Source organism: Pseudoliparis swirei, chromosome 11 (genome assembly GCF_029220125.1).
Source record: "Pseudoliparis swirei isolate HS2019 ecotype Mariana Trench chromosome 11, NWPU_hadal_v1, whole genome shotgun sequence".
Classification (NCBI taxonomy): Eukaryota; Metazoa; Chordata; class Actinopteri; order Perciformes; family Liparidae; genus Pseudoliparis; species Pseudoliparis swirei.
This window is the reverse complement of record NC_079398.1, coordinates 7842260-7977515: the sequence shown is the minus strand read 5'-3', so window position 1 is coordinate 7977515 and position 135256 is coordinate 7842260. Positions and strand designations below refer to the sequence as shown.

The 135256-nt window shown below is 47.3% G+C and overlaps 3 protein-coding genes across 8 annotated transcripts; 1 reads left to right on the top strand and 2 right to left on the bottom strand.

Annotated features, from left to right (window-relative positions):
- Positions 1-7338: 7338 nt before the first annotated feature.
- On the bottom strand, positions 7339-9640 carry kcnf1b (potassium voltage-gated channel, subfamily F, member 1b). Its single transcript, XM_056426838.1, has one exon. The coding sequence runs from the start codon at positions 9537-9539 to the stop codon at positions 8220-8222; it is 1320 nt and encodes a 439-aa protein (XP_056282813.1). The 5' UTR covers positions 9540-9640; the 3' UTR covers positions 7339-8219.
- Positions 9641-16970: 7330 nt separating this feature from the next.
- mocs1 (molybdenum cofactor synthesis 1) lies at positions 16971-26964 on the top strand. Of its 2 annotated transcripts, none has more exons than XM_056425777.1 (11): positions 16971-17213; positions 18590-18701; positions 19327-19494; positions 20462-20626; positions 21182-21243; positions 22371-22482; positions 23337-23446; positions 24043-24153; positions 24235-24355; positions 24449-24496; positions 24595-26964. In XM_056425777.1, exons 1-11 carry the CDS (start codon positions 17010-17012, stop codon positions 25521-25523), a joined length of 2142 nt encoding a protein of 713 aa, XP_056281752.1. In that variant the 5' UTR covers positions 16971-17009; the 3' UTR covers positions 25524-26964. The 2 variants fall into 2 exon arrangements, with proteins under 2 accessions (XP_056281752.1, XP_056281753.1); XM_056425778.1 differs by having other exon boundaries at positions 24449-24511; positions 24595-24666.
- Positions 26965-27657: 693 nt separating this feature from the next.
- daam2 (dishevelled associated activator of morphogenesis 2) lies at positions 27658-113667 on the bottom strand. 5 transcript variants are annotated; one of them, XM_056425772.1, is made up of 26 exons: positions 113512-113667; positions 76604-76882; positions 66976-67065; positions 58289-58363; positions 53291-53385; positions 46861-47194; positions 46157-46267; positions 45948-46051; positions 45784-45850; positions 45588-45705; positions 45351-45489; positions 43044-43102; positions 42553-42737; positions 42071-42376; positions 41798-41905; positions 40441-40470; positions 39345-39451; positions 38571-38655; positions 37985-38091; positions 37264-37352; positions 35994-36162; positions 35397-35504; positions 35244-35304; positions 34598-34729; positions 31589-31759; positions 27658-30444 (listed from the first exon to the last, which is right to left on the bottom strand). In XM_056425772.1, the coding sequence occupies exons 2-26, from the start codon at positions 76769-76771 to the stop codon at positions 30232-30234; spliced, it is 3231 nt and encodes a 1076-aa protein (XP_056281747.1). In that variant the 5' UTR covers positions 76772-76882; positions 113512-113667; the 3' UTR covers positions 27658-30231. The 5 variants fall into 5 exon arrangements, with proteins under 5 accessions (XP_056281747.1, XP_056281749.1, XP_056281750.1 ...); XM_056425774.1 differs by lacking the exon at positions 113512-113667 and adding an exon at positions 111602-111619; XM_056425775.1 differs by lacking the exon at positions 113512-113667 and adding an exon at positions 103528-103544.
- Between the last annotated feature and the right edge of the window lie 21589 nt (positions 113668-135256).

The following is a 135256-nucleotide window of genomic DNA, read 5'->3' as shown; positions in this document are numbered from 1 at the left end:
CTGCAGTGGTCGGGTGTATTAGGGATGGACGGGAGGAGGAGTACAGGGCAGTGGTGAGTGACTTTGTAAAGTGGGCGATGAGAACCACCTGCGGCTGAACGTGGCCAAGACCAGAGAGATGGTGGTGGACTTCAGGAGGAAGGCGACAGCTCCTACACCTCTGAGTGTCCTGGGAGTGGGCGTGGACATGGTGGAGGAGTACAAGTACCTGGGCGTCTCCATCGACAGCCGACTGAACTGGAAGGCCAACATCAACGCTGTGTACAAGAAGGGGATGAGTCGACTCTTTTTCCTGAGAAAGCTTCGATCCTTCAACGTGTGCAGCAAGATGCTGGAGTTATTCTACCAGTCGGTTGTGGCCAGTGTGCTGCACTTTGCCATTGTCTGCTGGGGCAGCAGCATCGGAGCCGTGACACCAGCCGTCTTAACAAACTGGTTAGGAAGGCTGGCTCCATCATCGGCTGCCAGCTGGAGCACCTGGAACAGGTGGTGGAGAGGAGGACGTTGAAGAAACTGGTGTCCATATTGGACAACCCGGACCACCCTCTCCACCACCTCCTACAGGGACAGAGGAGTACTTTCTCCAGACGTCTCCTCACGCTCCGCTGCCACAAGGAGAGATACAGGAGAACATTCCTGCCGACGGCTATGAGGCTCTACAACAGTTCACCTCTTGCCAGATCACCCTAACCCTTCTTATATTTGTGTTTTTTATTTTTATTTTTATTCTTGTGTGTTGCTGCTACTGGCTCGACAAATTTCCCCTTGGGGATTAATAAAGTATATATCTATCTATCTATCTATCTTAACATGCCGTCCGACTTAAAGGGGCTAGATGTTTTTTTAAAATTCATCAGTAATTCAGCCTCCTGAGGACACCGGTCCATCTTATCCCAACTCTTCTAACTCACCTGTGTTTTTTCTTTTGTGCTCTCGTCGTCCTCACCAGCTGCTCGTCATCGAAGCCAAGCATTTACGTGCCAGAGCTCATGAAATGTAGCAGATACACATTTTCCATGCAGAGCACCGCCACCACCCACCACACACCAGATCCCGCGGTCGTGTGAAAGCGTTGCGCTGACTCAGTGATTTACATTCCTGGTGAGAATCTGGATGCCAACATGAAATAGGTGTCGTGTCTGTGTGTTGAAATCCGTCCCCACCACCAAGTTTGTACACACGGCCAAGCGGATGGAATCTCATTACGTGGGGATCAGATTTCAAGTGTTTCAAACTCCCTCCACCATTTCCAATATCAGACCTCACAATATATAGGAGTGAGACATTCCTCTGACGTGCATAAGGTTTGATAAGAGGCACCCAGTTGCTCCATTAAACCTATTACAATGAACCCAGCCGACTGCATTCAATGTGGCAGTCCGGCATAAAAGGCAAAAGGGAGAATTATGAGAGCGAGACTGTTATTTAAAGACTGGAGCCATGACAACAGCCACGACAAAGACCACTGCTGGTGAGGGAGAGAGAGAGAGAAGAGAGAGAAAGAAAAAGCAGAGTGGGATAAGATGTAATTTCGGGGTGCAATAGGTTTGACTGACAGACGCTGCCATCTGTTGCCAACACATTCATGGCATAATATTCAATGTCTTTTGTTCCCCTAAAGGTGGAGGACACTCTGCAGGACGACATGTTGCATGCATTCACATACCGCCGTCTGGCGTGGACGAGTCTGCTGCCGAGCGGGCCAGCGTTCATAAGTATTTTAAATTGAAATGCATCAAAACTCTGACTTTATAGTCAAGATCTGATTTTTATTTGAAATATTTCCACTCTAACAAACATTAGTTGTGATAACTTCTGCATGAAACGAGAGTTCAGGTGCTACCAGCTACCTAAAAAAAGCCCTCTAGCCAATAGACTCATTGCATGTGTAACAGTTTAGCTCCACACTTTCCTTTTTGTATTAGTTGTTTTCATCCTGTCTCACTGACTATCATGTCATTCCAGATCCTGCTTCCCATCTCGTCAGTCCAACTCTCTTCACCTGCCTCTGATCACTCCCTCGTTAGTCCCTCATTACCTTCACCTGGTCTTCATGCCCATCTCACCTGTTGCCCATTCCCTAATTAGTCCCTGTCTACTTAGGTTCCCTTACTTGCACTTGTCCTCTGCCAGATTGTCTTGTGTTTTTCCGACCGAGCCCTCGAGTGTTCCACAGTTTGATTATTCTGTCTGTTCCGTTGCTGACTCCGCTCTCAGTAAAGAATCTTTATTTGAATTATCTGTCTCCTGAGTCGTGCATTTGGGTCCACCCTAATCCTGTCGTGACAGCATGGTGGCCCAGCGGGCCCTTTAGCCTGGCCCAGGACTGGCCCGAGAGCCTTTGGGGCCTTGAGCTCAAGGTGTTCTGGGTCTCACAGTGGCCACCAGGTTGCCAGTAGCCTCTTGGTTCACTCAACCTTTATGTCCCCACGGGGTACTATTTAAGTCCCAAATATGTCATTCATTGGTTCACATTCATGTGTTAATGTGTTTATGAATCAATAACGAAATTAATGATGCCACGTACGAAATTAAACAATTACGCCTGGGGCTACAAGAGCATTTAAGCCAATTTGAAATGCTTGAAACACAATTCAACCAGCAAAGATAAACATAACCATAAGAATGACTCGAGATGACTCTAAAAAAACAACTTGGAGACCTATAGGATTCAGCGTCAAACGTTGCAAAAGACTTTTGACATGCTGCGCTATGATCTGTGTTATGATTAAAGCTGCCAAATGTATAATTTAAAGAGATATTCATTCTGGAAGAATTTCTATTTTTTTTCTTCTGTCTTCTATCATCCACCAATTTAAACCAGGAACACATATGCTGCTATATGCACATCTTAACTAATCTCACATGTGTTTCCTGTATTATACCGTTGAAATGAGTCAAATAGCCCTCCTGGTTGAGGAGATAATCTGGATTTACTTTGGAGATGCAATTTCTGAGAAAACATGGCATGAGGTGATTTATCGGCCCACTTTAGGGGCGACGTAACGACACCAGCGCATCGCCCCCCGAGCAGTGCTGTTCCCCCACTGTTTAGTTATCTGTCCTTTGGTTAGGTACGTAATAAAATGAGAATACTAAGGAACAAGTAAGAGAATGGATGTGCTCCATCCCGTCCATGGTTCACATGTTCTTCTTCAATTCTTTGCTCATTGGGATTTGGGAAATTTTCTTTCCCATTCGTCATGTGTTCCTCGGGCGGCTCTGTTGGATCTTTAAATCTCCCAACATCACATCCTCACTGAGCCAAATTCACTGCCATCGCAGCTTTATTTTGAAAAAGAAAATCTGGTTGGATAAACTTTACTCGTTGAATCTTTTTATCTTTGTGTGTGTTGCTTTCCAGTGTGACCACGATCCATAAGACTTCCCTCTAAATGCTCTAACCCTCCCCGAGCACACGCCCACACTGCTGGCAGACCAGTGGGAACTCATTATGGGAAAGAACTAATTGTCAGTATTAAACCGTCCATCAATCGAAACCATCACATCCTCCTCGTGGGCACATGAGCTCTCTGGGACTGCGCGGATCGTGGGAGGCATCAAAGCGCTCTGGGGGAAGAGAGGGTGGGGGGGGGGGTGATGAGGAGCTTCCTGCGTCCTTAATGCGTTTTATTTGTTTACAGGTCGCTGCGGAGAGAATGGCGTCGCACAATTCAATTCAGTTTATTTTGTATAGCCCGATATATCACTCAGCAGCCGAGGCCACCCTTATAAAAGCTCCCACTTGAGAGTGGAGGAGAGAGGTGAGCAGAGGTGCGCGTGTGTGCGGAATAAAACATGTCTTTGAACAACACGTGGTGCTGTCTGGCGGATCCTTGGTGCTGGGGGGGGAAACCCACGGGTGGCGGCCTCAGGCCTGCTACATTGGAGCCCAACGTGGGGCCCCTGAGGACCCAGTGCCTGAAAGGGATGGAGCCAGACCAGGAGGAAGAGCTGATGAGCAGCTTGGGCCAGATACTGGCCCGGATAGAGGAGATGGGGCGGGCACAGGCGGAGGAGAGCCGCCTGTTCCTCGGAACCCTCCGAAACCCGCCGGCGCTGTGGCAGACTCCCGTTCCCCGTGACCCGTCGCCGCAGCCGACCCCCGAGCCCCGGGAGCCGTCGGAGCTGCCGATCCCCGAGGTCCGGGCCCCGTCGGAGCTGCCGACCACCGAGGTCCGGGCCCCGTCAGAGCTGCCGACTCCAGAGCCCCAGGACCAGTCGGAGCTGCCGAACCCCGAGGTCCAGGACCCGTCGGAGCTGCAGAACCCCGAGGTCCAGGACCCGTCGGAGCTGCAGAACCCCGAGGTCCAGGACCCATCGGAGCTGCCGACCCCAGAGCTCCAGGACCCGTCGGAGCTGCCGACCCCAGAGCCCCAGGACCCGTCGGAGCTGCCGACCCCAGAGCCCCAGGACCCGTCGGAGCTGCCGACCCCCGAGGTCCAGGAGCCGTCAGAGCTGCCGGACCCAGAGCCCCAGGACCCGTCGGAGCTGCCGACCCCAGAGCCCCAGGACCCGTTGGAGCTGCCGACCCCTGAGGTCCAGGAGCCGTCGGAGCTGCCGGACCCAGAGCCCCAGGACCCGTCGGAGCTGCCGACCCCAGAGCCCCAGGACCCGTCGGAGCTGCCGACCCCAGAGCCCCAGGACCCGTCGGAGCTGCCGACCCCCGAGGTCCAGGAGCCGTCGGAGCTGCCGGACCCAGAGCCCCAGGACCCGTCGGAGCTGCCGACCCCAGAGCCCCAGGACCCGTCGGAGCTGCCGACCCCCGAGGTCCAGGACCCGTCGGAGCTGCCGACCCCAGAGCCCCAGGACCCGTCGGAGCTGCCGACCCCAGAGCCCCAGGACCCGTCGGAGCTGCCGACCCCAGAGCCCCAGGACCCGTCGGAGCTGCAGAACCCCGAGGTCCAGGACCCGTCGGAGCTGCCGGACCCAGAGCCCCAGGACTCGTCGGAGCTGCAGAACCCCGAGGTCCAGGACCCGTCGGAGCTGCCGACCTCCGAGCCCCATGACCCGTCGGAGCTGCCGAACCCCGAGGTCCAGGACCCGTCGGAGCTGCCGACCCCCGAGGTCCAGGACCCGTCGGAGCTGCCGACCGCTGAGGTCCAGGATCCGTCGGAGCTGCCGACCCCCGAGCCGACCCGTCGGTGGAGGGCCGACTCCGGATCCCCGGGCCCTGTCGGAGGTACCAGCTACCGCTGCTCCGGCTCCGTCCCGCCGGTCCTGCTCCCGTTCCCGGCCCGCGGGCGTCAGCTCCCGTCCCCCGTCCGAACCCCAGAGCCCCCACATCCTAAGCAGTCGACCCCGGAGCCCCCTCCTGCCGAGCCCGGTCCCGGTCCCCCAGGGCCCCTCCTCCGCCCAAGCTCTCATGGGGGGAGGGGGAGTAGGTTAGGCCGGAGGGAGCCCCGGCCTAAATCGAGTGGTGGGGAGTGTGGCAGCTGTGTCTGATTTGGCCTCGGCTGCTGGTGATTGGCAATCACTCAGCAGCCGAGGCCACCCTTATAAAAGCTCCCACTCGAGAGTGGAGAGGGGGAGGTGAGCAGAGGCACGTGTTTTGCGGTCTGCTCGGTGTCGTGTGTGTGCCAATAAATATGTCGTTGAACGAAACGTCTTGCTGGTGGATCCTTGGTGCTGGGGGGGGAAACCCACGGGTGGCGGCCTCAGGCCTGCTACATTTATGTGTGTGTGTGCGTTTCTGAGCATCTCAGTGTGTGTCCGTGTGTGTCCTCTTACTCTGATCGTTCCCGTTGCTCCTCACAGCCTCGGATCACGTCGAGAACGTTTGCGGGCAGCGACTTGTGAACTGTGTTTTCCACGCACGGTCAATGTCTTCCCTCGTGCAGCAGACACACTGACCTCTTCTTCGTGGAATTGGATCTGGCTTTCCGTTGCAAGACGGCTGCATGAAGAAGCAATATGACGCCGACTGTGGCACCCTGGGGAGGCGGCTCAGTGAGCAGGAAGGAACAGGCACACTTCTCATAACCAGAAGGTCGCGACCTCATGCCTTGCTAATTTAGTTTTATTCCAGTGGAAGATTTCTACTGTACCTCAAGTAAAATATTGAAGTACTTTACTTGACTACTTCCATGTTATGCTACTTGATCCTCTGTAAATATTGCACTTTTTACTACATCCAAACCATTTGACATTTTTAACAACTAGTCAGAAACATGAGGTTATGATGCATAATGTATAATTACATATCAGTGGTCAGATTAGGATCTTTTAAAATACTTCTCTAAACTGGTGTTTAAAAACAACACTCAAGTATCGTTTCGTTAAAAAAAAGGAAATTGTGACATTTTTGCAAAGCTTAAAAATGACACACAGCTTGCATTCACATAAATAGATTGTGCTTTGTACCACCTTGAAGTAAAGCACGCTGACATGAATGCAACATGCAGAAGACTTTTGGACCTCAGCTAAAATATTGGAAGTGAATATGTGTTCACATCTCATGGATAACGGCCATTAGCAGCTGCCGGGTTCGGTTGGACCAAAGATTAATAAATGAGAAAGCAAAAAAAAAAGGTCTCTTCCCTTTTGAGGCAGTAAGCCCACGTGTTCTCCATTTTGAAAAGTTTTCTTTTTGGATTTTCCTATCTGTCCAAACTAATGGCAGACTGACATTGTTTTAATCTTTTTGAAGTCATTTAATGTCTTTTGGTAGTCATTTTATTGTGTGTCTTTGTGTCTTTGTTTTGCTTTTTCATTATTTTAGTCTTTATGTTGTCATTTTGGATCTCTTTGAAGTTGTTTTGCGTCTCATCATGTTTTGGTGTATTATGTTTCTTTGTAGGTGTATTATGTTTCTTTGTCGGTGTATTATGTTTCTTTGTAGGTGTATTATGTTTCTTTGTCGGTGTATTATGTTTCCTTGTAGGTGTATTATGTTTCTTTGTATGTGTATTATGTTTCTTTGTAGGTGTATTATGTTTCTTTGTAGGTGTATTATGTTTCTTTGTCGGTGTATTATGTTTCTTTGTAGGTTTATTATGTTTCTTTGTAGGTGTATTATGTTTCTTTGTCGGTGTATTATGTTTCTTTGTAGGTTTATTATGTTTCTTTTTAGGTGTATTATGTTTCTTTGTCGGTGTATTATGTTTCTTTGTAGGTTTATTATGTTTCTTTGTAGGTGTATTATGTTTCTTTGTAGGTGTCTTATGTTTCTTTGTCATCGTTGTAGTCATTTAAATTTCTTCCTGGATCAAAATGTGAAATGTTTTTTGTGTGTGAAATATTGCAGCGGAAGTCTCGAGGAGGGCCCCTCCCACTTTGGGCCCCTGGGCCTGTGCTCTGTAAGCATGTTCGGTAATCAGAATTACTATTCACATCTACTCAATTCAATTTAGTTTATTTTATACAGCCCAATATCACAAACTACGAAATTACGAAATAGTGCTTTACAATCTATACACATTCGACCTCCCTGACCTTTGACCTCACATCGGATCAGGAAAAACTCCCAAGAAATAGAAAAAAAACTTTTACGGGGAAAACAGTGCAGAAACCTTTAGGAGAGCAACAGAGGAGGATCCCTCTTCAGGATGGACAGAAGCAATATGTCATGTGTACTTAGTCTTGGGTCAGCCAGACACAAACAGCACGGAAACAACACAAATATGAGCACAAGACATTAGTCTACCATCAACATTAGCATAATGTGGCTCCAATAATGACTCAGTTTTGGTCATTTATCTGATTTAATGCACTTTATTAAAACAATATGATTCCACCCACCCTGGTTCAATCTGGCTCCACTTCATACATTTGCCACCAACACACTGAAAGCTAATTATAAAACACATCAACTGCATTTAGCTGTTTGCTCTCATCCAAAGGAAAAATATCCTGACTTAGTTATTAGCAGGTTAAATGTGACGCTTTAATGAATCTCTCTGCACAAGCTTATGTCCCAGCATATATACACTTGTAATGTTTATGATAACGACAGCTAAACAGAGAGAGTAATGGACAAAACGACCACACCAGGGAACAAATAGCAGGTGGCACAGCTGTGTAAAGATATGTACAGGGGGCACTGCATGGTGACGTCCCAATGTGTGTGACTCAAAAGGCAAGGTCCGAATTTTATGAATTAACTTTGGCTTTAAATGTTTTGAAATACATTTTTCTGTTTTTATCACTACAAAGATTCCTGTCGTCTTCAGGAATGAAACAATCAAAGGTACATTTACTCTGCTGCTGCCTCCGCGCTCTCACTCGCTGCTTTTCCTGCGCGCGCCCCTGCCCGACTTCAGCTCCATCAGCTCCACCTCGTGCTTCGCAGCCGTCTCCAGCACTCTCTGCTTGTTGTAGAACACCACGAAGTTGTTTATGATGGGGTGGATGGGCAGGGCGATGGCTATCACCCCGCACAGGAAGCTCACGGCCGCGTTGCACTTGCCCAGCGTGGTCTTGGGGTAGATGTCCCCGTAGCCCACCGTCGTCATGGTGATGATGGCCCACCAGAAGGACTGCGGGATGCTCCGGAAAAGCGTCTCTGGGTGGCTCTGCTCCATGGTGTAGGCCAGCGCCGAGAACACGAAGATCCCCACGCCCATGTACATGAGAAGCAAGCCCAGCTCTTTCAGACTCCTCTTGAGCGCGTGGGTCAGGGTCTGCAGCCCGGAGGAGTGGCGCGCCAGCTTGAAAATGCGCGCGATGCGCATGATGCGCAGCGCCTGCACAGCCTGCTGCACGTTGGTCAACTCCATCATGGACGAGGTGCCGAGGTAGGTGAGCGACAGCACCACGTAGAAAGGCACGATGGCCATGAAGTCCACGACGTTCATGAAGGAGAGTGCGAAATGCAGCTTGTTGGGAGCGGAGGCGAGACGCAGCAGATACTCGGCGGTGAACCACGACATGCAGGCGGTCTCGATCGCCACCAGGATCGGGTGCTCCACCAGCTTTCCCTCTGGGTCCGCCACCTGGAGCTCCGGGATGGTGCCCACGCACATCACCACCGCCGAGACCAGAACCGAGAAGAAGGACGCGATGGCGATGACGCGCGCCGGCCGCGAGGAACCCGGCTTCTCCATCAGCCTCCACATGAACCTCTGGCAACGCTGGGTGCGCGTGATGCACCGATCCACCTCCAGGTCCTCCAGAATCACTTTCACTTTGTTGGCAATCTCCGTCAGCTCCTCCTCCTTCTCGCTCAGGTAGCTTTTACAGCACTCGTCCAACACCGCCTGGTCGATTTTCCAGAACTCCATCTCCTTGATGAAACAGATTGGGCAAATGCCGGGTTTGATGTGGATTTCACCGAAGTAGTAGACGTCGATGATGCACTTGAAGGCATCGGGATCTCGGTCGAAGTAAAACTCTTTCCTACCCGGGTCGAAGTCGTCGCAAAGCGAGGAGATGACTTCATGGTTCTGAGTGGAGCAGTTCAGCAACTCCGCCAGCCTGCTCTCCGGGTAGCGGGTCAAAACATCCCCGAAGAGCACCACTCGGACTCCGCCGATGTTCACAGCAATCTCCCCCTCGTCGCACGAGCCAGTTCTGTATTTGGGCTTCGGAACTGTCCACATTTTACTTAAAATAGTTGACAGAATGAAAAATGCACCCTGTATTGTTGGAAAATATATATTTAAAGCGCACTAACAGATGGCAAGTCCATTATTACGGCGTGTAAAAGCGTGGGTGCTCTTCAGGCTGTTCCGCGCATTGAATGGCACAGATTGAGCCACCAGATTACTCCAACTCACTCTCTCTCTCTCTCTCTCTCTCTCTCTCTCTCTCTCTCTCTCTCTCTCTCTCTCTCTCTCTCTCTCGCTCGCTCTCTTTCTGTCTCTCTCTCTCTGTCAATTTAATTCAATAGTCTTTATTGGCAGGAATGTTGCAAAGACAGTATTGCCAAAGCATTGAGGCATAACAACATACAAATATACAATTCATATAGATAGATAAGTAACAAATATAACAGAGTAAATAACTACAGTAAATGAAAACACAGTTGTGTTTCTCTCTCTCTCCTTCTCTCTCTCTCTCTCATTCTAAAACAGACAGACACACACACACACAAACATTTAGGGAGAGAAGAGAGGGAGGTCTCATCTCATGTCTGGGTGATGCAACCGGTTCAGCATTAATAACCCCATGATAAAGATAACCTGTAATATCCCCACAGCGGTTATATCCCTAGTGTCCATCTGAATGGAAGGTAAACACATTATGCATTATAGCAAGTATATATTCATTAATATAATTTACATTGGTGTTAATATCCAAAGATTTTCCGCCGTCAAACATTTTGATTGATCAAATATAATTTGTGACAGCAGGAATGCTGTGACAAGTGGCCGCTGCACACAGATGGTGCTCTCTGGTGACCATGTGCTGCATAGCGTTACGTGGTGGAGAGTGACTCCAGAAATCGGCATGTTAGTCATCCATCATTCGGTAGCACCGGGCTGCCAGCTCTGTGTCTTTTAAATGGCTTGAAAGTATAGGATTATCATCATCATCATATCAACACATTTTCCCATCCTGGGCTCAGTTTGCTGAATTTCTCAACTCTACAAATCTGCCAGGTTGCGGTTGGTGGGCAACAGGAGGACGCCCAACTAGCTCCACCACACAAGCAAAAAACGCAGAAGCTCCATGCATCCCAAATGGCATTATGACAAATGCTGATGACTAATTAGCCTCATAGACCTGCACCACCTGCTTACTGAGCGAGGATAACTGATGCCAACGCCACAATGAGCTTCTGCTTGGGGACAGAAATGATTTTAACTGGCACCCTGTAGCGAGTCAGCCAATGGTTCAGCCAATGGGTGATGTCATGGTGACTACGTCCACTTCTTATATAGGCTACATATATATAATTTTAAAGACAAAAGACTCTCTGTAGAGCCAGTGTTTAGTTTGTCTGTTCTGGGCTACTGTAGAAATATGTGGGTGCAACATGGCGGACTCCATGAAGAGGACCCGCCCGGCCGTTCTTAGTTTTAGTTGTTTATGCACTGTTGAGAATAATATGATGCATATTGTGTTCCATTTCTGCCAGTAAATCCTCCGCACCAGACCTTTTGTCACAGCTCAGCTCCACACCCTCCTCACTATGTTTTTCAGTCACGCCCACCTCGTTAGTCTAACTCCCTTCTCACCTGTTCACTCAGCTGCCTCTGATCACTAATCAAGTCCCTATTTAGGCTCCTCCCATCAAGGTACACCTTGCGAGATTGTTCTCTCTTTCTTCTTCTTTTTTTTCATGCCAGACTCTCCAGCGCTTGTTCACAGACCGATCTCCCTTTGCCTGTCCCTGTTTAACCCGCTAGCTCGACTCCCAGTGAACCTACCAGCCTTCTGTTTAATCATTACTCTGCCTGCAGTTTCCGGAGCTTTATATAAAAGGTCAAAGATCCCTGGAATCGTGTTTTTGCATTTGGGTCCAGATACGAACCGTTACTCCTTTTGAAGTTCCTCTAATCGATCCTTTCATATTGATAACGGACCAAAGGAGCATGTGTAATGTGAAAAGCATTGTTCGAAGCAGCAAACCCACAGAGAATATTTTCAGCCATGTTGGAAACACTCAATGTGTAAATAAGCTGCCGTTTGCTAGTATAAGGTCAGATGTTATGTCAATGAGTGGCGGCAGCTGCATGAATTCATGAAGGTTTAAACAAATTCAAAACAAATATATCTACTGGAGAAGATCAATTGTTTTGCTTATTTGGTCAAAGGAGCCTTTAGAGTGACTCAAATATGTGTTGTTATTATTTTTGACTCCAATGTAAGATGTTCTACTCTATTCATTGAATTACTGTGTGCGTTTTACAGCAACCAGAGGAAAATGGCTTGGTTTGAAATTCTCTTATCTTTCTCACTTGTCGCTGTAACTCAAACTACATGTTGATGCTTCATGATGCATTTCAGAAGCAAATGAAAAGAAAAGGCTTTATTCGTCTCCTGCAGTTCACCAGTAAAGTGAAGGACAAGAAAGCACTAATCCGATCTTTGCATCACACAGTTCTCAGGAAAAAAAACCTCCAGAGATTATGGTGTGACACCAACTCTGTGTTAGCCATATGCAAATTCATGTTCCCTCTAATGTAATAGTAAATCGCGCACAGGAACAGGAGAGAACACTGCCGGGTGAAAGTGATCAAGTGAGCCTATCATTTGAGGAATCTTTTCCATGATTGCTGCCGGCTTTAAATACCTTCGTTTAATTGCTTTGTCACGACAGGATAATTACCGCTGTCATCCATTGGAGACAATGGAGAGGACAAACAGGCCGGCAGACTGCCTCACGCCTCTCTGCTTGGTTCTGCAGGGAATTGTCGTTGTTTGCTGCCAGCAAAACGATGGGAGAAATTAATTAGATAGCTCATAAAAGAGGAAGCGTTGTCCTGCTTTACAGCGCTCTGTGGACACGTGTTCATTTGTGCTAATGTAGTCCTCACACCTTCCAAGAGCACACCGATACATCCATGTGCCAGACACTTCAACAAGGTGCAGGGTTGCGTTCAGATCACAACACTCCTGTGCATTGTAAAGAGGCATTTGGCAGCTTTAGTATGATAGTTGCCATATTGACAACATTAAGTCAGAATCTTCCATTCAATTCATTTTATTTTATATAGTCCAATATCACAAATTAGTCTCAGAGTGCTTTACAATCTGTACACATACGACATCCCTGTCCCAGGACCTCACATCAGATCAGGAAAAACTGACAAGAAATAGAAAAAACCCTTTCACAGGATACACTAGGCTTGGGTTTGGTCATTCTTAAAGGGACCGTATCTAAATTAAAAATACATATTTTTCCTCATACTCGTTGTACTATTTATCAATCTAGAGTGTTGAAGCTATTGGCTATATAGAGATGCCAGTGTTTTTTCCTATTATTATGGTACAAGATAACACTGGACTTTAAAAAAATACATTTCAAAAAGTCCACAGCAATGTCTCTCTCCAGAAACCATGACCTGGTTACTAAAGATAATACACAGACCTGGTTGCGAGGGACTATTTGACCTCATCACCACGCTGCAGAAATTGTGCGTCTATACTCGATACTGCTAGCTCACTTAGCAAGACTGAGCTGGCTAACGTAACAACTAAGCATTGGAGGATGCCATCAATGTTTACATGCGGCTCCGTTACGAGCCTCTCGGCCATGAGGAGACGCACGCTTCTTCAATAAAAAATAGTTCCCACATGGAAGAGCTCATAGCAAGCTCCGTGGAATATCTTGAGAAAAAGGGGGATGATTCCTGGCAAGGGACATTATTGTTAAGTTTTTCAAACGTAAAAAGTTTTTTTTCCCGCCTTGATCGCCACAAGCCGACTGTCATCTAGTCCCATTGTATTGGAGAGAAAGCAGACATCTCCACGGCCAATACCCCCAAAAGTAGGAAACTCACACCGAAAGCATTTCGATCGATAAACACCACTACACTTAAGAGGAAAACCTGTATTTCAAAAGTTTAAAGGCTTTTCCTTTACGCCAAGTCTGTCTTTAATGAATGTACTGATGCAGTTGCCATGGGGCTTTGTTGAGAACCTCTGCACACATTTTAAATGCAGTGTTTACACACTGCATTTAAAATGTGATTGCCGAGTTGTGGTGAAGAGTCTGCATGAGCTCATATCAACATTAGCTGTCCTGCTCTCACATGGCCCACTACTCCCAGATATGCAGAGACACAAAATAAAAAAGGTGCCTGGTTTGATGGAGCTGGAGCTAAAAGAAAGACAAAAAAAATGTAAAAGTCAAATGTTCAAATTCACATGGACTGAAGAAATGAGTATGTTTCACAGGATTCTTGGCTGGCTGATACTCAGTGTTTAGTTTGTCTCTCCTGGGCTACTGTAAACGGACATAAACTGTAGACAGACATAAACTGTAAACTGTAGACAGACATAAACTGTAGCGGACTCCATGAAGAGGACCCGCTCTGTATTTAGGTATGAAGGTCTCATTTTAGGATAATGAAAATGCAGCAGTTCTTAGTTTCATGTGTTTGTATACTAAAGACAATAAACTGATGCATATTGTGTTCCATTTCTTCAGTAGATCCTCTTAAATCCTCCAAAATGAACCTTTGAAGGGAGGAGCCTAAATAGGGACTTGATTAGTGATCAGAGGCAGCTGAGTGAACAGGTGAAGGGAGTTAGACTGACAGGTGGGCGTGACAGAAGAACAGAGTGAGGAGTGTGTGGAGCTGAGCTGTGACAGACCTGAGTCGGAAACACTCAATGTGTGAATAAGCAGCCGTTTGCTAATATGCTCCGTCCTCCTGGTTCATTAATATTTGAATTTTAATGTGCATAACAGGACGACTTTGGCAATCATTCGTGAGCAGAAGTCTTCTTCATCAGAAATAGAAAGCTCTCACGGAAAGTCTGGACCTGTTTTCTGCCTGAAGCTCTGGTCAGAGGCCTCCGAGCTGTCCACAGCACTTAGCACTTCATCTTCCTATTGTCCTTATCATATCCCTATTTGTTGCTTTAATTACACTAACCTTTTATAATTATGTAATGTCCTTTCGGGTCTTCTATAGTTTTGTATGAGTTTTTTGTTGTTGTTGGTCTTTTTAGGCTGCCTTGCTACAAAAGACATCTGTAAGAAAATAAATGGGGCCTGTAACACCGTGAGTGTGCTGCTACAAGCTGGAGATAAGAAAGGCTGGAAAGGGAAGAGTTGACTCCAGCTCGAGGATCTGTCTGCAGCGCCACTAGATCAATTCCACTTAAAATGTAGTGATGTGATGATGCATGGAAAAACACGTTGGTTCATTGTTCAGGACTGTGGGCGCCCCTGTGACCTGTGGATGCCCCTGTGACCTGTGGATGCCCCTGTGACCTGTGATGGCCCTCTGCCACCTGTTGCTGGACCTCTTCAGCCGGTTTCGCAACACCTCGCTGTTGAGAGACACGACAGTGTGAATCAGATACGTCCTGTGAGCTCAGAGTTTTTAACTGTTCTAGTCTTCTAGCCACTCAAGGCCTTTAACACTACATGTCATCACTTACATCCATTCATACACTGATGTCTATCAGGCCTATCTAACATTCACACACACACACACACACACACACACACACACACAAAAGGCAACCCTATATGTCCACTGCGGTGCAGACGAACAGCGCTGTATTCTCAGTGAGGTGGGCTGATTAGAGTACCTCTCATCCCGAAAAAGAAACACTCTGCAGATCCAAACATTGGTTCTCCTATTTATAGCTTCTGGAGAGAGTTGTTATTGTCCATAAATATGGACAGGATTCTCCGCAGCGTGAGATTACCACAGTTATGTTTGTCAAAATTGCTTTTCCATGAAAGCATTTAAAAGCCAGAGGCGCCCCGTGTGATGCTCTCCTCTATTAAATGTTCATCATGTCATCTTCTATCATCATTTGTGCATTAGAGTTCTTCCAAACAGATTACCCCAATATGCAGTCTAGTCTTTGTGGTTCTGTGGTGGCTTTTACAAAACCAAAAGAGAACACGATTGCACTGCCATCTAGCGGAGATATTTCACATTGCACACAGCAGTAAAGTAGCTTTTTGTTGGATTGCTTCCATAGAATGAAATAGCTGCTTGTGTCAGGATGTTTTTAAAATTAGCCCAAATCACACACTGAAAAAAACACCTTTTCTTTTTGTGCGAGCACATTTGCACACAGACACCGCACTTCAAAGCGCCTCCCTTAGAGGTGCATGCAGTGTGCACTCAAATGGAACTCACTAATACTTTGATCGTTGATCCTCTGGCTTATATATCCACTCTGCAGAGGATTGTGGGTCCAGATGGAGAGAACAGCATGCATGTCTGCATTCTACATTCAGGCCTTGCTCGTTGTATTTAGTTTGTTTGAGTGGTCTCTTGCATTTTTCTTGTGTTGTTACAGTAGGAACTGGCCATCTTTAGATCCAAAAGCTGATGAAGAGTTGAAAGAGACAGCAGGTAGAGTACAAAGGGATTTAATAAAGAAAGGAATTTACATGTGGAAGTCCAAAATCAATCAGGCAGGGAACAGGAGATCATCCCAAAAAACAGAAAAAGAACGCCAAGGCCGCAGAAACCAGCTGATACTGAAACATCTAAACACATGGACTAAATACACAAGAGACTTATTATGAAACACAAGTGTGGGAGAAAATAGGTGGGGAACAGAGAAAAGCAGGAATTAAAACCAGCCATGAGGCAACATAAGGAGAATAACTTTTAAACACAGTGAGTTTGGGTCCACTCACTACTTCCTGTTTTCAACCACATCTTTTGGCCTTTATCAGCAAGTGGAGTTTGCTCAGTTTTAATGGAGACTGTTCAGTCAGTCACGTGACCATACTTTCAGGAACGTGATATCAGGATTACATCAGGATGTGGTTTGCTACTGTATTTAAATTGGTGACGGTATATATACTTACCCTGGAGGACAATGTCTCTACTATCACCTGTGACAACTTATCAAACAATACTCTTGTGTTTAAATTAAACCTCTATTCTGAATATGGCTCCCCATGCAGTACATACATATTTAAAATGATATCTCAGATGTTCTACTGGGCCTGGAGACAATGACACAGATGACACAAAAATATTTTAATAATAATCAATAAAAATAATAGCGGTCAGTCAGATTCACCTTTAACTCTGTTATTGTGCGTTTTGTGTCCTCTTTTTTGTGGCGGTGTAGGGAGGAGTGAGTCTGTCACCTCAACTCTAGGCCCTGGCTTATTTTTGTCCTATTTACATACGTGTGTTATTAACATAATATTAAACATTTGTACTTTTTAGACATCAGGAAAAAAAATATCAAAGAGGTTTATTGTAACACACTTAAAAAAATAATATTTCGAAGAGTGATTTCGAGTACCAAGTACCACGGACTACACTACCCAGGGTGCACCAGCGCGGGTGCACGATTGGCTGTTGTGTCCACGCCCCTGCGTGAACAGGAGCCCCATGAGCTCACAACAGGAGCCCCGAAGTCAGTAAAGTACGGCGAGCTTCGGTGACTGCCAGTTGAAAACAAAAATGGCTGCGCATGCCAGAACGAGCTGCCGCTTGCTGGGGAGACACGTCCCTGTCCCGCCGTTCAGAGAACTCTTCGGCCGGCGCGGGCACGGGACCGTTCGACTGAGCTCCAGCGCGTCGCGCGAGGGAAGCGAGGCTGAATTTGGAAAATCGACTTCAACGGCTGCCAACTTCGCCTCATCCCTGACAGCCAGGGACAGACAGGTCAGTTTACGTCCTCCGAACAAGTTGAGTGCTGCTGAGTCTTTGCTCCGCGGTGAATGAAGAGTTAAACAGTTATCGGCTCGTGTTAGTGGTTGAATTCACGTTTGGTGAACCGTTGTGTCGGTTAGTAATGTAGCCACGACCTCGGTGCGGATAAGGATCAAATGAAGGCGAAACTACCGTTATCTATCAAACCTTTTGGGGACTGGATATTAAAGCAGGGGGTTATAGACCACACAGTGTAGTAACGTTCAAATATGGTTTTGTAGAATGTTTTTAATGTTGTTTTTATAGTTGTTTTTTTACACCAGTTTAACGAAAATGAAATGCACCTTTCTTTGCATGGCCGAGCTCATATAAGCTAACCCTGTGGATGTTGTGAACCTCCATGAAGGCACAGAACATACATATTTAGCTGAACTCTGACCTTCACAGAACATACATTTAGCTGAACTCTGACCTTCACTGAATCAGGAAGACACATTTCTAAAGAGGGCTGTCCTTGAGGGTTATGATTATGATTTTTTACATTTTTCATTTGAATGATATGGAATTCAAACTATTTGCCTCAGAAATACACGTGTTTATAAATATTAAGTAATTGGCCTTTTTTTGAAAACCCACCCTTGGGTGGGTCTCTTATGGCGATGACGGTAGCCCACTGTTGACAGACAGATGATCCGCTCACAAAGCCTTGAGCACATCCCCCGGCCTCTGTCAATTCTTGATTTTCTGCCTCCTCGTGCCTCCGGCTCGAGACCAGAGAGAGTTCAAAGAGGAGATCTCACGGGTCACATCATCAGGATACAACACAGTAAACGCTTGTCGAGAGGCTCACTGGCCGACACACGAGCGACGCAAAGAGTTCAGTCAGGCCGTACTTGTATATCCAATATATGGTCAGGTCGTGGTTTAATCACACGGCGTGATTTAATTGGTTAAACTGTCGAATCTTTGTTTGGGATTACATGTTGATTGTGATTGGATGCGAGCTGTGAGGGTTTTAATGTCTCAAAGTACATAAACGATGGTTTTAAAGTGTCCTAAAATTTGCATTCTCTCTACTGGTCAGCAGGGAGTGACTCCTCAGGTTGTATAGAAGTCTCTGGGGAAAGGACTCTTATATGTCACGTTCCATATCTTCCAAAAACTAAGTGGTTAGATTGTTTTCTGGCTTATAGACACAGATTCAGCCTGAGACTAATGCACTTATCTTTTTCAACAAGACACGAATAAGGAGTGAGTGAGTGTAGGTTTACTGAATAAATGTGTCTGCGATAACAGAACACTGCGGAACAAGATGTCCCCTTTTTGTTCCAGTCTATTTCGATGTGAGCGATCATTTTAATGTTGCTGTTCAACCTGTTTATCCCCAGGAGAGGCTGAGAGATGACAGCATACTCCCCTTTTCAGCCTTCTTGACTGACAACTTTGGCCGGAGGCACAGCTACCTGCGCATCTCCCTGACGGAGAAATGCAACCTGCGCTGTGAGTAGACTAGAGGTTACATTCAGGAGGTCCTTGTTGTTGAGGATCATTTTTATGTATTCGGATGTAGCCCCAACCAAAGTTAAGTTTATCTCAGTCAGTCCTTGTCTCTATTAAAATAATTGCATGCTGTGCAATTATAGTAATTCTGGGGCATAAATCTAGTTGAAGCACAGGAGAGCTTATATGAAAGCAAATTGGTTTACAAGTAAAATAAACAAAAGGAATGTTTTATAGCTCCAGCTTGTACTGCACAATATAATTACATATTAAGAAATATTTGATATTATGAAATGGATCATCTTGAGTAACATACTAAGGGCACATGAGAACATGTCAATGGAAAGTATAGCAGACTACAACGTTTTAACGTATTGGAAAAGATAAACATCTCAATGCGATGCACACATTCGGTGAAAAGAAGCTTAGAGCGGAAGTGTGGTGGAAATTAGTGTTCCTTTACCTTGTGAGACATCAAAAGTAGTGTAAGCATGGTTGACCCATAACACTTTATTATAGTGACAAGTTTAAGTCATCAACCAAGCGCTAAATACAAACATTTCCAAATGATGAAACTAATGAACGATGTGACCCATCTCGCCTTTCTCCTGCCCCTCATGATCAGGTCAGTACTGCATGCCAGACGAGGGGGTGAAGCTGACACCGCGGAGCCAACTGCTGACAACCGCGGAGGTTCTGACCCTGGCTCGCCTCTTCGTACGCGAGGGCGTGGAGAAGATCCGCCTCACCGGAGGAGAGCCCCTCATCAAACCGGACGTGCTGGACGTCATCAGTAAGGGACGAGTGAAGGATTGTGTTTCATCCTAAAGTGTGTTATGGTGTATTGTGTGGTGGAAATTAGTGTTCCTTTACCTTGTGAGACATCAAAAGTAGTGTAAGCATGGTTTCCCCATAACACTTTATTATAGTGACAAGTTTACAAGTAATCAACCAAGCGCTAAATACAAACAAGTCATGAAAACATTCAGCTGAATGGAGCAGAATCCCTGAGCCTTCTCTCAAGACCGTCAGAAATAACTGCTGCCTCCTCAGTGCAAGACTGCATCCGTTATACGATCTCAGAGACGCCAGAGTCCCTCGACCATCTGTTCCTCTCCAGAGGGAGTTGAAGACCCCCAGACGCTCTTTTTAGTCTAAACCCCTCCACTGCGTAATCAATTTATTTTGACCTGTCCAGGAATAAGATCCTCGGTCATCGTTTCGTGACCCTTTCCAATGACCCCACAGAGTCCGGTTACTCGTCTAAGTATTTCAGGAGAGAGAAACAGCTGAGAACATTTTTCCCTCGACATGTTGTCCTCGGTGATTCTGGTCTCCAGGACCACTACTCCTTAAGGTTGAGCGACATTTATTTTAACATCAGAGCTAAAGTGGTGCAGCTAGGCACTAGTGACATGAGGAGGACGAGAGGAACAGGACGGGTCTTCCATGCATGGCTTCAAGTTCGGACACGCTTGTGGAGGAGAGAAGGATTCGCGACACCACCGCCGTGTGATGATGCGATTTCACAGCACGATTAGTTGATGGGCCGCTTCGGTTTCAGTGTGAGCGACATCATCGTTGATCGTGAGCTCCTTTGTTCTAATGCTGCAAACAGATGCAGACACATTTAGGGAAGAAGGAAAACACCTCTGGTTCTGCTGCATCGATTTAATACAGCTGTCCTTTCCATAATGAGTGTGTGTGTGTACCGTTCTCACTGGCTCTCCCCTCTCTTTCGCTTCCTTCTCCCTCTGCAGAAGAACTGAGGAAGCTGGAGGGCCTGAAGACCATTGCAGTGACGACCAACGGCATGAACTTGGCCAGACTTCTGCCGAAGCTGAAAGACGCCGGCCTCGACCTGATCAACATCAGCCTGGACTCGCTGGTCCCCGCCAAGTTTGAGTTCATTGTCAGGCGTAAAGGTAAATACCGTATTTGAACTACTATGTCAGATGCTATGAAGGTGTTGTGGACGGACTAAATCGATGCCCTGGTGGTGGTTGTGGGCCATTCCTACTCGGTTCCTGAAACCATGAAATATAGGAGAGGGAGAGCGGCACGTGGAGAAAAGCATTCCCGGAAAGTTATCAGTCAGTAAAAGGTTTACCGTAGTAAATATTAGGTGTGTCTTATGGCCTGAAGGGAATCTTCTCTCTTAGCGAGGAAGCCTAGTTAACATTGTGAGTACAACACGTGTGGTCGGTAAGGGTGATTGTGTAAACAGTAGACACCTGAACACAATCCTCACCCCGCACAGACGAGGTTACACGCTAGTGTGAGCTTTGTGCAGATGAGAAGGAGAAGCAGACACATCCTCCCTCGAGTCACACGCCATCTCTCCATGAGATAGCAGCACAGAATATAAACAATATGAAGGTTTGATTAATGTGTTTAATGCAAAATGTTGATACATTATCCAAGTTAAATATTTCAATCATCAATTTCAAATGTTTTTTGTTGTTGTTGTTTTTGTACAGGCTTCCACAAGGTCATGGAAGGCATAGACAAGGCCATCGAACTGGGCTTTAACCCTGTGAAGGTATAACTTTATTTGACTTGCATCTTTATCATAACATCATGTTGTAACAGGCCTGAGCCTTTACAGTCTGATATTTGACACACTGTCCCAACATGTTCTCCTCGTGCCCTCTTGTAGAAATGTAAATCATTCATGAAGTGAACTGTACGAGGGCTTCAGGAGCGTTCCATATCAATAGGACACTTCTACTTCTCTGGGTCAATGATTTATCAGCGACCGCTGTACGATTAAGAAGAATGTATTTTCTTTTCATGAAATAAGTTTATTTGGTGACTCATATCTTGCAGAGTCTACGACTCCTGCCTTGGATGAGGATCTTTACAGATATTACATTTCACTAATGGACTCGACCCTTTGCTATACATCACATTTCATTTAGCTTTTATACAAAGCGACTTGCATTACACTTATATACGTGACCAGAACTTCTTTTCGATTTTTTAACAGTCTTTAAAACTGTTTAATTAAAGTTGCCAACTGACACTAAGTACTCAGAGCGGATCTGCTGAGGTGACTTCCAATCTGAGGTGTTCTGTGTAGAATCCAATATCAATTTTCCCTAAATCTCTTGCACAGAAAGAGGGAGTGGCTATCGAATGTTCTTTTACCTGAAAATCTCTACGTTGGTTAATTTCGTTGTTTTTTAAAACTCTTGATATACTTCTGTAGGTCTTTGTGGTTGAATGCTTTAGTTTTCAAATATAATTTATACAAACATTTGTACAAAACAGATTAATATCTAACAAGAAGGTTGTCAAACAAAGTATTGTGGATAATGAAGTCAACGTTTACTCTGTAAACAATAACAGAGGCCAGGACGGTCTCGAGACCAAGAACTAGCGTCAGTGACTCTCCCCATGTCGTATTTATGAATGAACCAACAGTGATGAGGCTCTCTGAATATTCTTGAACGTAGCTACGAATGTTTTAACTATTTCTGGCTAGGTTAGTGAACCTCCTCCACGTGCCGACGCTTTGCCCACAGGAGGTGGTGAATCAGGGCGCCGCTCATCACTGCACTCTGTGGTTCCTCGTGGCACTGAGCATGGAGACGACACAAAGAGAACCCGTTCTTGATGGGGCTCCTAACTCGGGGCCCGGCGGTCGCTCTCTGCCGCCCTCTGCAGGTGAACTGTGTGGTGATGCGAGGCCTCAACGAGGACGAGCTGCTCGACTTCGTGGCGCTGACGGAGAAGAAGCCTCTGGAGGTGCGCTTCATCGAATACATGCCCTTCGATGGTGAGTGTCCATTTTCATGCCGTGTGTGGACTTTGTTGACGCATGAAACTGTGACAATGAAAGGGGAAATCCGATAATCTAAGGGTTCTGTAAAAAGAGAAATTGATAGAAGTGGATGTCCTCTCGTTGTTTTTGTTAGCAAGAAGGATGTGGCCCAGATGTGAGGTCTTCCTAGGGATACACTCATTGGTCTGCCTGAACAATGATGAAGGGAGAACTGGAAGAATGCAACGATGACTCGGGGGTCACCGCGGCTGAAACTGAATGTCTGACTGTCGACGGCCGTTGGGAAAACATGCTTGTGTTGCACGGCGTGTTCCACCAAGTGAGACGGGCTGAAGTGGATCCCGCTCCGCTGGGGAGGCCCTCCTTTACTAAACGTCTGTTTGTTGTTTTCTTTTTGTGAGGTCGTACGACAGAGAATGCCCCGTTCTGTTGAAAAAGAAAAAGTGCAGATGAATTCCGCCGTCTGTGCTCATTGCTGCTACAGCAGGTCTTCATTAGGCTCAGTTAATATTAAATATTCAGGTAACTTAAAGTGACACCAATAGTATGCTCCTAATAAACACTCTTTACTGTGTCAGTCGTATTTAATTCAGTTTATTCTGTATAGCCCAAAATCACAAATTAGCCTCAGGGCTTTACAGTCTGGACTCGTACGACTTCCTCTGTTTCTAGTCTCTCATTAATGCCTGATTTAATGCACTTTGCAGGATTTAAATATGAAACCTCATGATGTGCTGCCACACACACGCGCACACATACGCAAACGCACACACACCTCTGAGTTGACAGGTGTCGTTGTGCCACTGACCCCCCCCCCCCCCCCCCGCTGCTCCCGCTTCTTTCTGCAGGCAACAAGTGGAACTTTAAGAAGATGGTGAGTTACCAGGAGATGCTGGACCTCATCAGGCAGCGGTGGCCCGACCTGGAAAGGCTTGAAACCGGAGGCACAACTTCCAAGGTCAGTGTCTCCGACTGCACTCGACTCCTCAATCGGGTTGGGTACCGGAAACCGGTGGCAATGTGGTTTTCCAATACAACCGTTGCTACCCGGACCGAAACGCAACGCACATTCCGGTGCTTCCTTCCGGTGCCTGAGCCGATTAAAATTTTAAAAAACTATTGTTGTGAACTTCTCTGGTGACTCCGCCCTGTCAGCAGGTTACGATAGCCTCTCATATTTAACTTTGACATCGGAGGCTGCGCCGTGTGTGACGGCGTGAGCCCGTGTCGAGCACACCAGCGTCAGGCTGGACGCGACGGGGAGGCCGTCACCGGTCCCCCTGAACACGTGGAGACCGATGATGACGAGCAGCCTTAACTCGGATTAGTACCGGAACGTTGATTGCAAGTCTTGCATTCATAAAAGTAGGCCAAGAAATAATAAATTATCCATTATAACCGTCCTCAAGCACTTGGTAAATGACCGTAAAGTCAACATGTACCAATCTAACTCGAGCTCTTGGATGCCGGTTTTGTATCTTTTAATAAAAGGTTTCTTTGTAAATCAACCTTTCATGTGGGTATTGTTTGACGCTCCTCTCCGTCTCGTGACAGATGTTCAAAGTTCCCGGGTTCAAAGGTCACGTGGGCTTCATCACCTCCATGTCGGAGCACTTCTGTGGCTCCTGCAACCGCCTGCGTATCACCGCCGACGGAAACCTCAAGGTGAAGCTCCGGTCGCTCTTTCTCGCATGCGGAACGTAGTGGAGCGCGCTGACCCTCTATTCCCTCCCTGCCGTCTCTCAGGTGTGTCTGTTTGGGAACTCCGAGGTGTCTCTGAGAGACGTCCTGCGCTCGGGGGCGTCGGACGAGGAGCTGCTGCAGATCATCGGAGTCGCCGTGGGCAGCAAGAAGAAACAACACTCAGGTAGAGGGCGTGGTCAGTCGGGTCACGTGAGCCGTCATCTGTCCCCCGCTCATTATCGAGGGTTCTTTCTTTGTTCTTCTTTTCTCTCCTCAGGCATGTTTAATATCTCGAAGATGAAGAACAGGCCGATGATCCACATTGGTGGGTGACCCGGCAGTACGTACAGACTCCTCGCTGCTCATGTGACGTCATCTCAACGCGTTGTTGTTCTCCTGACCGATGTTCTCCTCCTCCGACAGCCGCCCCCCTTCCCCACGGGCCCCCGTCTCCGGCAGAGCGGCCAGCCGGCCGGAGAGCTTTCCCCATGGCCCCCCTCCCTCCCACCGACCCCTCCCCCTCTGCAGCAGCCTCAGGCGGAGTCCTGCGCCGAGGGGCCTCCTCATGCTCCTCTGGACCCTCACTGACCCGCGACGGGTCCCATCTCCAAACTCAACGCTGCGCGGACACGGAGCCCCCCCCCCGCAGCGCGGCGGCCTGCCGCTCCACAAAGATCCCGAGCCGCGTCGGGGGAGGCGGCCTCGGGTACCCGCGCGCCGGGACCGCACCTGTTCTTTGCACACAGCCAATTAACGCCGGAGGAGGCGTGACGCGACCGAGCGTGAGGCGGTGCCACCACCAGAGTTCCAGCGAAGACCCCGGCGCTCCGTCGTCGGGCGCAGACGTCCGCGGCGCGTCGCCCGACGACGCCGCCGCAGCTCAGCTGACGCACACGGACGCCCGGGGCCGCGCCGCCATGGTGGACGTCGGCGGCAAAGCGTCCTCGCGCCGAACCGCCACGGCGAGCGCCACCGTGCTCCTGGGCCCCGCCGCCTTCCGGCTGCTGCGAGACCACCAGCTGGCCAAGGGCGACGCCTTGGCCGTGGCGAAGCTGTCCGGCATCATGGCCGCCAAGCAGACCGCCGCCCTCATCCCGCTCTGCCACCCGCTCCCGTTGGACCACGTCTCCGTCACCCTGGAGCTCGCCGAGCCGCGGAACGCCGTCACCGTGACGGCGACGTGCCGCTGCACGGGCCGGACGGGAGTCGAGATGGAGGCGCTCACCGCCGCCTCCGTCGCCGCGCTGACCGTCTATGACATGTGCAAGGCGGTGAGCCATGACATCATCATTACAGATGTGAAGCTGGTCAGCAAGACGGGCGGGAAGAGAGACTTTCATCGTCCTACGTGATCCCATCGCCGCCTTTTAACGTCAACTGGGGCGGTACCGGTACCATAACGACCACGATGCACTGCCACACTAATATTATTAATTAATAATCACTAATTTGCGACAGAGAGCTTTACAATCGGTACAAAGATCCGACATCCACACACCGTTTTGACTGCTGCGGTTCGCCGTGACCCCGGTGCAACCCTCAACCCGGAAAAACATTCACGAAGAACGAGGTGTCAATGAAGCGTCGGCGCCGTGTAGGCCACACCCACTTCCACCCAAAGTGTCTGTTTCAGCAAACATTTACGTTCCGGCCACCAGAATGATTTTCAAGGTTCCCGTCTCCCTCCCTCCCTTCCTCCTCCTCCCCCCTAGTTGCCTTTTACTTTGACCAAAGTCCAGCCCGGTGCAGACCGGCTCCCTCGTGTTCCTGTTCTCTTTAGTTCAGCGGCGGGTTGCTCGTAGCTTCATGTCGACGTGTTTCCTGTGCGTGACAGGAGGGGAGGAGCTCCGGGCCAGACGCGCCACTAGAGGGCGCTCACGCCCAACGAGGAGGAGGAGTTTCAGGTCCTCTGCTGCTAGGAGCACAACTGTGAATGTTTTTGGTTAATTTAGTTTTGATGATGATAATCGGTGGAAGAAGAATTTAATTTCAAGTCGTGTCTTTATTGGATTCCACTTGAGCTTCTATTGTTTTCCTTCTGCTGCGTCGTCGTTTTCTGGAAACACTGCGAATGAGAACACAAACACCTCACACGATGAACGTGGTGGGTAACGTTTGTTAAGTTGACTAAATGTTTAGTTGTGTGACAACAGGCGTCCGTGTGTTGACATGTTTGTGTCGTTGGAGGCTCATTGGCACTTTATACAAAATGAAAGCTTCCTGCCGTCTTTCTCCGGTGTCCTTGTTAACTTTGTCTGCCGGTCGAGTGCCCAGTGAGTCCACAATGTGGGAGGCGGGGCTAAGTCACTGATTCTCCCAGGTGAGGATAGTTCACCTGTTGCCTGAAGTCAATTAAGTTTATTTGGTAAAGCCCAGAATCACAAATTTTCCTCAGAGGGCTTTACAGTCTGTACTTGTACGACGTCCCTGTCCCCACATCGGATCAGCTGGAAAACTCCCAAAAAAGATGGACATGGTTAGGCCTCATAAGGACACACTGTGAAGGGAAGGAGACGAGAGAAGGAGACAGCCGCAGATGTATTCCTCTGATTAACTGGGATGACATGGCGGGCCGTTTCAGATTAGAGTCTTCTGTTGTCGAGCCTCTAAACCGCAGCGGGTTTATCCATCTTTTCTTTCATTTGTAACTCATTCAATAGACAATCAGCTTCATAAAGTGAACATTTTTCTTTTTATCCCAATTCACATCTTCCTTTTCTCTTGATGTGACGTTACAAGAACCTCAACGAATGGCTTCTTACACAGGAAAAACAATAAATACATGGCAGGTGATTTGAGGAGCAGTCTGTCAATCAAACTTAACGAAGCTGCTCGTTTCCCCCGGGGAGAAAAGCCTTCACGGTCGTTAGTTTCGTGAGAATTCATCAGTTACTTTTATTTATAGTTGAACAGATTATTAAACTTCAATAAGCTTGGAAGATGACTTTAGTCCACTATCCAAGCTTCTCATCCCGCTTCTCTTTTATCCAAAATATTAGATAATCTGATCAAGGAATAATCTGTTCGTTTTATTTGATATTTAAGGTTATATACTTTTATATTATTTTGTAAAGAAAAGGAACTAAAATATAAACTACCCTAGGACACATTTAGGATGTTTAAGTTGAGTTAAATGTAAACTACAGGTCGAGCTCATGATTTTGTATTTCAGACTCAAACAGACTAAGTATTTACCGCCCTCTAGTGGTCACACCGAGGAAAACAATGTAGACGCAACTGACCTTTAACTTTGAAAATGCAGTTACGTGTTCAGTCTATAAAATATATGAAACTAGTGACCCAGCAGCAGAACGTTTTCTTTGGGCAGATTAATAAGACACTGAGCACTTCAAGAAGAAGACGACGTGCAGTTGTGAGGGACAAAAGTTTATTGTAACCCTTAAAAAGACAGAGAAAAAAAATGCCAAACTAAAATAGTTATAGAAATTTAAAAAAAGTCTCAACTATCCATCACACACGGACCAGTTTAATTATTCATATTTTTAATATAACATCTTGTTGTAATGCTATGTGTACATACAAAATATAGCAAACTAAATAAGGCAAATAAATAGAGGTACAATTTACAGGAAAATGGAACATTCCTCAATGTTTGAATCGTTTTTTAAAATCATATCTCAAACATCAAGAATGGTGTACAAAATGCTTCTTTTTTTAAATTCAACTGTACATCTTTCGGTGGCGGATACTCTTATCTTGTTTTCCAACCATAAAAATACTGACTCCTTCGCACTTACACACCCTCCGAGACCCGGATGCAGCTTCTCTCAGGCATGCAGGTCCACGCCAAGTGCATGATGGGACACCAATGTGGAAAACCCCGCCCCCCTCCTAGAAGCAGGTGACAGGAGCGTCCCTACGAGTCCAACAGACTGGACACGTGTCCCAACCTCAGCCGGTCCCGCCCTCTTTCTCCTTCACGACGTGGTTTTTTTGGGGGGGGGGGGGTCGAGACCCTCGCAGTGGCGCCGCAAATGGAAATGTCCAATAATAAAAGTGCATCGAACAAGCTACTCATTTCTCCCCTCTTGACTTCCACCTGTACACTCCGCGAACCAGCCAGTCAATGGCCGACATAAACATCCAAACATGTGATAATACTGACGATTTGGCCCCGTGTCTGGCCCACGGCACGGGGCCAAAGCTCTGGAGCCGGAGCCTCGTGAGGGCTCAGAAACCCAATAGCAGACATAGGTAGTGGCCGACTTGGAGGAACGCGGCGTGCGCCATCTGAAGCCACCAGGGGGCGCCAGATAGTCGCGGGCCGCGTTTCTCCTGCAAAACGCTGAGCAGGTTTCTGTTTAAGAAGCCAGGTACAAACAGGCTAAAACCGGAATGGTACATGTGTGAGAACCAGAACCACACCGCTGTGGGGCGCCGAGTCCGTCTGGAAACTAAATATATAGGAAGGGTCTTTCTCCTCGTGTTTCCACCGGGACCGTTACCATGGGAACAACCACTTCCCTCTCCTCCCTGGAAGACTCGAGCTGAAACGAGATTTAACGGAGGATGTTGTCCCGCTTCTCTGAAGTCTCCTTTTCCCGCCGGCGAGCTCCCACACGGCTCCGTCCTGTCCGACAGCAACCGGCGACGCAGATGGAATGACAGTCGACGTTTATTCTTCATTTTTTTTTCGAAACAACAAAATCTATTTTTCATATAGACTTCATTGGCCTTGTACGTTCATACGATTCTTGTTGCTTCCACTGCAGCGGGCCCCGGGATCAGAGGCCCCTCTTTGTCGAGAGCATGTCCAACATGCCGAGGCTCCAGACATGCATCAATAAATAAAAATCATATACTACATTGTGTCTTTCAAAAGAGAAAGTGACCTAGGGTAGGAGGAAATATGGAAGTGAGGATCGTTTCCCATGATGCTCTCTGAGGCTCACACTCACAACGGGGCGGAGTCCCATGTATCACCATGCCAACCAAAATAAAAAAATTAAATAAAAACCACACGCAGGAACCCCCTTTGGTGAGCCGCATGGGGCACGAGTTCAACTAGAAATCCTCCACTTGGGGGGCTCCATCTGGTGGATAGAGGAGGCGGGACCACCAGAGGCCCAATGAGAAGTGCTCCCCAACATCCCGTTGAGCGTCACCGCCGCGAGGTCGGCGAGGTCCACGAGGTCGGCCGCAGGCGAGAGGTTCAGGTGTGGAAAGGACGAGCGGTTATAGTTTAGTTTTTGTTAGTTTTTTTTTTTTTTTTTACATAAAGCGCAAAATGTTTAGAAAATTACTTCAACGCCGACGGAGAAACGCACGGCGTGTACAAAACCCCCAAACGCCACGAAAACATTTAAAAAAAGAAAACTCTACGTCTTTACAATTAGCTTGTCTGCATCTAAATATAAATATATATATATCAACGCCTTATCGCAGCATGTTTCCATATTAATACATTTGTCCTTTCGTTGCTTTGGCACTGGTTCCGCGCCCGAGCGGAGCGGAACCCGTCAGCGGGCCTCGACCCGCTGTGGTACCGGCATCGTGGCGTCCGGCGGGGTTTCCCAAGAGACGAGTCGGGTCCTCTGGACCACTGGTTCTGTGCGTGCCGTCCTCCCGTGGAACGCCGTGTGGCCCCCGGCAAAGCATTCTGGGTATCTGCCGACTGCGCCTCCCTTTTCTTTCCCGTGAGTCCGGTCTCCGTGGGACACTTGGAGCGAGCGCCGATGAAGCCCCTCAAGAGGCCCGTGTGGTTCAGAGCCAGGTGGAAGCTTTAAGGAGGAAGAGGGAGGGGCTTGTGAGGGAGGAGGAGGAGCAGCAAAAAACGGGGTCGAGCACAGTGTTAGGAGGTTACGGTGTAAAGAGGCGGGGCTAATGTGTCACAGTGGTCCTTTGTGCCCGGCTCAGAGCCCCCCAGGGGCGGGGTCAGCTTCGCAAGACCAATCAGAGGAGGGCATCGTTCATGACGGCGTGGCGTCCACACGCCTCTCTGCTGGTCCCGCCCACGTCGACGGCCACCGCTCGACGACCTCAAGGTGTGAGGAGGTCAAGTGTCTAGCGTTTCACTTCTTCTCCTTCCTTTTCCCCGACCTAGTAGTCGACCTTGGTGACGGCGCGCTCTCGGCCGCCGCCCTCCACCAGCTGGTTGACGGAGCGCTTGCGGTTCCGCTTGAATTTGTTCAGGTCCTTGTCGAAGACCTCGCCGGAGCGCAGCGCCGACACCAGGTCGTCAAACTCCCCGCCGACCTCGTCCGAGGCGCCGCTCCTCTTCGCCCGCCGCTCCCGCTCGCGCTGCTCCTTGAGCTGGGGAGGAGACACAGGAAGTCAGAGACACAGGAAGTCAGGGACACAGGAAGTCAGAGACACAGGAAGTCAGAGACACAGGAAGTCAGAGACACAGGAAGTTAGCGCAGAGACACAGGAAGTTAGCGCAGAGAGACACAGGAAGTTAGTGCAGAGACACAGGAAGTTAGTGCAGAGAGACACAGGAAGTTAGCGCAGAGAGACAGGAAGTTAGTGCAGAGAGACACAGGAAGTTAGCGCAGAGAGACAGGAAGTTAGTGCAGAGAGACACAGGAAGTTAGCGCAGAGACATAGGAAGTTAGTGCAGAGAGACACAGGAAGTTAGAGAGACACAGGAAGTTAGTGCAGAGACACAGGAAGTTAGTGCAGACAGACAGGAAGTTAGTGCAGAGAGACACAGGAAGTAAGTGCAGAGACACAGGAAGTAAGTGAAGAGACACAGGAAGTAAGTGAAGAGACGCAGGAAGTTAGTGAAGAGACGCAGGAAGTAAGTGAAGAGAGACACAGGAAGTAAGTGCAGAGACACAGGAAGTAAGTGAAGAGAGACAGGAAGTTAGTGCAGAGAGACACAGGAAGTAAGTGAAGAGATGCAGGAAGTAAGTGCAGAGACACAGGAAGTAAGTGAAGAGACGCAGGAAGTTAGTGAAGAGAGACAGGAAGTTAGCGCATAGACGCAGGAAGTTAGTGCAGAGACGCAGGAAGTAAGTGAAGAGAGACACAGGAAGTAAGTGCAGAGACACAGGAAGTAAGTGCATAGACGCAGGAAGTTAGTGCAGAGAGACAGGAAGTTAGTGCAGAGAGACACAGGAAGTAAGTGCAGAGACACAGGAAGTAAGTGCAGAGACACAGGAAGTAAGTGAAGAGATGCAGGAAGTTAGTGAAGAGAGACAGGAAGTTAGCGCATAGACGCAGGAAGTTAGCGCATAGATGCAGGAAGTAAGTGCAGCGACACAGGAAGTAGGTGAAGAGACGCAGGAAGTAAGTGCAGCGACACAGGAAGTAAGTGAAGAGACGCAGGAAGTAAGTGCAGCGACACAGGAAGTTAGCGCAGAGAGACACAAGAAGTTGGTGTAGAGATGCAGGAAGTTGGTGTAGACACAGGAAGCACAGAGACGCAGGCGTCCAGCTGGTGACCCCGCCTCACCATGGCCTCCATGCGGCTCCTCCTCTCCTCCTCGTCTTTACGCCGCTGCATGTTCTCCAGGTCTTGCCGCGCTTCGCTGAACGACTGCAGGAAGGTGTCGAAGATCCCGAAGAACTCGTCGGGCTGCATCCTCCCCTCCTCCTCCCCGAAGTGCTTCAGAGACTTGGTGAACTGCGCGGAGAGAAGCGTTGATGCTCATGGAGACGGTATTTATACATTTGACACGCCAAGACAGTGAGGGAATGAGAACGACCGCCATGTGTCACAGCCGACCAATCAGGCAGGTTTATATTCCTGGGCCTCTAAAATCTCTCCATCGCTTCAGCACATTAGAGAATACTCGACTATTGGTCAAGAATGGCTTTGTGAGGTCACAGTGAACTTAAATTAATTCATCTAGTACCGACCAAATATCAACGAAAGGCTCTACAGAAGAAGTGTTCATCTCCACTCAGATGAAAACACAACTCATTTTCTCATAGATCCAGAGGAGTCGCCCCCTGCTGGTCAGCAGAGAGAATGCAGCTTCAAGGTGTTTCCTCTCCTCAGACCTGGAGGCAGCAGCAGACCTCGTCGCGCTGCTCTGGGGTCTGTTCTGATCCAGAGTAAAGTGGAAAAGCATCCCGTCCTCAGTGTGTTCTGTGTGTGGTTCTAGTGGCGTGAAGGAGACGGGGACCTGTCATTATGGGCTGGCCGCCGTGGCAACCCCCGCCATCATCCCACTCCCTCCTGTAATTGTGTGTCTGGTCAAATCGGTTTCCTCTCGTCCCCGATCTGAATGAGCGTGCACACACAGATATGGAGAATATGAACTATGGAGAATATGAACTATGAACACACACACACACACACACACAGAGAGACACACATCGTGGTCGTTGATGGCCGAGCACTTTCATGTGAAGTTGACACTCGTCGTCGCGCTGCCTTCAGGCTCTGGTTGACATCATGGAGTCGGTCACCTTCTCCTCAACCGACCGCTCAGAGGTACCGGCAGCTCTGTCGTGGGCGCTTGATATTAAAATGCCCTCGTGGGAACCCTCAGTCGAACCGAACTGCCTCCGTTTACCAACACAGTGACCGCCAGTGGTCCAGATGCCGGCGCGATGGTGTCATGGGTAAAGTTCTGAGGCTCCGCAGCTGGTGGGTTCAATGAAAGAGGGCAAGTGGGAAATAAGTGGGAAATAAGTGGGAAAGGACCCTCTGTGCTGCAGAGCTTTGATCCGCTCGTCGCCTCCACAGCGAGGAAGAAACCGCTTGGTCACATGGTCACAAACCAGATGCTGGAATGCCACTGCAGACTTTAGAAAGGTCACAGCGAGCGGCACGCCATCGTCTATGAACTGAACACGGACCACGCCCGCTGCTCGCCAGTCCCAAAAGTTAATATTAGGCCCTATTTTCACTGAGATTAAAAAAGAAATATTTAAAGAATAAATCCTTCTCGATCTCAGCAGCACGCTCTCGAAGGTGAACGCTCGTCTTTAAGCTGAAGATGGCTGCTAGCCTGTTGTTAGCCACATGATCCTAATCCAGCCCAATCTGTAGTTCACCGCAGTTAAGAACACTTTCACCGGGCGATCCAGCTGTGAGACAGATGTTTCCCGCAGGGAAGTGAAGTCATCCGTGTCCATCTGTTCTCCCCCAGAGCCACCAGACTGGTACCTCACGGGGGGGGGGGGGCTGGTCTACCGCAGCCTCCATCGGGGGCTTCGTGCCGTCGTGTGAACACAAACTAAACCACAGTCACACAAACTAACTCCTCTGCGCCGGTTCTGCCCTCGGAGAGAGATGGAACGCGTGTTGCCTGAGAACATGGCGACGGGTAAACCGGCCCGATCTCTCTGTGAAGAGGAAATAAATCCCTCCTGTCCTCTGGAAACCTCAGTCCCAGTAACCCCCGTGACCTTGGACAACTGTAATCCTTTGTAAATTTTTGTAGTCGTGTCTGGTGAGTGCATGTGTGTGTGTCTGCAAGAGAGAGACACACACACACTTGTTGCCATGGTAATTTATGAGCCTCACTGGTCTCTGTTTATTCATTCTCCTCCTGAAGTACCAAACACACATCTCCAGATCTGTATTCCACTGGAAACCCTCAGACAACCAGCGAGTTGATGAGTCAGAACACACACACACACACACACACACACACACACACACACACACACACACACACACACACACACACACACACACACACACACACACACACACACACACACACACACACACACACACACACACACACACACACACACACACACACACACACACACACACACACACACACACACCTACTGTTCTGTTCCCATGACGTCCCACCTGGCTCGCTTTCCATCAGATTTTTTTTTTATTAACGACCTCCTCCTCAAACAAATAATCAAGCAGAGTAGTGAGGAGGAGGGGGATGGGTCTACATGAAACCAGGGGCCTTTCCTCCCGTCTTCCTCTCCGTCTCCCAAAATCTGTCGATCCTTTTGGAGATTTTTCTGCAATTTCCAGCGTTTAGCAACATCGTGTCAATTATTAGCCTCATGATGAAGAGGGAAGGGATTTGTGACACTTCAAAGCTTCCAACGTGTCAGCATCAAAGTGGGCCAAAGGTCTGCAAATTAAATAACACAGGAGTGTAAATCTTTTCCGACGCGTCTGACTCCCCCAGGCTGACGTCTTCGGCTCGCACGCTTCCTCCCATTCATCGACTCGCGAGCCGGCAAAGTTGGAAAGGCCATGCCTCCCAGTCGGAGGAAGAAGGGGAGTGTGCTTTAGGCTAACTCAAAGAGACGAGCACAAAGAAAGACGAGAGGGGGGTTCTGTCAGCGGGCCTGCCCCCCCGCTGCTGAAGTCATCACCCGGACTGAGAGGGTGTCATGGTGTCTCCTTCCTCTCGTGTCTCCCTCCATCAGCGTGACTATGAGCCCATGGGGCACGAGAGCCCCCCACATGGACGTCTGGACTCAGTCCCTCACGTACCCGGGTCGCTGTCCCACTCATGCAGCTCTGTACCTGGTCCTTGGCCTCGCCCAGCTGGTCCTCCAGCTCGCTGAAGCTGAAGCCGGCCACAGTGATGAAGTCGCTGATCACCGCCACAAACTTGTCCCCGCGCTCCCGCGTCCGGCTCTGCTGGTACTGCAGCTCCTGGAGGGCGAGAAAGCAGAGAAAGTCAGAGAGTCAGAGACTCAGAGAGACAGAGACTCAGAGAGTCAGAGCGACAGAGAGTCAGAGACTCAGAGAGTCAGAGAGACAGAGACAGAGACTCAGAGAGACAGAGAGTCACAGAGACAGAGACTCAGAGAGACAGAGAGTCAGAGCGACAGAGAGTCAGAGAGACAGAGAGTCAGGGAGACATAGAGACAGAGAGTCACAGAGACAGAGACTCAGAGAGACAGAGAGTCAGAGAGTCACAGAGACAGAGAGACAGAGAGTCACAGAGACAGAGAGACAGAGAGTCACAGAGACAGAGACTCAGAGAGTCACAGAGACAGAGAGTCAGAGAGTCAGAGAGACAGAGAGACAGAGTCAGAGAGACAGAGAGTCACAGAGACAGAGACTCAGAGAGACAGAGAGTCACAGAGACAGAGACTCAGAGAGACAGAGACTCAGAGAGTCAGAGAGACAGAGAGTCAGAGAGTCAGAGAGTCAAACCACTCACCGCCTCTAAAGCCTTCAGTCCACTTTTCATCGTGTTCACCTCTTTTTCCAACTCCGACAAACTGGTGAGGGACAGAAACACCTCGTCAGCTGCTGACTCCGCCCCTCTGCAGTACACAGTAATATAATAACAGAGGAACCGCCGTGCACTCACTTGACTTTGGCCGCCTCCGGCACGCTGCTGAGGTCGTCATGGATGAGCAGCGTGTCGTTGTAGTTCTTCTCCACGATCATGATCAGGTAGTGCAACATGGTGATGTTCCTGTAGAGCCGGAGGACAACACGCACGTCAACAACAGGGGAGAAGATACTGATGTTCTTTAGACATGCAGCCATGTGGTGGTGCTATACATGGTCTGTAGCAAACCAGAATATATATATATATATTAATATATATACACACACATATATATAATTGTTTGTTATTTATTTTTTATTTGTATATATATATAATTATTTGTTATTTATTTTGTGTTTGTATATATATATATATATTAATATATTTAAAAAATGTTTTAATTTATATATATATATTTATATATATATAAATATATTTAAAACATATATATATATATATAAAACAAATAATATATATAAATATATTAAAACATGTATATATACGTGGAAAACCTCAGAATCCTGAGACCCTAGACGCAGCACATTTATAACATCGAGTATTCGGAAAACAAAAGTGAGGCACATGTTTCCATCGTGGTCCTGGGAGGAGGCGTAGAAGAGGAACCGGGCCTACCGGTCGATGCTGGACTTGGTGTCGGCGATCTTGTTGAGGCTGGAGACCTTGAAGCCGTAGGCGTTGCCCCGCTGGCCCTTGTTCATGAAGTTGCCGAAGGCCAGCACCACCTCCAGGATCTGAGTCAGCCTCTTGCTCCGGACCACCTCCCTGGACGCATTCAGGAGGGCTGGAGGGGCGAGCGGAAAGAGAGAGAGTCATATAGTCGTTGATGTGTGTGCTCTTTGCTTATTGCATCACTTTACATGTTATATTAATATAATGAACCCCCGCTCTGCTCCTCCACACCTGCTCCGCCCCCATGCACACACTGACGTCTCACAGGCTCCCAGTCCTTTCCTTCATGTTGAACATCTGTCTTATGATGGATCAATAACCCCCAAAACCAACGGGCAGCTCAGTGGGGAAACTCATCAGGTCTCTCCGTCCATCCATAAAACTATTGGGGGGAGGGGTGGGGGGGATTCCCAAGACCCCCACAGAGAACAGACTTGTCTGGCAAAGTGCAGGTGGTTCCCCCGCTCCACGAAGGAAAAAATGTGAATGTGAAAGCCATTAACAGAAACCACGTCGTCATGGTTACAGATCTTTCTGCAGCGATGCAGGGTGAAGAACTGAGCCGTCTGCAGTCTGGTGAAATGCTTCGATTGAACACGCTGGGTGGTGCGGGAACAGTCTCATCGAGAGGAGCCGAGAACGTACCGCGGGTATAGTAAGAGGGGATGAGGATAGAGAGAGAGAGAGAGAGAGACGGAAAGAGAGAGAGAGAGAGAGAGAGAGAGAGAGAGGCTCCTCCCTTCTCAACGTGGGCCAACTTTCCAAAACATGGCAACCTGGAGTCTCGGAAGGGAAAAACCATCACAAGAGACAGAGAGGGGTTCTCTCTATTCGTGGTGAGAGGTCAACGCGCTGGAAGCCGATGACCTTAAAATAAACCAACTCTTTCCTCCTCGGCCTCTGCACAGTTCACGCTGCACGTAATTGTCGAGTATTTACGTTGGAATCATTATTCTGATGTACCACATTGGTTGGGGCCGATTCTTCCCCAGGGAGTGATACACATCTGGAGCTCCGGTCAGTGTTTGTGGCGGCAACGCGAGAACAAAGTGCAGCGTGGCTCATTGATTGAGCTTTTAATAGCTTACGGACAACAATGGAGCTCTAAGGCACAGAGGAAGAGGACACATCAGACAATACTCGTCATCATCATCACTTTCAGATGCCAGAATGTTTCCCGCCTCTTCTCAGCCTCTGGCGAGTTTGTTCTTACCTTCGACCTTCGGCTTGGTCTCCGCTAATCGCTCTGCAAACTTCTTCTTGAAGAACAGAGCCTGCAGTCTCTGCTGGTAGTGGTCGATTCTGATGAAGGAGATCAAACCGAAGGGAAACGAGTCAAAGTCGTGTCCAAGTTCAAAGCCACAAGTCACCCAACCGTACACAGCTCCCTCTCAGTTAAACTGGCCCCACGCGTTCACCGGGGAGGGATTTCAAAGACGGACTTCAGATATGAAATGATATAAAACAATATATATATATTTTTTTTTTAAAGGCACCAGGGGGAGATGCGGTCAAAAGGAAACAAAGTGGACTGGGTAATATTTCACAGAAGGAAATGAAAAGGTTTAATTATCTTGAACAAATAGCACAGATTCTGAGGATGGAACAAAGACAGAACAAAGCCCTGGTCTGCGGCCCTCTGATGGGACGGGAGCTCTTCTCCGGGCAACATGACGAATCCTGACGTGTGTTCCTGATCCCATCTTCAAGGAGCTCGCTCTCCGCTTTGTATGACTGGAGATCTGTTTGACGTCTCCAGTCTGGACTAAATCTGCATGTTGATCGTTTTGGAAATCTTTCATTCCAGATTCTGTCCGTCGTCGTTTTATAACGATGTGAGGTCCTGGGACGTTGTGTGTGTACAGACTGTAAAGCCCTCTGAGGATAATGTGTCCTATTGGGCTGAATACAATAACCTGCATTGCCTTGTGTACCTGCTCATCTCAAACAGGAAGCGGTCCGCCCGGGCCATCCTCTCCAGCTCATGTTTGTGCTCCTCCAACAGGTCAATGTCACTTTTCTCTGGGATGAACTTCAACAGCTGCAAAGACGCAAGGACCACAATGTTAATCCAGATGTGTGTTAACAGTGTCGAACATCTGCCATCAGCTCTCTCTCAATGTTGATGACCGGGCACAAACCCCCGGGCCGTGAAGAGGGAAGCCAGTGTGGCAGTGCGGTCAACGTGCACTCTCTCTACTGGCCAACAGGGGGAGACTCAGGTTGCATAGAAGTCGATGGGGAAATGACCCTAAAGCAGGCTGTGCTTTAGGGCGGGGCTACTGTGTGAGTGACAGGTCGCTATAACGGCGTTGTCCAGTCTGGTAGTACCCAAGGCCCCTTAAACATCTGCTATACTTTCTGCTTCTTTATCAGAAATGACTGAAATCTATAATCTATAATATCACTCAGTGCTGCCGATCAAACATTTTGAAGACAACAATAGATCCGTGATTCTCCTCTCCCAATCCCTTTGTTCTGCCACCTCCCCCACAGGACCCGGTGGTCCATGGAGCTCACCTGCTCCAGCATGTCTTTGGCCAGCTCCTCCCTCTCGTCCATCTCCAGGATGGCTCTCTTGATCTCCTCATTGCTCATTTTTAACCTGCAGAGGAGGAACAGGTGGGTTTAATTCCATTTCACCGAACTACAAACAAAACACAGAAAACTACAGCGGACTGAAGCTAATGCTGTGAACGCTGCTCCGGACCAGCCTCCGGCCCGGGGTGGGGTGGGGGGGGGAGCCGCTGCCGGCTGTTCCCAGGGCATCTGATCTATGTTGAGAGGGCCCGGCTTGTGATCAACAACAGCATCGTTAGTCCTCGCACCGAGGCCTTATCGACCAACCGCTGACCCGGATTCTAGTTGGTACCCTCGGGTCATTTGCTTTTGACACGAGAGCAAACCCAGAGACCCAGCTGCAGATGGACCGGCCTCGGGGGGTCTGCTTATTGATCCAAGGGGACACACGGATGGCTACCACACTGTTGAGGGATTTAAAAAAATTGATTCCTGTTCAGATTTAGTCAGACTTGAAGCCCCTCTGAAGGGGAGGGGACATTTTATGTGTCCTAATCCATTTCCTTTGTGTAGATTGAAATGGTAACTAATAATAGGACTACTCCAGAGACGATGCTGCCTGCCTCTAATGCGACTCAGCTCCGCTGGCAGATGTCACGCCTCTCGTACCAAAGGTCAGCCCCAGCCTGCGCTCGGGGCGTCTCTTCTCAATGATAATCTCATGAAAAGGAGAGTTCATAAACACGATTTAAGAAGTCTGGACCGGAGCCGTACTTTGAGAGGAGGATGACGCAGTTCTGCGCACGTCTGCCGTCGATCACCGACAGCTCCTTGACCTTCCGCGTGCTCACGTAGATGTCGTCCATTGAGCCTGTCTCCTTCTGCGGGGAGAGAGAAGAGATCCGGATTACCTTTGCACACGGAGCTCAAGGGACCAGCAGAGCCGCCTCCTCGCATCCGTTTGACTTCATCTGGTCGACAGATGACTCGACCTCTTCGAGCATTTAGCAACGTGTTAATGTGGAGCAGATGAAGAAAGAAAGATAAATAAAATAGAGAAGAGTTGTAGTTTGATCACTGCGACTAAAGAGTTGCAGTCCAGTTAAATACAGTAGTTGAGCTGCTTCTGCACATCTCATCCAGAACTATGAAGCATGGACGGAACTGTAAAAAAAAAAAATGTATACAGAGTCACAAATTCATGGAAGTAAAAAGTATAAAGTAGGTCCTGTGAGAGGACTTTTCCTCCTCTCAGAGGAACAGGAAACGCCGTGCTGGCTCCGGCCAATCAGATCGCTCCGTGAGCTTCACGCCAGCGTCGCGCTTACATTCCACGAGGAGAGAGAATACATGTCTGAGACACCGGCTGGGGGCCGCGTGTTAAAGCACACGTTCTATTTGTGGGGCGAGCCAAAAATAAAATATGTAAAAAAATATATAAAAAAAAGATGCGAGGTTGTGTCGCGTGTGTTAAACAGATGCAGCTCGTAAAGAAAGTGGCGTTTCTCCACGCCTGCGTTGACCCGCGGTGCCTGGCAACGGACGGAGGTTGGCACCGGGTTGGTGTGTGTGTGTGTGTGTGTGTGTGTGTGTGTGTGTGTGTGTGTGTGTGGGGCTTGTTTGATTCAACCCAGTAGTGGAGGTGGAGTCCAGCCCCTTCAGGTTTTATACCCAGCTCGTTATCCTAGTGCGTAATCCACACATTTAGTTTGCAGATAACAATAAAAACATAAATGTAAAACACATTTGCCACCGTGTGCACAACCACAGACGGAGTCAACACATTCATTACACGAGGGGGGGGGGCCCTCCCGGAGGGTGATAGGTGGCGGTGGCGGAGGTAAAGAGGCGGGAGGAGCTTGTGACTCACCTGTTTGAAGGATTGGTTAGTGAGCAGGTCCTGCCGGGCGGTCGGGCGAGCGCAGAGAGAGAGAGAGAGAGAGAGACAAAGAACAAAACACAACAACAGAATTGAAAACACATGCAAAGATGAGCAGAGAGAAGGGAAGAAAAAGAAAAGGTGCTGGCTCGAGCAAAGAACGACAACCATGTGCACCGCGAGCCAGAGCCGGGAAGCCTTTTGTGAGAACGCGGCGTTTCATTACGAGCGAGCGAGTCACCGGGGACTCGTGAAGTCCACGTCGAGCGTCTGAAATCCATCAGCGTCGGGGAGAGTTTTTAAAGCTGCGCTCTAGTTCGGCGTCTGTGTTCTTAAGGAGGTCACGGTCGCTCCATCGCCTCCTCTGGACTGCGTCGACGCTTTGGCCTCGACGTGGAAAAACAAGAGCGTGAAAAATGAAGTGCGGGGAGGAATCCTACAGAGGGCGAACGTAAACACGAGGCCGATGACAAGCGCTTGAAAAAGAAAAAAGAAGAAGAAGAAAGAAAAAATAATAGCATTTATGCCATGTATAAACATCGCAATGTTGAAATTTAATGGAACCGAGTTGTCAAAGCCAGTGAGGCCTCAGGTTCTCTTATGCGGCTCTATCCATAGAGATCGCTGTTTAACCGCCGGCCGGCGCCAATAAAAACCTCCTCTGGATAAATGAATACACACAGTAAACCTCCGTCGGCGACAGCCGGGGATGACCCGCTGCTCCGTCATAAAAGCCCGACGAGAGAAGTTGTGCTTGTCGCTGAAAAGGAGGCTTTTAGGCGCTGCAGTAAAAGACCTTGTAAAGGAATTCAACAATGGCGATGCTCCTCTCGGGACTCGGCCGCTCCTCCATTGAGCCTTTGATCCGCACTGGGATGACGAGAGACTCGTGAGGGCGTATCGACACCCGGTCCACGCCGTGAAACATAGAAGATGTACGCGCACAAGGCCCGCGTACCGCAACGGCCCCGTGACACAGTCACCCTGCTTCAATTGCTTCTTTACTCGCCCCCCCCCCGATCCACGAGCCCCTGAAGGCCCCAGTCGGTAGCCCAGTTCTCACACCAACGCTCTGCAGACAAAGCTCGAGCTCAGTGGCATGTCCTACAATAAGGCATTCAGCAGTAAGCAGTGAGCAGTGAGCAGCTGGAGCCATGCCCCCCCCCCCCCCCCCAACGCACACGCTAAAGAATGCCAAAATGTAAATGTCACTTGCGACAGTTCTGAAAACATAGTTCTGAATATGATATTTCTGCCGATAGAGACCCGACATGCTCCATACTGGCCCTTTGCCCAAAAACACACACAAGTCCAAAATACTGCATCCAACTTTGTGAGTAATCCAAACCTGCTGTCTCTGATAGGCTGAAAACATCTTCTCGATGTCCTTCAGGTCAAGAATCTTGAAAGCTCTCAGGTCGTCGATGTCGTTCCAGATGGTGCCGTGAATCACATTCTGAAAAAAGGGATGAATATTAAAGAGACGGAGGGAACCGGTACGACTGATGTGTCACTTCCAGTCAGGGATGGAATGATGCCTTGAATCAGCTGAACATATCTTCATACTTCACAATGACTGCGCTCTCTAATGATGTCTTAAGAAGTTGAAATATACTCTCACCTCTCCTAGTTTGGCCCAGTTGAAGGACTTGAGGGGATGCGACGGCTGGGGGATGGACTTGGAGCGCATGCCGGCCGCCGAGTTGAATGACGAGAGAAAGGGAGGAGGCGGGACTCCGAACATCGGAGGGGCGCCCGGTGGGGGGGGCGGTGCGCCCGGTGGGGGGGGAGGCGGCGGAGGGGGCGGGCAGCCGAACGGTAGTGGAGGAGGAGGAGGCGGAGGAAAGCCCCCCATCATAGGCGGTGGAGGCGGAGCCGCGGGGCCGCCGGGAGTAGGAGGAGGAGGCGGGAAAGACACGCTGACGCCCTATTGGTGGAGAGACGGAGGTAAAAGATGAAGTCATCGTGCATAATATGTGAACCGCGTGACCTGTGATGAGTACATTCAATCAGAAAAGCTAAATGTCACGTGAGAGAGCGACAGGTTCAGGGAGTCAGAGAAGAAGATAGTAAAACTCAGTGTTAAAAAGCAGCACTGCTCACAGAGACGTCATTGATGCGCGAGGACAGGTCCTGGACCTGCTCCCTGGCCGAGCGCAGCTCCACTCCCTCTCGCTGGAGTTTGTCCTTCATCTTGTTCAAAGTCTTCATCATGTCCTCCTTCTCCGTGGTCTTGGTCTCGCACTCGCGCTCCTTCCGCTCTAGTTTACCCATCAGCTCCATGTGGTCTGGAGGGGAAACGAGTCGGATGAGGAAATTGTGATTTATAGACTAATATATTATTCATATATATATATATATATATTATATATATTTTATATATTATAGATATATAAATATATATATATATATATATATAACATACACATATATATATTATATATATAAAAAGAATACATATATATATATAATATATATTTTTAAATATATATATATTGAAAAAACTAAAATATATGTTATATATAACATTTTACATTTTAAAGCATGATGCCATTTCTCTTTCCACCTGCGGGGCCCGGTGTGACAGGTCTTACCTTTCCTGAACTTCTCTGCCTGGTCCCTCCACTGCTTCACCTCGTTCTCGTTGACCAACCTGTGAAGTCGGCGGTCACAGGTGAGAACAGGCAACAAGGAACATGTGGGGGGGGGGGGTCGGCTGCAGCCCAACCCAGTCCACTGTCCATCTGTCCATTTTGCGAGAGGCATATCTTGACTGGGTTGGTGCAGTTTCTTAAGCATTTTTTTTAAGCTGCATGACACAACATTAGTGCTCAAATAAAACCTGCAGGGACAAAATCAGGTAAATTATATAAAACATAAATAAAAAAAAGCTTGACGAGGTAAAAGAGGCGTTATGCTGATTAATGTTGGATCAGCTGATTTTAGAGATGAGGCAATAGGGGAGCAGGGGGGGGGGGGTGTATGAGTTAAAAACAGGGAGGTGAAGGGAGATTTAGAAAAGTTGAGTCAAAAGGAGAGTTGTTTTTAGATGAATTTATCTGGTGAAAAGTTTGAAAAGTGAAAAACCTTGAAGCCTCGGAGCCGTATCTAGAGGGGAACAGACACGTTTCAGAGCGTCACACAGAGAACGGATCACAAAGTCAGCGCTGCTCTAATTACAGCTGCAGCGGCCGCCTCGTCACACCGGTCGACTGAAGCACCTTCACGCAGCCGCGGAGGAACGGGATCTGCACAACAGTGTTCATTTTTGGGGCCCGGGCACCTGTGCCAGTTGTCATGGTGACCGCAGATGATGGATGGCTTCTGTCTCCACGAGTTGTTTTAACGTCCCCCCCCAAACCATCCGTGCTGCACGTTCTCGGGCCGCCAGCCCAAAACAATGAGGAAATCTGTGTTTAAGGTCTTTCCAGGCGCAATTCACTCCAGGAGAGTTTATGGAAACGCCACGAGGCCTCTGGCGATGGACAGTAATGGACGGGGGGGGGGGGGGGGGGGTCTCGGTCCGCTCTCTGCGCCGCACCACTGGAAAGAGTTGAGCTCCGGTGAACTGATTGCACAAACAGTAGTGGCTGAACAAGAGCCGAGGTGTACCACGCCGCTTTATGGGGCTCTCGCTGAGACTAAACATAGTCGTCACGAATGTAAAGCCTGCTTTAGGGAACGGCCCCCCCTTCCCACACACACAAGAAGAGTGGAAAGAAAGAGCAGAAATTAAAGACGACGCCCCTGAACGCCCCATCTCATCGCACCACCTCCCCTGTGGACTTTGGCTCCTGAACAGACTGATTAAACAAAAACATTCTCATCCAGTGAAAGCCCTCAAAGCCCCTCCTGAGACACAAGAGCTCACAATGAGAACATGATTACGTCTCCCTGTTCTTCGTGACGCCGTGAGTGCTCGGCCGCACCTGAACATGGCTGACCGGGCTTAATGCGATCAGATCCCTACTTCTTTTTGATGTCCGGCTTCCGCTTTCCATGCCAATTCGCCCTTGGAGCGTGGCTTCCTGCCTCTTCTCCCCCCCCCCCCCCCGACCCCCTGCTGCCAGCTTCCCTTCCCCTCAGCCTCCTGTGCAAATCACAAGTGTTGAACCGAGGTCGGATACTGGTGTGCTGCGAATGCTTCCGATGCTCTATCTCCATCTCCGGTGCGTCTCTCTTTCCAGCCACGCCTCAAGCGTTCTGACAAGAAGCCCGCACTGACATCAGACTCCATCTCTGAGCTGGAAGTGATGCGCTGGCCACGAGGACTTTCCCGAAATGACAGCAGCGTGTTCACAGGCTCGGAGAAGAAGAAGAAGAAGAAGAATAAGAAGAAGAAGAGGCATTTAAAAACAGGCCAGTGCGCTTACGGTAACTCGCTCTTTGGCCTGGATGCCCACGCACAGTAATTTCCTACAGCTCTGTCCTACCAGAGGGCCTCTCGTCATTTGGAGGCATTGCGGAGGTCGTCTATGATCTTAATCCCGTATGAATTAAAACAAGTAAAAACGAGAACGGGCACTCGGTAGAGCGCATACCTTCGCATATCACAAGATTGGGCATTGGATTATGAACATTTTGGCATTAGTTGCATGCCAATTGGATAAAAACTGACCGTGCTATGGTAAAAAGAAGATTTTGACCTTTTCATGACCTTGACCTTTGACCCGATTGATCCCAAAATGTAATTCAATTCAGTTTATCAAATGGTCCCCGGATAATAACCAATCATCCCACCAAATTTCATGCGATTCGGTTTAATACTTTTTGTGTTATGCGAGTAACACGCATACAAATAAATAAATAATAAATAAATAAATACACGGCGATCAAAACATAACCTTCCGCATTTTCAATGCGAAGGGAATGACAATTTGTGAAGGATCCTTTTCACTTACATGCGGACGATGTTCTTAACACTGAAGTTGTCCAGGGGGGCGGCGTCGGGGTCCTCTCCCTTGTCGTCCTGGAGGACCAGCTGCTGGAGGATGCGGTCTAAGAGCTGCCAGTGCTGCAGGCTGCCACCGCCTCGCTTGTCTGCGCAGTGAGTTTGTCATTTTAGAGTTCTTCCAAGTACTCCCAGATACAAAGAAAAACAAATATTTACTGGAATTCAAGCCCGAGGATCGACTCACAGGGCATCTGCAGGCAGTGCTGGAGGATGGAGATGAGGTTGGGGTAGGCGTCCGTGTGGCTCAGCTTCTTCTTGATCAGCTCGAACATGGCACCGGCGCTCTTGGTGTCTACGTGGGTCTGTCACAACAAAAAGTGTGACCACCGCTGCTCTGCTCGACACACACGGCCAACGTAGAGAGAGGAGAAGTTACCCACCGCGTCAAACCTCTTGGCCAGCTCGGAGTCGTCCTCGTTGCGCACCATCTCAAAGAAGTCCAGGTGCCTGGCACGAGGAGAGACAACAGTCAGTTGAGCGCCATCAGCTCAGTGAGGGAGGAGACGGAGCAACGGCCGACGGCCCGTGAGGGTCTCACTCTCACCTGTCCAGAGTGGCGTTCTCGTGCTCCCGGAGCTTGTCGATGACCGGCTGGATGCCCAACATCAGGAACTCGTACCTCAGGTGGAGGCGGAACTCCAGGTTGTCCTAGAAATAAACACAGAATAACAAATCAACAATTTGAGTAAAAAAAAGACACAGCTTTCCAAATGTTTGAGAGGTGTGTGTGTGGGGGGGGGGGGTTCCGCTGACCTCTCCGGCTCCGGCGTTGAGCACGGCGTTGATGAAGGACATGATGGCCGTCTTTAAGTTGACCTCGTCTCTGTAGCGGCCCGTGTTCTTGTCCAGCTCGTTGAGCAGCGTCTGCGTGGTCGGCACAGACGGCACGGTTAGTCAGCAAGTGTGTGTGTGTGTGTGTGTGTTTGATTCAACGCGTACGGCGAGATGAAAGAAACACGTCACCGGGATCTTGATGTATGGTTCTAACACACCGTTGAGGGAACCGGGTTCTCCCCCTGCGTTCCCTCGGACCCCCGACACACGTCTGCCGCTTAATCACAACTCAACATTTTAAAAAAACAAAAAAAAAGGCCTCATATGTTGAGAATCACTCAGCTCCTGTGGTGTGAGCTTCGCCCGAGGAGGCATGATTTAGCACATGCCCTCTGGGAAGAAGGGGGGGGGGGACATGACTTGTTGACTCAGTCCTGCTAGTCGCTAACGCGCTCCACATGCCCTGACCCCCATAACTCTGGATGTCCTCACCTGCCTTTAATTTGCCCACAGAGTTGACTTAACCCGAGGCCGAGCGTCTGAGGGTGTTGGAGCGCGAGTCTTCAGCTGATTAACGCGACCGCAGCGTGATTTATTTCAGCATTACTCTGAAATACTGCGCCTGCCTGCCTTTCCCCCTCTGAAGCTCTTTAAAGCGAGCGCGCTCGGGTTCCCCCCCTCACCTGGAAGCGAGTCCTCTCCGCGGCGTACTTCTGGTAGTGCGCCATGGCCTGCAGCACCTTCTTGTGGCCGTCGGGCACCAGGCACACTGCCCCGAGGATCTCCAGCACCGCCACTTTGGTCTTGATGTTCTCCGTCCGCAGGCTCTGCGAGATGGTGTTGATGCTCTGCGGGTGGGCGAGGACGTGGGCGCGGCCCTGCGAGTTGTTCATCAGCGCCTTGATGCAGCCGATGACGGAGGTGTGCACGCGGCTCTCTGATGTCTCGTAGTCCATGCTGCGCAGGAAGTTGAGGAGGCAGGTGAGGCCGTCGAGCTCGATGAAGCGCGTGACGAACCTGGAGGGGGGAGGAGCTTATGTTCAGGGTGCATATTCACCTCATGGGGGACAGTTCCTCATCTCTCTCCCATCGGTTCATGTCATCTCTCCAATTAAAAGCATTAAATGCCCAAAATATTTTGAAGAAAAAACATGTTCTTCTCAAATGAATGAATGATGATCAACTAATTGAAATACCATTTAGCTTGGCGCTACAAAAAGACCGTTAAGATGATCAGATCTTGTTTGTTCATTTTCTGGATTAATACATTTGCTCATAAATCAACAGGATACCTATACTTTTTTTTTTACAAATTGCACATCAGAACATTCTACGAAGAACTGATGAAAGCAGTCTTCACATCTGAGAGGTTGTCTGAAAGAGATAGGTGCTAAAACGGAGAGAAGGTGATTAGAGCTACATTCAGACAGACGAGGTGTGTATTGAACATGAAGGCATGTTAACAGGTGCTACTAGAAACTCAGAAAAGAAGTATGAACCTAAAAGTGAGTATAATATGAAATCTTTTCCACGTAACACAACCGAGAGCCCCCTTTGGGTCAGAGGACACTCCCTCAAACCTCGCATCTTTTCCTAACGCCGCAATAACCTCGATGACATCATCAAAGACAAACTTCATCCTGAGCGCCCCTTTCGAGTGCCACAAGAAAAAATATTTATAGGTCACGCCCTCACACCCCGAGCTCATCCAGTCTCCTACTGGAAAAGAAACACTCGTTAGCGGAGCTAATTAATAATAATAATAGTACTTCAAATTCATAAAGAGGTTTTCTAGACACTCAAAGACGCTTCAATTAATTACGCTTAATTAGACAGCATTAACCTCTGGATGTCACATCTGGCGGGCACACAGCGGGCCGCCTTGTCAACGGCCGTCCTACTGGCTCGGATTCCTGACGGGCCTCGAAAAATAAATCTCAAACAAACAGGGGCTTGTGTTGGGAGAAAGGGGCAGTGAGGAGAAGATGGGGGAGGGGGGGGGCAGTGGGATGGGGGCTGAGAGTTGAGATTCATTGCCACTCATTGTAACGGGTACAGTGTTTAGATGTCAGAAGCTGCACTGAAGTCTTGGAAAGAGCCGGAATGGAGGAAAAAATAAATAAAAAAATCATCCAATTATTATCCTGTACGCATAACCGTTTCAAGTTTCCAGCAAACACGAACACACGCGCAGACAGACGACCTTCCCTGACAATGAACTGAAATCAGAGAGAACACCCATACAAGATTGAGAGGGAGGGAGAGAGAGAGCACCATGCATGTGCTTGTATCTGGAAGTCGTAGCAGGATAGATGCACATCATCTCACACGGAAACTAAAACAATTCAACCGTGACTAATCCTCTGTGCTCCTAGGAAGTTTACATCCCCGCTACTCTCTCCACAGAGCGATTGTATCCGTGGTTACATCCCCTCCGCTGACATTCACGCCGAGCGGCGCTCGGGACACGTTTTCCTTTTTCTGGTTTCACGCCGCTTACTTGAAAAGCCACAAGGAGACGGCGAGAGCGACAACTGCTGCATTATGAACTCAGGAGGAGCCACACACACACACACACACACACACACACACACACACACACACACACACACACACACACACACACACACACACACACACACACACACACACACACACACACACACACACACACACACACACACACACACACACACACACACACACACACACACACACACACACACACACACACGTCTATGTCATGTTCTGCTCTGTAAGGGGCCAGCGTGGTGGTGGTGTGTGTGTGTCAGGTCCTCTGATTTAAGACCATGCGATACCACCGCGGTGCTCTCACTCAAACTCGTATCAACTGAATGGTGGTAAGAACGAATGGCCGGACAAAGAGGGGTGCAGTGCGCACGTACGTGCACGGCTCCCAATAAAAACCGGCAGCAGCCGAAAGGTGCACATCTGTGATGTGTATCGTGTGTCGTGGCAGCAAGAGAAGGGCTCCTATGGAGTTGTTTATTGTTAAATCTACAGGGAGTTGTGTGAGTGTGTGTGACTCAGACTCATTCTAAGATAATGGAAAGACCCTCACAAAGACTTTTCAGGTGATTACACACGGTAGTCTCGCTATGCGCTGGCCCTTTAATTAATCATTCATTTGATGCGCCGCCAATTGATCACTCATTTAGGGCAGAACACGACTCCCTTTACCACTCTCCTCCCTCTCTCACATCTGAATTATTACATTTCCAACACACACCTCCCACCCCAGCCTGGATCTACCCACCTCATGCCCCCCCCCCTTTAAACACTAAGAAATGGTCTGAGAGGAGCAACAACATCGCTCCCTCCAAGACTCTTGAGCTGTGCGACACCCCGCTCCCCCACTAGTGGACTGAGTAATATGTGAAGACAGACATGAAGTTCAGCCTCTGTTTGAGAGAAGATGTTTGGAGGGATAATATTTGCATGCGCCGGCAGCAAAGCGCCCAACGGGCTGTTGACACGGGACTCTGCAGTCGACTCGAGTCAATGTTCTTGTTGGAAGAGACGTGCGGAGAGACGATGCTCCTGCCGACACGGGCCCAGGACTGCAGTGCATTCTGGGCCTCAGTGACCTCCAGGAGAGCTTCATTTCCGGGCCCCGCGCCCCCCTGCAGTTATTTAATCACGGAAGCGCGAGAAAAAACAAACACCGGTGCGGACGTGCAGTGGCTCAACAGGTCCACGCCGTGCGCGAGGACACAGAACGCCACAAGCGAGAGTAAACACTGAGATATCCGGACGCTGAGCTGAAGCGCACACCAGACGGTGGGGGGGGGGGGGGGGGGGGGGGGATCTGTTGCCGCGCAGCAGCAGCAGCCTGGTGTTTGCATGCAGCCCCTCGTTCGCCCACCGGGGGAGGAGCGAGGCTCCACGCTCCATTAGACAGCTGGTAAACAACTGCTGGCAGAGGAGGAGAGATAAGCGGTAAACTCACGCGTGGGAGCCAAGTCGGGCAATTTGATTTTGTTAATCACATTTATATTTGGGCTTGTTAAATCGGTTTAGGAATTGTAACGAACAAAAACGGTAAATAAACGGCCGCCTGTCTGACGGCAAGAAGGAGCCAGTGGGGATGTTCTAAATATAGCGTCCACTTAAACTGCTTTTCATTTATTTAGGCGTCTACGATAGATGTTCTGCCTTTTCTCGACTCGCCTTCTGCTTATTTCTTGGGAATCATCGTTTTGATTCTAATGTCTCAACTCACAGTATCACCTATAGCTGTGCACGGCTTTAATAGAAATATTTAGACTAGGGGAGGATTGTTCTTTACCCTGGAGCTTTCAGGGGTTCCTGTGGACCCAGAGGAGCGAGTCAGAAGCTAACGGGTAGCAACGGTACTGGATTCTATTTTTAAATGCGAGTTCATGAAATCCGATTTGAATAATGAAGCCAGGATGAAGACAATACACAGCTTTAAAATGCATTTTTCCGCCGTTAATATCATTCCATATGCTGGACATGAACCCCCGACCCAGAGCCCCCTGGTCCTCTGAGGTTAGACTCAGTCTGTGAGTGAGGGTGTCAATGCGCTCGCTGCCAGGCACCACGGCATGGCCCGCCATGTGTTGAGGGCCTGTGGCCCTGAGGAGGGGGCTGAGGGCACAAGGGCGCCTTGTTCCCAGCCAGACCCAGCAGCCTCTCTAAGGCGAGGGAGAGAGGGAGGGAGGAAGGAGGGAGGGAGGGAGAGAGGGGGCATTTCAGGCCGCCATTCAAAGGCCGCCAGGAATCAAAGCCGAGTGAGGGCCGACACCTCCGTGTCTCACAACATGCGGCCATCAAGGCAAACAGCATGGGTGGTCAAACTTCTCTTTTTGGACCGAGGGCCACATACAGAAAGTTATAAAGGGCCGAACAAGTGTGAATGTGAAGCTTTTCAACCGGCTACACCGCGAGAACATCGGTTTCTCGACCGGAAAAAACACTCCACGAGCCACAGAAAGTTAATTATCTATCAAAATAACTGGTTGTTTATTGGTGTGCCCACATTTTACAATACTTACGCATCTAATGCTCATAAATTATAATAACTGTGTAATGATTCCTTCTGGTCACATGACATCTATTCTTCTGTCCATCCTGGAGAGGGTCCTCCTCTGTTGCTCTCCTGAAGGGTTCTTCACCTTTTTCCTCGTGAAATTTGTTTTTCTATTTCTTGGACGTTTTTCCTGATCCGATGTGAGGTCAAAGGTCAGGGATGTCGTATGTGTACAGATTGTAAAGCCCTTTGAGGCAAATTTGTAATATCGGGCTGTACAAAACAAACTGAATTTAAATTAAATGAAAACGAATGTTTAAACTGTAATAGGGCCCAAGTATCCTCTTCGATGTATCCTATTTATAGATGTTATTTATAAAAATAATAAATAGGTAAAACAGGCAGCTTTGCCAAATGTTCGTGGCCTAAGGCCCAAAGAGATTATTAGAATGAAAATGTATACGTAAGATGTTAAAATGAGTAATTTTAAGATTGAACAAATCAGAACAGGCAGAAATGACCAAAATCATTTATAGAAATACTCAATCTATATTTTTGAACTCGGGCTCCACACCTGGCTGCAGTTGGCACACCTGCACACAGAACGACACGTCTCAGGATGTTTCCGGTGAGGCTGAAGCTCGTTTGTCACTAAAGCGGCACAATAAAAACGCCGCCCAGGCTTTCCCCTGGACGACCATAACCTGCAGGACACACCTGCTCCCCACATCACCGCCGCGGTCGTCAAAAACATCTGCGTGCTAATGAGCAGGCGGCGGGTGCAGGTGCATTGCTGAGCGCTCAGTGACGGAGTCGTTAAGCCCACTTGAGTCTAACGCCGGGAGATAATGAGAGAGAGAGCCATAGAACACCGGCATGCTGCCAAACCGGGGCTACAGTACGACGTCTCAATATTGAGTCTTGTGATATGATGTCTGTGCCTACTTGTGCTTTACTACAGGTAATGGCATAAAAGACATTGTCATATTATTTCTTGATCCTCAATGTCTGTGATAGTCCGTGTTCATTGTCCGGTTACATCGTCCTCATCTGGAAGCTCTGATGTGGTAAACCAGATGTATTCGTAGTTTATTGGTCCCTCAGCTACACACAACTCATAAGAGTTTCTGGATCAAATTAGATTTAAACTAAATCCTTAATTTATTCAGAACATTTGGTGTACTTGTGTTGCATAGTATCCCCAATATTACATGAAGGCAACAAAGAAAAGTTGAAAAGAAAAAGCTTCCTTGAGATTGTAATTATATAAGAGGATGAGGGGTAGATTGATGATCTAATTCAATTCAGTTTGTATAGCCCGATATAAAAATGAAAAATTTCTCTCAAAGGGCGTTACAGTCTGTACACATACGACATCCCTGACCTTTGACCTCACATCGTTGTTGATGAGATCAACAACAACAACAGTAATCAGTGAAACATTAGATAATGGGAAACACTTCCTGCCATGCTTCCTGCTTGACAGCCTTTATTCTATTTATAGCACACACACACACGGACAAACACACACACACCAACACCAACACACCAGTAACCCAGACATGACCCAGACTGTTCGGCTGCTCTGGGTTTTCAGTCACTCTGCACATTAGTTCTGTCACTTCGTGGCTCCCCTTGAGAAAACTCAACACCCCCGCCTCGGTCCAGACTACTGCATCAAACAACTGGCACAGGCCGAGGGACAGCTTTAAAGGAGCTGCTGACGGGGAGAGGCTGTCCAATGTCCTTGAACGCTTGTTTCGGGTTGATGACTGAGGCCTAGCAGCAGCTGATAATCATATCAGGGGAGGAAATATATAAAAGGGCAGATCTTAAAATATTAGTTGGTGTATTATAAAAAGCCACCCTTTCTTTTTTCAATGTTTTAAATGTAATCCTTCCCTGAACAAGAGATGGACTTCTTGGAGAGCAAATGTTTTCTGGAGCATGTTATATTGGTTACTGGATTTCCCGTATGCAGCATCACCTCAACACGACCAACGGGCAGGAATGCATGAACATGAGGGAGAATCGGTGAATGCAGAGCTCCGTGGAGGAAAGGGCCACGCTTTAGTTGGACAGGCGAGGGATTCACTTACCTCATCGGCTGAGTCCGAAGTGCGGTCTTCAGATCTTCCACCACCTTGTTCCTCATTTCCATTTCCTCCTCATCGAAGGCAAACAGGGTCTGCATCTGCAGAAACGGGGAGAGACTCATTGAGTGCAAAGACAGCAGGTTGTTTGCTGAATGTTAGCTTCAAGGCGGTGCCATTGGGCGAACTACCTGCTACCATGACATCCTATTACAGAGACTGGATCAGTCGATTGGCATTTCAGGCACCGCACTAAGTTGGTTTAAATCCTATTTATCAGATCAATCTCAGTTTGTACTTGTCACGTACTGTTCGGCTGCTCTGGGTTTTCCGTCACTCTGCACATTAGTTCTGTCACTTCGTGGCTCCCCTTGAGAAAACTCAACACCCCCGCCTCGGTCATTACCTAGCGCAACGACGTAGCTCAACGACCTAGCGCAACGACATAGCTCAATGACCTAGCGCAACGACGTAGCTCAATGACCTAGCGCAACGACGTATCTCAATGACCTAGCGTAACGACGTAGCTCAATGACCTAGTGCAACGACGTAGCTCAATGACCTAGCGCAACGACATAGCTCAACGACATAGCTCAATGACCTAGCGCAACGACCTAGCTCGACTAAAAGGTGGTTTTATGCATTCATTAACATACCATAAAACTTATAACAGTCACTCAATATACTAGGTCATTTGGTTTTGCAAAGAACATTACGGCAACATTTTCCGTGGCTACAAGACTGTGTTCCTACTGGGCCAACATCAGAATGCTAATCCTAGTTTGGCAGCCATGAAACAGCAACATGTCCTCCCCTTTACACAGGAACATGTTTGTTTCAATTAGTCCCATAATTAACGGTGGAGAAGCCTAATTAGCAGCCCCCCCCCCCCCCCCCACTGTATGAAGCTATACAACATGCCGCAATGACTCATGTAGACTATTAACTCTAATCAAGCATATAAAAAAAATCATAAAAACAACTAAAATCACTCGTGGTGTTAATTCATTGGTGCATCACTTGCAGGATCCCCTCGGCAACATCAAAGAGCGGCTGTGATCCCGTTATTCGGGGCCACAGGGCTTCTGTTTCGCCTCTCCCGGCTTCTTCCAAGGCAGCTCGGTGCCAAGTGCTGAGGTTCAAACAGCGTGCGTTTCAGGAGTGGAGTAAGCTAGTGACTGCCCGCTAACGTGCCGATTTGCTTTAATGCGACCCTTTTTTCCAACCCTTAAACCCTTTTTTTTTAAGGCATAAAGGTCAAAATTGGTTGCAAATACACTTTAGAGCAGCCTGTACACAGGCAACTGAAGCGGGCCCTCGTGTTTGAGTACCTCACAACAGCTCGGGAGTGTTTAATCTAGAAACAGTGCAGTCCAAACATCCTTCGTGTCAACTTAGCCTCAAGTCCAGATGGTTCACGGACTCCCGTGCCAAGAAGCAGAGGCTCTGGCTCCTGTTTTCTCTGAACGAATATGTTCATAGTCGATGGGAAGTTGGACACAACAAGTGTTGGGGAGAGTGGATGATTTGGTTTGTGCTGCGAGCCAGCTCACCGTGTCAATGAGTCTCGCCAAGCGGCTCCTTCCTACATCTGCTATGTGTAAGCTCATTGGAACCTGTGGCCAACACGCACATACGGATACTATTAAGGCCATTTGGTAAACCAGCAGAGGGTACTTCCCCAAATCCTTATTAAGGGAAGTGACCCCTAAGAGCCAGAACTATGCCTTCAAGCTAGTTGTCAGTGCCTTGTTAACCGAGTGAGCGATGACTGCAACTCATCAAGACCTTAATTAGGATAATTTGAGTTAATCGTGTACCAAGTAAAAAAAAAGTAATCGTTTAATATGAATGAAAGCAAATTTTTTAACTTAAATGGTTGTGCAAATGCTCGAGACATTAAAAACAATTATGTGGACAACATGCAAGTTGAAACACAGCTATTATCCTATTGTCCCTATGTGGAAAAAAAACAAACAACGGCTGACATTGAGTGGAAGGATGTGATTGGAAAGTGGAACGTCGTTTAAACAGTTACAGTCGGAGTTCAACGGACGGCCAGTCGGTTTCTTCGCAATCACGTCTTTTAAAAGTTGCAGCTGAGCAATGCAGCTTGTAAACGTCAAATAGCTGCCCAAAACAGAGGCGTTGGTACTTTGCTTTAGTTTTACTGCTGATAAAAGCTGCTGGATTATTTTAAACATAAAAAAACTCATTATAAAATTGTGTCAAGTCGATATTAATGCTGCATAAGTATGAGTCGAGCTGCAACCTCTGGGTCTGAAATGTCAAGCCAATGCTTCATGTGTTAAAACTGCATTCTCTCTACTGACCACCAGGGGGCGGCGACTCTGGTTGTATGGAAGTCTATGCTTCATGTGTTAACCCCACTGTTACCTTAGGGTCAATTTGACCCCATTCAATGTTTAACCCTCCTGTTACCTTAGGGTCAATTTGACCCCATTCAATGTTTAATGTCGGTGTTCTTTGGGGTCAATTTGACCCCAGGCTGTTTTTCACTGTGTCAAACATATAAGAAATATCAACTTTTTTATATCTTTAAAGGGCTATTTAGGTAGTCAACAAACAATCATGAAGTACCTCACACTTAAACTTGGAAAACAATATTAATTCTAATAATTTTCTGGAGGTTTTAATTGCTGGGGTCAAATTGACCCCAAGGGTAAAATATGTCAGAAAATATAAAGGTAACAGGAGGGTTAAACATTGAATGGGGTCAAATTGACCCTAAGGTAACAGGAGGGTTAAAGCTGCATTCTCTCTACTGACCACCAGGGGGCGACTCCTCTGGTTGTATAGAAGTCTATGCTTCATGTGTTAAAGCTGCATTCTCTCTACTGACCACCAGGGGGCGACTCCTCTGGTTGTATTGAAGTCTATGAGAAAACTAACTTCTCTTTTGATTTTCTTCCCTCAGTAAACGTTGCAGCCCTAACTGACTGTTGAAAGCTTTTCTTGAGGTTGATTTGAGTTCCTCTTGTGTGGTGGAGTAGCTGCATAACAAACAACATCAGAGTGTGTTTCTGTGTGTTATTTCACATCACAGAAGAGGCTCCGCCCCTTGCCTCCTTCTCTGTTTATGATCCAGGCGCCAACGCTCAACACACCAGCTTGGACACGAAGGTGTCGCATTTCGGCCATTAACGAAATAAGATTTATTTTGCGTGCAATGTAAATACATTAACACATTTAAGTTTATCCCTCTCCTTGATATTAGCTCAATTACTCACACTGACCGGTTCAACAACATGTCTGGAGAAAAGTAAAGGCGAGAGCGTCTCATCAAGTATGAAGATGTCAGGACTTTATATGCTGCAGACTCCTTCCACACGACTTGCAGACTTGTTTTGTAGTAGATGTAGTCAAAAAGAAGAAAAAGAGACGGGCTGGAACATAACTCTGACAGCACGTCTGACACCTAATAGCACAGAGGCACCGCTGCAGCGCTGGTGGATTTTAAATTCTTGGCAACTCACAAATCAGCACTTTCTCTCGACTACACTTAAAATACTCAGCGCGTGTGTGTGTGTGTGTGTGTGTGTTCTGCCTGGGCGTCGAGGACGGCCGTGAAATGGTTTCTCCAGACTTCGACTCAGAGCTCAGGTACCATTCAGAAGTCGCTCGTTCTCGAGAGCAGCCAGTAAACAATAACAGCTGTACAAACAGCAGCCTCCAACAAGGCTCGTTGCTACAGCGTACATCGTGTTTGCCAGAAAAACAAACAACTCGGCAATAAACAGATATTAAATGCCATTACTTGTTGGCCCTCCGCTAGGTTTATGGTGGTCCGTGAAAGTTATGGTCCAACTGTTTATCTGATCCACGGCCCGGAGCAACTTGTAAATGGATTAAGCGTTGGCCTCCTTGCCTAGATGAGGGAAAAGAAACCTATTGGAATGTCAAAAAGTCCATAACTGGCATGAGAGGCTCAGGAATGTCTCCTTAAATGACTTGATAGTCTCTCACATTCATGCTTACATGATAGTTTGGATGATTTGTTGGTTTTAGGTGCTATAATTTATATCTTTACCGTTTACCTGGCCGTGAGACCGTTAAAGAGGCGCCGGGCTACTGAAGCCGTGACTATGCTCTCTTCAAAGCCAACAGACTCCAAAGAAATGATAGAAAGTCACACAACCACACAACAAACTAAGTGATCGAGGCAGCCGTAGACCAGCTCATGTTCTGTGAGGTTCTGATTGTTTGGGTTTGTTCCCCAATGGAATTTGGTGGCTTTGGCTTCCACGTCGGAAAACGTCTCTCGTGGTTAGACAAACCAGAAACAAATATTCAAAATATGGTTTTCACTTCCACTGATGTAGATTTGTGAAGGTGTATGAAGTATGTTTAGCTGCTGCCCCGTCAGGACATCACTCTGCTCGGTTTCTCCAACCGCCACCTGCCACGTGTAACACCTCTGATGAGTACCTCATGCATCCCGACCGTCCCTTTAAAGAACCCACCGTAAAATGTTTTATGCTTTCCAAACATTTGGGAGCCGACTTGTTGTCCACGTACGACGGACTGGGGGTCAGAGGTCATCGGCCCAAACTGTGACCGAAAGCACAGTACAAATAATACAACCCATGCAACAAAAAACGTCAGTTTTGCGATTGCATCGCTGCGTTTTCATTGTCCGCCATAATGGCTAGTAAATAATAACTATCATCGCCCTGGCTTTGCTCCGTGCGTTTGACAGCCGCTCCCGCTGACTGAACTGCTGAGTGTCTAAACGGCCTGTGTGTCATCACAGTTTGTGTCAATGCCAGAGGGAGGGGGGGGGGGTCACGGCATGAGGAATGTGGCCATGTGAACAGAACAAGCGGTCGCCAGGGAGGCGATAAAGAGAGAGCCAAGAGAGCCAATGACTGAGTGAACGGTGACCTCTTAGGAGTCGTGGTCACATGGTCAGTCAGCGAGTGACGTCGTCATTAGGGAGGGAAGCTCCGTCTTAGTCGTGTGGGTATGTTGTGTTTGACTTACAGCAGCCATGGAGTTGATGCGGTCGATGTAGTAGTCGGGCCAGCTGGTGGCCAGCTTGTTGGGGTCCTCTTGCTCCTGTGGGTGGACACAAAAACAGATAGTCGCTTTAGAATCACTTGCATATTGAAACGCACTGAAATGCACACATACACAAACAACACACGCCTGCCTATGTTCAGTCTGCACGACTTCCAGGTCATTTATTCGACCTGTGTTCGTGGTTTCTTGTGATATTTCGAGTGTTTCATCAACAGAAACTATGTAGCAAGATAGATATGTAGCAGGTTTAAGTTCATATTTTTTATCCGGCCTTGCGTAGTGCCAAGGTGCTAAAGTCCTAGAGTCCTACCTTAGTCCTGTGTGTCCATGTGTGTGAGTGTTTGCAATGGAGACCACCAGCAGAGTGTATACATTGAAAGAGGGATTAATCAAGCACTTCTTGGGCAATGCGGGGGCTTTTCAGAGATCTACCTATTGAAAGATCCATGTTCACAACATCAAGATAGCTAGATAACCACTGGGGTTTCCTGAGAGTATGTAAGGGGACCCCAACGCATTTCGAGCATTTTTTTTTGGTGCCCATCAGGCCGGTTCATAAGATGTGTTTTGGGGTTTGTGATTAATTAGGAGCAGCAGGAGTGCATGAAATGATATCGTTCAAGATCTTTGTCAAAAGGAAAGAAACCGTTTTTCTGAAAAGGGTTCCATCCTTTTCTGCCAGCTAATAGCACAAAAGATATAATTGGGCCAAGTGAGAGTTTGGATAGTTTGGGAGATTATGGAGATGCTTTGAAGTTTCCTGGAGCAAGATATTAAGCCTGTCCTCGACCAAAGGAATTATTAGTCGCCTAATATTTGTACAATTTTGCAGATTTGGCGGTTTAATCCCCAACATTCCAAATCAGTTTCTCCACAACAAAAACAAAACCACTGTTAGTCTTGTGATACCAGAGATAAGCTCTAGAGTTCCTTGGAAATAAAGTATCCAGCAACTACTTAACAACCAATAGACCACGAGGGGGCGGCGGCCCGACAAGACTAACATGGATTCATTCTACATGGAATTTACCATTAATACACGTTTCTACACTTGAACGGTCAACCTTTTCCACCAGAGGCTCCATCACCAAGCGTTTCCCCTCCAGAATCGACAGAAAAACACCGCCGCTATCCAGACGATTAACCCTTCTTCATTTTCATTTTAGAAACACTTTTTGCACTTAAACATCATTATACTCTCCACCTTAGTCCAGGTGAGGTAGACATCAGGGAAAGTGAGACTACATCAACAGCTCGTAGGGCTTTGCCTACTGGTCCCCTAGTCCCACTCCCCTAGTCCCACTCCTCTAGTCTCACCCTTCCACTCTCTACCTTCACTGCACACGTCCGCATCCACATGAGGACTCAAGTCGAGTCCACAATATAACCAATTCAATTCAGTTTATTTTGCATAGCCCAATATCACAAATTAGCCTCAGAGGGCTTTACATTGTGTCCACATACGACATCCCTGACCTTTGACCTCACATCGGATCAGGAAATACTCCCAAGAAATAGAAAAAAACCTTTCACAGGTAGAAAAAGGGAAGAACCCTTCAGGAGAGCAACAGAGGAGGACCCCTCTCCAGAATGGACAGAATAATAGATGTCATGTGACCAGAAGGAATCATTACAGAGTAACAATACATTCAATGCGTTTGACAGAGTGTATGAATATGGTCACAACATCTCAGAGTGTTCACTTGTCTTAGCTTTTACTACGTGGAGAATGAAAAAAAAAAAAGAGAGCGAGAGTCAGAGAATTAAGAACAGCCTTGAGGAACGAAGTGCACTCCAGCATAGTTTTTAAATAGCTTTGTCTGAGATCAATTTGTCCGGCCAATGCTAGGGAGCACGATGCCACGAGCACCCAGGGCCACGGGGGGAGAACGAGAGCATGTTCCTTGCTCACATCTGGTCTTGTTTAGCCGGGGCTTGGAGCGCCGCTGCAGCATGGTTGTTGTTTTTGTTGAGTTGGAAAGTCACAGGATTCCACATTCACGCAAAATTGCATAGTTCTTTACGATAGAAGTATTCTTTGCCACATTTAAATCTCAACATGTGTCAACAATTTTACTTTTTTTGTTGTAAAATGTGGTCCAAAGGCAGGACCACGCCATCAGCTGTAGAACATAGTACACATATAGTCACCGTAACGTCAATCATTGGTCTGTGGACATTGGTTCTGAAGCTTTGAATTTGGCCATTTTGCCCATCTCCATCTTGGTTTTTACAACCACAAGTGATACAGATGAGACATCTTTCTCTTCCAAAAATGTACAATAAACTTTCACAAAGTTGAAAAACACTGAAAAGTTTAAAGTTGTAATTAAAACCACTGATTACTCCCAGATACGGACAACTCGGTGGTCGTGACCTGTCAATCACCTTGTAACCCCGCCCCCTAAAGCATCCTCCATTTAACTCAATGAATATCACGCTGTATTGAAGAAGACTTGAAGCTAGAGACCATACACTCATGTTTACAATGTTTACTGGGAGCTAATGACATGTAGTGTTTATTAAGTCAGACAAACACCATTAATGGTCCTTGGACATGATTAAAACCCTCTCATCATGACCAGTATTCAGCTTCTGGACGCAACTAAATGAGCTACACCACACAGCTAGTGGTGGGTCGGGGTACATCGTGCCAGCTTTTGAGCTCCAGCTAAAGAGCGAGAGAAAACAAAAACAATAGAACTCCCTGTCCTGTGTTTTCAAGCCGGCCTTTTCTTCCACTACACTGCCGGCATGCTCAGGACGCCACGCCAGACAGATCCTGACGCTGAGATTAACAATTTAACCGCCTCTCGCAGGCCCTTCAGCCCAATTACCGTCGCCCGACACGCCCTCAAAAACATGTCGAGTCCGGCGCAGCGTTTACTCTGGCAGTTTCACGAGCGCCGAGTAAAGTGCTGCAATTTTCCTCTCGTTTGGGGAGGAATTTCTTTTTAAAAAGCACGATTTCAACACGAGCCGTGGTCGTATCAGTCCGTACACTTCCTGAATATTTACGCTTTAATGGGAAAACATTTTTTAAGAAGGCGGGTAAGCGATCTGAAGGTCTTTCTTGTGTGCTGCGTCCCGATCAAACCATCTCGGGGAGTTAATCACAGATGATGACGGGTGTTACCAATGGCGTGTAAAGAAGCCAGTCTCCAACGCGTGGAGCCCGTTTCTAACAGCAGGCCTTTGATATGAATGTTGGTGTAGACATTAGATATATTTGATATGTATTTATACCTATAAACACTCGCTGAGTGCCCTTCTGCCCACGGCCCTCTAACCACGCTCCGGTTGCGTGCTCCGGTTGCGTGCTCCGGTTGCGTGCTCCGCTGCGACAGTTTAAGGTCAACCCCTCCGTTCTATCACAGCAATTACACACTTACACTACATTCTTCACGTCTGGTGACGTTAAATATGATTTACAATCCAGGTTTCAGAAAGAAAAGAAGAGGACAGGAATTCCCCCAGCAGGGTATGCTTTCTGCAAGGTGTTCCTCTTTGTTACGTCTGTTGAGGGATATATTGTTCCCCTCTAACAGCAGAGTGCTCGACTAAAGCCGGGACTTCAGGAATATCCCCCCCCCAGCACGTTCACAGAGGCACCTGTTGAAAGAGCAGATGAAATTACATATTCCGGCCTCCCCCGCCATCAATGCAAGAAGTCTTGAAGATTTTAAACCTTGTGAAAAAGGTCCTGACACTTAGGATTGAACTCAAGAAACCGTTGAAGTCATTTTAACCCTTGTGTTGCCTTAGGGTCAATTTGACCCGAATCAATATTACACCCTCCCCCCGCCTTAGGATTAATTTGACCCCATTCAATGTTTAATGTCGGTGTTCTTTCGGTAGTCAACAAACAAACAAAGTGCCTCACACTTAAACTTGGAAAACAATATTAATTCTAATAATTTTCTGGAGGTTTTAATTGCTGGCGTCAAATTGAACCCAAAGGGTAAAATATGTTAGTAAATATAAAGGTAACAGGAGGGTGAAACATTGAATCGGGTCAAAATGACCCTAAGGCGGCGGGAGGGTGTAATATTTAATCGGGTCAAAATGACCCTAAGGCAACAGGAGGGTTTTAAGGGAACTACTTCTGGAATACTATTAAGAAGTATCTCTCGAGTCTGAAAGTCCAGCAAGAGCATTGGGGGAGAGTAAAGAGGAGTAAGACCAAGCTGCCCAACAAAGGACCTGACACATACGACTTCTATGTTTTCCAGTCTTTGAGGCTTTTGACAGCCGAGTGTAGACCAGCTACTCTTCTGGGTCTCAGGATCCGTGCACCGGCTCACAGTGACAGGCGTACATGTTTGGGAGAGGTCTCCAGTTTCTCTGACAATTAAGAGTCGGGCGCCTCTCACTCCGTTTCCATGTGCTCAGAGAGGCCCTGGGGGACCATGGCTGGGTGGGGGGCACAGGACTCATGGGAATACTGTACATTCAAAGACAACTCCATGAATTATTTAAAAAAAGCAAAGGAGGGGGCCGCAAAAAACTGCATTTAGAATGTCAGCGTGATATAGTATATGGCAAGAAATAAAAGAAAGTCTGGGGAAATAAAGTGCTGAGTCGGTGCTCCGATGCCACGGAGCTGCAGCTGGGTTGAGGGTAACGACTCCTCGGGGCCTTTTCTGATCATCATCAGAAGCAAGAAAACTGATGTAGATATGAAATACTAACAGAGACTACTTGGCAACCTCTAAGGCTTATTTAATCACGTACTGGAGGAAAAAACTAAACTTTTCACCCGGAGTGTCTTAAAAATTCACTCATTTCACAATTTACGGAAAATAGTAGTTTTTTCAAAAGAAGTGTTTTCTCTAATCTGAATGTAAGCAAGTTGAAAAAAAAGATTGACAGCTGGAACAGAGAGTGGACTTTTTGTATTTATTTATTTAATAGATATGATATATATAATATATATATAAGCATATTTCCTCCATGTCTCTGCTCCAGCTGTCACCACAACATGCTCCCGTCCACACATCCAGGGGGATTGACCCACATTCCAAGGATCCGATCTCTCCGTGTGGAATATTTATCTACGGAAGCCGGGATATAAAGTCTCACCTCCAGAGGCAGGAAATGGACAGGATATTGAATTCTGGAAGATTATGCAACGCTCGCTCGCCTCATACAGGTAGCTAACATTACACACGTTTTTTGCCCAGGCAATAGTATTTGGCTTTTCGGGGGGGGTGTCTCAGCGATGAGGATGATTGAAGACAAGAGATGCTGAGGGGGCGATGTGTGCGTCTCAGAGAGGAGGGTATACCACCCGGTCTGGAGGCTGATATTATTCAGACATTCTTATTCTTTTCAGAGAAATGTAGGACATGATACTCGTGTGTGTGTGTGTAAGTGTTTTGACACACACACCCACACACACATAAAGGGCCATATTATAGGAGTACAAAATGAGAACAGTGTGTCAGCGCAGCACTACAAATGTGGAGTCAGGAGACCGCGCTTGGCTCCCAGCACTGAGTGATGAGCAGGAAATATTAGATGTTACATCGTGTTCTCTACTGTGGATGTAAAGCCCGACAGCCTGGACGAGATGTCAGAGTTAGTCACGGCCCACAGAGAACGTGTTCACGTTAATTCCCTGACATCCCTGTTGACCGATAGCGTTGCTAGCTCGACACCGAGCCGGACCAGCTAGTACTCGATGAACAAATCTATTATTTTTTAACATGAATAAAAGCGACTCGCTGGAGAAGAAAGTGGATAACTAGCCAGCAAAATAACCAGATATCTTTTCTTGGGGCTTCAGGAAGCGCTAAGAGACTGGTTATTGGATTTCCATTCAACAGGTGGCCTAAAAACTAACTTCGTACTAATTAACGCCATGTGTACGATGATGTCACGCTGTATCTGCATAAGTAGCTCATTAATCGCGTGCTAGCCATTACAATGTGATATTTCAGTTTTTCTTTTTTAATAAATGTGCAAACATGTATACATTTCAATTTTGTACACAGTGTACATTAATGAGAAATAAAATTAACTTTTTTTATTTTAGCAAATGGCTGCAATGAAACAAAGAGTGAAACATTTAAAGGGGTCTGAATACTTTTCGTACCCACTGTATATATGTATATATATATATATATATATATTCTAAACAAGTAAATTTAATATATTGGCTCCATTAACACCAATATTATCGGCCCGATATCAGTGTTGGTGCATCTCTAAATTCCAGGGTATGTCCCTCAGTATTAATTCCTCTCCGTCCTCATCTTCCCCCTCAAGTAAACACAACTCAGTATTTCCTGCAGAAGTCGTGGGCATCAGTCCAAGGATTGGGATGTTATGTCACCGTCACACAGAAAGTGGATTCGGCACCACTGGATCAAAGCTACTGAAAATACTTTTTGATTCATAAAACAGCAACGCCACGACAAAGCGACTGACAAACGTAGATGGAAGGAACTCTGATGGGCTCAAACCAACCCATCGTTGTGGTTCCCCTGAAAACCATCTGAAATGTGACCGCTTGCGAGTCAAGTGGTTTTATTAGGCCTTCGGTCGATGTTTGAGTGAACAAAAAAACATTCGATCTGTAATAAGTAGTTTTCTCTGGACGGCGAGAAATTAGCGCTGGAGAAGCCGGAGTTGTCCGCGGTGAATGTGTTTGTGTTTTGCAGGTGAACAGGAGTTAGCTTGTCCCGTTTGTCATGGCCTCCGTGGCCCTCTCCAAAATATTATCTAACCACAACAACTGGGAGGAAACAAGGAGCCAGTGTTGGGGAACGTGTGAGGGGCGTGATGCCGTCAAAACCACGGTCATGCTGTAATTCTCAGGAACACTGGGGCACTTCTCTGTGTGTGTGTGTGTCTCGTCTGAACGACCTGCGTCTTCTCCCACGCGTGTTTGAGTCCGCGTGGGCGCGTGAGGACAGTATTCACTCGGGAGGAGACACGCAGGTTATTTTTTCCGATGGCGCGCGCCAGTCGGTTCTCCATTACGCCGCCGCCCCGGCGCATGAATGAGGGGTTTTGTGTGCTCTTTTTTTTCTTCGTCTCCCTCTAGCCTTCCGCTGAGCACTGGTCGACACCACCGGGGTTGTGCTCTCCCGTTTCCTGGCCCGGGACACGCGGCTGGCTTTTTTCACCCTAAAAAAAAAACTCGCCGAGGAAATTATTTCTGACTGGGAGAGATGTGGGCGGGACCCTCTGAACACGGCTCAGGCGCGTCGGTTCCAACATGCCCCGGCTGGTGCCAAACTGTTGGTTTCCACTGCAGCACAAAGAGTCCTCATAAACGTCTGTGGCCAATCCGGCGAGATATTGAATAACTGATATTGGGAGTATTACCGAGCGCGCTCCTTTCATGTGGGCACAACAATGCACATCCTGCCAACCATTCAATCCCCTTCTCAGACTATGCAATATATTCAGAAAGGGGAACAGCACACTGTGTGGGTTATCAGAATGTATTACAAAGAAAGATGACATCCTCCTCGTGGATTACTTTTGACCCGCATTGCATTTCACTGTAAACCGGTGGTCCAGCTTCCATCCTCGCCTTGACACACACACACACACACACACACACACACACACACACACACACACACACACACACACACACACACACACACACACACACACACACACACACACACACACACACACACACACACACACACACACACACACACACACACACACCTCGTAACTCAATACTTGTGCAGGTGCTCACACATATACATACACACACAGTACATACAAAGCACTGTGTGTTTACTCCTTTTAATAAAAAAACCCAAAAGGGTTGTCAGAATCCATCACATCAGCTGAGTCTGCATGCCATGGAAAGAGAAAGGAGGGGTCCCATCATCATCATCATCATTATCATCATCATCCTCCTGCTCCCAAAACAAAACCCCGGAGCCAAAAAACTAATTAGCAAAGAGACACAGGGGAGGGCTCAGGACTATTTACTTGGGAACGGAGAGAGCGGAGAGACGTATTGGCGAGGTAGAAAGGGGTGAAAGAGAGGGCTGACCGGAATGTTCCAATATGTTGGTATGTTGACAATTCTGAAACGGAGATGTGTGTGTGTGTGTGGGGGGGGGGGCGGGGGATTTGGAGATAGAGGCGCAAGAGGGTGCATTTGTGTAAACAGTACAGAGTTGTTTGCGTGTACAATGTTGCCCGGATGGGAAACATGTCTAGAAAATGAGGAGCAGAGCTGACTGCGGAGCCGACTGCGGAGCTGACTGCGGAGCTGACTGCGGAGCTGACTGCAGAGCTGACTGCGGAGCTGACTGCGGAGCTGACTGCGGAGCTGACTGCAGAGCTGACTGCAGAGCTGACTGCGGAGCTGACTGCGGAGCTGACTGCAGAGCTGACTGCGGAGCTGACTGCAGAGCCGACTGCGGAGCCGACTGCGGAGCTGACTGCAGAGCTGACTGCGGAGCTGACTGCGGAGCTGACTGCGGAGCTGACTGCGGAGCTGACTGCAGAGCTGACTGCGGAGCTGACTGCAGAGCTGACTGCAGAGCTGACTGCAGAGCTGACTGCGGAGCTGCATTCAATCACGGGTTGATCCCCTCAAGAGCATTTCGGTGCCGACGGCTCTAAACTGTGGGCTCGGGCAGCCCGGCGACTGAGGGCCCGCTCACCTTCTTCTTGCTGCAGAAGATCTGCCATTTCTTCTCATCGGGCAGCGCGAACATGGCCTCCCTGTTCTTGTCCGTCAGGTCCAGTTCGTCCTGCAACAACAAGAGGAGGCTGTTTTACACACAGGAGTTATTTCATAACAATTTCAATTGAAGTTGTGATTGGATTAGATGACATATATGTACAGCACATCAACAAAAGAATTGCAACAATTCTAGAAGAGGCACTTTCACTGGTGTTGAAAACCATCTCATTTTACAGGCAGCAGGCTTGACAGTCGGCCCCATGCAGTCCTGGTTCTGGCTCTCCCGTGACTCCCTCCCTTCCAACGAGGCCCCGGCAACACCACCCGGGCCTCCAGCTGCGCAGTGTCGGCCCGTAGTGATTAGTGGAGGCACACCTGAGCTTCACCTCCACCACGATATCATCCGATTTCACCAGAGTCGGCCCGCGGTGGCACAGACGACAAGCAGTAAGAACAACGAAGAAGAAGAAGACGAAGCCGATCTTCTCGTTGACGATGCCGTTAGCTTGCGGAGGTCACATCGAGCGATCGGCGTTGAATCGAGACGAGAATTAAGACAAATACATCCACATGAACATCGCCATGTAAAGTGATTAACAAGAATATGATCCATCCCACGGAACACCTTGTTGCTCCGTTATCCCCGTGACGAGCGCAGAGCAAGACATTGGGGGCGTCGAGTTGAGACGGGGGGACACTTCACTTGACCGTCTAACCTTTCTTAGTCTGGCCCGAGAGCCGGTCTCCTCCACAGAGGGGTTGTTAATATTCTCCCTGCTGCTCTGCTCGATTCTTCAGCTCGCTACAAGGAGCCTCCTGCACCTTTTGAGATGCATATGAGGCCAGGAAATGAGTCTCCGTGGGCCGCCGGGGAGGAAAAGCAAAGTCTTTAAAAATAAAAAAAGGGATGGATACATTTGGGATGGAAGGGGGAGGAAGGTGACAGAAAGGGAGAAAGGGTGCAAACGAGCCGTGTATAGGTTCTGGAAATGGATAAGCACAACAAAAAAATCGGGGAGAGGATGAGACGCTGTATAGCGCATGGCCTTTGTCCTCCAGCTCAAACTAATCTCATCATAATGGTTTTGCTACCATGACGTCAGCCAGAAATGCCGGGGCCTCCCGGGCCCCCCTGAAGTGAAGATGGCCACCGGTGCCAGAGGTGGGGGCCCCCTCAAAGCCGGCCAGTAGATTTAACAGAGTTTGTTTTCATCCATTCAGCTGGACCGGAGAAGGCTGAGGTGGCCCGCATTCCAAGTATCCGACACTATGAAGGGTGACATCATCTCTCTCCTCCAGTCCTTTCAGCGGGAGAACCAGCGGCAGCATTATTGGTGCAAAAAAAGAAAAGGGGGGGGGGAGGGAGAAATCTGAAGGGTGTGAACTTCAAGGGGGTCTAATGCAGATAGAAACCACAAAGAAGCTTTAGAATCTTTGGTCAAAGCCTTTTTTCCGTCTCGCCAGCGGGAATTCAATGATGCATTGTGACTCGCACCCGGAGCCCGTCGTCCGGGGGTCTGCAGTACCTGCCACGAGAAACGCACGCCGACGTTAAGTCGAGTGTCGAGCAGAAAACTAGCCGCCATGTGAGCGGCTCGGCATCTAACGACTCCCTTCTCTGCATCCTCGGGCTTAAGAGACCAAAGGCAGGGAAGCCGGTCTCTGGCGCTCGGCCCCGCCGTCCGAGCTGCTGCTGCTGGGCGGAGCCGAGAAGCCGGTGAGGAAAACAGTGAGAAAGAGACCTCCTTTGGATGTGAACCAGATGGGAGCCGAGCCCAACGACTGATCTCCTCGGCCTCTCGGCTCACCCCCCGGTCCAGAGCCGGTACTGTTCGTCTGCTCGTTTTTTAAAGAATTCCGTTTAGAAATAGATATACGATTACATAAGATGTAGGAATAGGATAATGGCCAAGTCCAGTTTGGCAGCGAGAACCGGAAAACAGGAAAGGAGTGGCAGGGTGGACCGAGGGCTAATGTAGCTGGAGACTTTCAAATGAGAACTGCATGTTTTATTTAGTTCCTGCCAGGCAGAAGTAGAGCCCGTCTGCTTATGACTCAGAGAAACGGAGGGATGGAGTAGAGGAGGATGAGGAATGGTCGTGTCATGCCAACAAGAGGACCTTTCTTTCCAGCACTTCCAATCTGCCACCATTTCATTTTCCAGTCCCACCGCCCGAACGCCTTCTACACTCGACTTTAAAGCTGCGTCACGCGGCCTCTCCCCGAGGCCCAGGCGTTGTAACGCCGCAAAATAAAAAAAGCCAGGCCGTCTCTCGATCTACCGAGACCTCTCGGCGTGCCCCCCCCCGTCTTCCTTCGCCAGCTCGTTCCAGTTGGGAATTCACATAAACCAAAACTAATATTGTAACACCTGCTGCCCGGGAGGGTAAGACATGCAGACCTCAGACTTCTCAAACTCTACTTTAACATTTCCTCAACAGCTGCCTATTGAATAATGTTACTAACCCCCCCAGAAAGATGTTGCGGTTTTGAGCTTTGACTGCCATGTCCGCTGCAGACCGACTGACCCTGTCATTCAAAATGTCTGTTTCTCAAGAGAGGAGGAGGGGGGGGGGGGAGCAGGACTAAATGCCCGCTCACATCTTTCCATTGACAACGAGTCTGAAGCTAATGTAGCATGCTGTCTCCACTATCGGCTGCATAGAAGAACATTCACCTGGACATCGTCACCAAATGGTTTGTGGACTTCCCTTTTGAAGCTTTGAGTTTGGCATCATGGCCGTCGCCAGCTTGGCTTTTTTGCAACCAGGAAGTGACACAAGAGGGCGGAGTGACACAAGAGGGCGGAGTCCCACCGAACGCTGAATGAGACTTTGTTAACTAGCAATGTCAACGTTACAAATAGCTGACGTGAAATGGAAGGGGCCGAGCTTTATTTTCTCACAGACTTATTTTTCACGTCCAAGAGGAGTCGGCCCCTGGCGGCCAACAGAGAGAATGCAAGTGTAAGACACCTCTGCTTTGCCTTCAGTGTTATTGCCCCGACACTTCTTTACGGTGTTGTTACGAGAGCCGGGCCAGCTGTTTTGCCCTTTGCCTCTCGTCTCTATGCTAAGCTAACGGCTAAACACTTGCCAGACACCCGATAACTCACTCTTTAAGTGAGCGCCTTTTACCAACGTGCTTGGCAAACCTTCTGTGCCAACATTTCAGAGCAGGAGTCACTCAGAGATCTTAGGAGTGGAGATGAGCATCCTTGTGCAACAAATACATAATACACTGCAATCCCCCCCCCCCCCCCCCAGGGATTATGATGATTATATTTGAGCACATTTGCCACCAGTCAAGGCTTAGTTATAAAAATGAATTTGTTTGACATAACATACGTCTAATGATACATGTCTGTGGGAGATTTATAGCACTTAACTACATGCTATGGAAAGTGTGTGAAGAAAGAGAAAAGGGCCAAGTCACAATGACTCATGGGAGGGAAGTCAGTGCAGAGTGCGGGAACCTAAATATCTGCTTCTGTTTAGACTGCTATATGTCAACTTCAAGAGCTCCGAGACAGAGAGGAACTGCAGGAGGGGAGGCCCTTTTGGCAAAAGTGTAAGTGTGTGCATTTGACATAAATATGGAAGCGAGGACAACTAACATGTGAGGGAAACTATACAGGCGAGAAGAGGGGTCACCGAGTGAGAAGGTGTGAGGACTGGGAGTGTCCCTGTGACAACTGACTGGGAATGTGTGAGCCTCCACCTAAATGGGAAGTGTGTGTGGTCCAAAGAATGACACACACATGAAGTGGCTTTTCCCTGAGTGCCAACAAATGTCTTTACCTCATGTGAAGTCTTACAGTTCAGTCTGAGAGGGTCTGTTTGTATTTATTTATTTATATATCATACCTGCAAACTCATGAGGGGTGGAAAAAGTTGACAACGGGGGGGGTTGCAGGTGACTTTTTGTTGTTGTCACCACACCACATCCACGTTTGAAGCCTCAAAGCTTTTAGAACCACAACTACGGTCATTTGATTTGTTCTGACAACTAATCTAAATAATGATAATAAACAGTTTAAGAACAAAAGGTCCTCCGCTCTGACTCAGCCCTATAATGATAGTAAGAACAAATATACATTGTCATTATATATAATATGGTTAAAGTCATTCATGAACCAACTTCCTTTTTTTTGCCTGAACAGTCCTCATGGACTTTTCCCTGAATCTGTTCTGTCTCTACCTGTTTGTCACGATACTCATATTATAACTTCTATACATATTACATACCTGCCATAAATATCATGATACCCGATACCAGAATTCAATACAATACCATAAAAACAATATGGTACCATAAATACGAGACTGGTATATTTATCTATAATAGTAATAAATAAAACATCTGTATGGTTCACTTTTTACCAACTTGTTCAACACTTAACAAATGACAGTAATATTAGTATTAATACAGCCAGATATGAATGAAACTACATGGTTCCATCATAGCATTGATTATACACTATGAGGCCGTTAGTCTCTGACCAGATGATACACAGTTCATCAGGATGAGCAGCTGGAGAGTTACAGAACTTTACAGACAAACATTTCACTTCTGGCATCTTTTTATTTTTTAAGCCGAAAAGCTGCGCCACTTCTCTCGCTGTGAGCGCTGAGCAGCGCAGTGTGCGCAGACAGCTCGACACGGAGCAGCGCGTGCGCTCTGATCGCTCTCTTAATGAAGTATCGATACAAAAAATATGCTAAATCACATGGTGTTTAACGTACGGGTACTTTGTTAGCATCGCTACACCGTGCAGCGTGACAGCAGCAGATTTAGCGGGATGACATTCAAGCTAACCTGAACCCCCAAACGCTGTGGACATCTGAACGCTGATTGGCCGAGACGCGACACGTCCCATCAAAGATGTTTTATTGCGAAGAGCACCACTTCACACTTTTCTCCGCGTCTCACTGCAATCTCAACGGCAGCGGGGCAGCGGGCCAGGTGACCCCCCCCCCCCAACACAAAAACTCTTCGGATCTCCACGATTCACGTGGATGACCTATTTTGAGTTCAAAACGGTGAATTTCACCGAAAGGTGACAAGTTTGCAGGTATGATATATATATATATCCTGCAGCAGTCTCTGGGCGAGGCAGGGAGGCAGAGGAAAGATGAGGCAAGATGGCAGGAAGTCATATGAGGCCTCCAGGGAACACACAGGAAGCTGTAGCTGCCATTATTGACCCAAATGGGTTTCAGGGAGTGTGTGTGTGTGTGTGTGTGTGTGTTTAGGCCCAGCCTCACAAGTCAAAGACTGTATCATCATAAAAGGTCAAAGACCAAACTCTTACTCTAAATCCTACTCTCGCTCTCTCTGTCCCATAACACACACACGCACACATACATACACACACACACACACACACTTCAGATGAGTCATAGTTAGTCACTGCTGCCTCTCCCTTCGTCCAAACAAGGCTTGACCACCTCGATGATACGGCCGGCTGGCTGCACAGCGGAGGTGGGAGGAGGACATTAGAAATGGGGAAGGCGGTCGGACAGGGAGGGAGGAGGAAACGGAAAGGAGAGATGGCGCATCCCAGGTGTGGTACGCCGTGGAGGAAACGCGCCACAACTCGGAGGGTGGAGAGCATTTCCATTCCCCATTATTTTTGATCGCCGTCCGGCTCGAAAGTCACACCGGAGGGAACGTTAGGAGAGGACTCTGAGGGAGGCCGGCTTGGACTGTGTGCCTTGGAAGTGGACGCTTAAAGGTTGTGTGCGGCATGATGCACAGCTGGACCACTGCCGCGGAGTGGTTGGATTAAAACGGTCCCCAATTACGTGACGGAGAAAGAAAACAACGAGGCTCCCACACAGGGAACACTTTCTTTCCGGATAGAAAAAGAGGGCACAGAGAACACACACTGATCTGACGTCTGCCGCTCGGTGCTCGTCAGATGCGTTGGCCTCCAAGACCTCATTCCACATCGGTTTAGCGAGATGTACCGTGTATCATTTCCTCGCTCATCTCAACACACTGATGGGCAAAAGACAGGGAGCTGTCCTTTTTAATTTGGGGAATCCGTTTGCAAGCTCCGTGCAAAAAATATATGAATATAAACTGCTGAACGGCAGGTGCATGTTTTAAATCACTATTTACTATTAATGTTTGCATTTTTACTTCCGTGGCACTACGCGGCGTGTTCAAGGACCTTGGACACATTGCGACCACATGCCCGACCGCTCGATGGGACACCGTGGCAGCAACAAGCATGTCCCCGAACAACCTCGCACTTTCTTCTTCTTGAAGACCCAAACTGCCGCCAGTAAGACGACGTGTCCAACATTCTCAAATCGATGAGAGCTTCCCGTTCGGCGGGGACATGCTCTGGCCTTGACGGAGCGCAAATAAAGCCGTCACTCTTCTTGAAGCTTCACACATGGCCTGTATATCAACTATGCGTGCAAGCCTTGAAACGCTGGTGGAAACAAACTGTTTAAAACGCAATCAGCTCCCCCCCCACACACAAAACAAACCCAGGCGGCCACACATTAGCCGTCAGGAGAGTCTGCAGCCAGCTGCAAATGTGCAGCTTCATGGATGCGATCCATTAGCGCGTCTGATGTGGCCCTTTTGTTCGCCGTGTCCAAATCAGTGGCAATTGCTTCCAGGCTTGCGGCGGGTTGTCAAGTTCAGCCGCTGGCGCAGGATGCTCTCCGACGGGTTCACGGTCGGACTGGGAAGCGGGCTCAGAACCTCCTCCAAGATGAGTTCTTGCACATTTGGCGGAGGAGAGGCAGAGTTCACACGAGGGACCCTAAGATGGATCGCACACGTGCTTATTGTGCACTATTAGTTTGGCCGGGGTACACACTCGGGACAATAAGTCATCTCTTTTGCTCCACTTGTGCCGAAGGTGCACGTTGTTTTGAGGTATCTTGCTGGATCACACAAGTCTTCTCTCGCCGCTAACAGTGTCAGGTGGTGTGTGCACTGGGCAGTCTCCAGTGGAGGACCCCGCCATGGAGGCGGTTTACTCCTCCGTTTGGCCCAGATCTGTCGCTCCCACTCCAGAGGCTCCTTTGAGTCTCACTCTCCTCCTCAGGAAAGGCTTTCATAACAATAATCCCGTCTCCTGTTGCCTTGGAAACACACTATGTCGTGTTATTCTCCATTTTTTAAATCTTTATCCCCCCCACGGCTCCTCGCCTCGATACATTTGGTTTGGCCAGGTGATGATAGTTGGCCATGAGCAGTGTGTGCAATGGCCAGCCAATAAAGTCAGACATGACGGATGATCCAAATCAAATATTGTCGGGCGCATTTGGGCTTGAGGCGGACTGAAGGCTCGGGGGGACCTTCGAGCACCCCCTTGCTTGGATTATTAAAGGGTGCCATCATGAAACCAAAAATAACAAATATGTGTTCCTTTTGGTTTCAGAGATTCCTCACGTGACACGACAGACATGGCTATCCAACATGCATCCGAGGAATAATCGATCCACAACGTGTGGACGGGCCCAGATCCAATGACACAATGCCAAATCCAAAGAATTAAACCGCAAGTCAAGCGGTTTTATAATCGCAGATGGACCCGTTTGCTTCTGGCTGCTTCTCCATCCCATTCTCAGACGCTGACCCCGAAAATAGTCTGTGGGTCATTCGGTCCTCTGAGCCGCCAGGACTGCTGTGATTTGTCTCCCATGTGAAAGCCATGCTTTTATCTTATCTCCCAGCAATACATGTCTCCGTTTGCTCTTCCAAAGCCGTTCTCCTTGGGAGGCTTTCTTTTCAGACCACGTAGGGGCACCAAGTTTATAAAATGGCAACCTGCCGGTTCACAATAAGCTTCAGTTATTCCACAGCTGGAGGGGTATTTAATCATGATTGAGGGGATCAACGTCTTGATTGCAACAATCCTAACTTTTAATTGTCTCTAATCAAGCCAATACATACACTGCGGCTGCTGAGGTTTAATGGCATTCCCAGGGATTACAATGGAGCCGGGACAGCGCAGTCCGGATCCAGCCAGGTCAATTAGCAGGAAGAACAGGGGGAAGGATCCCCAGTGGAAAAACATCTGCCTTGATAATAGCAAATCGTTTCCCATCCCAAGTGGAATTTCACTTTATCTCCCCTGAATTTATTAGGACGGTGCTATATATCGTGCAGACGGTGAAGTTTAGCACTCCCAGAGAAGCTGCCCTGTAGCCGTGCTGCTGAACACGAGGAGAGAGGGAGAACGAGACGGAGAGGGAAGGAAATCAGAGACCGAGATGAACCCAAACAGAAAAGCTCTGTTCTTCCAGCGACGCCAGATCAGACTTGCATATGGCAGATGAAAAACCACAGCCGACGTCTCCGTTCTGACAGCTGTGGCCTGATCCCCCTCCGCACCATGGGTACATGCCAGTCTGGAACCAGCACAGAGGGACCGGCAACCGCTGCCAACAAGTGTGATCCACGCACGAGACCCGTCGCACGAGGGGGCGGGCCGCTGTGTAGTGGAAAGGATGAGCTTCTGAACATGTGGAATGGGGTTGGGGGCGGGGCCTCATCCAACCATCAAGACGCACTTCACAAGACCAAGGCCCCTACAAATTCCCGTCTCCTAATCCTGTTTGGTCAGGATAATGAAAAACACGCAGAGGGAGAACGGGACCGCTCGGCAGCAGGAAAAAGAGCATTCCAGGATTTACATTGTTGTTTTGAACCAGCTTCATATACTTTGTTTTGACTCTAATGAGCAGCATTTCTTCATGGTGACTCATTTTGGTGCAGCATCATAAAGTTGAACATGCTCATTAAACAGACTGGGTGGATGGCTACACATCATCCAGCTACTCGCTCTATACTACCCACAAAGTGTGCTGCTACAGGAAGCATGATGGAGCGTATCCCCACTCGGGTCGGGTTGCAGTTGCTCACTGAGAGCGACTCTGCTCCGCCATGGAAACCACTGAAGGGATGCTGAATCTAACGGGGTCCTCACACCTATAGGTTCTTTGCTCTGGTCCAAGTCAGGGACCAGTTTGTCATGGTGGTCTCAAGTTTAGCTGTTGGACACAAGCCGACCGTGATGGATGATCCAAGAGGAGGCTGCAACACTTTGGTCAGACTTTCCATGAGGGAAGACAAAAGAAGGGCGGACTCCGGTTTCATTAATAATCAAGGAGGGACAACGACGCAGCACTGCCGGCGATGGGAGCTGGTTTAAGCCAAAGAAGGCGCCATGCTTCCTCCAGTTGGGTCGGATGGAGGTTGAATCGTGTTATCGTCACAAACGAGCAGTACCGAACCGGAGTCCATCTATGACTGGTACTAAAACAACAAGACCGAGAGCTTGTCAAAGAGGTCGTCCTTGCCCAGATGTTTTGGTCCACACCAGAGTGAGATTGCCGTGTACACAACTGGCTGAAAGAACACCACTAAGTGGGCTGAACGCTGCAGGGTTCAATTAAAACAGAATTAAACCAAGCAGGTGTGAAAACGCCCTCAACCTCAAATATCGAATGCACGGCCAAGTGGTCCATGTTCAGACCTCAGCCAAAATCTAGGCCTCACCGGTTACGTCCGTCAGAGGCCTTTGAGTGACATCCTGAGAATGAATGGATCCACCCCGCTCCAGCTTTACTCACCACCAGTTCGGAGAAACGAGCATGCAGCTCCTCGGCGGGCGGCATGGGGGCGCTGAACTCCAGCAGCTGCAGGGGCACGCTGTCCTTCAGGTTGATCTCCGGAGGCTCACTGCTGCCGAAGCAGCACAGGAAGCCCAGGCCCGGCCGCGTCCTCTTCCTGGGGGGCATGGCGCGGCTGTGGTGACACAGGTGGCAATGATCGACCCACGGAGGTAGAGGAAGGGGCCAAGGGGCGGGGGAGTGGAGAGGAGGACGAGGACGCTATCTAGGGGGCATGATCTAGAAGAGAGGGAGGAGAGAGAGAGAGAGAGGGAAAAAGGTTACAGAGACGTTAACATTGCAAGCTGTGTCATAAATAACTACTCTTGATGACACGCAATGCATTCGGACAGGCGTGTTAAATGTTATAATGCGTGACATTTCCACTTGTACGGTCTATAATTTATCTGATTTTCAATCACAACGTAGTACGACAGAGACTTTACTCCCACACACACACACAGTGTGGTCAATGTTTCTCATGACAGAAACGGCTTGCAGGGCAGAGGAAGTGAAGCAATTCAAGTTTCCAGCAGCCCTAGTTTGTTTGGAACAAACACAGGAAGATACACGAGCGGCAACAGCATCCAAGGGGGGAATAAATGCCGCCTTAAAAAATGTATCAACTCTGTGCTTCGATTTTCCACAATGTAGAAAGCAGAAGTACTTTAGCGACGGGAGCCGCCAACCGTCGATTTGGTCCGTTTCTCTTTCACCAAATCGCCCCGACTCCCTCGACTATGTCCGTGTGAACCTGTGCCAGGGCGAAGGAGAGGCCGCGGAGGCAGCAGGGGCACCGCCGTCATATCCTCATCTTGACATCGGTTGCTCTTCTGCCCGGACAAGGAGACCTCTTGTCCGTGTGCCACAATGGGGCCTTTCGCAGCGTGTGTGTGTTGTTTGTGCAACCTCGCACCGAGAGCAGCCCCAGCAGTGCCCTCGAGTGTGTGTGTGTGTGTGTTTCTGTGTGTGTACGGACAGTAGCGGATGACACCCACCACAGCAGGAGCAGGGCAGTGAATAGGCCGCCGGGAGGATTTCCTCAATGCAACGTAAAGGATACGGGTGGTCTTCTCCCTGTATGAATAACACACTCGCTGCACCATATTACGTCCCATCAACCACAATGTGAGCGCACGCCCACGGCCGAGTCGCACAGTGGCCAAAAGCGGTCCTTTATGCTGGCCGTTTACTGCATTTGTGAATGAATGGACTACTGGAGTTCTGTTATGCAAATACCACCGTCATGCAAATCCAGCATTTTGGCCAATAAATCCATTTTGGAGCCATTTATATGAAATACAATAAAACAACAAGAGCAACGAAGGCAGATATTTAAAAAGGCAAATGCATACATTCCCAAATGTTTTGATCGATTTTTTGTACACAACCAAAACAAGCATTTAGTGAATGGCTAGAGCTCTGCGCCCGCCTGTTTCATACAGCAGTGAACGTTTATGACTTCTATTTCCACGATAAGCCACAATCGACTACATCTCGACCGACCATGACTCCCCACCATCTTTTTTTATTTTTTATGGTTTATTTAATAAGGGACAGTGCACATTGATAAAAACATTGCAGTAAATGTGCCAGAGTTAGCCAAGAGGCTATTTTTCATCTGTAGTCCCAATGTTGCCGATGTTAAGAACAAACCTAAAAACATAAGATTACAAATACAATCTACAGATAAAGCAAATAAAATAAGGGAGAACAATGTTAAAATGGACAGAATAAAAACATAATGTCAGAGATACAACGTAAAAGCTTACAGACTAAATGTGATATATAACTGCAAACAGGTGAACGACAAGAGAAGACACGCAGTTGGAGTAAACGGCCGACCAGCAAGTCAAGACATACAGAGACCGGACAACAGACAGATAGACAACAACTGACAGACAGACAAAGTGAAAGTCCAACCTGGACAGATGGAGGAGGGAGGAGCCGTTACAGTCTAGTGCTGACAGAGCTGGGTAATAATGAACCATTTCTTTGTTTCTGCTTTAAAAGAGTTGAATGATTGTAGCTCTCTGATAGATACTGGAATGTAGTTCCAGTCAACTGCTGCTTGTACTGAGAAAGCAGCATGACTGAAAGCACTTTTCCTGAGAGGGACGATACAATCCCCTCTCGCTGCACCTCTTGTGAGCCGATATCCAGTTCGTGTGGTGACAAATTGTTTGAGAGGAGGAGAGGTCAATCCATGTATGATTTTGTACATCAGACAGACGTGCACATATTTGATCAAGTTATCCCAACTAAGCAAGTTGTATTTTTTTAGGATAGGACAATGATGTGACAGAACTTTTTTTTTATCAAGGGTTTTGAGCGTCCGCTTGTATAATGACTGTAATGGTTTGAGCGTAGTGGCACTAGCATGTGACCAGGTTGTTAACCCTTGTGTTGCCTTAGGGTCATTTTGACCCGAATCAATATTACACCCTCCCCCCGCTTTAGGATTAATTTGACCCCATTCAATGTTTAATGTCGGTGTTCTTTCGGTAGTCAACAAACAAACATAAAGTGCCTCACACTTAAACTTGGAAAACAATATTAATTCTAATAATTTTCTGGAGGTTTTAATTGCTGGCATCAAATTGAACCCAAAGGGTAAAATATGTTAGTAAATATAAAGGTAACAGGAGGGTGAAACATTGAATCGGGTCAAAATGACCCAAAGGCGGGGGGAGGGTGTAATATTGATTCGGGTCAAAATGACCCTAAGGCAACACAAGGGTTAAACAGTAGGTCATGTGTGAAATAACCATTGAATGCATGAATGTGTTAGCTGCCTCTGTTGACATGTAGTTGCGCGAGAATCGGAAATTGGATAGATTGTATTTTGCCCCTTTACTCACTTGCTTTTTCCGCCTCCTTGAGTCCGCCACCCCTCTCGAGGCGGCAGAGCCACAAATAAAGACCGGAGGCTATTTTAAATCAAAAGCAACTAAACTTATCTTTGGCTTGCAAGTACTGCGTTTTAAATTATTCCGTATCATCACCTTGAAATGTGTTTCAGAGGCATTGCATCAGTGTGTCAATTATAGCACGCCGGCGTCTTGTAGATGTGTGGAGGCACCGGCGCGTGTGATGTGACGAGCGAGGTGACAATCCCTGAATGCCCCCCCCTCAAAAAATAGAAACATCTGGGAGAGATTAATGTGCTCCAGGGGAAAAGTGAACCTAGGGCCCCTACTGATCCCCCGGCCCCCCCATTCCCTGTGCATGGCGTACATAACCCGTTACCCATGCAGAGCACCAGAAACTGCATCAGCTGCTAAGTCTTCACTTCATAAAATACTAAAATAATGAAAAGGCAATAAAAGTACATTTTGAAACAAACAGTGTTGGAGGGGAGACTTGTAATGTTATCTGAAAGAGAACGCTCTCTGTCCTTTGGCTGGCAAGGCTAAATTACCAGCTAACGTTAGCTAAAAGAGAACGCTCTTTGTCATTTGGCTGGCAAGGCTAACTTACCAGCTAACGTTAGCTAAAAGAGAACGCTCTGTCATTTGGCTGGCAAGGCTAACTTACCAGCTAACGTTAGCTAAAAGAGAACGCTCTTTGTCGTTTGGCTAGCAAGGCTAACTTACCAGCTAGTGTTAACTAAATGTCTACAGAGCTTACAGCGCTAGCAAAATTTGAACAAATTGTGAAGAAAAAAAAAGAATGTGGGCAAAATTGAACAAACTCTCCTTAAACATCGATTTGGTTTCTATTCGGCAGATACATAGCTCGTAGCTTGAGATGAGCGTGATAACACTTACTCAAGGACTCAATTCGGACGGAAGTATTTGATCAATGCAACGTGATAACACATTCGTCAAACCAGTTTGTCACAATGGGCAGTGTGCGTGATCACAAAATCCAGTCCTTGTTGCCGCTAAAGCAGACATTAAACTTCAGTAGGAAAAATGAGGACAATATCGTATAACAGTTAAATCCTTTTCATACAAACAAATCCCTCTGATATTCCCCCGACTGACCGACTTTTTACAAAAAAAACACTAACTTTGAACATTCCCGATTCATTTTGCGAACTCAGACGGTTGAAAAGCCTCATATTAGCTTTGGCTGGAAACAGGAATGCATCTTCCACAGCACGAGGATGTAAATCCTGTCCCCAGCTCGTACGTGGAATCAGTTTAGGAAGGCCAGTGAGGACGCGAGGGACCACTTCAGTGACCAGAAATGCACATGAGCAACATGAGTCCATTGGACTAAACTATTTAGCTCTTTTTTGTGATATAAATATTTCCAGGGAGGTTTGTTTTAGTGTTGAGATGTCCAACGACCCACTGTGGACACATTCTGAGTAAACCGGCCTCTGACCAGATAGCGGTAAAGATGAGCATTCATTGGGTCGGTGGGGAAAAAGTAAACAGTGATGATGACAGTAAAAAAAAGTCCACTCCAAGATGGAAAATGATGGGGATGCTTTTTTAAGTACTTCAGAATAGTGTACGAGATGGTGATGATTTAGTTTCGCCGCTGTGGACAGCTGGCAGAGCCTAATGGAACAGAGGCCGCTCTTCTGGGGGTTATAAAGCCATTCAGCACAGAAACACACAACCTCAACCTGGGTACCTCTCTCTCTGTGTGTGTGTGTGTGTGTGTGTGTGTGTGTGTGTCCATCTTCACTCCCACTCGTGCGGCCAGTCCTCACTCAACACCAGCAGCTCTGCTGGCCGTCCTCCAGCCCTCGTCCAGGGGAAATCGACCACAGAGTCCAAACACACAGGGTACAGAATTACTGTACAGTAAATAGACAAAAAGGTCGGCCTTTGTCATGCTCCGTATGGTGCGAGTGACACACAAACACAATCTATATTGACCATGTCCGCCGCCATATGTGCCCTGACAGCCCCTAGCTTTTCATTCCGTCCCTGTATCCTCCTCCCCTGAGGACGGACCGGGTGGGTCAATTAACTGTTGTTTTCATACTTTCTCTTACTTTCCTTCATTCTCTGGTGTCATCTGATTCTGATGACGTTAAATACAACTGCATACAAACTTCCTTATGCCCCCCCCCCCCCCCCCCCCCGTCATGCTCATCATCGGGAGAAGCAGATATGTGCACGGAAGCAGTCACAGAGCCTGTGAATCTCTGCAGGCTGGTGCTAATTAAAAAACATCCGTGTGTGTGTGTGTGTGTGTGTGTCGGTGCGGGAGGTGAAGGAAGAGGAGCGCAGAGATTTGAGCACCTGCAGAAAAGCGTGGAAACAAACGCGTACTCACACACACACACACGGTATTTGCGTACACCAGAAGACGCAGAGAGGAGAGGCTTCAGTGTGTCTGGAGAGCGGCAGAGCGGAGAGAGATGAAGGAGGGGAGGGAGGGAGGCAGGGATAAAAGGGAGATACTCCTGCCACTTCTCATTCAGCGCACGACCCCATCGCCTCATCCCCAGCGCCGGGAAGTAGGTCAGTGGAGGAGGAGGAAGAGGAGGAAAAGGAGGGGGCAGCAGTGAGAAGGGACTGGCTACTACAAGTGTGTCTGTGTTTCGCAAGACACAGAGGAAGAGGTGTACATCTCATATTTAGTACCAAATGAAAGAAATCCAGCTCCTATTGATTCCATCACTCCTTGGTCCCATCCCCCCCCCCCCCCCTTGCATCACGCTCATCACCGCCACCCTCCTGCGTTCTCTTCCCGCCTCACACCCCAGGACCTCGAACTGACTGAGATACATGGTCGGATGTATGGCTTCTGATGGAGCTCTCTACACCCAACTTAAGACAGAGAGGTGAAGAAAGTCGGGCGAGTGTGATGTGGCACGAAATAAAAGCAGCGGCAATAAACCGGTTTGAAACAAACAAGTATAATAAACGAAGAAACGCACCGCCAAGAAAGAGCTGGATTATTTTAAAGAGGCACTGAATAAAAGATCAGAAGAAAGTCTGTGGCACACTTTTCTTTTCCTTCTCCCCCCTCCGGCACACACATTCATTCTGGGTCCCACAAATGAGGACCATTCCTCCCGGTGGTGCTGGGCCTGGTGGAGCAGGCGTTACGTAAGTACCGGAGATGGCGGTGCAGAGCCACGCGGGCACGGCCACGAACGAGACGCCACGACGCAGGGCGGATTGAGGGATCGCCGTCGTTCCGGCAAACTGTCGGCACACAGCTGGCGAGCCAAGGCAGATATGAGAAGAACCAGGCAACTAGAATCCCTCAAGGTTTCAGCTCCGGCTGATCTGGTGGCACCTGTGGTTACTGCGGTACGGCGAGCGTAAGCAGCTTGAAAGGAGCGCAACTCGATCTCAGAGAATTTATGGATTTGCGTTGTTACAACAAAGAAAACGATTGTCCAACAATGTAGCACAGAGTTCGTGATCTGAAAGCCATTTCCCTCGTGCGTAAGCAATTGGAAAGCCGTCTACATGGACCGAAAACTATTACATAAAAGGGCAATTTCGCAATGTAAATCCAATAAATGGCAACCGTCGAAGAAATTCCAGAATTAAATAAGATCATAGGATGAAGTTTTGATCAGAGCTACGCACCAATCTAATATCGGGTTGTCGAAGACGGAAGTAGCCAACAAGCTTCTTTCTCATCTCACCTCAGCTGAGAGTTGCACATGCTCAGCAGGGATCGACAGGTGCGAGTGGAGAGTGTGACGTTAGCCGGAGCCAACTGAAATGTATGCAATTTTGGAAAATTGTAAAAAAAAAATGTAAAAAAAATGTTATCCGTCAAACAAAAAAAACAAAAGTTAGTTCAGTGGAATTTATGCAACCAGTATGGGATCGGTAATACAATTGGGAGGATTGTAATGCTAATGAAATTATCCAACGTTCAACCATCCCACCATTCCTGACAAACCACACTGTACGAGTACACATCCATAACTTTCTCTCGAACCACCAGAATTGCTGATGTCCTGACGCAGGACGCCAACATGGAGCATGTGAACGCGCACCAGAGGGTCCACATGGGGTTGTGTTGCGACAGGTCTGCACGCCCTTTTATTCCAGTGCCGTCACGGCTGTGTAGACACTGCATGTGGAAGTGATCCTCTCACACTCATTAATTTGACATGAAGCAGCTATTCAACCCAGCCGTTGGGCACATTGAGGCTCTGCCACTCTTTGGGTGTTGTTGCCCCAGACATGCGCTCCCCTCCCTTTCTACATGTCGGCCTGTCAGTGCAATGACTAATAGGCCTCCCCAATTCCATGCCCCTCACCACCCCCCCTCCCTCCAAAGCTGGCTGCAAGCCAAACCACCTGGGACACTGAAAACTCATTCTCCCATGAACCCCATTGGATCTGGGGCCCACACACAGGCGCTGCTGCATCGGGCCTTAGGGACGCCATGTACACGGCATACATCTTGGCTTGTTCGGGGTCAACGTCTAGACTAGAGTGCAACGTACAGTACAGCCGGGCATTCCCACGTACAGACATGTTAACGCATTTGAGTTTCTTCCGTCTCATGCCAATCATTCCCTCATTTACACGGGGTCAAGCGCCACATGGCGGTCACTTCACAAGACGTGTGTAAAGTGATGGGATTGATCGTGAAACATCTGGTGTGACTAATAGACTCATCAATTATCAAGTGAATGTAAACGCAACACGTTCACTGCGAACAAAGGGCATCGCGAACCGGCATTCCCGAGAAGCGACATCACCCGTCTAGCCCGGCGCAGGTCTGCTGATGACCGGAGCGGACCGAGGAGGTACCGCCGTTACGTCACGGTACATTTGCATGCAATGCCTTCCTTCACTCGTCCTGAAAGCTGACACACAGAAGGCCGGGCGCCTTCACGAGAGTCTGTACAGCGAGGGGCTTTCTCATGTGGACCTGGACAATGGGCCAGAGGATTTGGTTTGGACATCAGTGCTGGGGCCTGACAGGGTAGGCTCATGCAGACTGCCGGATGGCTTCTTTGGCCTGAGCAACTTTCAATTTCCTCCCCGAGCTCTGGGGTCCATGCGTATCTGATCTTCAAGGGGGACGGCTATTTTTAGCCATGACGACATACTCAATCTTTAGAGCATTCTCGGGCCACTCTGATTGGCACGGCCAACTAATTGAAGATAATTAATTTTAGATGTGAAGTACGGATTATTTTCAACATAACTGATAATGTGAACTAAATGTGTAATTAAACTGTAAGTACGCCCATCACAATAATCACTATATAGGCTTATAGTAGTAGAAATGGACCTCGATCCTCTCTACATTATCAAAACGACCTCACACATTGTTGCCTTTACCGTACAAGGGATAGGACCTTCATTATTTTTTGCTAGCCTCGATAATGCCTGTTTTTTCACATAAGAAATACACCAAAAATAATTGTGTGGCTTTATTTTAATAATGCTTTATTTCTTCAGAATATATATATATATATAAATCAATATATAACATACAAACTAGAACGGGCACTCGGTAGAGCGCATACCTTCGCATATCACAAGATTGGGCATTGAATTATGAACATGTTGGCATTAGTTGCATGCCGTTGATCAAGTTCTACACTAGATACTGAACTGATAACAGCTAAATAAAAGATCGATCATTCCTTCTGTATTTGATTGATACTGCGTCTCAATGTACTGGGACTCGGACTTATGGTCTAATCCCCAGATACATCATCTTGACGTTCTCATAATCTCACTGAGAACTCAGACCGCAGAAGCACAACCCAAAGAAAGAATCTGCTTGAGAAGAGAGTGAGCTCTCTGAGGAACCCTCGACTGAATAAACTGTTGCAAGAACTCACGAAAGTGAGCATATGAAGGCAACTAATCTCCTCCAAATCGCTTAGTTTGGCGGCATAGTCTTAAAACATATAAGAAGGCCAGGTTTAGGCCTGCCCTCTTAGCAATCAAAGCAGAAAAAATATCTCCCCAGTTAGAAAAATAAACTAAACCCAGGTGGTTTCAAGTCACAACTCTGTGGGAGATGAAAAGATATAAACCTTAGTGACAATGACTTTATCCACTTCTTTAATGAAAAAGATTTTGGACTATACAAGGGAGAGATTAATAATCTCTTGCCCATAATTTTCTTCTGTCCTCAAGTGGAATAGCCTTGAAACCAAGTGGAATGGCCTTTGGATTTGGCGGTTTTCTCCTATGCAAATCAGTGATTTTTTTCAAGGTCAACTACTTACAACAGACTGTCTCTTGGTGGTTTGACTCCTCCTGTGCTGCTAAAAGTATCCGCGTTTGCTACTTAAACTCTTGCGTACGTTTTGCCTTAGTTGGCTGCTCTTAAGGCCGCGTATCCTGCCTCAAAGGTAGCTGTTATTAAACCTCTGAAGAAGCCCATCCTGGATCAAGTGTTCCTTGGCTACAGACCTTGAGATCACCTCCTTCCTCTCCAAGATCCTCTCTGAAAGATCAAATCCTCTGTCAAACACAATCATAAGTCAGGGTTTGAGAAATTTCAATTGTTTTACTTCACACCACATTACCGAGGGCAGCGCAATGGAAATTACCAAATGACAAAGTACAAAGCAGCGAATAAAGGACTACTCATCATTCCTGGTCGGCACTGGTCTTAGGACTCTTAGAGTCCTGGTCTTCGACCATCACTGTTACATCCTTGGAGCAGTGATTGGCATTCATATCTGACACTAATTTGGTTTAAATCTATTTTTCAGGCGGATCTCAGTTTTCGTTTATGGTTATTATTTGATCCAAACCACCCTGTGCTTGGCGACGCCGTTTGAACAACTGGCGTTAATCACGGAGGTGTATATATTATCTGTTCCTTTTTTATTTTGTCTTATTTGTGCATAAACTTTCATTGTATATGATACCTTACTCAGCTATATTTGCTCGATGTAACCTCGAAAAACCTTCAACCAAATGTAAAATAAAAACATATCTGCAAGACATAGTGTTAAAAAAGACAAAAGCAACTATGGTGATGAACTCAATGAGCAAAAAATCAGAATTAAAGCCTGAGCACCTCAGAGAAATTTTAATGCTCAGAGGATTCTGTGAGACTCATTATCCTCCGGCGTTAGCATTAGACGGGGAATCTGGCAGTTGTATCTGATCGAAACTTGTCCTGGACTCCCTTTAAACTCTCACTTTAGGACTGCATTAAAGCAAATCATCTTCACTTAAAAATGCCAGACAAAAGGTCTCAAAAAAATGCAGAAACATAGTTCTCAAGCGTAAAATTACTTGAGACTTTCGAACTGCAACTCCTAATTAGCAAGGCTGCTCTCTTAAATCTCTCCTGTCCCTCCAGTTGTCCTTCAGAATGCTTAGCTCGTGTTCTCCACTAAAACTAAGAAGAGATCCTGCACTGCCTGCGCTACCCGCTGCTGCCAAGAATCACTAAAAATTCTTCATCACCAAATTCTTCTTCTACAAATTTGAAAGCTTGATTGGTGATGCTCCATCATATCTTCATTTGTCTATTGCTATATATTGCCCACTAGCCGCACTAATGCAGGATGCTACTACCTCCTCCTAACTTAAAAAGTAGAATAGAATAGAGAGCTTTGGTTATCAAGCTCCTCTTTTATGGAACCAACTTCCAATTTCAGTCCGGGAGGCAGACACAGTCACCTCGTTTAGAGTGAAGAAAGACTTAAGACCCTTCCTTCCTCTTGATTAGGTGAAGCTGAATCAGGTTTGCCAGCCCTTCGTCCAGCCCCTGCTAAGCTTGCTAGCTGCTAGAGGCCGAGAGGGATGCTGAGCACCTGAGTACCTATCTCCTCTCCTCTTTCCTCATTTGATGAATTTCTCCTCATTAACTCTGCTTTCTCTCCTCTTTCGCCTTTGACTTTTCTTCTCATGGGTCATCTCCTGGCGGACCTGACATAAAGAGACGGCATAGATCCTATCTGTCTGGGTGCGACTCTTCCATGTGGAATTCCTGGGCGCCACTCGCAACTGTCCTGTTGACTCCTCCTCTCCCTCCCGCCATCTGCCCGCCATCTGCCTGATGGATCGTGTGGATGGAATATGCCTACTACTATACAATCATATTCATCATATTATTCATTTGTATTATGTATGAATGTCTGTCCTTCTGTCCACCATCACATTACATCTATCCTATCAGAGGTCCATCCCTAGAGCTCCTCTCCTCTCCTCTTCTTTCTTTTTCCCTGAAGTTTTTATTTGGGAGTTTTGTTGGTCCGATGTGAGGTTCCGGGGCAGGATGTCCTGTCTATGCAGATTATACTTCTCTCGAGACAAAATTGTAATTTGTGAAGTGTGCTATACAATATAAAGCAATTGAATTGAATTGAATTGAATTGGATATAAATTGACTGCGCTATGGTAAAAAGAAGATGTTGACCTTTTCATGACCTTGACCTTTGACCCGATTGATCCCAAAATCTAATCAAATGGTCCCCGGATAATAACCAATCATCCCACCGAATTCCATGCGATTCAAGAAGATTTTGACCTTTTCATGGCCTTGACCTTTGACCTTTGACCCGATCGATCCCAAAATCTAATCAAATGGTCCCCGGATAATAACCAATCATCCCACCAAATTTCACGCGATTCGGTTTAATACTTTTTGAGTTAGGCGAATAACACTCATACAAATAAATATGCGGCAATCAAAACATAACCTTCCACATTTTCAATGTGAAGGTAATCAAAACATAACCTTCGGCATTTTCAATGCGAAGGTAAAAAGCATTTAAAAAATCAATATATCCCCCCCCCTACTTGAGGGGAGGCCGTTACTGACACACAAATCCTGAGGACGATGCTTCGGCTCCATCCACAGACACTCTCGAGGGATTTCAGGCAGCTTCTGACGCGGGCCGCCTGGCTCTTATGCCTACGTGCATCATCTAGGAAAAGAGCCCTGAATCAGATGATCAGAACCCACCTTTCCTTCCCTTCACCCCCCCACAAAACTCTTGTTAACCATTCCTCCAAACCTCCCTCATTCCTTTCCTTCACTGCCTTTCTGCCCTTCAATCAGATAGTGGAGGCTTTTAGGATGAGACGGCTGAAAACCTGTGGAGCTGTTGTGCCTCCAGACGGAGAAAACAACTTGACAATGGACTTAAAGCACACAGTTTCAAACTTGTCTCAATGGATATGACGAGCTTGGAACCAGAGCAACAGAACAATGTCAAGGAGGTGTGGTTGAGCCAGTGCCATGGCGCCGTCACGCAGTGGAGCTTCTTAAGTAAGAAATGAACAAGCCACAAGTAGCTGCGTTCAAATTAACCGCAACTGCAATTATTATTAATTACTTGAATGCCTCGTGGTTAATACTGCTGCTTGAATATAGCCAGACTCTCTCCAGGGCAAATACAACCACGTTTGGACCGAGAGAAATTTTTCATTTTCTTTTGTTTACAAACAGATCTTGTCCGCCAGCCAATGCAAGAACAGTGTAATTACATGTGACCGCCCCAGGTTTGCATAGCGGCCACCGAGCTAGTGGCAATGGTTATGAAATGTTTTTCAGATCTCTCTACCGTCAATTGACGTCTCATTGCTGTACACTCAACTACTACAACCTGGTTATTCTAGAAAAAACTGTCCAAGCTGTCCATGTTGTGTCGAGCACTTCATTTACATCAACGAGATCTCCACCGCCACCCATCCGTGGCAGTCTTTCAGCGTCACATCATAAACTCTTAAACTGTCCACTGCCAACATTTGAGAATTCTCCGAGGTCTTATTGGCTTCAAGACTCATTCAGAACAAACACATAAGCACAGTTGGCTTTAACGGGGCCACGAGGCACAATAACGCCCCTCACCCATAAAGCCATAAAGAGGAAATGCCTCAGTGGTTTACACTGGAAAAATTGAAGGGGGGGTGGGAGATGTTTCCAATCCTCCGGGGATGTCATTAATAGCCATTTCATTTAGCTCGATTCATTTTTTTAAAAAGGGAAAAGAAGACACTCTCCCGATGGGAGGAGCAGACCACATGAAGGACCGTGGTTTTTTTGCAACCGGGCCTCCAGATTTGACTTCTTGCTTTGATCAAAACGGAGCGGCTCCGTGGAGCCAGTTGCAGTTTGAAGTAAATTATTAGAAACTTGTTAAACCCCTATATAGAAGCCGCGGACCACAGACATGAGTTACACAAACAAAAATTGAAATCAGACGCCGTGCAGAAGCAGACGGTTGAGGAGAAGTCAACACCGAAGCAAGCAGAGTTTGGGCGGCCCGACGGGCACAAGAAGCCCTTTCTTGTGAGACACCAATCAACGGGCACCAGCCTGTGTCGCAGCACTTGTACTCAGAAGGTCATCCACATGTTGCACAAGGAAAGTCCACCCGTTGCTATGTGGGACTCTAAACAACGCAGATGTTGTGTTGGCTCAGGAAGAAGGTCGTGTCAAGGGAGGAGAGACGGGCCCACTGCTGACCCACTTCTCCCCTAGCCGTCGGGCACATCTCCGCGAGTCACATCTGTGCTCATCAAATAGACCGTATCGCTGGGATAACCACTCTATTAATACTGGGAATGAGAAGAAAGTCGGCCATGCCGCATTCCACGGGCCCAAACATTCCCACGTATTAACAGGCCACGGAATGAAATCCCATACTTGGCATCCCTTTCTCTCGAACACCAAAGTGCAAGCCTGCCGTGTCAAATTATTTTCTTACTTCATACGGGAGCAAAGCCAGTCACGGGCGGCTGCCAGGCCAACTCCAGACGTGTTATCATACGTGTTGAAAGAAATGGCTCGAGTGCAAACTCACGGGTGGTTCATATCAAGAGGGACGAGATGGTGGACTTCCTAGAGACTCCATGTTCTTTAAAACACCCCAGCGGCTTGGCCCTGTCCATCAGTACCGTGCATTTATCCAAATTATACAAATGCCTAAGAAGATCCAACTCCTCTGGGTGCTGAAAGGGGTATAACCTTTGAACATATCACGCAAAAACTAACAGACACTCATTGTTACACGTTAATCACCAATTAGCAATGCTGGCTCTCTGTAATCTAAAAAAGGCATCAACCAAAATTACCCAGCACCAAGTGGTACTGAAACTTCTCCAGTCAAACGACACCTTGAATCGCTCCCTTTTGGGTCCAGATCTGGAATAAAATGACACATTTGTGGTTTTGCACACAGCCAATCAGCACAAACGATTTAATGCGATGCTCGAAGTCAACGATGCTAGAAGCTAATTTTCACACGCACACAAACACACACACCTTCCATTCCCATGGTGGGTACTCTGTTGGCATTGGCAGGGCTCTCAAGTTTTGAAGACAGGCAAGAGTGACATTTCCATCAGCACCCCCCCCCCCAGAACGAAGTTTTCAGATATCAGTCGCGCGCAATTCCAGGATGCTTTATTTTCATTGGTTGCTGGATTAAATCTTACCCAGATACAACAGATACGGTTTTTTTTCTGATTGGCTATTGTGTAGCCCATTTCTTTTTTCCGATTGGCTGATAAGTGGCTCCTCACAGCAGAACTCCAGGGGAGCGCTTGATTCCTCCACGGTGAGGGCAGCGCAGCTCATGTTTCTTACTATGCATGTTAAAACATTAAATAGCCGAGAGTTTTTTTCAGCGTGAGAAATCGATGTGGTGGCGGGGACTTAAGACCGAAATGCGTGAGTCTCACGCTCAATGCGTGACACTTGAGAGCCCTGCATTGGTATCACTTCGAGGGTACTGGTATTGTATTTGGTCATTGTCATTTAAACAACACCAAGCACTACGGATTTGTTTCTATGCTGACTGCACTTACTGGTGAGCTCAATAGTTTGCACGTGCACCCGGGATTGAGTAAGTCCATCAACATCGCTGAACGGATTGGGTCAGTCCATATTGTGCATCGTTAAGCTATTAATCTTGCCTGGCCGAGAGGTCAACAGCTGCATAGAGGACAGAGGGCTTCTGGGTAATGTATGGAATGCTTTTCTGGGACAGTTATAGCTACACATATAGGGAGAGCCGCCCGAAGTGACCAGCACTTTTCTTTCTTTTTCTTTTTAAATAGCCTGCGGTAACACGACACTGAACTAAAGCACTGTAAAGAGGAGATATGCTTACACATCATAAGCCCCAGAAAGTGTGTCACTGGCACAAATACAATAGTGGCATTTGACACACACACAGTGTGGGGGACTTCCAGTGAAGGCGCGAGAACAACAGCAGCCTTACAGCTTTCTGTTCCTCAGACACCATATCCACTCCACTGTCAACACAACAGCATGATAATCCCGCCCAAAAGATCAGATAGTTGTATTTAAGCAGCTTTACAGACCTCATCTCTTCTTCCTCTCTGTCCCTATTGTAAAGAGGAGGTTGTTGAGCCGCCAGTCAGCTGCAGGGCTGAAGCGATAATAATAATACAAACGCCGCTCACCAACCCTTCCTCGCACTCCCTCTAATCCTGGGAGAGCAGTTCATGCATCCGTAATAGTCGGTAAGATATGAAAAGCCCTGAGAGCGCTGACGGCAGCAGAGCGTGTGTTGGTACGCGACGTGTGAGTCCGTGTGCCGGTGCCCCCCTGACACACTGAATCTTTTAGCGATGTCACTCCGCTCGACCCCTGGCACACGTGAGGGGAGGAGGACTTCCGGCAGACTGCAGAGTGAACCTTTAATGTGGTGGAGAGGGATACCGCCTGGTTCACAATGCAACAAGACATCAAAGGAAGCAGGTGGCCTCACGACTGTATCAATGAGTTTGGCCTCTGGCTCATCAACCACCAACCACCGATTACCACGACTGTTACAATAATCGGGTTCGTCTTGTGCTCATTCATATGGCCGTTATCTCCCAGATCAGCAGTTTGCGAAGCCTCCAGTAAAATGTTCACAAATAGCGGCGCGCCCGTTTTGGGGATGCCTTCCGCCCAAATAATCGGTTTCACGGGTGGAAGATTTGGAGCGCTGGGATAGGCGGCGCTTCTACGCGGGAAAGGAGGCGTCACAATGTCTTCCAATTTGGAACCCTGGGAGTATTATGTCGGTCTGAGCTGTGTACGGCTTCCCTTGAGGGAAATGTGGAAAGATAGTCTATAAAAAGGCCATTCCGACATCCCAAGCAAAAGCAGGCTGCATTTAGAGGCATGCAGAAACCGACTACCCTGGCGCCGTATAGGGTTGAGTTGTTGCTGGGAGGAGATGTACAGCGTATATGGAATGTCTGGCTGCCAGGCCAACACATACACCAAAGGGCTGACTGTGTGATTGACGAACGAGTATGATCACCCAACGTCTGGGACCCGAAATAGGCCTGTACCCATTACATAGGACCCTGTCTCATCCTCCCGCAATTCCTGAAATGCCAAACATTTCCCTGGACCAACTTTTTATGTGTAAACCGAATTGCTGCCCCAGCTCTCCAGAACGCTGAGCCCTCCTCCCCCCATCACAGAAACCATCCAAAGTTTTCCAAAGAAAAACAAAACTCCAAACGACCTGAGCTCAAACTCAATCCAAGACTACCAATATGCCAAAAGCCTTGCAAGATGCGATACACCAACATGCATGTGGGTAAAGCAGCAGGCGGTCAACACCGCTGGAGAAGGAGCCCAAACACAAGACCCACCCAGCTGTTGATGCCCTTTATGACCTATAAAGCCACCGTAGTAAAGAGGAAAAAGTCAAAACGCAGCCTTTCCCTGCAAATTGCAAAACACACATAAAATATTACATTTGAATAAATCGCCTTAGTGGGATTAGTCGCCCTTGTTGCCCACAGCTCCTTTCTCGCTCAGCTCTGTACTGAGTCTTCTGACGAATGTTTATTTTATTGGCTGCGGTAGCCTGTGTTTTCCTGGCTGGAATGAGCGGTGGCGTGCAGTGCACGGGCAAACTGGGTTTCGACTTAAAACATTCGGCAGCCTGTCTTGTGTGTGTGTGTGTTTGGGTGTGTGTGTGTGCCATCTCCTACCGAGTGGAACAGCACCACAGCGCGTCTCACTTACCCACTTCAGATGGGCTGCCCTGAGAGATGGATTGACCCCGTGTCACGTCACTTGAAAAAGGGAAAGCAGGAGCCTTTCAACAGAGCGAGTGTACGGGAACGTGTTAAAGCATTCCTGCAGCCTCTGGGTGCAGGTCCCTCTGCTTGCCCCGTGGAGTCTGCGTTTCGGGGCCGGATGCCATGCCTTCGCAGAGTCCGACGATGTTTCCCTGACCGAAGCTGCTGCGTTTCTGTCTGCTTCCCCTGCCTGAGCTGCCGAGCCCTGGATTTCAGCTGACTGCGCTTGGAGCTGAGCTGTTGACATTGTCCCCGCTCCCTCTAACCCTCCCTCTGTTGCTCACGCTCTCTCTCTCTCTCTCTCTCTCTTTAGATCACTCGCCCGGTTCTCCCTCCTTTCTGGATTCTGGCTGCAGAGAATGACAGCATCCATGTGGGTGTCAGCGGGAGAGGGTGAATAAATGCATTTATGTACAGTACGCATGTGTCTGTGTGTGCATGTGTGTGAAAAAATGACCCTTCCCATCCCCACCCAATGCATTCCCTCACCAAGTTAGGACAACAAAACAAAAAGGCTGTGGATGGGGGATATCACATACACACACACCGTTTCCTGTATCGTCTTCATCGCCAACACACACAGGCACAGGGCGCACACGCAGACATCGCGCCAAATATGGATTCTCCATTATGGAATTGCCCGTGACAGACAGGAAGAGGCTTTCCCTGAGATCCAATCAGTGTCCATTGAGACGAAGGTGAGACCGATGATGTGATTGCCGTTGGCAAGTTTACACAATGTGCTCAGCCGGTTGTAACGCGTGGAGGGAAATGGGGATAGATAGGTCTGTGAAGTGCTTAATCATTTATAAATAGTTTAAGCAGCTCAGATAAGCTTCATTTTTACCAGCGTCAACGTTAAAAGTCGATGAACACATTGTTGCATTATTAATCATAATCCAATTACATAATATATTGCCTATTGTTCTCAAAGGGCCCATTCTGCATAACATTGGTAAAGCTCATTCCTGCAGCTGCGTACTCTTTGGCCACGCCCCCTTTAAGCGACCTACAGCCTGCCGGGTTAGAGGTCAGCCCGTCGCGTTAGAGGTCAGCCCGTCGAAAAGTATTCAAACATTTGTCCGTTCATAACGAAGCGGACCGTGAAGTCAATCAGAAAGACCTCAAGCGCCGCATCTTTACTCCCACTGCCCCCAACCCTTTGAGGACAAGGGTCAAATGTCAATTGATTTACTCCAGAGTGATCTCGTCTTCCTCCACACCGCTGCTCGCAGGCCGGGGGAGGGGGCAGCTCATCAATACTAGATGTACTCCTGTGATGTACGTATGGATAAGGAGCTGCTGACCAGACGATAGGAAAAGGATTGCATTAAAAACCCCTCTGGTAGAAAACAGTCGGAGGGACTGTTCAAGGGGGAAGGCCCGTCGTTGGTCTCTGCTACCCAGCAGCTCTGTGCAGACACCAGTGCACATACCAAAATAAATGTGGAGCCTAATGCATACATCAACCAGCATCCGGTCTCAGTGAAACCGTGAAATTTATATTCTGAGAGAGGATGGAGGGGGCGGTGGGGGTATACCATTTGTCATCTTTCTCTAGGGACAGGAGACAGATGACACCAAGCTGCCGGCGGTAGTGCACGGGTGCATTCCTGAGCGAGCCCAGGGGATACATCCATTAACTCTGCTCACAGAAGGGTCCCGCTCATCTCCGTGATGTCCACTCTCTTCCTTCCTCTTTCTGTGCATTCTCTCTCTGGGGGCAACATCTCCATCACCAAAAACAGAGAGGTTGGGGGGGAACTAAGAGGAATAGGGAAAGCTCATGCCCCCAACCTATAGCTAGGTGCACTTTCAGCTCCCCCCATATCATCCATCACAGCCGGGTAAGTACAGCCACTAATTGGCCAGTGAGTGGGCTCGGCATGCTCGCGATAAACATCATGCCCCCTTCAAAACACAACTAAAAGGCGGGGATTAAGGAAGCCCCCCATAAGTGCATCTGTTCCACGTCGTGAGTTTGTTTTCAAAGCGTGCATTTTGCATTGCATTACGTATTTATATATATATAGTATTTATAGTACTTATATATATAGTATTTATAACAACTGTATCGTGAATCTCTATGTTTACTTCGTAATAGGAAATGTCTGGTCTTATCTGTTGTGCCTGTACACTTTTATATGTTTCACCGTGGGAGAGTGGGAAACGTCCTATCGATTCCTTTGTATGTCTTAACATGTGAAGAAATTGACAATAAAGCTACTACTACTACGACTACAAATCGAAATAAAACAAGAGGTTTGCGACTCCAATATGGTCACTCTGTGTGCCAGGGAGATGACCGCAGATTGAGGCCTGTGACAAAACGTTGGTTTCAGTGAACTAGCGCTTTCACAACGCGAGCGAGGTCGCCGGCGTACAGCCGGAGGAAATCACAAGGGGACTGGTGGACTCCACACCTCTGGTGAGGGGGCTTTCCTCTTTGCAGAGCCGTGTGTGACCCTGCCAGTCGCCCGTCGGTCCCCCGAGACGCTGGTCTGGACCGCCGGTCCTGGAAGACTCCACCGAGCACCAGGCAGCGATCTTTCCCCGAGCTGCAGGAACAAGTCAGTCAAGTCGCAGTCGGGCTAACAAGTGCTAAATGTGGCCAGAAGGAGCAGTGAAAAGGAATTTGGCACTTGACTAAATAGGTGAGCGGAATATTGGACAAGAAGAAGAAGCGGCTCGCCCGATGTGGTCTCCTCCAGACTCGTAAACCACCCGCCCTCCTCCGGACCTCTCGAGCGCCGTCAAACTCGCTAACGGGCGAAGAGACGGCGAGCGGAGAGAGAGAGCGTCTCCGGCTGCACCGCATTGGCTCTTCCTCGGCACTCTTTCCACGCTCGTCACTGGAGAGAAGCGGTGCGAGAGGCGGCGAGTCCTCCCTCCCCCAGAACCGGCGGCCGCCGGAGCCGACGCGGCCGCCGGCCGTGCTTTACGACGTGTTGTTCCCGGAATGTATTAATTTAAGGTTCCTTCTGGCCGGGCAGCCATTTCTTTCACGCCCGCACAGAGATAAATCGCCAGTCAGAAAGATGCAGATGCCGCCGCCGCCACGCGAAGCCTGAACTCTTGACAGCAGAAACACGAGAGCACATTTTTATACACGGTCTAATTGTTAGCTATCCTGCAGCCTCTGGGTGCAGGTCCCTCTGCTTGCCCCGTGGAGTCTGCGTTTCGGGGCCGGATGCCATGCCTTCGCAGAGTCCGACGATGTTTCCCTGACCGAAGCTGCTGCGTTTCTGTCTGCTTCCCCTGCCTGAGCTGCCGAGCCCTGGATTTCAGCTGACTGCGCTTGGAGCTGAGCTGTTGACATTGTCCCCGCTCCCTCTAACCCTCCCTCTGTTGCTCACTCGCTCTCTCTCTCTCTCTCTCTCTCTCTTTAGATCACTCGCCCCGGTTCTCCCTCCCTTTCTGGATTCTGGCTGCAGAGAATGACAGCATCCATGTGGGTGTCAGCGGGGAGAGGGTGAATATAAATGCATTTATGTACAGTACGCATGTGTCTGTGTGTGCATGTGTGTGTGAAAGGAAATGACCCTTCCCATCCCCACCCAATGCATTCCCTCACCAAGTTAGACCAACAAAAACAAAAAAGGCTGTGGATGGGGGGATATCACACACACCGTTTCCTGTATCGTCTTCTCATCGCCAACACACACAGGCACACCCGGGCGCACACGCAGACATGCGCCAAATATGGGATTCTCCATTATGGAATTGCCCCCGTGACAGACAGGAAGAGGCTTTCCCTGAGATCCAATCAGTGTCCATTGAGACGAAGGTGAGACCGGATGCTTGATTGCCGTTGGCAAGTTTACACAATGTGCTCAGCCGGGTTGTAACGCGTGGAGGGAAATGGGGATAGATAGGTCTGTGAAGTGCTTAATCATTTATAAATAGTTTAAGCAGCTCAGATAAGCTTCATTTTTACCAGCGTCAACGTTAAAAGTCGATGAACACATTGTTGCATTATTAATCATAATCCAATTACATAATATATTGCCTATTGTTCTCAAAGGGCCCATTCTGCATAACATTGGTAAAGCTCATTCCTGCAGCTGCGTACTCTTTGGCCACGCCCCCTTTAAGCGACCTACAGCCTGCCGGGTTAGAGGTCAGCCCGTCGCGTTAGAGGTCAGCCCGTCGAAAAGTATTCAAACATTTGTCCGTTCATAACGAAGCGGACCGTGAAGTCAATCAGAAAGACCTCAAGCGCCACGCATCTTTACTCCCACTGCCCCCAACCCTTTGAGGACAAGGGTCAAATGTCAATTGATTTACTCCAGAGTGATCTCGTCTTCCTCCACACCGCTGCTCGCAGGCCGGGGGAGGGGGCAGCTCATCAATACTAGATGTACTCCTGTGATGTACGTATGGATAAGGAGCTGCTGACCAGACGATAGGAAAAGGATTGCATTAAAAACCCCTCTGGTAGAAAACAGTCGGAGGGGACTGTTCAACGAGGGGGAAGGCCGATACGTTGGTCTCTGCTACCCAGCAGCTCTGTGCAGACACCAGTGCACATACCAAAATAAATGTGGAGCCTAATGCATACATCAACCAGCATCCGGTCTCAGTGAAACCGTGAAATTTATATTCGCGAGAGGGATGGAGGGGGCGGGGTGGGGGGGGTAATACCATTTGTCATCTTTCTCTAGGGACAGGAGACAGATGACACCAAGCTGCCGGCGGTAGTGCACGGGTGCATTCCTGAGCGAGCCCAGGGGATATCCATTAACTCTGCTCACAGAAGGGTCCCGCTCATCTCCGTGATGTCCACTCTCTTCCTTCCTCTTTCTGTGCATTCTCTCTCTGGGGGCAACATCTCCATCACCAAAAACAGAGAGGTTGGGGGGGAACTAAGAGGAATAGGGAAAGCTCATGCCCCCAACCTATAGCTAGGTGCACTTTCAGCTCCCCCCATATCATCCATCACAGCCGGGTAAGTTACAGCCACTAATTGACGCAAAGTGAGTGGGCTCGGCATGCTCGCGATAAACATCATGCCCCCTTCAAAACACAACTAAAAGGCGGGGATTAAGGAAGCCCCCCATAAGTGCATCTGTTCCACGTCGTGAGTTTGTTTTCACCCGCCTTCGACAAGCGTGCATTTTGCATTGCATTACGTATTTATATATATATAGTATTTATAGTACTTATATATATAGTATTTATAACAACTGTACGTGAATCTCTATGTTTACTTCGTAATAGGAAATGTCTGGTCTTATCTGTTGTGCCTGTACACTTTTATATGTTTCACCGTGGGAGAGTGGGAAACGTCCTATCGATTCCTTTGTATGTCTTAACATGTGAAGAAATTGACAATAAAGCTACTACTACTACGACTACAAATCGAAATAAAACAAGAGGTTTGCGACTCCAATATGGTCACTCTGTGTGCCAGGGAGATGACCGCAGATTGAGGCCTGTGACAAAACGTTGGTTTCAGTGAACTAGGTCAGCTCCGCTTTCACAGCCGAGGAAATCCTAAGGACTGGTGGACTCCACACCTCTGGTGAGGGGGCTTTCCTCTTTGCAGAGCCGCAGGTGACCGCCAGTCGCCCGTCGGTCCCCCGAGACGCTGGTCTGGACCGCCGGTCCTGGAAGACTCCACCGAGCACCAGGCAGCGATCTTTCCCCGAGCTGCAGGAACAAGTCAGTCAAGTCGCAGTCGGGCTAACAAGTGCTAAATGTGGCCAGAAGGAGCAGTGAAAAGGAATTTGGCACTTGACTAAATAGGTGAGCGGAATATTGGACAAGAAGAAGAAGCGGCTCCCCCCCCTCCCCCCCCCCCGATGTGGTCTCCTCCAGACTCGTAAACCACCCGCCCTCCTCCGGACCTCTCGAGCGCCGTCAAACTCGCTAACGGGCGAAGAGACGGCGGGCGGAGAGAGAGAGCGTCTCCGGCTGCACCGCATTGGCTCTTCCTCGGCACTCTTTCCACGCCACGCTTTCAGAGAAGCTGGAGAGGCGGCGGAGTCCTCCTCCCCAGAGACCGGCCGCTGGACGGATTTGACGCCGCCCCGGCGTTTACGACGTGTTGTTCCCGGAATGTATTAATTTAAGGTTCCTTCTGGCCGGGCAGCCATTTCTTTCACGCCCGCACAGAGATAAATCGCCAGTCAGAAAGATGCAGATGCCGCCGCCGCCACGCGAAGCCTGAACTCTTGACAGCAGAAACACGAGAGCACATTTTTATACACGGTCTAATTGTATGCTTGCTATAAATCACGATAGCGGGGGAAAGCCTCTGCAGAAAAGAGGCCCAACGACAGCAAAGACATGAAACAGAAATCTATTTGTAGTCACGATGTTCTGATGGGGACATTCCTTCCCGTCTTTATTATTCACAGCCTTCTATAAACTCTTACTTTGTACTTCTTCCTCTTCCATCACAAACATGTGGTAATCCACCTGCTTGTGTCCATCTCGATTGAGAGTAAAACGAGCAACGGGATTAGCAGAAGAGAGTGAGTGGTTATTTTGGGGTGTTTTTTTTACATTAGTACTGTGCATCTGAATGGCTCGTTTGTCAGACTGGGCAGGGGTCAGAGGTCACCCAACCGTCTGCTCCCACAAAACCTCAGCCTGGATGTGTGCCAGCTCAATGCCGTCATGTTGAGACAAAAGGTTCAGCTTTCTGCTCACTGACTCATGACAGCTTCATCGTGGTAACCAATGATGTCACGCCTTCTTTGGGCATCAAGGCCCATTAACCTTTGAATAATGTCAGAATAATTTCAGCACACAGGGCAACCATTTTCAAAATGTTTCTTTCGAAGACACGCACTTAGGCTCTACTATTTCTCACATCTCTTGACCAACAGGAATCCAGGTTTGCGAGCTGCAAAAAAGAAGAATGGAGGCTGAATAGTAATGGGGGGTTGGAGTGGGGGGGGTGACGGTATAACTCAAAGGAAAGGGCCGTGCTCTTTTTTCCAGATGCCGCCATTCAAAAGCAAGGTTCATGTATTCCAGTCGCGGTTCTATTGCCGATACGGGGACGCCATGACGATTTATCACCATTTCTTATCCTGAGACTAAAGTCCTCCATCTGAGCTTTTCCTTCTTAAAGTCCATTCAGAACCATATAAATCAAGGCTTTTGTACGTCCCTCAAAAGTATTGCATCTGTCCACACACACACACACACACACACACACACACACACACACACACACACACACACACACACACACACACACACACACACACACACACACACACACACACACACACGATTGGTCGTCCATCTCTGCCGAAGCAGCAGGTCGGCGCTTCAAGCTACCCGGCTAGTCCCAGGGAGATGCGGTGATGGCTGATAATGCTCAGGGGGGGGAAGCCAAATCAACAAAAAACCCAGCCGTATTTGCATTTGCATACTGCTGTAACAGCCACTGTGACAAAAGAAAAAGAAAAGCTGTTCTCTCCTCTCTCAAAAGATTTCAGTCACAAACCAGAGGATTGTGGATTGCCTAAAAATAGCCCGCACATTTCATTCTCAAACCCTTTGGTCTGGCCTGACCACAATGGGTCCAACCAACCCGACGAAAGCCAGTTTACTTAAATGACATCGGCAACCGTTTCTTAATCCCCCTCTTTTCTCCTTCTCGGCAGATGATGGCCTTACTGCGCTCTGCCCTGTAGCTTATTGTCCCATCTTGTGAGCTCTCCGGAGATGACACACTAGTAACAAACACTTCCTGTTTATCCGCATAGTAGCACTGCTGAGGGACAGCTCATCACGTCTCAACGCTGAAGGAGCCAAGTGCCGCTTTACAATCGTGAAAAGGGGGAAGACGTCGCTTTAAAGCATTCGACCACAACTTCCCATCCGCAACGGAACGGCTTCGGCACATACAACAAAATAAAGGATCTGTGCACTCGCCAAAGAGCAGTCGACCTTCGACCCGTCAGCATCACTCGAGCACACGTGCCTCGTGTTCAGTGCAACCACACAAGAGAGTCCGTCTGTCCAGCTGCCTTCTACACGGTGGGAAGGGTCAGACATGCCATTAGAATGATTTACGACCCCCTGAAGTTCAGGAGCCCTTTGCCACATCCTGTTCCCCAGCTGAAGAGGGGACTCATCGAAAAAAAAACAAGAAAATAAGTTACTTAGTGATTTTATCGCGTACTGTCACATGTGGTCTGCTGGGTCAACACCTCCAGGAGCTGAGTGGAACATAGTGGGGCCAAAGGTCATTCATGCGGGCCTGGGTAGGACTTTGGATGACATCAGGTATAAATGATAGACACGAGCATGTGATTACAGATCACACCCAAGCGACATGTGTCCCTCCGCTCCCTCCCGCCTGTGTCGCGGTGCACAAAGAGATGGAACGATCCACCACGCCCAATTCCTTCATTAATTACAGTTTAATAAAACTGGGATTATATTTGAGTCGTTGAAGTCATCTTTGCCGCCTGCAGCATTTATAAATCTATATATAGAAATGTATATCTACATATCTATAAATAGATCATTTAAGCAGTTGTGTGTGCGTGTGTGTGTGTGTGTGTGTGAGCAAAAGAGTGAATGAGCTGGTGAGTGTGAGAGCACACCTCATGGATCTCCTCACTGCCGTGTGTGTGCACGAGACAATGGGAGGGGTGGCAACCACAAGAGGGGTAAGTGATGGTGTTGATTAAAGCCAGCTGAGTCCGGAGGCAGGAGCTCCTGGAGGGGGGGGGGGGGGGGGGGGAGACGACACACGCCCAGCACGGCCACGTGGCCCTGAAATCCATCTGGCTTCTAAGTGACACAGTCCTGAGCACTTATTCACACACTCACGTTTGTATTTCTACACTGATGGGGACTTGTAGGCATCACTGTGTGCAGGATCTGGATGCAAGGCTGAAACTTTACAAAAGGCAGGCGAGCCTTAAAACCAATCAGCGGTTGTGTGGATGCAGCGGACACGCCTGTACCCGTGTTCAGAACGTGCAGGTATGGCTATTCCAGAAGGACAAACCACGCCATCAACAGCTCTCAATTGTATCTGGCCAACTAGCCCCTGGATGGAAATAAACTGGAGTGGCCTACCAATCCCTACATGCTGGCGTTGAAGTTGTTCCCCGTCTTCCTTGTGATTGCAATACAATCCCAAGAACAGTTCTGGTGTCTTTTTTAATTCAAGACAGGGCTGTTAGAACTTCCTAGTAGTAGTTATGCAATAGCTAAAATCCTATCCATTGATTTCTACAAGAACATTATCCTGGATGTAAAGTGAGATGAGATAGGATTCGACTTCAGCCCTGTAATCAGGGCCCTGCTACAAATAAAGAAGAAGCCACGACCCCGGTAAAACCAATCTGGGTTAATCACATCTGCTCTGGCTGCATTCAATCAACACACATTGTTCCGATTACGTGCCGCTCCAGCTAAACGGCCAGGTCGGGCCTCGACTCCTTGTCCCACAGCAAAACAAATGTGGGTCAGCATTCCTTCTCCCTCGCCCAGCATCTCGGTTTCCTTCGCAGAACAATGAGTCTGCCTTTTTTTTGTGTTCCTCCCGAGACAGTAGGACCGTCGTGAGAACCGGCATCATTACGAGCTGAACTCGGTGACCTCGCCTCGCAAACGCCTATGAACCCGTTTAATAGTCATGAGCATGGATTGTTGGGACCGGTATGAAAGGAAGAAGGGACCCGATCGATGAGAGGACCGGAGGGAAAGGCTCGACCGGCGACTTCACGCTTGTCCTCCGTCGACAGCCTCCTTCTGAGCGACACTAGCTTCCTCAGCTTTGGGCCTGGTGTTCTACATCCACCGGAGAGAAGGGGAAGCCAAGCTGGAGAGAGATGGTCCTGCAACTGTTTATCCGAAGCTCAAAAATAACCTACGGTGACAAATGTGCTGACAGTTGATATCCTGTTACATTGGAAGTCTTGGAATGAAACGCACACAAACAAAAAATGGAAGCGCAGATGAGTCACTGACTCAGATTTATGATGGCCGTCTGCTTTAACACTCGGTCCGCTGTGTTCCAAGTGAGTCGGCGACAAAGCGGATCACAGCGGGGCTTCTTCCCTCCATTCTGCTCCGTGAGGCCAGACCAGCGGGCAGCAGATCCCTCTTCCTCTTCCTCGAGCTCCTGGATGGAATGTCAGGAAGGCAAGGCGGTGACGGGTGGGAGGGGAGAGAGAGCGCGTTCATCTGTACGCTACGTTGGGGCTGCACATATATACATATATATATATACAAACAAACATATATATATATTAATGCTGTGAAACGATTACAAAATTTTAATCAGGTTAATCACAGGTTTCTGTGGATTGAACAATAAAAGGTAGGTAAGGACCGGATAGAACGGCTTCTGCTGTTCCTGCTCCCCACCGAGGCGTGAGAGATAAAGGATGCACAAGCCTTGCTCCTCGCGGCGCTGCCTTTCCACAAACATCGCCCGGTTTATGTACCGAGGCCCCGTCGCCAAGGCAACCTGGCAGCGAATCGGGACCCTGCACAAGAGCGGTGGAAGGAAAGGACGAGTGAGAGAGACAAGGCTGGGAACAGGCTGAGAGCAATTCTGTTTTTTTAAAGCAAGATGATCCTGATACTGTTAATATATGAAATATCCTCTTATCAACTTGGTTTATATAGATTCTGCTGTTACTGTGTTGCAGACGGTTTACAACCATGGCAATACTTTATATTGAATTGAGTTAAGAGGAGGTCCGAAGCACAAGCGCTCACTGGAAAATCTCATTTCATTCTCATGGACTAATTGGATTTGCGCTCATTATTCCAGCAGTATTTCATCAAGGCCTTTAACTTGATAAACACGGCTCAACGTCTGTTCAAAGTTCCATTCCTCTCTCTCTACAACTACTTCATCAAGAAGGATCCCATCTCTTTTGAAGCTCTCTTCTCCCCCCCCCCCCCCCCCACAACCCCCGTGCCGTTGTAATAGCCCCAATCACTCTGGCAATGAGTTGTGCATTTAAGGGATTTTGTTTGTCAGCGCAGCGGGACGGCGGAGACATGCATGGGTTGATACAGCGGCATTATAATGTCTGCGCCGAGGGTCCAATCTGTCTGCCTAATGCCTATAATCCCACCCCCACCCCACTCCCTCCCGGGGTTGGCATCAATCCCAGTAGATGTGGTCGAGGGCAAGTTCTTCTCTTCCTATCACCTATCACAAATGTCTATCAGCCTCCGAACGCTTCGTTGCACATCTCATCCCCGCGGCTGCTGGACTATGGGAAGGTAGGGGGGGGGGGGTTGTGATGATGTGGGGGGGGGGGGGGTCTTCTAAAAAGCCATTTGCTAGATGGATGACTGCCCGAAGAAATATTGCAGGCTCCGATGCTGCTGCAAGAAAATGGGCAGCTTAGAGGAAATCGTCCCCTGGTAACTTTTTGACGCCGGCCAATTCCTGCGCGGCTGAAACCGTCGGATTGTTCGGCGCACAGACAGCAGAGACTTATGGGTTATCACTCCATCACTGACAGGATGGACCTTTTACCAGCACAGGCACATATTCTTGTAGAGCTTTTAGCTTCCTGGATCTGTAATTTCTCCCGATGCTGACACTTGAAAGCCAACCATGATCCTTTTAACTGCCCGCCGGCGTTGGGAACCGCAGCCAACATCAGCAAAGACGAGCTAGGCGAGGGCTACGTGACCACAGCAGCAGGTGACTGAATGCACTCTAAATGACTAATTGACCACTGGCAGGTCTGGAGACCGCTCGCATCACGCACCATCTGGCGTGGTCTGCGATGGCGCTTCAAAAACGGGAAGTGGCGCCCCGCTTCGCGTTTCCAGGCCCTGTGTGATCACACAAGTGCACAAATGAATTTTCCCCGAAACCAATAAACAAAATATAAACAATCTCCTTATGAAACACAATGCGGGTGGATACCAACGCGACCACAAAATAACGGTTGCTAGGACATGGCTGGGTCGTTTGAGTTCCTGGCGTCTGTTTACGCCAACGCTTCCTGAATGCTGATGGCAGATAGCCCCCTGGTTTACACAAGTGGAAGGAGAGGAAAAACAGCACTGCCGGATGCAAAGGAGGATGAGGGAGGGGGTGGTGGGGGGGGAATCAGTGTCCCGGTAACCAAGGGAACAGCACCAAGGAGGTCACCTGATGTCCACATGGGATATTTACCACGTGGGAATGATGGAGCGTGGCAACCGTTTTAACAGGCTTCCTCCTCGTCTGCACAAACCTGCGTTTTACATCAGTATTGATCAGGGCGAGCGGACCAGAACAAGAGAGGGAATTATGGTTTCGAGGGGGAAACGGCGGCAGCCTGTCGAGAGGCCGAGTGAACTGCACTGCGTACAGGTGGATAAAGGTCAGGAAGGGAGGGCCTGCTATGCAGAACCCCTCGCCGACAATGAAACTGCGCGAAGGACTCCGTTTATCACACGGCACAAGTAAGCGCCTCGCCTTTCAACGGGCCATTTCAAGTGCAGCGCCAGCGCCAAGAAGAAAAAAAGAACCTGAGCAAGATCAATCTGCCTCTCCGGGAGGGATAAAGGCAGAAAGGCCCCATTTCACCAGGAACTCTCCTGAGACAGGCCCCTATTCATACGGCCTCTGAATGCTTTAGTTGTTACCAACCACGCGGTTTGTCACTTGGCGAAAAGGAGTTTTTTTTAAAAGAACTTGCCGGGGATGAAGGATCTATGGCTCGGCTCCACCGTTCAGGCGGAGTTGGTCTGTTTAGCCGCTCAACAAGCAAAGAAAATAAAAAGGAAGAAGTTTCTTCCCGCTTCTGGATCCTTCAAGTGCGTGCAGCCATCCATCTCACAGCTCAAACACAATGAGAGGACAGTGAGCTCAGATGTTGCATTAGGGGCTGGGAGAGAGCCTGCAGGAAGACCGTAAAAGTGCCCGTCACAGCTTTTGATTCTACCTAAGAGCTTTGAACTGGGCCATAAAGCCATTACATGATTGGAAAGAAATGCATGGGAAGCTGCGAGAGCCAAATTTAGGAGTAGCCAAAAGTCTTATCAAGAATTACGATGGTGTTGAGCTTAAGAAATGTTTTACTGCTCGGCATCGGCTCCTTGGTTTTGAGATGCCGTGAGATCACCGGGAGGTTTAGTGTATAAAGCATGCGTTTTCTGCCTCGTAACCCCGCGGACGACGATAGGTCACGCATATTATGATGGATTAGAGGGGTGAACGGGATGCGGCTACCTCTTAAATATTGCTCAGATGCTCCAGCCTTACATCACTGCGATGAAACACATTCGTCACAGCGCCAGAGTGAATTACAGATGGAGGTGGGAGGCTCGGTTGTCCGTCTTATCGGCGGTAAAGAGTTACAGGTCGTTCCTGTGCTTGATCCCTGCAGAGTCGAACACAAGCGAGGCATTGTGCAATCAAAAGCCAGAGAACGTCTTTCAGGGGAATCCCATGAATCAGATCGTGTGAGGGTGGAAGCAAATCAATGCCAGTGGCAACTGGATGCTTTTAAGGAAAATTGGAATTCCCAATCTAAATACTTTTAAAAAGCCACAAATTGTAATGAGGTACTTCCCTCAGCAAATTGATCTAATTGATATGCACTGTACATGAACCAGAACATTCAGCCTCATGATCAAAACTAGAAACTTTACCCATCTCAAGTTTAATATCAAGCTTTGGAGCAAACATATTCTGTAAGGTAAACCCAACTCAGCCTGGTCCATTCAAAAAGATAGATAGAAAAAAAACCTGTGTCACATCAACATCTACGTCTCCATCCCAGCCCCCTCCCTAACCCCGTCTCAAGTGATTCATTGGTAGGGAGTGCTTTTTGCCAGGCTTCTTTATTGCTCTGCTGAAAAGCCTGAAGGAGCTCCCCCTTCTGAAAAGATAAACTTTTGTGGGCCCGACTAAAAGAGAAGGGGGCCTGGTCATACATCCAGCTTGGACAAGGGACTACTGCTACCGCCAGGGGCTGCCGAGGGGGGGGGGGGGGGGCTCGGAGCAGTGGCGGGGCTCAGTCTCTCCGAGTCTGGGAGGACCCCAGGGGAAAAGCCGGTCCAGAGAGCGTTGGACTCTCACGGCTAGCCGAGCAACTTTCCCACAATCAAACATACAAACAGAGCTGCCCAGGGCAGCCGAAAGGACCCCTGTCCACCGAGGAGACGGAGGGAGGGACTGGAAGAGGAGGGAGATCTGATCGGTACAATAACACGGCCCAAAGAAGTGCATGCCACGCCGTGTCTCTGGTGAAAATGTCCCTTGCCGTGAACACGCGGCCCTGTGAAGGATTTTCCGTGGACTCACCGGCAAGTAACCTTCAGTAGATGTTAGAGACTCGGAGGGCTGGAATGGGCCTCGACTCGACGGTTTGGCCAAATCCACACAGTTCATTGGTAAAAGACCTCATTAAGGTAATCTGTCTTCAGCACAATCCACCGCTACAAATACCGTCTGCTCGGCATTAAATGGGGTGTCAGGCCACTGAGGACATCTGGATTGCTAGCGGGGAGATGGGCAGATTTGATCCTGGGAAACAAACAAGGCAAGATAAAAACTCACGGCCAAATTGTTTTTCCTCAGTTTGGCCAATCGACGCTGCGAGCTGAGGACATTTTCAGTTTGAAAGAGGAACTGCGTGAACTTTATCGTGAAGGTAAACCAAAGCCACGTGACTCCAGATAGATTTTTTTAGAACGCCATTGGCTACCCAACCCGACATGTCAGGATAATTTAATATTAAGCACATACTGACAAGCTCTTCGTAAACACAATCGATTTCGGAGAGGGCCGGCCACGCAGTTGGGCCGGGTCACAGGGCAAAGGTCACCTTTCACCAGGTTTCACTATGTGTTGCGTCTACACTCAACGAAAACATCGGCTTGACCTCTGGTACTAACAGCTGCATCTGTTGCGATCATTTTACACAGACATTTCTCACAATTCCTGATTGCGACTAAAAACTAAATCCTTTGGGGATACCAGGATGTTACAAAGTCAGTACACTGCTCAGGGAGCCGACAGCGTCGTGTTCCAGTCCTCAGTCATGTACCCCACTGTCTTTGACCCGAGTCATTCTTCTTCAGGGGGATTGAGGTCCTTCTCCTGGAAATCTAAAGGTTACATCTTGAGAAAATATAGCATGCAAGCCTCCTTTCCAGAGGGTCAGCAGAAGTCCTCAAACTTCCTTTTATAGAAGTAACCCCCCCGAGCTGGATATCACAGCCATTATAAATAAGAAGCTGGAATGCAGAAGGGGAAAAAATAAACATCCAGGCCGCTCCGTTATCTCCACCCAGCTGTGCCGTTTAGAGGCCAATCCTTGGAGGTGATGTCACGCTGGTATTGCGTTACTGTTAAAATAGGTTTCCTGTAATTTAGTGTGGACACTAATTCATTCAAGGAAAGCCAAGCAAACTCTACTAGATGCAGGACCTTGAATTAAAATAATAAATCATTAAAGATTGTATGTTGTGGAAAGAGTGCATGTCTTATTTGATTATAAAGCAGGCCCAGGTGTTAAATATGACACACTCAATTTTATTCAGAGACTGTGCCTGTAAACAAGGCGTCAGGATTTCAATAAGGTTGTGATATCACAACTAGTGACCCGTAGAAGTGCTGCCAAGCGTGTTGTGAAGATGGCGACCAATCAGATACTAGTTCTTGCTTTCTTTTTTTACATTAAAGCATGCCAACATGTTGTAGTAGAAACTAAAATCACATGCATGATTCTGAAAATGAGGATGAAATGTCTCCTTTAAATGAAATGTATAATAACTGCAATACATATCAAATGAACCATGGCGAAGCCATCGGTCAGTTAACTCACACATTGACTTGAATGTAAATACATAAATCACAGTGGAAGTCCACCTCATGTGGACGAGTGCAGGTGGTCATTACTGGTTGAAACACCGGTGCTTAGTTATGTCCATTGGATGTTTTTTACACACCACAAGGTCCAAACAGAACATCCAAGAAACCAACATTTGGTTTGAAGTAAAGGTCAACCGATAGTGGATTTTTAAAAGGCCGATAATAACGTTAGTTTTAGCATAAAATAAGCCAAACATTGGCTTCATGCATGGAGCTTTGTGTAATGGTGATGTACATCCCTGTATGACATCGGCTGGTTGAGCCAAAAACAACGGTCCAATTGGCACCAATAATTGACCAAACCGATTAATAGGTCCACCTCTAGCTTTTAAATGGGTGAACCTCAAGGTGGTAGAATAATTTTGGATTGGGGTTTTGAGGAGTACCAAAGAGCAAAGGCCGACGGAGGACCATCTCCAGGTGCCGCCTCTCTAACTTTAGAGGCAAAGTGAGTCGGAGATGCAGACGTGCGAGGGAAACCTGCAGCCGAGAGAATCCGGGGGACTGACGTACTGGAGCTTTGAGAAACGATTCCATATGTGCTCCAGATCCCCTGTGAAAGAGCTGCTTTGTGCTCAGTGAGGTAGCACGCGCACAGGTCTCGAATGGGACCGCCGCCCCCCACCTATTTGGCCCTTTCCCGGTATATCGGGGTAATATTAGCCAAGCATAAGGGGGGGCAGGAGCAAGGGGTTCGGATGCCCGAGTCTCAACCCTCAGTCCGGCAGTGTATTTTGACGGGGGCTAATTGCCTGTGACTACATGGGGGGAGAAACAACCATTGCATTGAGTTAGTTGTCTGGGGGGGTTGAAGGAGGGCAGGCAGGGTAAAGGGGACCACGAGGAGGGGGGGGGGGGAGGGTGGAGGCAGTGAGATGTCAGGAAGTGAAGACATATCAGTCTATTCTCAACCTCCATTAGCCCCAGTGCTAAATCATCCCTAGTGATGAGGGGAATAATTCCCCGAGACGCCGAAGAGGCAATCGTACACGAGCACCTGCTCCCCCGTGTGCAGACCCGATACGACTGAAGAACCCGTCATGCGGCCATCGCTCACACTTAAAGGCTAAATATTACCACCACCACTGTGGCCCCGAGCTTCCCTCCGTGGATGAAGAATAATGCACGGAAACCGAGACTTAAAATCGCCTCTAATTTCTACCGGGGGTGGAAGCGTGTCTAATCACGTCGTCAAGGCGGCGAGCTACGGTTTCCAAAAACACCAGCGCGGCGAGAGAGCACACGAGCCGGGCGAACACTGACACATTGTGCAGAGCTGCAGGAACAGAACCTGAGGCGTCTGGCCGATGATAAAGTATCTGGGCTATGATAAAGTATCTGGGCTTTATGAGATATTAACCACGTGATTATGTAACTTTCTTCTTCTTTTTTTATACAATTGGAGCGAGTGGGTGTGTGTGGTGAAACAGACAGGAAATTAGACTACAGGGACAGATTGAGGAGGAGGAAAAAGGAGAAGGAGGGGAGGCAGAAGAATGCAAATGTCTCGCACTGTTTTGTTTAATACATCCCAGTGGACACGAGGTTTCCTCCTTCCAGAGGCATGACCCATTGGACATTGTTTTGCTTCTCCATGCAATTAAGGTGAATAGGTTCACGGTTGCATAGCTTGACATACACACCACAATATGTCGAGCGCAGAGTGATGCGAAGAGCAGAACGAGAAATACAAATCCAGGAGACATATAGACTATTGAGGCGGCAGCTAAATGTACATCAAGATCGTATCCGCTGATCTGATGCCAGGGGTCTCCTCTCCGCCTCGCTACTGTGCAGGAGAACCAGACTGGAGGCCAATGCCACCACCCATCAGCAAAGTCCTGCACAAGGAGGGGGGCACCAGTGGAGTTGGGTCTACAAGCAGAAAAGGAGTGCTGGTCAACTTCTTAGGAAGCAACTTTTATGGGGCCAGACTGCGACGGGGAGCGCCACTCGCTTGGAATGCCCGTTGACGAGCTGCAATGGCGTGGGCGCGTCCACTGTGATCTGTTTGCACACCGATCTATTAATAGTCCCGTTTGGACCGCTTACACTCTAAAGCCTCAGTGCCTCTGACAGACTGCACAACGAATCAGCGGCTTGGCTGCTGGTGTGTTTACAGCGAAAGGAACAAAAGATGCCCACGATGTGAGCGGCATGGCCCCAGCTCCCCCCATCCTGCCCGGCACAACAGATTCTCACCTTACGGCCCCGACGGGCAATCGCGGCTTGCCAACCGAAACATCTGGCCCGCCGGTGGAAGAGAGTGAACATCTGCCTCGGTGGCTGGTTGGGAACAATGGCGCATTAAAAGCTCAGTGGATTGCAGCTCCGCTTAGAGACACACAGCCGCGTATAGTGCGGGGCTTTGCACGAAGTCCATCCGTTGCTGCTGTCCATGAACACGAGTCTGCGGGGTTAAATGGGCAGCCCACTGAAGCATGTGCATTAGACGTTGTTGAGAAGTCCTTCAGCAGCCTTACATGGACAAATCCTGCAAGTCACTTAGCCCCAATGGGTTAGCACGAGTCAAATGTCATTTCCACGTCATAATCCCATTCCGATCCTCTCACCCATAATCATTTGGATTTTTTTTTCTTTTGTTGGTATTCTTATTTCTCTGAACTGTGGCCAAAAAACCCAGTTTGTGATCACTGTACTGTGGCTTGACTCTCCCAGGCACCACAGTCTTGATCCAGTAGGAGGAATGTAGCAGATGCTAGGTTGGCAAAGCTCTGGTGTGTGTGTGTGTGTGTGTGTGTGTGTGTGTGCGGATGATTTCTGTGCCGAGCATGGTGCTGTGCTCGTAAAGCCTCAACAACTGACCGAGAGGAGCCAATGCTGCATCACTGCCAGATGTTCAGTCGGATTAAATGCCATCCTATAAACTCACAGGCAGTGTGGGCTTTAAGAGGTATGGATGCCCCCCCCTCTCCCCCACCACACACACGATTACAAATGAGGAATGTTTTTTTATTCACAACAAAGCAAACTGAAAACTGGAAACCTTGAGCCTTTACTGGCCAGATTGTCCAGTTCAGGATTAATTTTTTTATTTAAAGAGTGCCGAGGAGGCACCTGTTTTCTGTTACAAAGAGACATATTTGGACGTAGCTGACGGTGTTTGGGTGGAAACCTAAAAGGCTGCTGGGCCCACATTTAGCTATAGAGGGATCGCGGTCAAGAAGAGTCATCGCAAGTCATTCGTCCTGGACTCTGAAAGGCTTATTCCAACAAGAAAATAATCTACACAGAGCTGACATAACTCCTGCTTCATTTCCATGATATTATATATATATATATATGTGTGTGTGTGTGTGTATGTTTGTGTGTGTGTTGAAGCTGAGGATGACTACTGTCATATGTGAATCATGTCATAATTCCATATTATTTTCATGAACAATTCATTGTTTTTTTTATTTCCATATATATATATCTATATATTTATTTATTTTTATATAAAATGATTTGATTCGAGCACCCACACCGTTATGAGTAGACATTTTTTGCAGCATGACCGGCGGGCGCTGCGATGACGGAGCAGCCGAGGGGGCGCAGCGCCCTCTATGGACGGTCCCGGGTACTACAAGTACAGTGTGGCACGGCGATATTATATTCATAATGATATCTCGAGGTCAGACGCAGCACGCGTCGTGTGAAAACAGACTGCACGTCGTAACGGCACAATATCCCAGAGAGAGAGAGAATAATCGGTGTAGGCTGTCATGCGCACAACTGCGTCTAAAGTAAGCAATGTAGATCTAATGGTGGTCGGGAACGCGCAAGATTTGACAGGCAAGCAGGTGATATGCAGCCATAAATCCCGCCGCCCCCTCACACGGATGAATATCTGACGGCTTCACGTCAGCTGCTGGATCTTAATTGGCAGGATGAGCAGCGGCAGCAGCCGAGCCCCACAAAAACACGTTTCCGTAAATCTCACATCTCATCAGTCTAATTTCCCCGATACTAACCCCCTCACGCAGTCTCACTCAGCGTGACCATTACCCCCCAGCCCACGGGTCCCTGAAGGGGTCTCGAGGCACCATCACAAGGCACCCGCTCCCAATTCACGTTGGTGTTTTTTTCCAGAGACGAAATGCTCAGCTTACCTCCGGGCTTCGTGGCGGAGAAACGATGGCTGCGCGGTGTCAATAAATCCCCTCGTCGCTGTCACCGCGCGTGCCACACACGACCGGACGGAATCTCGCGGGCGGGCCGAACGCAACAAGAGAGCCGATGACCAGCTCCAACTGCGCGAGGCTGTTCACGCGCAGCGGAGTGATAGCGCGGAGCGGAGGGACAGACAGACAGCAGCAGCGCCACGCCCCCTCTCTTAAAGCTTACCGGGCTCCGCCCGCCTGGCCTTGTGTGTGTGTGTGCGTGTGTGTGTGCGTGTGTGTGTGCGTGCGTGCGTGTGTGGTGTGTGTGTGCGTGTGTGTGTGTTGAAGCTGAGGATGACTACTGTCATATGTGAAACATGTCATAATTCCATATTATTTGCATGAACAATTCATTGTCTTTTTTTATTGCCAGTCCCCAACTAATCCCGAATCTAGTCCCAAATTAAATCCTAAATCTTGTCCCAAATTAAATCCCAAATTAAATCCCAAATCCAGTCCCAGTTTCAGTCCCAAGTCCAGTCCCAGTTTCAGTCCAAAGTCTAGTCTAGTACCACGTTAAGTCCCAAATCCCAAGTTAAATCCCAATTTAAATCCCAGTTTCAGTGCCAAGTCCAGTCCCAAGTCCAACACAAATATTAAATATAAAGTATTCATTGTTGTACATTTTGTTACTGAAAACAACAAATGAACACAAGCAAGTCATTTGAGTCATCCCAACAGTGACTCGAGTCGACTTAAAGTCTAAGTGCCTCGAGTCCACGCCCCAGGAACAACGCATGTCTGCAAAGTAAAGCTCATGTGAAACAGTTACTGGTGCTACTGGATGCATACTGGTATGAGTGGGACGGGCTGCAACGCACTACAGCTCCCGTGTTCGCCAGTGAAAACAAAAGCCAGCGAAGTTCCCCAAACATTCAAGTAAAGGTCTCGCTTCCCCAGCTGCTAAGCGCTTAATCCTCTGAAATATGAAGAAACAACATGACTGGCTGTGTTTTGATCTCCTCGCAGCCCGTAATCCTTCATTAATTGCACATTCTTGTCACCCACTATGACCTGGGCTCACACACTGACGTCCATACTGGTTTCAGCCGTTCCAGAGTGAAACCGGCCCCCGGGCCCGTCACCATCTTCCGCGTGCCGAGAGAGAAATTACATGTTGCATTGTTAAATATGACAGCAAACCTACGGCGAGCTGCTGTCACAGTGAAAGCGTGGCTGGCTGCCCGCATTGTTTGGGATTCTTTGAATACCTCGCCGCTGATAGCACACAGCCGTTTCTAAAGCCCTGAGCACCGTTTAACACTGGCGTGTTCATAACAGTGTGGCCGCATGATTTGTGGTCATTGCACTGAATGCAACTTTAAAGGGGGACATACCGTGCTCCTTTTTTAGGTCCGTACTTGTATTCTAGCTTTCTACTAGAACATGTTTACATGCTTTGATTTTTTTTTTTAAACACATTATTTCCCCTCCCACGGTCTGTCTTTATGTCAATGTATTTGCCCTCTGTTTGAAACTCTCTCTGTTTTAGCACCTGTCTCTTTAAGATTCCCAAGAAAAGCCCAGTCTGCTCTGAGTGTGACATTGAAAGGGAAGCCAATCGGGTGGCCTGTCCAACCGCATGCGTCCCCATACTACCAAACTAAATAGCATGGAAGAAAAACAAGATGTCGCATGTTCCCGGTACATAGTGTGTCAAAAGCATTATCTCAGGATGACTTGGGCATCCGGTGGCAGCTTTTCTAGCTATTCAGACACAAAGTCCTTTAGGCAGCGGATATATGAATATTTCGAATATGTATATATATATATATATATATATATACAGGACTGTCTCAGAAAATTAGAATATTGTGATGAAGTTCTTTATTTTCTGTAATGCAATTAAAAAAACAAAAATGTCATGCATTCTGGATTCATTACAAATCAACTGAAATATTGCAAGCCTTTTATTCTGATTTATTGCTGATTATGGCTTACAGTTTAAGAAAACTCAAATATCCTATCTCTAAATATTAGAATATCATGAAAAAGTATACTAGTAGGGTATTAAACAAATCACTTGAATTGTCTAATTAACTCGAAACACCTGCAAGGGTTTCCTGAGCCTTGACAAACACTCAGCTGTTATAAATCTTTTTTTTTACTTGGTCTGAGGAAATATTAAAATTTTATGAGATAGGATTTTAGAGTTTTCTTAAGCTGTAAGCCATAATCAGCTATATTAAAAGAATAAAAGGCTTGCAATATTTCAGTTGATTTGTAATGAATCCAGAATGCATGACATTTTTGTTTTTTTAATTGCATTACAGAAAATAAAGAACTTTATCACAATATTCTAATTTTCTGAGACAGTCCTGTATATATATATATGTATCTATATATTTACCGATTAAAGGCACACTGCATATATAAACATATATATATATATATATATATATATATATTAGTGCTGTGAAAAATAACGCGTTAACTCAGTTAATTCAATTACAGGTTTAACTAGTTTTTTTTTAACGCATGCGCAGAATGAGCTTCCAATCCGTCTGTTGTTGGTCGTCGGGACGAAAAAAAAGTCACTTGCAAAATGAGCTTCCAATACACCACTTCAATCTGAACTCTGTCCGCTCTCATGCAGACGGTCGTGCTGTTCATCGGTAATGATCCTTCCGCAGGTTCACCAACGGAAACCTTGTTACGACTTTTACTTCCTGTAGATCAGGGTCTCAACACGTCGATCGCGACCTGCCAGTCGATCGCGGCGTAGTGTTGGTAGATCGCATGACATTAAAAAGATTGGCCCGCCCCCTGACATGTTCTCTATAGCACGTCTTTGTTCTTTTATTAAACTAAACGTCTGTTGTTGATCGTATCTCCACAGCAGCATGTCATTTCTGTCTCTTCGCGTTGCGTTAACACTTATCGATCTCCGTCTCGTGCGCCACAGAGCTCCGTGTGCGCGCGCGCATCGGGACCGAGCAAAAAAAAAGTCACTTGTCAATCTGTCCACCTTTAGATTGTATCATGGTGGAGTTAATGGTTGACAAACAAGAGAAAAATGCTCTGTTTAACCCTCCTGTTACCTTTACATTTACGAACATGTTTTACCCTCGGGGTCAATTTGACCCCAGCAATTAAAACCTCCAGAAAATTATTAGAATTAATATTGCTTCCCAAGTTTAAGTGTGAGGTACTTTATGTTTGTTTGTTGACTACCTAAATAGCCCTTTAAATAAATAAAAAAGTTGATATTTCTGATATGTTTGACACAGTGAAAAACAGCCTGGGGTCAAATTGACCCCAAAGAACACCGACATTAAACATTGAATGGGGTCAAAGTGACCCTAAAGGTAACAGGAGGGTTAAACATTCTGTTTAGGATGAAGATGTATTAATGTTCCATATGGAAGAAAACTGCTAAATAACTGCTGAGTTGCAGCACCATTGTATAGAAGAATGTATAAATGTATATATCCGTCTTTTGTCATAAATCTCTTTGTTCTCACAAAATATACCGAGAATATCGGTAATATGTGATTAATCATGATTAATCCACAAAAACCTGTGATTAACCCGATTAAAAATTTTAATCGTTTCACAGCCCTAATATATATATTTATATATATGCAGTGTGCATTTAATCGGTTAATATATATATATATATATATATGTATATTTATATATATGCAGTGTGCCTTTAATCGATACTATATACAGGACTGTCTCAGACAATTAGAATATTGTGATGAAGTTCTTTATTTTCTGTAATGCAATTAAAAAAACAAAAATGTCATGCATTCTGGATTCATTACAAATCAACTGAAATATTGCAAGCCTTTTATTCTGATTTATTGCTGATTATGGCTTACAGCTTAAGAAAACTCAAATATCCTATCTCTAAATATTAGAATATCATGAAAAAGTATACTAGTAGGGTATTAAACAAATCACTTGAATTGTCTAATTAACTCGAAACACCTGCAAGGGTTTCCTGAGCCTTGACAAACACTCAGCTCTTATAAATCTTTTTTTTAACTTGGTCTGAGGAAATATTAAAATTTTATGAGATAGGATTTTAGAGTTTTCTTAAGCTGTAAGCCATAATCAGCAATATTAAAAGAATAAAAGGCTTGCAATATTTCAGTTGATTTGTAATGAATCCAGAATGCATGACATTTTTGTTTTTTTAATTGCATTACAGAAAATAAAGAACTTTATCACAATATTCTAATTTTCTGAGACAGTCCTGTATATATATAATATAAATATATATATATTTACCGATTAAAGGCACATACCTGTTGGTAAATATATACATATATATATATATATTTACATGTGTATATATATATATATATTTAAATATGCAGTGTGCCTTTAATCGATAATATATATATACATATATATATATTTACCGATTAAAGACACATACATATCAGTAAATGTATACATATATATATCTATATAAAAAAATATATATATATATACAGTCTGCCTTGAATCGGTAAATATATACATATATAGATACTGTATATATATGTATATATTTACCAATTTAAGGCACACTGCATGCGACATTATGTACTTTGTAAGGGCAGCTGCAGTATGTACCAAAAGAAAAAGTATGCGATTTGTAAGGCAGTTATGTTTCCACCCCAAAAAGCTGACTGGCTTGTGTTATTTCCCAGTGTGTGGGCGGATATACACTCCAGGTATCCAAATGCACCTTTGCATACGCCCTCTTGAAGAGCCACCTATTCTCCTCCCTTGTGACCGTGACCAGCTCACGAGTTGAGCATTTCTCTGTGAGTTGCTTCATCTCTCTTCCCAGTCAGCTACTGTAAGTCAGTGCGTTTACATGATGGTATAATTCAAATCTTGCTTTAGTCGGACTATGCTATCTTTTGGGGGATCAGCTGTTATCCCAATATACATGGCAGTGAGTAATTCGAATCATTGGCCGAAAGCATGTCATATCCGATACGATAGGCGGCGCTGTTTTCATTACAACTCGTGGTGATACAGCCATTTCCGCTTGACCTCTTCACCACTACCAACAACAACATTTCGAGAAAGATGGCGAACAGAGAGCAAGGCGAAGCTACATCCCTCTACTATTCTTCCATGGTGTTAATAGGAGTACAGCGAATGCAAATGGCGCTATTGGCTGAGTTGATAACGGAGAGAAGACGCCGGAGAATTTAATTTATCGTCTCTTTCGACTTCCGGGTCACGACATGGGAGGGAGGGAGGGAGGGAGGAGGGCGGCGGGATCTCGAGCATGCGCAAAGACACAAAGTCCAGTTCCGAATCGAATTCAGAGTTACATGCCGCGAGAGTCGAATTATCAACTGGATCGGACCGAGCTATCCAGGGGTGTTAATCGGACCGAAGTCGGACCGCACATAGTCCGACTAAGGTGTTTACATGAAACGGATAATTCGATTTCAGTCCGACTAAGCCAATAATTCGATTGCATGTAAACGCACTGAGTGTCACATTTGTCTGCACTGGGACTGGAGCGTCCTGCAGGAGTCCAAAGAGCTGTCCGGGAGCCTCAGCGGCTGGGCCTGTCAATAGCCCGGGGTGACATTATCCAGTGGATGCGAGGGATTCGCCCCCCTGGGAGAAAACCAGGCAAGGGGCCTCGATTAATCTCTTCACTTTAGTAAAAACCAAGCGGCAGTCAAATCTTTAATCCAGAGCGTATAGTATATCATAGGGGAGTTAGATTCATGTCAGATAATAACACTCTGTCAGTAATTTAACCTGAGCCTTTTAGCCTGACCCCCAAAACTCACTGCACTGTCATGACACACACACACACACACACACACACACACAAATGGGTTGTTTGTAGTCTTGATATTACACATCTGGCGGTAAAGATAGGTCCAGTCGACACCTCAGGACCTGGAGAGTGTTTTGCAGAACAGAAAATGTCAATGAATGAATTCACAACATGTAAACAGGTTAAAAATATTCAGACTGGTTTAGAAAATAGCAATAAATACATAGATAGATAAAACGGTACCATACAAACAAATTAAATATGAGAACACAACAGAGCAGTAAATGTTGCACACCATGCTGTACTTAATATTCATCTGGATTCAATTAAACATAAATGGTGTTTCCATGGAACACAAGCCTTATTACACCCTTTATGGAACATTTCCACTCACACTTTGAGGTGCAACTGGTTAATATGGTGGATCTCAGGATACAGGACCGCTTGTCAGGTCGGCCTCCTGGGACGGAGGCGACCCGGTGCCCTTGACAAGGGGCACTTACGTCAAATTGCCTGAATAACAATCCAGCTGAATACATGAGTAACACTTTCAGTTTAAGTGGTGAAAATGACTCCAGTCTTTGTGTACATTCAGCTGTGTGAGTGATGATGGAAAATATGAGGCTCTCTACGAGAGAAATGACTTCATGCATATTAAACTTGATTTATTATTGCTATTTTCGTAGCGAGGCTTCAGTTAATTCAAGTTGCATGCTTTATGATTGTGATCATTTAATATTTATTATCAAGTCTGTTTACGTTGTCTTTGGTAGAATGGGAAACAGAAACAACCAGGTACAAGACAAGGCTGCAATTATGAATTCTGAAATGGAAATGAATAACTAAAAAATGAAGGTGTTGGTATAAAATAATAAAAATAATGAGCAGAAAAACGACCACAACAAATATTTCTTTAACCGATACACCTCTGCCTTTTAAGGAGGTCTTCCATAGAAGGGAGTCCTGCTCGTTTGAGAATCTCCTTGTTAGTCACCCTGTCCTACCATTTGATTTTCATGATTGACCGCAAGTGTCTCATCATAAAAGTGTGTAGCTTCTTCACTTGACTCCTGTACACTGTCCATGTCTCAGCCCCGTACAACAGAGAGGAAAGTACGATCGCTCGTTGTGGTCTGAGACAACATACTTTATTTGTCACAGCAGACCGCAAGACTGCGCCTCTGCTCACTCCTTTCCTCCGCTCCACTCTCAACAGAGCTCTTATGAGGGCGGCCCAGGCTGCTGACTGATTGCCAATCACCAGCAGCCGAGGCCAAATTGGAGACAGCTGCCACATATCCCCACCACCTGATTTAGGCCGGGGCTAACCTACTCCCCCCCCCCCCCCCCATGAGAGCTTGAGCTTTTGTGAAATTGACAAATACCATATACAGAGGTTGGTTCTGCTCGATGCACTTTTCCTGGAGTTGTCGCAGGCAGAAGATCATGTCCACTGTGCTCCGGTTTGCATGAAAGCCACACTGCGTCTCAGGTACAACCTCTGGAGTGATGTGACTGTTCAGGAGAATCCGGGCGAAGATCTGGCCGGCTGTGGACAGAAGAGATATTCCTCGGTAGTTTCCACAGTCTGTTCGGTCCCCTTTCTTATAGATGGTCACCAGGCTGGCATCCTTCCACACCTGAGGTATAGAGCCTTCCTTCCAGACTTTGATGATCAGTCGGTGCAGCCTGTTGCGCATATTTGTACCTCCGTGCTTCCATACCTCTGCTGGAATGCCATCTCCACCAGGTGCTTTGCCATCTTTTAGGCTGTTGATCACTCTAGCCATCTCCTCCATAGTTGGGATCTCATCCAGGTCAGTGTTGGCATTGCGCTGCTGTATGTTTTCTAGCGCCTTGGGTTCTATGTCCCCGGGGACGTTGAGTAGATTCCGGAAGTGTTCAGTCCATCTTGCCAGCACTCTTTTGCTGTCTGAGAAGGTTTCCCTCCCGTCAGATGATTTCAGATGCACAGGTCCTTTCGTCTGAGGTCCCCACACTTCCTTCAGTCCACTGTAGAAGCCCTTCATGTCATTCCTATCTGCGGCTCCCTGCAGCTCCTCTGCCTTTAGTTCCCACTATTCAGATTTCAGAGCTCAAGTGCGTTTCTGTAGCAGTCTGCAAGCATCTTTGTTAGCTGCGACTGTGGCTCTAGTTCTTCTGGTCTGCAGCACTCTCTGATGGGCGTGGTCTCTTTTGTCGTTGACAACGCAACGTGACAACGCAACGTGACAACGCAACAATGCAACGTGACAACGCAACGTGACAACGGAACGTGACAACGCAACGTGACAACGCAACGTGACAACGGAACGTGACAACGGAACGTGACAACGCAACGTGACAACGCAACGTGACAACGCAACGTGACAACGCAACGTGTCAACGGAACGTGACAATGCAACGTGACAATGCAACGTGACAACGCAACGTGACAACGCAACGTGACAATGCAACGTGACAACGCAACGTGACAACGCAACGTGACAACGCAACGTGACAACGCAACGTGACAACGCAACGTGACAACGCAACGTGACAATGCAACGTGACAACGCAACGTGACAATGCAACGTGACAACGCAACGTGACAACGGAACGTGACAACGCAACGTGACAACGCAACGTGACAACGGAACGTGACAACGCAACGTGACAATGCAACGTGACAATGCAACGTGACAATGAAACGTGACAACGGAACGTGACAACGCAACGTGACAACGCAACGTGACAATGCAACGTGACAATGCAACGTGACAACGCAACGTGACAACGCAACGTGACAACGGAACGTGACAACGGAACGTGACAATGCAACGTGACAATGCAACGTGACAACGGAACGTGACAACGCAACGTGACAATGCAACGTGACAACGGAACGTGATAAGGGAACGTAATAAGGGAACGTGACAACGGAACGTGATAAGGGAACATGACAACGCAACGTGACAACGCAACGTGACAACGCAACAACGTAAAGTAACAACGGAACAAAACAATGGAACGGAACAAACAACGGAACAACGGAACGGAACAACAGAACATTGCAGGTTATCAAAGCACGCAAGTTAACAACGCACGCAAGTTAACAATGCAACCACGCAACGCTACAACTCAACAACGGAACGTAACAACCACAACAATCTCACTATCAAGAATAAATAAAAACTGCTTTGAGTAGATTTTCTCACGGTAACTTAACGTAACAAGCGTTAAGTCGACATTTACTTTCCGTTTTGGTTTCAAACAGCGGCCTTCTGGGTGAAAGTCCGATGTTTGTAATTTTGCTGACATTTTTATTATGAACTTAATTTTGGGCAGCGCTGAAGGAATCTTGAGTGACGAGTGATGATCAAGCTAAATCAAGTCAATTCTATTTGTAGTCCGACCTCACAAATCACAATTGACCTCTTGACTATTGTTAAGTTAAAAAAAGATCTGGAGGTCCTAGTACTGGAAAAAAATTCCGGATTCCGAAAGTTATAATATACGGTATTTAATAAAAGAATAAGGATCACAAAGCATATATATTTGTCCCAGCCGGGCACACTCACGTTTCAATGAGTCCACAGGCCGTAGAGCAGCTAAATGCAATTCAGTTTTCTGTCTATCGTATTCACACAAGTGGACAAAGTCTCGTGCCTCACAACTCCTACGGTAGTGAAGGCATCCTTTCACTGGGCTTAAAGCCAATCACCGGTTAGTATGTTGGTCACATGCATAGACCCTTACATTTCACAGCATGCTATTGGCTAACCCCTACAGGAGGCGGGCTAATCGTATCTACTACACAACAATGCTACTCCCACTAATATACATCATATACAGTCCTTCACAATGAGATGAGTTTTCAAAATAAAATGTCTGCTTCCGGTTAAAACAGCTGTTATGACGATCTCTAGTGGAAACTCCCATTCTGACTACGTCGCCCAAAGTCAATACATTTCATTCATACTCACGTCATGCCATAGTTATAATAAGCATAAAACATCTTACAGTCAGTCGTACAGTTGCAAGAAATTATCATAGCTTCATTATGTATTAATTTAAAACCATGAACTTTTTCATTTTCATGTGCAAGTATATATAAAAAACATTACAACTCTACAGTATGAAGAGCGGTAAACATGAGTTTGGCATGGCTGATTGACAGGCATTACGTTGCACGTGTCGATGGACTAAACACACACTGTAACTCAAATATATCGAAGACGCAATACGCCATACATATTTGTCATTCAGAATGTAACGTTTTTGTGAGACACACGATTTTCCAACGCTGCCACACAGCAAGCTTCCTGTTTCTCCTGACTAGTCCAACACAACATAGGGGCCCTCTATTGTACATGAAACTGCATAATCTGCTGGTTTTTATCTGGTCTCTTTGTGGACAAACACACACACACACACACACACACACGTAACTATTTTCTCCTCCACTCTGTTCGTTTCTCCCTGTGACGTCTGTGATAGAGGATGAAGGGTAGAAGGAGAACGTGCAGCTCAGTTACATCTCCAACAAAACTACTCCATTAGCTCCAACTCTGGGAGGATGACCCCCCCCCCCCCCCCTCCCTATATGCATCGTGATGACCAGAGAACAACATCTGAGAATCAATAAGACACTTTCTATGCCCTATGCCTGCCTTGTGTGACACGTATGCCTTTCACTTCCTGTCTGTCATCAAAGAAGTCTCTCCGTTCATTTGTCCTCGCGCCGCGTCCCGGCTGCTGTCCTCTCCCATGGTCAAATGCATCGTGGAGGTCAGGTGTGCATGTGTGTTGGTGTGTGTGCTAACTTTAAAAGCTTTGCAGAGCCATTACATGGACGCCGATGATGGCAGAAATATCGATGATTTCTCAACTAGAGACGAGGTGGAGTTGGTCATTGCCCTCTGGCCAGCAGAAATAAAGCAGCATCCTCTCTCACTCACACACACACACACACACACACACACACACACTCTAATCTTCTCAGTGTGGCCTAATTGAAAGTGACACGTTTCTGCTAATCGATACACAAACCCAGTGTTGCTATGGAAACATCCTGAGTGAACTGTCCCTATTCCTGTGCCGCTCGTGTCTCGTCCACGAGGACGCTTTTCTCTCTCCGTTGTTCGCAAAAACAATCTGTTCCAAAGAAGTTATGTTCAAACTAAATCCCCAGGTAGATGAAAACACATAATTGAAGGGCTTTCAAGGTCAGTGGGCACACACACACACACACATACACACACACACACATGCACACATGCACACACACACACACGCACAAACACATACACACACACGCACACACACAAACACAAACACACACATACACATACACACAAACACACACACACAAACACACACAGACACACACACGAACACACACACACCTACACACACACATGCACACATGCACACACACACACAAACACACACACGCACAAACACATACAAATACACACAAACACACACAGACACACATGCACACACACGAACACACACACACAAACACACACCTACACACACACACTTTAGAGGATATTACTTTTAGTTATTTTCATGAGTTTTACCCTAACCATAACCTTAAACTAAGCCTAAACTCGACCGTAACTTGACTTTATGGTTCATATTACGTACTGTAAAGAGACTTTACATGTGTTTCCCCCAAAAGGAAGACACGCCTCGACAATGTGAGCGTGTAAACCAATTTGTGGCCGCACGACATAAGTTATGAGGCCTCAAAGCCCCCCCGGTGACCTCCGTCGTGCATTCTGGCGCCTCTGTTCCTCCGTACCGTGGAGAAGTAAACCTTTATGTGTCAACGTATAAAAAGTCCCGGTCATTCCGGCCACATGCGGCGTTCACGGATGCGTTCATGGCGCCGTCGCGCGACACGTCGCCTCGTTAGTGACGCCTCACAAACTCAAACAGTGCATATTAATAATATTCAGAACGGTAAAGCATTCCAAGAACACTTTGTGGGATTTTTATGCCGCGTATCCAATCAGATTTTCATGCACTTAAAAAAAAAGAAGATATTTTGGCCATGAGGGTCGACGCGAGCCGGGATCGGCCTCACATCACGGGGGTTGGCCAGGGGTGACATGGTGACACAACACAGCTCATTGTGTGCGAGGAATGGCAGCCCGGTTCTGAATGGGACCTCAAAAGCAGCAGAGTTCAGCACCGCAAGGTATTTCATTGTGACTGCCTCGCTGCGGAGGAAGAGGAATTTGGATTCTAGAATCCTCCACGGCACCAGAACTGGGCCGAACAGGAGGACTGGGGGGAATGGGGGGACTGGTGTCAAATTCCCACTCAGCTCACATTCCCCGCACATATATCTGTGCGGGGTCTGTGTGTGTGTGTGTGTGTGTCACCTGGACCCGGCTCGTGTTAGGAAGTGGATTTGCGATCTGGGGGAGAAAAAAATAGGTGGAGGAAATGAATTTACTGGCGGAATTCTGCCAATGTCTCCGACGCCTTACGGCTGCCTGGAGCTCGTTCAGCCCCGTCTCTCATTTTGAATCTTTTTTGGGGGGTATTTCCTCCTCACTCCTGCACTCCCTACCCTTCTTCGCCATGCCTCCTCCGGAAAGTTAAGCACAAACGTGGACATTCCACTTCTCAGCAACGTGACCGATGTTTTCTTCGTGGTCCACGTCCTCTCTGCTGCTCCAGAGAGGTGGAGACGTGTGATCTCTGGAATACCAGTTTGGTCTTTTTACCCGGCGCAGTGAGAGTGGTTTAGCTCCAGGCCCTTTAGCCCCGTAGAGGGACGGCCTAATCCACCCACTTTCCCCCACGGCCGGCGGGACCGCCGGGCTTTGTCCCCGCCCACCGTCCAAACTCCTGACCACATGCAGCTGGGATGGAGGGATGGAGCAGAGGGAAGGAACAGTTAACAAGCACGTACTGTATTGAAGCGCATCAAACAGCCAAACTTGTGTGTCCGTGTGTGTCTACGTGTGTGTGTGTGTGTGTTTACTCACTTGCTTCCACACTCGAGTGAGTGAATTACAGCCCTTTTAAATTCACAAATCTCGCTCCCAAAAGACATTTTCAGAGGAATGTACACAAATGTCTGAGGAACGGCGAATGAGGAACGCAACTACTTAGGAAACATGTTTATCTATGCAGATGGCTCCGGAATGAATTCCAAGGGTCTTAAGTATGAGACAAGAGAGGCACGCTGGGCTGCGATCAATGTCCATTATGCAACTGTGGCCTCAGAAAAATAAATACAAATCCCCACTCGCTAAAAAAAATACAGAGCACCACAAGAGTTGCTATAAAAGGAGAAGGTATGCGACTGATTTTTTTTTCCGATGCAAAGTGCACCAGATGTACGTGCGGGTGCTAGTTTTGGGAATTACTTGATGAGCATTTCTAAAACTGTTTGATGACGACCAACGACGAGAGTTATGTGATAGCGTGATGTTTACTGACAGCAGGAAATGCAACTCAAGATGCAGGTCACTGCGAGGTGCGCGGCGAGGACACCGACGCCGTGTGACACTGACACATTTGAAGTTGACAGTTCTTCAAAAAGGTAAAAGGCCTTCTCTCCCGAGCCCAGTGTTTCTGGTTTTGTCCTCTCTGGGCTACCATAGACACATGGCTGTGCAACAAAGTGGACTCCGTGGAGAGGGACCATGAAGATATGGTATAGGTTTTTTGGTTACACACTCATAAAAACACAATAAATATTGAATTGTATTTCTGCCCTGTAAGATCCACACTGGTTCTTTAAATACTGGCAATACAATGCTTCTTGGGTTTGCGCTCACTTTTCATTTCATCCGTCTCTAAGTAACCATAAATAATTATTGCATCACAAAGGCATTTATATGCTAGCGGTGTCTGGATTGTATTTTACATTGCGGTTGCCTCGGGAAAAGACTTTCATATTTTTTCTTTGACTGGTCTTCGTACTGACAGAAAAACAAACATACAGACCGATTATAAAAGAAGAAGAAAAGAAAGCTAAATGTCACCCTGTCTGTGACTTCTTGCTCGTCCCCAAACCCATCCTGCAATATTGTCGGTCTTGGACTCTTGGGAATCCATATTCTGTATTTCAGGAATGCAGACTGAAGTCTGATATGCTTGGACCTAGCTAGCATAACAGAAAGGAAGAAGCCTCAGAGAATAACACATAACCAAAGCCCTAAAGAATTCCCTTGGACACAGTTACTGACCAGAAAACTGCCCTCGAGCTGCTGAAACCCCGGACTGAAATAGCATGGACTGCCTGAGAGACACTTAGCACTTTGGTTAGTGCTGCTTCTGGCCATAATATATATATATATATATATATAAATATATTATATATATACACACTACTGTTCAAAAGTTTGGGTCATTTAGAAAAAGAAAAGAAAACTTAGAAATGTCCTTATTTTTCAAAGTTGTTTTTTCAATGAAGATAACATTAAATTAATTATAAATATACTCTTTATATTGTTAATGTGGTAAATGACTATTCTCTGTTTTTTAATAAAGTCTCTACGTAGGTGTATAGAGGCCCATCTCCAGTGTTCTAATGGTACTTTGTGTTATCGTCTTAGAAGACTAGCAGAGGATTAGAAATCCCTAGAAACCCCTTTGTATGTTAGCTCAGCTGAAAACAGTTATGCTGGTGAGAGAAGCTATAAAGCTGGCCTTCCTTTGAGTGACACGTTTGAAGAACAAAATTAATATTTTTAACCTTGTCAATGTGTATATTTTCTATTCATTTTGCAATTCAGTTGATAAATAAGTGTGAGTTTTCCCCAAACTTTTGAACGGTAGTGTATATATTAGGGCTGTGAAACGATTAAAATTTTTAATCGGGTTAATCACAGGTTTTTGTGGATTAATCATGATTAATCACATATTACCGATATTCTCGGTATATTTTCTGAGAACAAAGAGATTTATGACAAAAGACGGATATATACATTTATACATTCTTCTATACAATGGTGCTGCAACTCAGCAGTTATTTAGCAGTTTTCTTCCATATGGAACATTAATACATCTTCATCCTAAACAGAATGTTTAACCCTCCTGCTACCTTTAGGGTCACTTTGACCCCATTCAATGTTTAATGTCGGTGTTCTTTGGGGTCAATTTTACCCCAGGCTGTTTTTCACTGTGTCAAACATATCAGAAATATCAACTTTTTTATTTATTTAAAGGGCTATTTAGGCAGTCAACAAACAAACATAAAGTACCTCACACTTAAACTTTGGAAGCAATATTAATTCTAATAATTTTCTGGAGGTTTTAATTGCTGGGGTCAAATTGACCCCGAGGGTAAAATATGTTAGTAAATGTAAAGGTAACAGGAGGGTTAAACAGAACATTTTTCTCTTGTTTGTCAACCATTAACTCCACCATGATACAATCTAAAGGCCTCTAGTCTTCCTCTAGCAGCTGCTGAGGCAAACTGACTGTGTGGGTTTTCTTCATGAACTGGGCCGTGATGAAAGGGACGGCGGGGACACCGCTGCAAAGCTGAAACCTCACTGACACGGACAGGTGGACAGATTGACAAGTTACTTTTTTTTTTGCTCGGTCCCGATGCGCGCGAGACGGAGATCGATAAGTGTTAACGCAACGCGAAGAGACAGAAATGACATGCTGCTGTGGAGATACGATCAACAACAGACGTTTAGTTTAATAAAAGAACAAAGACGTGCTATAGAGAACATGTCAGGGGGCGGGCCAATCTTTTTAATGTCATGCGATCTACCGACACTACGCCGCGATCGACTGGCAGGTCGCGATCGACGTGTTGAGACCCCTGATCTACAGGAAGTAAAAGTCGTAACAAGGTTTCCGTAGGTGAACCTGCGGAAGGATCATTACCGATGAACAGCACGACCGTCTGCATGAGAGCGGACATAGTTCAGATTGAAGTGGTGTATTGGAAGCTCATTTTGCAAGTGACTTTTTTTTCGTCCCGACGACCAACAACAGACGGATTGGAAGCTCATTCTGCGCATGCGTTAAATGCGTTAAATAAAAAAAAACTAGTTAAACCTGAAATTGAATTAACTGAGTTAACGCGTTATTTTATACTATACTATATATATATATATATATATATATATATATATATATTTATCTATATCATGTGAGAGGAAAATCTGTTCTATCCTTCAGGTCTACGTTCACTTTTAGCATCTTTCAGCTTATCGTTTTCATTTTGCATTTCGAAACCTTAGTCTTTTAAAAAATGTCGACGCTTTATAATCTCCAGTGCTGAGGATTGAAGCTAAAGGGGAAAACACAACATTTCTCCTGAATGACCACTTGTGACTGGTTCCAAAAGCGAGTCAATCCTCACGTTAACCCCAACATGTTTACAACTGTACGTGATATGTTACAGTTGGCTGTTTTATCCGATAAGTACATTACAAACAACAAATTAACATCCCGATGAACATGTTACTCAGCTAACGTGAATTACAGACGCAACTTGCTATTCAAGTTAGCTAGCTAGCCCTAGAGTTAGCTGGTATGTTAGCGTTTGTTATGCTAACGGCACTTGGCCCCACGAGGCCTCGCTCTTTTACAGCTCCAAGATCTCGCTGAACTCATCTTTAGTGATGATATTTATTTAAATGTATCCCCCCAATATTGTCCACATTGTTGTGTTTTACTATAGGAGAATATCGTTCTTTTCTTTTTTCTTTTATTTCATCAATTCTTTTGAAAAATATGTTATTTTTAAGAATATTACCCCCAATATTGTCAACATTATTATTATGATTATAAAATACTTTCCTAACATTTTATCACACAGAATCAGTCAGTTAAAACAAAACAATGTTTCAGTCTCTTAATTTTTGTATTTACCATTATGATTTCATATAATTAAATTATACATAATCTCATTGCTTTGCTCTGTCGGCGAGCTCAAAGCTTGTTATATATTAATTATGTTATTTATTTAAATTAATTCACTTTACTCGTCATGTGAATAAATGAAATAGAATTCCGAAGAGCAGAAGAAAAAAAGATAAGTCTCTCTTTGGCGCGTGTGGCTGTGTGTGTGCTGGAAATCCTCCGCACACTTATGCAGCCCGATATCGACCGTACGGGGACACTCGTGCCTCATTGGTCAGTGTGGGCACGGACCCGTTACTGCTCCCACTATGTTGGACATTTTTAAGGTCGGTGGGTACGTGGTAAAAATAGGATCCACGCACCCTACACGCTAACTTACATGTATAGGTCAGAACACGGGCTGACCTCCTCTCACCACAGCGACCGCGTAATTCTACGATGAAAATAACTTCCTTGCAGTCGTTCCCTCCTGCCCACACACTCTTGCAAACGCGTCGGCGTCGGTTATAACCGTTTTTTTTCTTGCCCAGGCCGACTCCATACAGCATGAACGCGGGCCTGAGGTACTGAATGTGACCCAACGTGTGTGGTTTTTTTACCCGTTGATGGTAACTGCACGTGATGGGCGGTCACCACGTTCCCAGCGTTAAAGAAAAGTAAGTTTTTAATTTATTTTCCCATCCACCCTTGTGTGTAAGCATCTGCGTATGCCCGGTCCATGTGTGTGTCGGTGTGATGACACTCAGCGGCTTCACAGTATAAGCACGGTACCGGAGCAGGTCTCTAATCGTCCCCCTTTGGTTAAAGGAGACGAGCCTCATGTGGCCACCCTCAGACAGAACTGGGACGACACACACACGCACACACACACACGGTCACCCAGCAACACATCATCCTATGGAATCTATCTAACCTCAACCACGAAGCCACAGAGAGGCAGCTCCTTAACTGAAGCATCATCTTCCCCTCCTCTGTAATAACGGCCTGGTCGAATAGAAACCGCTCCAGCTTTCCTCAGGGATTGATGAGTCGGGAGCTGCGGAGGGCGCAGTGTTTACAGCTTGTTTTTTTCTTCTCCCGCTCGCAAATAAATGTTCACTTTTATTGCAGCCTCCATCCCCACGGGCGCATTTAAACGGGCTGCACGCGGAGAAACACTCACACTTTGGCGGGCCTACTGTTTGGTGCTGCAAGCGAGCGGTGGTGTAAAAGTGACGCTTATAGACAGATTCTGTACACATGACATCTATTGTTTCTGTCCATCCTGGAGAGGGATCCTCCTCTGTTGCTCTCCTAAAGGGTTCTTTACTTTTTTCCCCGTGAAAGTTTTTTCTTGGGAGTTGTTCCTGATCCGATGTGAGGTCAAAGGTCAGGGTTGTCTATGTGTACAGACTGTAAAACCCTCTGAGGCTAATTTGTGATATTGGGCTATGTAAAATAAACTGGATTAAATTGAACGTCGGTTCAACTTTACTTCACTGACCGCCCACCCGGTCCCCGTGAGGAGGGCTTTTTTTCTGCATCGGCCTTTATACTAAAAGACGGCCAGTGAAAATATGCCTTGTAAAACTGGGAACAGCCATCGCGCCGCGGCCAGCTAACGATATCATCCAGACCATGTGATCTCCAGTTACAAAGATAAACCAGTTATCTCGTTGCCCACCAGAAAAAACGAGTGTTAGGCTTTACTCGCCCGACTATTTGTGGTTTATTCGCGTCATTCACGGCAGAGAGGGGGCGTGGCTTATCTCTATGGCTTCACTCCATGGAAATAATTATCATTTCCACCACCCACCATGGAATAAATAACCAATATGATATGATATATGATATTCCTTTATTCGTCCCACAGTGGGGAAATTTAAAAAAATCTTTCTTTTTCAATATTTCTGCTTTATACTCGTTGAGGAACTCCCACAACCGTCGGCACACGTCGCTCGGTGAATTTCACAGCAGCAGTGAGATTCAACAACGGCACGACGGCAGTGATGACGGGCGGCGCGTCCCAACGCTGATTGGCTTTCGCAACTCAGCGCTGGGCGAATTAGGCAAATGTTTCGCCTCGCGCCATTCAAAATGTGCTTTATTCGCAACCATTCGCACCGCTTAGTGTGAACGCAGCATAAGTCAGATACGACCGGGGAACCGTGATGTGCAAAAATCACTAATGTTCCATCTTCTATGTTCTGCTCTCTGTCCCCCAGACGTCCACACACGCAGCACGTTACGGGGAAACAGGTCATCTTTTGCCAAAACAAGCAAACTCCCAACCACATAGCTCCGGCCTGTGGGGCGAGAGCTGCACACCGCGAGCACACCTTCCTGATTACCTGCCAGGCCAGCGCTTCCAGACAAAAGTGACGAATCCTGGCAGAGGACTGAAAAAACTGGTTCCTGCCGCCGGAGTTGTTTTTCTACGAGTTTTGTTCTTGGTTTTCGCCTCGACCTTTATCTGTATCAACAGCCTTTACTGTAAACCTCTCAGGGTTGATGAAGCATGTACGCGTGTGTGTGTGTGTGTGTATGTGTGTGCATGCTTGCACACGTCACCGTACGTAATCATAATCCGCGGCAGGCAGTTCCCCTCTTGACACTTTCTCTTGTCACCTGATCTCCCTGTGAACCCGACGCTCGGGGATGAAAGACAATCACAGCGTCAGAATTACGGGACATCATTTGAAGTTCCTTCGCTTCGCCACGGGGGAAAGAATCCAGTGCGGTTTTGCACACGTGCAAAAAACTTTAAAGTGAAAAAAGAAAGACTTATTGGTAGGGAGTAAAAAAAAGAGAAGAAGAGAAAAGTCTTGCAACCAGATTTTAAAGTCCGTTTCCGAGGAACACAAACCAGGACATTAGTTAACAGCTCCCTGACAAGCCCGGTCCAGCCCTCGGTTGGCGTTTACTGCCTGCGTTCGTCTGTCAAGGAAACACATTTACATAATTAATCGTTCTGTAGAAAAACGTTGCTTCCTTCTTGGAACTCATGAGTTCTTCTAGCTTTCTCTTTTTTCACAGGCTGCACGTCGGGTTCTCTCATCAAAACCTTTCCAGTGATGCTCTCTTCCTCTCTCCGGTCCTATGGGAACGCACGTGGTTCATACTGCGGAGCGGTTCTTAAGAAACCATATGAACAACATATTGCTCGATGGTGTTTTGAGCCCTCACCGGCACCTTCCAGGCAGCCGCTGCCTGGAAGGTGCCGGAAGGTGGTCCCGCCCCCCAAAACTCTGATCCAATCAATGCGCTACCCCCCACTTGGAGCGGAGCGCATATTCAAACCCACTTGGAGCGCATTTGGAGCGCATTGCATATTCAAACCCACTTGGAGCGCATTTGGAGCGCATTAACCCACTTGGTTCAACAATTTCAAAGGTACGTAGCTAATATATTTATATTTTTTGGGCCGGCTAATGTTGTGGTAATGTTATTTCAACCTGCTAGCTAGCAGATAGATTATGCTAATCTTAGCTGTGGTAATGTCATTTCTACCTGCTAGCGAGCTAAATCTGGTTAAAACATTAGGTAACAAAGTAAGATTAATTACTGTAGATTAATCACTGTATTTGAGTGATTGTTAATGGTTAGTGGTTATCTTTCAAATGATGCCTGTGAGGCACTTGACGTTGAGACTGGTTGACTTCCAGGCTGCTTTGGAATAAGGATACCTCTGAGGCAGCCACCAGTCTTTGGATAACTCTGAGGCATCATAGGTAGTGTTGACTACTTTATATCAATAAAGAACTACTTTAAAGACTTTAAAGACTACTTTATATCAATAAAGAACTTCAGAAAGCCAGCTCCAAACTATTACACCCCAGTGTCAATAAGTGTTTCATTGTCACATTGGTATGTGCATCAAATCTGAATTTAATACTGTGTTCGTGTCATGATATGTCTTTCCCATTTCTGATAAGGCGAAGCCAAGGACCTGTGCTCCGCCGGTGCTCTGGCTGCCAGGAGCATCGAATTTAAAGAAGTGGCCATGCTGCCGGCATCAGACCCCACTGTGGCCACAGGGAGAGCCACGGAGTTCAAGTAATTTGCAATATTCCACATCCTATATATGGGCTCTGACAGGTTTAATAGACATTATTTATCCTGAATTTATGTTTTTATCTTTTCCTCCAGACAACAGCTCCAGCACTCGCCAACCAGGTGAGGTCAAATGATCAATTTGACCTCCTCACGCACACCTTGGGGCCAGGAATGGTAGAGGTGGTGGTGGATATTTTAAAAGTGTGTTGACACACATTGAAAATATTAACAATTAGCAATTTGTTGTTTGTTGTGTTCATTAATTAAATATCTTCATGTTCTACATCACTGTGTATGTGTCGTGAATTGGAAGTGTATTGAACTTGGCATCTTGATTTAACTAGTCTGATAATTTAGCTAGCTGGGCCTGAAATCGCATGGTGTAAATTACAGATCCGACATGTTAGGCATGTGGATTAAGGCAAATAGTCATGGTAACACAATATGTCAACACTAATTTCTACAGCTTCACATAAGGGTTTATTCCAGTAGAGTGTTACAAGTTAATGAAACCCCAACTTACATTAATTATTTTTTTTAAATGTATCGTCAGAGGACACACACATGATGGAGGAGAGACATGACTGATGGGGTGTGACATATTCTTTATTGAAAATAAAGGCCAAGTACAACCCTCATACACACAGTAAAATGGTAAAAACAAAATTTCACACGCAAACAGCTTAGTTTACTAAGCACTAAGGATGGCAGAATTTAATACACTATAAATATTATCTAAATATTTCATTGGGGCAGTGTGGGACAGGTCGGAAAACTGGGGAAAGACTAGTTACGTTCGCTGTCTTCGCCTGCGCTTAAATGCCCGCCGTGATGGACAGTTTGTATCTGCCGCTTGTTGTGGTCTGTCTTTGAATAGTTTGCAATCAGGTGGAGCAGTCCTCCTGATCTCCTCCACCGTTATCTGGTATCTTTGTAAAAATAATTTCTGAGTCACACTCAAAGAAGGTTTCAATGTTTCAACAATATTATTCGTAACAATATTAGGATTTCATCTTCTTTACATACAGTCCAGTATTGTACACATGTAATGTCTGTACATAGCCCTTCTGTCTT

Coding starts and splice junctions, on each gene's coding strand:
- mocs1 (XM_056425777.1), top strand. CDS start 17,010: ATGGCTGCGCATGCCAGAACGAGCTGCCGCTTGCTGGGGAGACACGTC. Junction 19,495..20,461: donor GGACGTGCTGGACGTCATCA/GTAAGGGACGAG, acceptor CTCCCTCTGCAG/AAGAACTGAGGAAGCTGGAG. Junction 23,447..24,042: donor CCGGAGGCACAACTTCCAAG/GTCAGTGTCTCC, acceptor GTCTCGTGACAG/ATGTTCAAAGTTCCCGGGTT.
- daam2 (XM_056425772.1), bottom strand. CDS start 76,771: ATGCCCCCCAGGAAGAGGACGCGGCCGGGCCTGGGCTTCCTGTGCTGC. Junction 45,706..45,783: donor TGGCCAAGAGGTTTGACGCG/GTGGGTAACTTC, acceptor TTGTTGTGACAG/ACCCACGTAGACACCAAGAG. Junction 42,738..43,043: donor GGCAGAGAAGTTCAGGAAAG/GTAAGACCTGTC, acceptor TTTCCCCTCCAG/ACCACATGGAGCTGATGGGT.
- kcnf1b (XM_056426838.1), bottom strand. CDS start 9,539: ATGTGGACAGTTCCGAAGCCCAAATACAGAACTGGCTCGTGCGACGAG.